The sequence below is a fragment of the Erpetoichthys calabaricus genome, chromosome 14, assembly GCF_900747795.2.
Source record: "Erpetoichthys calabaricus chromosome 14, fErpCal1.3, whole genome shotgun sequence".
NCBI classification, from domain to species: Eukaryota; Metazoa; Chordata; class Cladistia; order Polypteriformes; family Polypteridae; genus Erpetoichthys; species Erpetoichthys calabaricus.
Window position 1 is genome coordinate 35,591,685 of NC_041407.2, and position 144,179 is coordinate 35,735,863.

Here is a 144,179-nt window from a genome sequence, read left to right on the forward strand (position 1 = left end):
GACAGTTGGGCCTGTAATATGGGACATGTTCCATCCAGGTTTGACTAAGGGACGGTTCTGCCCTCCCAGACTGCAAAGCCACCCTAAGCACTTCAATGATCGCAATTAGGTCAATCATATTATTAAATAGTTTTCCCTAGACCTGCTGGGTGATATGCTTTGGGAGGCCATTTAACAAAAAATAGCAGGTGATTTGCTCTACTATTTGGAGGACAATGTTTTCATCTGGTGCAGCAAGGTGGCACAGTAGGTAGCACTGCGGAGTTTGCATGTTCTCCCCGTGTCTGCATGGGTTTCTTCCGGGTGCTCTGGTTACCTAACACAGTCCAAAGACATACAGGTTAGGTGTATTGGTGATCCTAAATTGTCCCTAGTGTGTGCTTGGTGTGTGGGTGTGTGTGTATGTGCCCTGTGCTGGGCTGGCACCCTGCCCAGGATTTGTTTCCTGCCTTGCGCCCTGTGTTTGCTAGGATTGGCTCCAGCAGACCCCCGTGACCCTGTGTTAGGATATAGCGGGTTGGATAATGGATGGATTTTTTCATCTGGCCTTAGCCCATACAGAGAATGCCTGTGAGTGGGTTGGCTTCTCTGGGTTAAATCTCCACTGCCATAACTTGATCTGCTGGTCTGGGGCTCCCCCACGTTTAGCAAAGGTCTCTGCCTTTGAGGGGAGGGCAACCCTCTCCAAGAGAGTATAATAAACCCTTTGAGCCTCCCACATCTGGACCAGCCCAATCCTGTTACCCATCCTACACATTCCCCGTGGTATCTATTTTGCCTGGTTATGTGTACTGGGGACGGAGCTTGCACCTGGTCTTTCCAAATCCCGTGGCATGTCTCACACTCAGAAAGTCGGGTATGGTACTTTCCCACCTGGATGTTAGCAGATGTTGGATCCTCTGGGAATTGCTTCCAGTCCTGCTCCTGGTACATAATGGACATATCCATCCTGCCAACTATGTTAGCTGTCAAAAGAACAAATAAATGCCACAAAAATGTTTGGGGTAGCCGGCCCGTAGAATGTGACTTGAGTTCAAAAATGCAAAAGATTCAAGCAGATGTGGTCACACTGAGTTCAAAACAGAACTGATTTGCAGGAAACATGGTCAGGCAGCGGAAGTGAGGTCAGCAGGGTCAGAACTGGAAATGAGGTCATCTTGGCCAGGTGGAATTCCCTGTGACTGGTCTGCAGCAAAAAGAGAAAAAGGGTTAGTGCATTCCTCCAGCCCCTGGTCTGGCATGGAATTACCCTCATTTGAGCCATTTAGCTGCTGCCCACGTGCCAAATTTCTGCCATGTGCAGACTGAGGTTGGGGACATCGAGTCCAAGTGGGCCCTGTTTAAGGCCTCAGTTGTAGAAGAGACTGCTAAAACTGTTGTCTTATGGTGGTTGGGGCAGTTCATGGCAGCAACCATAGCACCTAAAGGTGGATACTAAAGGTGAGGGAAGCTGTCAGACTGAAGAAGGCATTCTTCAGGGAAATACTCTCCGTGGGATCCCCTGGCACAGTTGTGAGGTACCAACAAGGTAAGAGGACTCCTGCAAAAAAATAAACCTGCTGAAAGACTATCTGTTGGCCTTGAGACTGTTCTTGCAAAGTGTTTAACACCTCAGGAGGGGAAGGCATGTCCTTGTCCAGACTGTGATGAGCAGATTAAAAGAGTTTTGGACCTTCTCAACCCTGTGGACATGTTACTGGAATTTTTATGGCTTATTCAAGCATTCTTGTGGGTTACTTGCTGACTGTTCATAAAAGCAAATAACCTTTTTTTATTTTATAGGTAAATTGAATATTGACCTTACAATTATCTGTAGAGAAGGGTGAGGTCTAGTATTGATTTCTGTGTAAGCCTTGATTGTGAAACATCACTGATTTTAAGTTTTGATTGAATTGAATATAACACCGGCAACAGCAGCTCCTCTAGCAAAGATATCCAGAAAAGTGGTGTGGTTGAGGGGAGAAGAGTTGGGGAATCAGAAAGCATTTTGGGGTGCCAACACAGCCCTCCCCGTTTAGTACTAGATATTTTATAAACAAAAATAATGCACAATTGCGTGAAAACAACAGAACTGCTGCCACATAGTGAAGTGGCCACAATCATCAGGCTTCTGCCAGCAATATAAAGTCTGAATAAGGAGGTTCTGTCTTCAGATCGTCTCCCTTCATTCAGGTTGTTGTCCATTTTAAAGCCCTGGGCCTGGAATGGACAGGTTAATTACCCTCACCATTTGTTTTCTGTGGAAGAAGAACCATTCTTCCACAGAACTGTTCCACTTAACTCTTCCACTTAACTGTTGAGTTAAATACACATCTGCCTTTATGTGTAACCTGTAGCAGTGTAAGACTCAAACATATCCTGCATGGACCAGCACAATTTTTCTCTAGCATTGCTTCAGGATTGGGGGTGCATTGTTCCTCCAACTTTAAGATATGGGAAGCAATTCATCCAATTCCTCCTCTCCACACACAGTGTCTATAATAAATGTGCAAATCATGAGTCAATAGCTCCCAGTGTGTAAACTGTGATGCTACCATGTCCAGAGTGCCCCATGTTTGATGATTTTATTTTTAAGGTCACAGAAGCTTTTGTTCAATGCTTCTTTACAGATTCTAACTTGAGGTGAATGAAACACACTGCCTCATAGATCCGGTGTCTGAATCCAGTGTCCAGTCATTGTCTGTATGGAGTTTGTACACTCTGTGTCTTCACTAGTTTCCTCCCATATCCCCAAAGATGTATAGGTATAACAAATTTGCGATTTCAAACTGCCCCTGCGATGGACTATCACTACCTTGTGCCCAGTTCTGCAGTGATCAGTTTCGGTCCCCAGTGACTATAAATTGTATTAAGTGGATTTACAAATGTTATGTTGGACTACACAGTGGTTCATCTGTTAACCAAAAAAATGCTTAATCCAATTCATGGGTGCGCTGCTGGCTAACAGCTTCTTACCAAAGCACTGGGAGTAATGCAGGAGTCAAGTATTACTCCCAGTGCTTTGGTAATAATAAGCTGTTAGCCAGCAGCCAAGTAAAAATACCAGCTGAGTATGAAACCTTCAGTGCACTGGATGAGATACTCTCTGAATAGGAGCAGAAGTAATCATATTAACAGAAGTTTTAGTTGGTTAAGACTTTTGAAAATTTAAATTTAGGGAGGCAAGACCACCTGCCAGACCTTTCCCAGGAAAAGCTGTAGGATGGACCGCCACAACTTAATGAGCTCCATTCTGCAGGTATTATGCACACAGATCAGGAGCTCAGCTCGAACCACGTAAAGCCACAACTGTAGGGAGATGACCAGAAATAAGAATCCGTGCTGTCAGAGTCGTAGAACTGTTTCGACTACAGGGCCATCCCCCGTGGACACAATGCAACAGTGAGATATGTAAATGACTGGCATCCTATCCGGGACGGTTCAAACAGTGCGTAGTGTAATGCTGTCGAAAAGGTATCGATCCTATGATGTAAGAAAAGTCTTCGGAAAATTAATGAATCGAATACTTAATGTCAGTGAATACATTTACTGACGTACATACATACATGGCCGGCATACGATAAATGTGTACGTGCAATTATCTTGCTAAGGTTTGGGAACTAGCCGACAAGCCTGAGGCTGACGAGGGGCTACATGACAAGTCAGCTCCACTCCCACATCTAGAGATGAAACGAAACTGAAAACAAACTACACCTTCTCTACTGTATTTAGTCAAAACGAAACATTGAGACAGTGTAGCTGAAGATCACGAACGACTGGAACGGCGTTAGCTTCGCGGAAGGCACACGAGCAATAGCCTAGTTCACGTTATCAGGTATTGCATTTTTTATCTGCTCGTTTATTCATTTATCAGTTACCTACAAAAATGAAAAGAATAGCTTGATAAGTTTTTACGAGCTCCGCTGAAGACTTCAATAATATTTAAAGTATATCTGTAATACGTAGGGATACATTCGTTTTTGATTGAGAATTGGTACAATAAATCCGAAAGCAAAGAACAGATGATTAGTGTTTTTCCAGATGTGCGATGGCTGACTAACGCTTTCTTTTAGTAGAGTCAGGATTGTCACATGTGCAGAGTACAGTCAGATTCTAAGTTGCATGTGCTAAGCAACAGGAGAGAAGTTTAATAAAAGAATAAAGTATGTGGAATTAATTTTAACCGTACAGACTGAAAGTATGTGGGTCCTTTTCTCTATGTATACCCTACTGAAATGAAGTAGAGTCTGTACTGAAGATTTTGAATGTATGATTAATCGATGCAGAACTAAAATGAGAAAGAAACTGAAATTATTGGTTAGTGCACAAAAAAAAAAAAAAAACATAACTTGATGAGTCTTTGCCAACAATGGTTTCTGTTTCACTTTACTTCCCAGATCCAGGGCTGTCTCAATGTAAGGGCACCATGGGCACAGGAGCATAGGGGTCAAAGCTATTTCTGATGCTATGTATGCTTCTGTTTTGCTATCAAAACAGGGTCCCCATTGTCTGGGGCCTATAATACTGTTAAGACAGCCATGCCTAGAACTTGACCAAAACAAAACTAAGATAAATCAAGAAAGGACCATTCTCCATTTAGAATACTGTGCATTTTATATAGACTATGGCAAAGTTAACAGATTGCACATGCAGTGTCCTTAGAGTATTTAATGAGCCATTTCTAGATAACAGTTTAGAATTAATGAGCTAAAGCTAGAATTTTGGGGCTTTGAGTGTTCCAGTTTTAGCTAATTTATTCATCTAGTTTAATAAAGACATCACAAATGTACATATAGCTTAAATATTTAAATTTAAAAAGACATTTTTTTACACAGATAACAAAGGTGATTGAATCATCGATGTCATCATGGAGGATGATTCAGAGTTGGGTGATAACCTCTCTGCAGATGTGAAAAATGTAAAGCAATTCAAAGACCAAATGAGACCTTCTGAAGACAAGAATGAAAACCGTAGGTCTATGGTAGGTAGATTTTCCAACTGTCAGTGCCTGCATGTTTTTTTTGTATAGTGTCCTTAGCAGTAGATACCATTTCAAAACACTCTGCACACAGCACAACTGGATTTTCAAAGGATTAATTGTGTGTGTGTATATACTGTATATATACTAGTCATTTAGCCCATTACAATAATGGGCGCGAGAACAGTAGTGCATAAACATTAGTAGGAACAGTCTATATTAAATGGCAAGGGACTTTGACCTCTTTCTTTTTGTTGGTCGTATTTTTCTTTCTTTCAGCCTTTCTTTTGTTGATGTTTACTTGCTGAGCTGACCGTTCTTCGTGGGCCGCCGCCGTGTATTGTGTGTCTTTCATTTTCTGTGACAGTAATACTGTCTTGTACGTCCGCTGGCTTGTATGTCCGTAATATACCTTTAATTTTCTCTGGCGGTAACACATGCATGCGTGTCGGTAATATGCCTTTAATCTCCTCTGACAGTAATACTTGCTTGTATGTGGCTGTAATATGCGTCACTGTATTGTGTACCTTTAATTTCCTCTCACAGTAATACTGGTTTGTATTTCCGTAAAATGCCTGTAACTTTCTCTGACAGTAATATCGCGCATCGCACCGTGCCCCGCGCATGCACACTTCACCAGAAGACACACACACATGGACACCTGGACGCACATAGGGATTTTATTAAAGAGGATATATATATATATATATATATACTGATATACAAGGGGCACTTCCATTTTTTAAATGGTAGACTCATCACTTTCTAGAGATTGTCTCAATACCCTAACCAATTTTGATACTTTCAATAATTTGTATTTTTTCTACAAAAGTCTAATTTTAATAAATTTGAAATCTTATTAACCATGGTATTACCCATGCATTGCATATTAACATTACATTTCCAGCAACTAGGGTAACTTTGTGCATATTTTTCCAGTACAAATCTGTAATTTTTCCTCTTGCCATCTTAGCAGTGTCTTAAACTTTAGGTCTTTCAGACAGAAAATTAAAAGAGAAAAAGTTGTTTCTCAACTATTGGAAAACGGGCTGGCACCAGTCGGTCGTGGTTTGCTGTCGTTACATATGTGAGCAGACTGCCTAAGCAATTGACAGCAGTGCACAATATTTTTTCCCTTTTTGTATTTGTGCATGTTTGATGAAGATTTACCCAACCCCTGCTATTGCAATCACTCTTGTTTAACTCTAGGAGGATATTCAGGCACCCCAGATTTTCCATACTGACTCATTTCTCCTGAGGTCTTATTTTTTCAGCTGAGGTCTTTAAGAATACTGCTTGCCTTTCTTAGTTCAATCTGTTATATCTGTGTTTGGAGAATAAGAGCTTATATGCCACTAATATTCTGAACTTCTTTCATCATCTTCTGTTGTACTTTTGTGGTCCTTGGCTGAGGAATTGCTTTTCTGGGATGTCATGTAACCATTGAACATGGACTTCACTGTGTGCCTATGTATTAACTGTAGTTGGACACATCTGGGCTTTCCTTCGATACTGTAGGGATTAAAGGTGTTGATGAGCCTTCTTGACATTGACCTAAATTAAGGAGGCAAATTTTCTTCAGATTTTGTAATTAATAGTTGTGCTTATGATTGTTCGCTTGATAACCATTAATCATTAAAAAGTGAAACCTTGCTTAATAACAAAAAAAAAATACAGGGGTAAATTTAATGGAGAACAGTGCCAGATATTAAAAGCATCTGCTGAAGAAAAGAAATATCCAGTTAAAGCGAAGACAGGTGCATCATAAAGCTAGGCATGTTATTCAGCTCGGTGAACCTGTACAAGTAAACCAGACACCTCAATTTTTAATCACACGGTTTTACTGCACAATTTTGTTTTGTTGGCTATCCAGTTCATGCATCCCTCTAAGGAGAATTTTGCACATACACTAAGAATAACATTGACAATTTCATAGTTATTACAATGACAAATGTAGTAGCTCATTGAACTATTATCTCTGGTCATAATTATTGTGCTAGTTGAAATTGTCTATTTTTTCATTAGAAACAGCCTGATGGCAAGGGAAGAGAAAAACGAAAGCTTTGGATAAAAAGACTGTAGAAAATGAAATAGCTGCCCAGCCTCTCTTGGGCTTTCTGTAAAATGCTGCATTATCCAAATTATTATCATGGCATCATGGAATTCTATGTACCACTAAGCAGATGATGCAATGACTTTAGTGCTGTAAAAGTTAAAGTGTTGTTAGCACATGCAATTAATTTCCAAAAATGTAACATTATTTTTCCTTAATTGCATTATTCGACCCCCTTTTCTGTCTAAGCTAAAGGTTTTCAGGTTGCTGTTGCTTTGGCCCTAGCGAGGCTGACAATAAGAAAATTAATTCTGATTTTAAAGATTGTCTTCAAATTGCCTTTTTTTCTAAATAAACATATAGGTAACTGAAAATGTTCTTCATTTGTTACATAAAAGCAATCATATACAGTATCATTGTAGGTATGCACGAGCACAGCAGTCCTCAAGCTGTGTGCTACACAAACAGCTATCTGGTGGTACATGAGAAAAAAAAGAAAGACAAAAGGGGGATAAAAAGTGGGACTTAAAAGGACCTTTGGTTACAAATTGGCTGAACCAGAGTCCTCTTGGTCAGCCTTGCTTCAGTTCCATTGCTAAGTCTCATGATACTCCAGTTTTAAGCCTCCACTCCTAGTCCTTTTCTCTTCTATCATGTATATCACTTGCACCAAATCAAAATCTTTCATTGCTCACGTTGGCTCTGAGGGAATACCTCCTTCTCACTTCCACACCTCATTCAGCCCATCCATGCCAAGATAGAGAGTATGGGAATCACTTGCTAAGACCGACATATTTTTGGGAAGGAGAGAGCCCCAGTTGAGTGCTCATTTTCTTACCCTCCCATCCCACACAAGCAGGCTGCACAGTTTGTGTTTCCCTCTCTCTGTGTCTCTGTTTCTGTCTTTCTCTTAGGAAATGTCCTGTAAGGTTAAACGATTGTTAGTTTTGGTGAACTTGCTTTTTTGTACCATTTTTGGAACAATTTTAGAAACTGGCAGACTAAGGCAGACAAATATACAATGAAGAATGAAATTTCAACAATTATTAACAATAAAATATGTATACAGTAATCCCTCGCTATATCGCGCTTCGCCTTCACTCTATCGCAGATTTTATATGTAAGCATATTTAAATATATATCGCGGATTTTTTGCTGGTTCGCGTATTTCTGCGGACAATGGGTCTTTTAATTTCTGGTACATGCTTCCTCAGTTGGTTTGCCCAGTTGATTTCATACAAGGGACGCTATTGGCAGATGGCTGAGAAGCTACCCAACTTACTTTTCTCTCTCTCTCTCTTGCGCTGACTTTCTCTGATCCTGACGTAGGGGGTGTGAGCAAGAGGGCTGTTCGCACACCTAGACGATACGGACGCTCGTCTAAAAATGCTGAAAGATTATTTTCACGTTGCTACCTTCTGTGCAGCTGCTTAGTGAAGCGACATGCTGCACGGTGCTTCGCATACTTAAAAGCTCGAAGGTCACGTATTGATTTTTGACTGTTTGTTTTTCTCTCTCTCTCTGTCTCTCTCTCTCCTCCTGACGGAGGGGGTGTGAGCTGCCGCCTTCAACAGCTTTGTACCGGCGGTGCTTCGCACACTTAAAAGCCAAACAGCCCTATTGATTTGTTTGCTTTTCTCTGTCTTTCTGACATTCTCTGATCCTGATCCGCACTCCTTTGAAGAGGAAGATATGTTTGCATTCTTTTAATTGTGAGACGGAACTGTCATCTCTGTCTTGTCATGGAGCACAGTTTAAACTTTTGAAAAAGAGACAAATGTTTGTTTGCAGTGTTTGAATAACGTTCCTGTCTCTCTACAACCTCCTGTGTTTCTGTGCAAATCTGTGACCCAAGCATGACAATATAAAAATAACCATATAAACATATGGTTTCTACTTCACGGATTTTCACCTTTCGCGGGGGGTTCTGGAACGCAACCCCCGCGATGGAGGAGGGATTACTGTACCAACATTTAATTTTATTATTGTTAATATTAATATTGTTGCTAGTGTTGGTTAATTTTCATCCTTCCTTTAAATATAAATACAGGAAAAAGCTAAACTGTGCTTAAAGTTATCAAAATTGGAACCCAACATTGACAGTAATAGCTCTATAAAACATAAAGACAACCAAAGTCATGTGTAACCTATTATCTATCTACTTCTTTTTATCTGGATTCATATTTAACTATATACATTTCCTAAACTAAAAATATAGAAATTTAGGGAAATGTTTACTCCTTAATCAAGCCATGCAACTGTTCCTATTAATAATTAATTAATTAATTAATTAATAAAGCATTTGATGCCCAGAAGAAAAACTGAAAGACATACACAAACCCAAAAAAACCAAAACTTTCTGCAATCACTTGTTAAAATCCCCAAATGCAATATTAGGGGGTGGTAGAAATCTTACTTTTAGTTGTATCCAGTACAGGTTTCAAGTGTTAGCAATTTATGACTGAAAGAAAATGGTGGAACTTTCAATTCCTGGAGGTGCTATGTCAAGTAAAAAGGTTGAAAACCCCTGGCCTAGATGTGCCATGTGACATTTAATCATATATGTGTCAATAGTCTACTGTAGTTAAGCATTTGCTTTGATTAACATGCCTGCTATTATATAAAATCATGCAGTGTGACTACTGTTGGTAGTAACTGAGATCCCAAATCACGTTCTTCTGTGCAGGATTGGTTTTATATTAGTGGTGGCCTTCACCAGATGGCAAAATATTTTGTGTAGCCTTTTCTTAAAGTTTGGGAACACCTGATTTAAGCTATTCCATTAGCAATGGCTGAGAAAGACATTTATGATTGTTGCTTTATATTTAAAATTGTCCCAGATGGTTTAAAAGACAAAATTGTTGATACTCGTAAAGGTAGTGTGGTCAAGTTTACATATCACAGAAGTACAACTTTGACTTATCATTTAGGAACAAAACATGTACAGGTATAATGCTGCTACTAAAAACTGTAACATTAAAGAGCAAAAGCTACAGCAGACTGGAATCCGTGATTATACAAATTGAAGTGCATCCATAAATTAAATCAAGAGTATTAAGTCAGTATGAAAATGTGTAGGATGGCAATTGTAGTTGAATGTGGTGTTACATGCCCAGATACTTGCCCTTTTGTTAAATTTCTAGCTCTTTTGAATGAGCCTTAGCTTCTCTATGTTGTTCTTTGGCAATCCTGTTAAAACTGCATTAAAATTAATATAGTCTGCTAAAAACAAGCATGTATCAGCCTCTCATAGTCTGATAGGATAGAAAATGTGCAATGTCTTTATAACTTTTATTGATACTAGATTTAATGTTGAGTCAAAGTGACTCTTAAATTCTTTACTTTTTGCTTTACTTGTACATAACTTTTTTTTCATTTGATGGTGGTTTTTCTGCATTATAGCTAAAAGTTAAGATTTCTGTGCATTCATTCTGCAATCAATGTTCACTTGAAGGGCTTAGTTGTTGACAGTAAAACTTTTTGTCATGATCAAAATTTTTCAATTATATTGTTATGTTAGCAGTACAGTACATAATATTTTTCTTTTTGAGATCAATTTTTTGTTTGATTTCAAAAAGATAAAGGAGATAACAAAGAAAAACATTTGTACATATAAAATTGAACCCCCCCCCCCCACCATAGTTATAGAAAGGAAAACAGAGTAAAATATAAATTAATTAAACACGCTGGTCCCTGAAAAAACCCATAGGCCCACACATCTGGCTGTGCAAGAGAAAACTAAAATGTACTTAAGTTGGATCATAGGCTCCCTGACCTAATCATGAAAATAGTGTCTTCCAACTTGCCAATGGTTTGAGCCAGTACACTGATCTGTGTGGCTGACAGTTCTAACATCACAAGGCTGTAAAAAAAGTCCCGACAGACAAAATAACAAGGTCAAGGTACTTCCATTGGCAAGCTGTAAGAATTTTTGCTAATATTGTAACTATTGAAATAATGCACTGGTGATGGACAGAGAGACGAAAAACAGTAGACAAATCTAAAAGGAGTAGTAGAATAATAGGAGAGCAAGATATACAGTAGAGACAGATAAAATTGAGGAGAGCATGAAAGCAGTTGAGGCCCAAAGAACTGCAACAGTGGGACATTCACAGAACATATGGAGAAAAGTGCCTGGTGCACAAAGTGACAAAGTGGGTTAGGAGATAAACCCATCACTAAACACTTTCTAGGATAGTGATAAACTCTATGAATAAATTTATTAGTATTTCAGGAGGAATTTTTTTTTGTTTTTAAAAATTGTTTTCTAAGACAATGGAGTTGACAGGGATACAGTAGGTCAGTGATCCATTACTGAGTGACTGGGATAGGTGTAATTGTATTGTATTCCTAAGGTAGCAATGATAGATTGGCCTGCTAGCTCTGTGAAGAGGATTACTTGTGTTCTGTTTCGTGTATTGTATTTACCCCATTTTTTGACACCCATTACCTGCAAAACCTACCTGGAAAAGGAGTCTCTCTTTCATTTCTTTAATTTTTTTTCCCTGCAAGGGTTTTTTTTGGAGGAGTTTTTTCTTGTCCTAGGGAGTCAAGGCTGGGAGGCTTTCAGTAAAACAGAGCCCATTGTTGTACTGCTTGTGTGATTTTGGGCTATACTAAAAAAAAAAAGAAAAAATAATCGTTGTTATTGTAATTATGGAATCATGAAAGTAGACATATAAAGAAGAAATAAGTTTAGTGGAGATCAAAGGAAAAGAAAAATTCAAATAATGCATGCTTCAGAACAGGGCAGAAAAATGTATTCCACACTTCTGTAAATACAAAAAGAAAGCGGAAGAAGGGATTGTATGTTGGCCTTTAATAAACTGGAATGAGGTGTGCCCGGTTTTTTCTAACAAATCTCAGAGTGTGCTGATACCTTGTGAAGCACAACTTGGATAGGAGATGTTGGTTGCCTACCAATGTTGAGAGAGCTATTGTGAACTACTGATGTAAGGGAGTGCCAACATGGAAAAAAAAAAAAACTGCTTTTCTACCTTTTGCTAAACACGCAAAATGTAACTTATAATAGGACTATATTCATCTAATGCCTTTTTGTTTTTAACCTGATAAATGTTAGCTGCTGCAAAGAGTGAGGAGAGACAAGGTTCTTAAGCCAGGGCAGAGGTGAAAATGCCGGGTTTGCTTACTATGCATAAGCAGATCAAATGGAGAACATATGCACAATGGAACAGTTCAAAATCTGGAAGAGAAATGCCTCCACCCAATCTGGCTCAAATCAAAATGGAGTCTTTGATGGCAGGTCTTTTAGCACTCCATAGAAAAAAAAACTTATGGCTGACCTGACCTGAATACGAAAAGGACAAAGGAGGGGGAAGGGGGATCTTTGAACTAACAATATTTAAATGAGGGACAACATTCATTTAAATGATTACCAAAAAAAGACTGAAAAGGAAGGAGAGAGGTTATTCCAAGACATCTTTGACTGTTTAACCTCATGAAACAAGGTGTGAAAATTTGACAGCACAATTTCAGTAATGGACAGTGTTGTGCAACTTCACAACTCACAAGAACTAGCTCAAAGTTCAGTTCATACAGATTTAAATGAATAAATTCATGTTCATAGTTTACCAATTCAATTTTGAACTAGTTCATGTTCAGTTCAGTTAGAGAATAAATGACCCATGAGTTTACTTTTTTCAATTTTGCATGCCTTATATTAGTCTATTATAGTGTTCTTGAATAAAATACAATAATTATGAAGACTTTTTACTTACATACACTTCATTGAGTTATACCCAGCAACAAACACGTATAATATCCTCCCAGTCAAAAAAGAAATTAAATAAACTAAACTTCTCTTTTTATTTCAAAACATTCCAATATAGCACCTCCAAATCCGAGACCATGGTCCTCAGCCGGAAAAGGGTGGAGTGCCCTCTCAGGGTTGGTAGCGAGATCCTGCCCCAAGTGGAGGAGTTCAAGTATCTCGGGGTCTTGTTCACGAGTGAGGGAAGAATGGAGCGTGAGATCGACAGGCGGATCGGTGCGGCATCCGCAGTAATGCGGGCATTGCATCGGTCTGTCGTGGTGAAAAAGGAGCTGAGCCGCAAGGCGAAGCTCTCAATTTACCAGTCGATCTATGTTCCTACCCTCACCTATGGTCATGAGCTATGGGTAGTGACCGAAAGAACGAGATCGCGAATACAAGCGGCTGAAATGAGTTTCCTCCGCAGGGTGTCTGGGCTTTCCCTTAAAGATAGGGTGAGAAGCTCAGTCATCCGGGAGGGGCTCAGAGTAGAGCCGCTACTCCTCCGCATCGAGAGGAGTCAGATGAGGTGGCTCGGGCATCTGATCAGGATGCCTCCTGGACGCCTCCCTGGTGAGGTGTTCCGGGCACGTCCAACTGGGAGGAGGCTCCGGGGAAGACCCAGGACACGCTGGAGGGACTATGTCTCTCGACTGGCCTGGGAACGCCTTGGGATTCTCCCGGAAGAGCTAGAAGAAGTGGCCGGGGAGAGGGAAGTCTGGGCATCTCTGCTCAAGCTGCTGCCCCCGCGACCCGACCTCGGATAAGCGGGAGACAATGGATGGATGGATGGAAATTGTTTTTTAAACAGTTAGATTCAATAATAACCTCATTCATTTGGAACTCAAAACACCCACGTATCCGAAGAGCGACCCTACAAAACCTCAGGCAGAAGGTGGCATGGCTTTACCTAACTTTCAGTTTTATTACTGGGCAGCAAACATACAAGCGATAAAAACCTGGACACAAATAAATGAACATACACAGGCTTGGTCCGCAATAGAAGTAAAATCCTGTAGTACTTCTTTATATTCCCTGCTCTGCTCTCCAATAAATGAAAGTTATCGCAAATATACTAATAACCCAATTGTGCTTTACTCACTCAGAATATGGAACCAAATTAGAAAGCATTTTAAGATGGAAAATCTTTTATCAGTGGCACCTCTGCAAGGGAACCACCTCTTTCAACCTTCGCAAGTATATCCAGTTTTTAATACCTGGAAAAGTTTTGGGATTAAAATGCTCAGAGATCTTTATATAGACAACATATTTACATCTTTTGAACAATTACGTTCAAAATTCAACCTCCCAGCTACACATTTCTTTTACTATCTTCAAATAAGAAATTTTGTTAAACAGAAATTGCCCGATTTCCCCCACCTTGCACCCTCCACAATGCTGGAAAAAATACTGCTCAATTTCGAGGAAACAAACACTATTTCCGCAATATATAAAATCTTATTAGAGTCCCTACCTTTCAAAGAATCAAGAGGACATTGGGAAGAAGATCTCTTAATCAATATATCAGAAAAGGAGTGGAAGGTAGCAAAGCAGAGAATTATTCAACTAAAAATTATATATCGAGCCCATCTGTCTCGCTTAAAACTGTCCAAAATGTTTCCAGGGCAGGATCCAACCTGCGAGCGCTGCAACCAAGCTCCTGCCTCACTGGGTCACATGTTTTGGGCCTGCACCAAACTAACATCATTTTGGACAAAAATTTTTAAGTGCATCTCAGACAACCTTGGTATCACAATCCCTCCTTAACAGCTGTGTTTGGTGTTCTTACAGATGGACTTGAATTGGAGAAGGACAAGCAAACGGTGATTGCATTCACTACACTTTTGGCACGCAGACTTATTTTGTTAAATTGGAAGAATCCTAATTCTCCTCTTATAAGTCAGTGGGAAACCGATGTTTTATATTATTTGAAATTGGAAAAAATCAAATTTTCAGTTAGAGGATCTGTACAACATTTTTTCAAAACATGGCAGGATTTAATCAATATTATTTTAGAATAAAAGAAATAACTATTATCGCATTTAACTCCCTTCTCCATCTCTTATTTACATAGATATTTACTTCTCCCTTTCTTTTGTTTAATGTTGCCTTATTAAAAAGCCTTAAGCAATTTTCCTTTAGCTAAGCTCTCCTTCTCAGGGGTGGGGTTTGATTAGTCTTCAGATTTGTTGGGTTATAAATTGATCTGCTTGTATGGAATGATTACAATGAAAATTAATAAAATAAAAATATTAAAAAAAAAAAAAAAGAAATTAAATAGATGCAAGTATACATATAAATTACCGCTCTACTGTATGTCCAACTATGTGACACAAAATGTGACAGTGGAACCAGTGTGTAGGTGAACTAAACTATTACACTATGAGGGGCCAATCAGGCCATAAATCATATATTTGTGTGCGTAATCTATTTGTTTACATGTGAACACTATTTGTTTATGAATATTTACTATCGGTTTGTGTGCATACTTAATTGGTTTGCGTGTGAACAATACTGGTTTCATTTATATGAACTACTAGCAAAACACCGGCGCTTCACAGCGGAGAAGTAGTGTGTTAAAGAGGTTATGTAAACATATATATACATAAACATATATACTTATATGTACATATCTACATATACACATATCTACATATATACATATATACAGTAATCCCTCCTCCATTGCGGGGGTTGCGTTCCAGAGCCACCCGCGAAATAAGAAAATCCGCGAAGTAGAAACCATATGTTTATATGGTTATTTTTATATTGTCATGCTTGGGTCACAGATTTGCACAGAAACACAGGAGGTTGTAGAGAGACAGGAACGTTATTCAAACACTGCAAACAAACATTTGTCTCTTTTTCAAAAGTTTAAACTGTGCTCCATGACAAGACAGAGATGACAGTTCCGTCTCACAATTAAAAGAATGCAAACATATCTTCCTCTTCAAAGGAGCAAACAAATCAATAGGGCTGTTTGTTTTTAAGTAAGCGAAGCACCGCGGCACAAAGCTGTTGAAGGCGGCAGCTCACACCCCCTCCGTCAGGAGCAGAGAGTGAGAGAGAGAGAGACAGAGAAAAAAATCAATACGTGCCCTTTGAGCTTTTAAGTATGCGAAGCACCGTGCTGCATACTTAAAAACTGCACACAGAAGGTAGCAACGTGAAGATAATCTTTCAGCATTTTTAGACGAGCGTCCGTATCGTCTAGGTGTGCGAACAGCCCCCCTGCTCACACCCCCTACGTCAGGATCACAGATAGTCAGTGCAAGAGAGAGAGAAAGAAAAGTAAGTTGGGTAGCTTCTCAGCCATCTGCCAATAGCGTCCCTTGTATGAAATCAACTGGGCAAACCAACTGAGGAAGCATGTACCAGAAATTAAAAGACCCATTGTCCTCAGAAATCCGCGAACCAGCAAAAAATCCGCGATATATATTTAAATATGCTTACATATAAAATCCGCGATGGAGTGAAGCCGCGAAAGGCGAAGCGCGATATCTATATAATATACATATATATCTCTATCTATCTATCTATCTATCTGTATATATACATCCCCGTGCTTTGCAGCGGCGAAGTACTGCTTTTAAATTTTTATTAAGAAGAAAACCTTTTTAAATTGAATGAAAATATACCAATAAAAATTTGTTAAGGATCTGTTTTTTTGTGAAGCTGATTTCACACAGCCTCTCCGCTGTTTTATAAACGAACGTCATATAAGGTCTTCCTTTTTTGTTGCTTTGCCAACGGAAGAAGCCTTTTTATTTAATCCTGTTTTTACGATTGTTGTGTTTGTATACCATGTTGTCAGTTCAGCACTCTGGTTGTAATATGACCAAGCTGTGCAAGCACACTCTTGAGAATGCAACGTATAGTTGTACAGGAGAAAAGCAATCTTGCCTGAAATCAATGGCAACCTTTTGTAGGTCTATGAACTTAATTTAAACTTTAGGTTTACACGGTGCTCTGTTTCCATAGTACCTGCACTCATGAATATATCTGTATGTGTCAGTCGCTGAAATCCCCGCGCTTGGCACCGGCGAAGTACTGCTTTTAAATTTTTATTAAGAAGAAAAGAAAACCTTTTTAAATTGAGGTAAAATATACCACTAACAATTTGTTAAGGATCTGTTTTTTTGTGTAGCTGACTTCACACAGCCTCTCCACTGTTTTATAAACGAACGTCATATAAGGTCTTCCTTTTTCGTTGCTTCGCCAACGGAAGCAGCCTTTTTATTTAATCCTGTTTTTACAATTGTTCTGTTTGTATACCAGTTTGTCAGTTCAGCACTCCGGCTGTAATATGACCAAGCTGTGCAAGCACACTCTTGAGAATGCAACGTATAGTTGTACAGGAGAAAAGCAATCTTGCCTGAAATCAATGGCAACCTTTTGTAGGTCTATAAACTTAATTTAAACTTTAGGTTTACAGGGTGCTTTCTTTCCGAAGTACCTGCACTCATGAATCTGTCTGTATGCGTCAGTCGCTCAAATCTCCGCGGTTCGCACCGGCAAAGTTCTGCTTTTAAATTTTTATTAAGAAGAAAAGAAAACCTTTTAAAATTGAGGGAAAATATACCAATAACAGTTTGTTAAGGATCTGTTTTTTTTGTGAAGCTGCCTTCACTCGAGTGATCACTTCGAGCTTTAATCCTGAGAAATCACCCCGTAAATGCACACATTTAATTGCACATCTGTTAATATGTATGCTTACAAAGTATTAAAAGACACTCAACAATTACACAGTATTAAAAGACACTCAACAATTAACGTCATTTACCTTCGTTCCCACGTTTGACTCGTGCTGTAAATCTCTTCCTTGTTTTCACTTCACGTGATTACGTAGGAGGCGTAATACGTGATGACGCGATACGTGATTTCGCCTCCTCCATTAGAGTATATGGACAAAAAACAGGTTCCAGTTATGACCATTACGCATAGAATTTCGAAATGAAACCTGCCTAACTTTTGTAAGTAAGCTGTAAGGAATGAGCCTGCCAAATTTCAGCCTTCTACCTACACGGGAAGTTGGACAATTAGTGATGAGTGAGTCAGTCAGTCAGTGAGTCAGTCAGTCAGTGAGGGCTTTGCCTTTTATTAATTAGTATAGATATTGGTCCTTGTCCGTATATTATCGGTTTCTGCGTGAATCATATCCGTTTGTATATGCATACCACTGGTTTGCATGTGAACTATATTGATTTGCGTGTGTATATCACTGGTTCCAGAACATTTGTTATTGGTTTGTGAGTGAACTACATCGGTTTAGGCTCGCATGTCATCAGTTTGCATATGAACAATATTGGTTTGCATTCTGTGTCGGTTTAACAATGGCTTTGTGTATGCACTATATTGGTTTCATGCACGGCTTACACTGGTTTCATGTGGGTAACATGTCGGTTTTGCGCTTGAACTCTATTGGTTTTATGTGTGTACTATGTCAGTTTCTCATATGAAACATACTGGTTATGCATGCACACCCTATTGTAACTTTGTGTATAAACTATATTGGATCTGTGTGTGAACTATATTGGTTGTTCATGTGATCTTCAGCCGAAATGGGCGGGGCAAGAAACAGGAACTGAAGGTCCAGTAGAGTCATGGAGTGTGAATAGAAGTGGGAAGGAGAGGGATCTGCGTTTAAACTGTACAGTATTTTTTTTTTTTTTTGCATGTTTTCGAGAGGACTTGGTGGTAATTATTACTATTTAACAGAATCTACCTTTGCCTCTGTAATGATCACAAGGCTGAAGTCAGGTACTTATTTTGTCATCTTTTTATTTGCTCTCAGCTACATGTTTGCTTGCAACCAGCAACTGTACTTTTTCACACAGCTTTTGCAAGCTAATTACTTATTCTAAATGCAAAATATTGTACATTTAATACTCACAACATTATGTAACATAACATTTAGTTACTACTGGTTACATTTCTTATGTCCAGCGATCCTGTACAGACAGGTAAAGTGACTTGCTCATGGTCACACAGTGTCAATATCAGAGTTGAACCGACAAACTCAGGGTTTAAAGGGCAAATCCGTAACCACAATGCCCCAATGCTTGCACATCTATCACATGTATATTATTTGACACAATATAAACGTGTCCAAGTAAGTTTCCTTCGTTAAGTTGAGTTTAACATTGTCAACCCTTTGAAGTCCAAAATCTGGAATATTTATTCTTTCAAATAATGTATCAGTTTGCCGATTAATATACACTCTGTAGAATATTTTGCCTTGCTGTTAACACTGAAGAAAAAGCTGGTTTGTGAATAAGTAGTTGACTGCAAGCATATATGTAGCTACGAGTGAATAAAAAGCCAGCTGAATGCATACCTAACTTAAGTCCCATGATCATTTCAGATGTTAAAAATAATCACTACCAAGCCCTTTCACAAACATTAAGTGGCATTAAGTGGAAAGTCGTCAAAATATTCTGCAAGACAAAAGATTTGCATGCATATTTATTCATTCAGTATTTTTTCTTATGCTGTGACAAAACATTTCCAAAGTCAAAATAAACCATTTTCTGTAGACATTTAACTGAAGAAGAAAAACTACAACGTTAATGTTTGCATAAGTATTTAAACCTCTGTACTTTGGAAGCTCCATCTTTACACCAATGACAAATTAATTACAAAGGTGACAGTCGTTTAACAGTCATAATTAAACTTAATGAGGTGCTACTTGTGAGTCCTTTCTATCTCTCTGGATTTAAAAAGCCCCCTTTGCATTGGCCGTAGTCTTTGTTGGACAGTCACTGCAAAAATGAAGACAAAGGAGCATTCTACTGATGTGAGAAACAAAGTTATTGAAATGCATAAGGCAGGGAATTGTTATAGAAATATCAAAAGAGTTTGAATGTCCCATTGTGCACTGTTGAATCCATCATCAGAAAGTGGAAATTCATCACAGCACCCAGACTCTTACTAGAACAGGCCATCCCTTAAAACTCAACATCAGAGTAAGACATTGACTGGTGAGAGAGGCAACTAGAAATCCAACCGTCACTCTCAGATGTCTGCAATGCTCTTTGGCTGAAACTGGAGTGAAGGTGCAGGGGTCCACAATTTCAAGAGCTCTCCATTAAACAGGCCTCTATGGGAAGGTAGCATGAAAGAAGCCATTCCTTAAGAAGTTGCACATAAAAGAACGTATGGTGTTTGCCACAAAGCATGAGAAAGACCAGTTAAGATGTGGGAGAAGGTTTTATGGTCAGATGAGACCAAAATAGAACTTTCTGGTCAGATTTCAAAGTGGTATGTACAGCTTAACAATAATGCTGCCCGTGCCTCAAGAACCACCATACTGTACCTACAGTGGAATATGGTGGTGGCAGCATCATGCTGTGGGGATGATTTTCATGTGCTGGGACTAAGAATCTTGTCAGAGTTGAAGGAACAATGGATGGACACAAATATCACACAATATTGCAGGAGAACTTGTTCCAGTCGTCTATGAATCTAAAGCTCGGGAGAAGATTCATCTTTCAACATGACAATGACTCTAAGTATTAGGCCAAAGTGACACTGGGATCTCTAAAAACAGAAAGGTGAATGTTTTGAAATGGCCAAGTCAAAGCCCTAATCTTAACCCTGTTGAGAATCTGTGGCACTATTTGAAAATTTCTATTCAAAAGTGCCATCCCACCAACTTAGAGGGTCTCTTGAAATCCTGCCAAGAAGAATGGGGAAGAATCACTCCTGAACAATGTGCAAAACTGGGGCATACTTACATATCCAAAATAACGAAGGTTGTTACTGCAGCAAAAGGGTTCTTGACAAAGTATGAATATGTAGAGCTTGAATACTTAATGCAAACACTAACTTTGGAGTTTTTCTTTTTCAGTTAAATATCTACAGAAAGGGTTTATTTGGACTTTGGAAATGTATTGTTGCAGCACAAGAGTTCTTATTAAAAGGACTGAATGAATAAATATGTGGACAAATCTTTTGTCATCCAGAAAATTAGGATACTTTTAAAGGGACTGAATGCTTTGGCACATAACTGTGTGTTTGTGAAAAGGCTTGATGGTAATTATTTTTAACAGAATTTTCCTTAATTCTAAAGTGATCTCGAAGCCGAAGTTAGGTACACATTTTGGCTGGCTTTTTATTCACTCCTAGCTAGAGCCAGTATAAGTTTGCAGTCAGCTGCATATTTTGGCATATTTTGCCTTGCTGTTACAATAAAATAAGTAACTAGTTTGCAAAAGCTGTGAAAAAAAGTACAGTCGCGGATTGCAAGCAAACATGTAGCTGGGAGCGAATAAGAAGATGGCCGAATACATACCTAACTTCAGCCTTGTGTTCATTTCAGACTCTATGCCACATTGCAGGATTTTTCAGGTCAGTATCTTGTCACTTCCCTTCACATTACTAAACAGCCATATGTTTCCCTTCAGGTAGAAGACCTGAGGTCTCATTTATAAAACTTGATTTGGATATGAGTGTGCAAATGCACAAACGCCAAAAAACAGGGAAATGCCATGCCAACAAAAAAAATAAGATTTTTAAAACCTGTCAAACACACATTTCATTGCTATTTACCTTTGTAAATTACAATTGTCTTATAAATGTGTGTATGTGGACACACCTTTAACGCTGAGTGGGTCCACCCTAAAACAACCATATATGGACTATACTAAACAACCTCATATACATGATGCTGCAGAACTTTGGTGGCTGGTAAAGCAGCCTCCTACCTGATGCATCCAGTCACCACCAACTGCATTTGAGAACTTCTATGACGCGCTCTGAACTCAAGCACCTCTCTTCTGAGCACTGGGGTTGGGGAAAAGTATAAGGTGCCAGCTTCTCAGTGGGTTGCCACTATCACCTGACATGATTACTGTTGCAATGAATAGTATAGGGCAGTGGTTCCCAAACTTTTGAAGACTTTATACCCCTTTTCAGCTTCACAGAATCTCTGCCTACCACCTTAAGAATGCCTTGTTCATACTAGAACCAGTAATTGGCATGCATTATATAGACTTTACATGATAACAAAAAGTATTACTTGACTTTTAATTTATTATATTCTATTTTTTATTCTACTCATCATTAATGTGATGGGTTGACCTGCTTGGTCTGTGTGCTTTTTGGTATTTGAAATTTCATTTTAGAAGCAAAAACGAAAACTCGAAAATGAAAAGAATTTTCAGATTTTGATTTTTGATTAAAGAATAAAATGAGGGCAAATTAGGTATTTTTTAATTCTGTGGTAACAAATAACAGTATTAAACTTAAAATTACACATACTTTTCAGGATTTATTTGTGATTCAAATAATGAAAGTGTAATAGCTCAAAAACAACAAAACAGATGCATTTTCGTTTGCTGGCACCGGAGATACTTCTTCTTCTGCACGATTTTTGACGACACATGAGAACAGTCTTCCTCACAACACATCGACCGAAGGCCTTGAAGTTACACTGCATGGCATCAGCAGAGGATGATGGACCATTACGTTGTTTTTCTGAACAGTAAAAGAGTGACACTCCGGGACGAGGACATGACTGCAGAAAAACCGAGTCACATCTTTCAGGTAAAAATACAAGCTTTGCAAACTTTGCTTCATTGATGTAGCAGTTCTTTTATGAACGTTAATGGTGTTACTTACTGTGAAACAGCTAACCTTTGGTGATTTCATTTACTAACACTAAGTATGACAAATTTTATAGTGCTAGCATTTTGAATGTGTGAAAATGTGTGAATGGTTGCTCATTGACAAGTGTAACACATGTTAAGAAAACTTTCTGTAAATCACGTTGCTCTCCTAACGTGTTACACTTGTGCGCAGTTAATACTCAAAACAACTACTAGCTATAGTAGCCGGTAAAAGTCAATGAGCAACCATTCAAAAATGCTAGAACTATAGAAAATGCCAGACTTAGTGTTAGTAAATGAAATCATTAATGTTAGCTGTTTCACAGTAAGTAATAACAATAACGTTCATAAAGGGTCTGCTACATCAATGAAGCAAAGTTTGCAAAGCTTGTATTTTTACCTGAAAGATGCGACTCAGTTTTTCTGCAGTCATGTCCTCGTCCCGGAGTGTCACTACTTTTACTGTTCCAAAAAACAACATAATGGTCCATCATCCTCTGCTGATGCCATGCAGTGTAACTTCAAGGCCGTTGGTCGAAGTGTTGTTAGGAGGACTGTTCTCATGTGTCGTCAAAAATCGCGCAGAAATACGTCCGGTTTCAGACAACGAAAATGTGTCTGTTTTGTTGTTTTTGAGCTATTACACTTTCATTATTTGAATCACAAATAAATCCAGAAAAGTATGTGTAATTTTAAGTTTATGACTGCTATTTGTTGCCACAGAATTAAAAAATACCTTATTTTCCCTCATTTTATTCTTTAATCAAAAATCAAAATCTGAAAATTCCTTTCATTTTCGTTTTTTCGTTTTTGCTTCTAAAATGAAATTTCAAATACTAAAAAGTACACGGACCCTGCTTCTTGGAGCACAGTTTCTGCAGGTTTGGTGAAATGCATGACAGTTTTAGTCTTAATCTGTTCTCAATAGAAAAGTCAATGTCTGTACTGCAATTTTAGTGCAGTAAGTGTAGAAAACCGCTTTGACAGAGGTTTGGGAATGGCAACTGGATATTTACAGGCCGTGTTTGAAAGTTCTAGATATTCTGTATGTAAACTTAACTAATGTCTGACTGCAATTTGTCTTGATATTTGCTTTTCAAGTTTCCATTCATGGCTATCACTATTACGTTCATTTGCTGGTTTAGTGGGTGCAACAATTGAAAGGACTTTGACTCCTAACCTTTGCACTGTCAGTTGCGTGAGAAGCTCATTGAGGTCTTGTTTGACACAATGTGCCAGGTCAAGTTGGTTTGCAGACAAGAAAAATCCAGGTATCATTCTCATCAAGTCCAAAATGTAAAATTTCCAATTGTTTAATTGATTTTGTCATGCACATCAAATATATTACCAGTTTAAGCCCTAAACGCTGACATTTAAGTAATTTAAAAAGGGAAAAAATGCCAGAAAGCCAGTTCTTGTCATGTAAGCAGTCTGAAAGGGGAATGGATGATCATAAAGGACACCTCATGTTGTAGATGTTTTGTTTCTAGGTGTCTCCTTAGTAGTGATTGTTTCATACTTTTATTAGAGAGTTCCTCACTACACTCCACATACTGCTATTGAATGTAATTGCCGGTACTGTTACATGTGAAGACCAACTCAATGTATTGTCATTGAGTCGGTCTCTTTGGTTGGTCTCTTTGCTACATGTAGTTTTCTGCTAGGTCACTTGTTTGATTATTTGTTGTAAAATGTTGACATAAGTTGATGTGAAGCTCTGCTCAGTCCCAGACAAACCACTGGTTTCAGTGGCTGCATTGGGCTTTCTGTATTTTAACTTTGATAAGCTGAGCTTTAGATGACTTTTCTGATATAGCATTTTTTAGCTAAATCAGGTAGCTTAGTTGTAGGGATGATTTAATGCGACTAGTCTGCCAAATCCTTCGTATGGATACAAATAGTAAGGGGTCACACTGTTTTCATCATTTGAATGTCTGAAATAAGAGCACAGTTTTAAGCAATTGTAGTTTAATCACACACTACACAAACTAGACGGGGTATGCACAGTACACTTCAACATGTGAAAAGCAGTGGCCGAACAGAGAGAACAGAAGTTATATGGTAAATTTCGCCATTAAAATTTGAAATGTTTCGAATACCCCTTGGAGGGAATTTGTGTAATTGTAGGGGTACACATACCACATTTTGGGAACCACTGGTATAGGGGATATGAAATACTGAGGCTTCGGCCAGCTGCCTTAGCAACAAGGCAGTCTGTCTTACTAATGCTGGGGATAACTCAGCACATACTGTATTTCCAAGAGAATGGCTCCTGAAAGTCTAAATCAGCTCATAAGCCAGTCATCATCATGGTGAAAAAATTATACCAGTCTCTAAAAGCTTGTTTCCTTCATCTATGACCATTTGTATAGTCTTCAAGGAGTACCAGACAAGTCATGCTGTGTCAAATCATTAGGCTATAAATACACTTTAGGGCATAATATCTATAGCTTATTGTACGCAGGGAGTAAATCACACCTGTGTTCTAATCCTGTTAAGTGACAGGTAGCCAATATAAACAGACGAAAAAGCAAAAAAGCTCTTCAGTGCAAATATGCAGCATTGGGCCTCTTTAAGGTGAACTAAAATTGAGTATATACATATTCATCACTTTTGAAGTTTAATATGTTTGTCATCTCAACACACATTATACACTCAGTGATATGAATTATAAGCACGAGTTGTGAGCGCATGAATTGTTGATGCGCACAGATGTTTACAGGGCCACGCAGTTACAAAACAGATCTATTCAAATGCATGCAAAAAAAAAAACCACACTTTGTAATGAGTCTCTTTTGCACAGTGGGGCTATAAGAATTTTGTGTATGGGAAGCAACAGATGAAATTGCTGGTAATGTGCTTTTTCTCTTTCTAATCAGCCAACATTCACCACTTCTGTGTGAGATGTAAATCTGGCATGAATAATAACAAACCTCTATGTGCAAAAAAAAAAAAAAGTTAAACAATGGCTTCTTTTAGTTCTTTACTTTTTAATAAAAAAGGGGAAGTAAAGCATCAAATTATTTCCCCCCAATAGTTAATTAGCAAAAAAATATTTTTACTGGCTAAGATAGAAAATACATTTATTTTTGTAAAATTCTAAATATACCTTTCTGACATGTATTGTGTATCTCCCCTGTCTTTGTTAAAAAAAAGATCTGTTTGGATGATTTTATGTTGCTTGCTTTCAAATTATATACTATATAATATTCAAATTATAGCAAACATTCATATGCCTGCCTGAATTACTTGGACAAAAGTAATTGCGATTAATTGACTAATCGACACAAAATCAATAAATTAATCACTAATAGACTAAATATTAGAGACAGCACTAATCATATTGTGAAACAAGCTGTGGTGACAATAATGTATTTGAGCCATCTCACTGGGCCAGATTTTCCATAATGTACCAGGGCTGCAGCTTCTATGTGATAGTGTCCATCACCACATATTCTTATGGCATCCCATCCAGTGCCAGCTAAGGACAGCAGCATTCCAGCACCAGAAATATCCATTATGCTTGACTTCAGTCTAAGAGCAGCTGGGAATGAGCCTGCTTAAGGAATTTATTGACTCACTTGAACATGTACAATAAAACTGGAGAGATGCATTTACCATTAAACAATGCCCTGATGCAACCTGCCGACATGACAAGTCACAATTGATCTTTTGAAATGAATTTATTATAACAGCAAACAAAACCACAAAACATTTCCAAAAGACAATTTCCCCTCTGGGATTAATACAGTGTACCAAATACCAAAAAAAAAACAAAACAATATATACACTTGATGACAAAGGTCAATGTCTTTAAACAATCCATGTCAGCTTTGGCATCTTTAATAGTTGTACTTCAAGATGGCCAGTCCTGTTTTGTATGGACTATTGGCAATATCCTGCCATTTAACCGAAAGGATTCATAACCTCTGAGCTAGTGGTGGAGATTTTTGTAGTGGCAGGGTACAAAGGTAACCCTATTTTGCCTTAGACTCTGTAGACCGTAATAACATGTTCCAAATCCCATACTCCTACCATACTGTCAGGGTTGGGTGCTACTTTAGTTCAACACTTCCCCTTTCTTTTACATCAGTAACCCCAGGCAGTTAGAGTACCAGAACAGGTAGGAAAGAAAGTTACACATGTATTCATGCATTATAGATAATATACCCAAAATAGCAGAGTACAACGAGGCCAGATGTCTCTCTGCCTTATTATGTTAATTGGATCTGGTCCTGTGTGGCAAGGCATGGCCCCTGGATTGAATGGCAGAAACAGGCAGCACTGGCTCTCTGAATATGGTTGGAGAAAGAGAGAGAATGACAGAGAGAGACCAGGCATACGCCAGTTCTTTGGTTTCCTGTCACACCTCATGGACCAATGGAGTGTCATTGTACAGGGTGACTCTGCTCACTAGTGACCAATCCTGTTTAGCCATAGTTCAGTTCTCCCATTCAGGCCCCTCCTCCCCACCAAAACTAACCTACTTTTGTTCCTGTTAGCATTTTTTCCAGTTTCAAAGGATGTACAAATGTTATTTCACACAAACAAGAAACTGTATTCTCAAATCTATTTCTCTTCAAGAGTCATAAATGTACTTGTTCCTTCCAGTCCAGGCTTTCTTCCTATCATATAATTTAAAGTATTTCTGCCTTTGATGTATGGAGTTCACACAATGAAACAACGTCTATCACATCAGTTCTTCCCTTCCCCATCTCAAATGGCTAGAGCACTTGAAATAACTTATCAGTGATCACCTTGCTAAAACCTTGTGGAGTTACAATGGTTTATTTTCAGAAAGTTGTTTTCTTCTTTAAATAATCAATTCAAGGTCATTCTTATATGACAATTAACAAACAATTATAAAAATACTAAATATTAATCTCAGTTACATGGGGTTAAGGTGGTTCACCCTCATCCTAAAGAAAGGCTGATTCCACTGATTCCACACACCGTAAGTGTGGGCAGAGATAGCCTTCATAATGGGGGATACTCATTCACAATGAAGCTACTCCTTAGCAACTGCTAGAGCAGAGCCAAGTGAAATATATTTTGGGTGTGACAATATAGTCTGATTGTCTTAGCCTTTACCACCACAACTACCCTATTCCACTGGTTGCTGCAATTTTGAGGTATCAGTTGTCACAAAAATGAGACATAATCAGATAAAGGTTTGGGGCAGCTACCCATATAATTTGTTCTCCTGGCTGCAAAATTGCATTCTTTTGAAAACAACACTGATGTGCTCACAACAGAGTCCAAGACAAGACTGAGGAAATAGGGAAAAGGGGCAGGCTTTTAAAGGGGAAGACAGAAAAGTGAGGTCATAAGGATCGGGCCCATGTTCTTCAGCCATTGGTTCGAGCACGGACGTGACATCACAGGGGCCGGAGCCAATGAAAGGTCTCCTTCCATTGGCTTGGTCCCGGAAGTGACGTCAAGAGAGCCAGATGGAATCTCCCGGGAATGGTCTACAAGAAAGGGAGAAAAAGAGTCAGTGCACTCTGCCACATCCCGGCATGCCTCAGAACTGCCTTCACTCAAGCCCTTTAGCTGCCTCCCATGCGCACGTGTGTGACAAGGCCCCCCCCTTAGCCCAGACCTGTCGGGTCAGGCGACCCTAACCGAGAGGTCGTGAACCCGAGAAAGAGCATCAGCCTTGTCATGGAGAGCGCCTCTGCGATGGACGAGCGAAAACTTATACGGCTGTAGGTCAAGAAACCACTGGGTGACCCGTGGATTTGACTCCTTGTGCAGGGTCATCCACTGTAGAGGTGCATGGTCTGTGACAAGGGTGAATTCCTGGCCCAACAGGTAGTACCTAAGCTGAGTAATCGCCCATTTAATCGCCAAAATCTTCCTTTCCACCGCTGCATACCTGGTCTCCCGGTCCAACAGTTTCCGGCTCAGGAACATGATGGGGTGTTCCACACCATTGACCCTTTGGCTCAGCACAGCAAAGAAAAGTTAGGTGCCATCAAAATAGGTGCGGACGTAAGGGCCTGTTTCAAGTCACCAAATGCAGCACCTGTCTTCTCAGTCCATACCACAATGTTCGGGGCCCTCTTCTTTGTTAAATCAGTCACCAGTCAGCCGCTCTCTCTGAGAACTGGGGTACAAACCGGTGGTAGTACCCCGCTAACCTGAGAAAGGCTTGGACCTGCTGCTTGGTTCGCGGACGGGGCCATTTCAAAATGGCATCTACTTTGGAGCACTGTGGCCTTACGGTACCCTGACCCACCAGGTAGCCTAAATATTTGGCCTCGCTCAATCCAAAGAAGCATTTCTTGGGATTAATCCGGTGCCCAGCCTCACCAAGTGTCCACAATACCACTTGGACATGCTGTAGGTGTTCCCTCCATGTGCTGGAATAGATGACCACGTCATCCAGGTAGGCAGCACTGTATGAGTTATGAGGCCGGAGCACTTTGTCCACCAGACGCTGGAAGGTTGCTGGAGCCCCATGTAACCCAAATGGAAGGACACAATACTGCCAGTGTCTGCTAGGGGTACTAAATGCGGTTTTAACCTTCGTGGAGTCTGTTAAAGGAACCTGCCAGTACCCTTTTGTCATGTCCAGTGTGGTCAAATATCGAGCCTGTCCAAACCTCTCGAGGAGGTCGTCCACTAGTGGCATTGGATAGGCATCAAATTGGGAGACTTGATTAAGCCGACGGAAGTCATTGCAAAACCTCCAACTCCCGTCAGGCTTACCGACCAGCACAATGGGGCTGGACCAGGGACTATAACTTTCCTCAATCACACCTAGTTCCAGCATGCGCTTGATCTCAAGCTCCACTTCAGCCCCTTTTGCCTCGGGAAGATGATACGGGCGTTCTCGGACAATAACCCCGGGCTCTGTCACAATGTTGTGCTCAACCAGAGAGGTCCTTCCAGGGTTCTCACTGACTACCTCCCGAACAGACCGGATAACTGTCTGGGACTTAAATCCGCACCGAAGTTAAGGCTAGCCGCTCCCTCGGCCGACGATTGGGTTGACTAACCAAATAGTCGACGAGCCCCTTCCTCTCCTTAACTTCGTAGGGGCCTTGCCAATGGGCAAACAACTTAGAGTGGGAGGTAGGCACTAGGACCATGACACGATCTCCCGGGTGGAACTCCTGGAGAGATGTGCCACGGTTGTAATAACGGACCTGTGCTGCTTGGGGCCTCTTCCATGTGACTTTTAAGGAGGGGGCCGAATCTTTCCAAATCTATCGTGTAATTGCGTGATATACTCTAGTATGTTTGTAGAGAGAAGAGCCTCTTCTTCCCATCCTTCTTTTGGGATATCTAATATGCCCCGGGGTTGTTGCCCATACAGTAATTCAAAAGGGGAGAACCCTGTAGAGGCTTGTGGGACTTCCCGATTGGCAAAAAGGACGAGGGGGAGGAGCTGATCCCAGTTCCTTCCATCCTCGCTGACCACCTTATGCAGCATTTGTTTGAGAGTCTGATTGAACCTCTCCACTAAACCATCGGTTTGAGGACGATACACCGCAGTCTTTAAATGCTTTATTTTCAGTAACCTGGCAGTCTCCTTGAACGTCTCCGAGGTGAAAGGTGTCCCTTGGTCCGTCAAGACTTCCTTGGGGATACCCACGTGCATAAAGACCCCTTGTAATTCCCGTGCGATGGCTTTAGAAGTGGCTGAGCTCAACGGAACAGCTTCGGGGTATTTGGTAGCATAATCCACGAGGACTAGAATGTACTTGTGTCCTTGGGCTGAGGGCTCTAGAGGTCCGACTATATCGACCCCAATTCGATGGAAGGGAATGTCAATCAGGGGAATAGGAACGAGAGGAGCACAGTCCTTTCTTGGAATTTGTTGCAATTGACACTCCAGGCAGGAAGTGGAAAAGCGACGAACCTCCTCATTGATTCCCGGCCAGTAGAAACGGAACTTGATCCGCTCCAGGGTTTTTTCGGTGCCCAAGTGGCCACCTAGGAGGTGGGTGTGTGCTAACTCACAGACCTGCCGCCGGAAGGTTCGCGGGATTAGCAGTAGCCTTCTCTCCTGCCCGTCATGCATTGCTACACGATAGAGAAGGTCGTTGTCTAACACAAAGTGAGGACCCTGTGGCATTGACTGGTTAGTGCGCTGGCCGTTGACTAGGACCACTGCATTTTTTGCAGATTTCAGGGAATCGTCACTCCACTGCTCCCTTTTAAAGGAAGCCAGCATCTCTCTAAATTGGAACCGTAAAAGGGAGAGAAGGTCTGGACCGACCTCAGGGAACGTGGTTTCCTCCCGCTCTGCCTCGGCGCTGGTGGGTGACGTGTCGGCACGCAACGGCCTGGGAGTTGCCACATCACTCAGGGCGGTCGCTTCGTCTCTTTCTGCCAGCTGATTACACGGCGTGGAGGCAGCTTGAGACGGCCCATCCCAGTCCATAACTAGGCCCAAGTTAACCCCAGGAGTGGTATGTGTCTCACCGCTTTTGACATTAGACCAGTCCCGCCCTAGTATCACCGGGTGTGGAGGATCAGGGAGGATCGCCATGGTTAATTTCTGAACTGATCCTCCGTAACTGATGACACAAGCAGCGGTCCTGTACCAGCGGGTTTCTCCATGGACACAGGTTATACCGGTCTTAAATTTCAACCACTGTTTCAGTAGCACAAATCGGCGGGCAACAATGGAAATGTTGCTGCCGGAATCGAACAGAGCAGAAGTTTTATACCCGTTAACGATCACCACGCCTGTGTGTGGGACCGCCAACAGTTTGTCAGAGCACACCAACCCCTCTTCCCCTTCCATCTCATTCCCAAGCAGGTTGCTCGCCCGCGATTTCGGGGATGTCGGCACAAGCTCTGGATTGTATGGTGGGGGGTTAGGTTTTAGGACATACTCCAGTTGAGTTCGACCAAGGGACGGTTCAGCTCCCCCAGATTGTGAGGCCATCCTTAGTATATTTACAAGCTCTATGAGCTCTGCTATGTTTCTGAACTGTTTACCCCAGACCGGCTGGGTGAAGCTCTGGGGTAGTGTGTCCAGAAGCAGGTAGCAAGCCACCTGCTCTATTACCTGTGAGTGCTTGTTTTCCTGTGGCCGTAGCCTCTGCCCTACCTTTGCCCGTAGGGACCAGGCTTGTTGAGGGGTTGGCTGCTCTGGGTCGAACCCTCCAGTTTTTCAGGCTACTCACCTGCCAGTCTGGGGGCACCCCTAGGTGGGAATCGGGGCTCTGGCTTCACAGGGAGGCGGGCACTCTCCTCCGAGAGAGCATAAACAGCCCTCTTTGCCTCCCCCTTCCGAAGCAGCCCAATTCTGTGAGCCCCTACCGCACACTCCCTGGCCTGCCTAGATTGCCTAGTGGAGCATGCCGGGGGCAGAGCCTGTACCGGGCCACTCCGAAACACGGGACACCCTCCCTGCCTGGAAACTGGCCCCGGTATGCTCCCACCTGGATGTGTTGCAGGTCCTGTCCCCCTTCTCTTCCAGGACTTCTCGATCCTGCCGACTACGCCAATGTCACAAAAACGAGACATAATCAGATAAAGGTTTGGGGCAGCCACCCATATAATTTGTTCTCCTGGCTGCAAAATTGCGTTCTTTTGAAAACAGCACTGATGTGCTCACAACAGAGTCCAAGACAAGACTGAGGAAATAGGGAAAGGGGCAGGCTTTTAAAGGGGAAGACAGGAAGTGAGGTCATAAGGATCGGGCCCATGTTTTTCAGCCATTGGTTCGAGCCTGGACGTGACATCACAGGGGCCGGAGCTGATAAGGTCTCCTTCCATTGGCTCGGTCCCGGAAGTGACGTCAAGAGAGCCAGATGGAATCTCCCGGGAATGGTCTACAGGAAAGGGAGAAAAAGAGTCAGTGCACTCTGCCACATCCCGGCATGCCTCAGAACTGCCTTCACTCAAGCCTTTAGCTGCCTCCCATGCGCATGTGTGTGACACAGTATATATTTGTTCCTTTAAACTTAGATAACACATTTATTGGGCTGTGCATATGCATATTAAAAATGAGTAAAATATAGGCAATTTATATGCAACTTAAATTACAGAAAGCTTATATGTCCAAAGCAGCGTATGGTTTTTAAATCTTTTGCACAGTATCAAATGTTTTTTATTTCCTTCTTGTAGAAAAAGAAGAAAAAGAAGAGGGAAAAAGTAAATACAGAAGAGCATCTTTCTGTAGCAGGTGACAGAAATAGTTCAGACTTTTCTGATGACACCCAAGTTGAAACTGCATCGAATCTAGAAGACATCAGTCTCGAAACAGTGAAAGAAAAGAAAGATCTGGAGAACAATGTTTTGAATCCCCTAGAAAGTATTGACAAAGAATCCAGTGCCAACAACTCTGAAAATCATGATATACAAATAGATGAAAAAACACAGCTGAACTTAGAATCAGGAGTTGAATCAGTATGTAAGAGAATGCTGAAATTTGAAAATGAAGTTAAAGACTCATGTAAGGATGTGAAGATTGGAGAAGATAACAACAAAAATCTTTTGACAACAAAATCTGAAGACCAGTCGGCCAGTGATTGTTTACATAACTTCCAACAATCTGAAAGTAAACCTATGTCAGCTCCTGTGGACAGTCCTGCATGTTCAGGGCATGTACAAGAAAAGAATTGCTCAATGGTTAAGAAGAATCATGATCAAGTAATGGAAGACTTTATAAATGTAAACCCAAGTCCAGCTGAAAAAAGTAAAAGTACTGAGCCTGAACTAACTACTGCAACTTCAACAACAATGAAACAAAGTACAGAAGCAAAGCCAAAGAAAGATCCCCAGTTAAAAGCAGGAAAAAATAAAGGTGAAAAGGAAAGGGAAGATGACAGTATACCAGAAAACCAAAGACTACCTGAAAAATGTAAAAACCCTGATCAAAATTCAACAAAGATGAAACAAGATACACAGACAAAGGAAAACACTGATCCTCACTTAAGTGAAGAAAGAAACAAAGGTATAAAGCAACTGGCAGCTGATTCTCTACAGCAGTCAAAGGTATGTTAAAACATTAGGTCTTCATTTTGTTTTATATTGTAATGTCATAAACGTAGTGACATTTCACAAAACTGTTCCTTGAATGAATTAATGTTTTCTTCTCTAGCACATGTGCAGTTGATGCACAGAGATGTACAAAGGGGCATGCGGTTACAAAACTCTGGAGTCTATGCAGTTGCCAACACAAAGGTCTTTGAGCCAGGACTGATGACTAAATTTATGCCATATGCATCCTAGCTGACCCTATCGGGGTCATGGACATGTCAAGTATAAACAGACCTTTTGCCTTTGAACTTGAACTAATTAAGTCCTCGCACTTTGTATACAATGCCCATTACTACAAACAATTGAATAGTTTAATGAGGTCCTCAGACTAGCCCCGCTGCAGTCACTTGAAGCCTCTGGTGGAACACCAAAAAGACTAAACTTGACTATAGAGGAAGTAAAAATCGTAACAAGGTTTATGTAGATAAAATAGTGGAATGATAATTACTGAACTTCAACGCTGGAGACAGGAGGGTTGGTGTGTCCACCTGTCTTCCCCTGCCGGTCCTTTCTTCAAACTGGCATCTCACAGGGTATGCGTACACAGCACTTCATTCACTTAGGTTCAGTGTAGTGCTCAGCGCAAGTCAAATTAAAGTTTTGCTTCTTGAAACTTTATGGATTTTTTAAAAATATTTTTGATCTGCAGTTGGTTGAATCTGCAGATATGGAAGCCACAGATACAGAGGTCTGACTATTGTGCATTTTACATTCCTTGAAATGCCAAACAAAATAACAAGTCTTTTTTGTGGTGCATACAGCTTCAGCATTTTGTATCTTACAATATGACATATATTTAAGGGGGAGGGTGTGTATTTATATAATATTTAACAACCTAGATTGTTTTGTAACAAGAGACAATAGAGACTTGATAAGATTTGGGGGATCTACCCTGTGTACTTGAAATAAGGATAAATGGTTTTGGCAAAATAACACAGTAGTCAATCAAGACTGTGTCCAATATGACACTGATTGGGAACTGAAGTAGTTGTGGTTTTATAGGTAGGAGGGAGGAAGAGATGTGTCTTCTGAGCTTGCTGGAAGTGATTTCTGAGGAGGGTTGAGATTATGTCTGGAAGTGGAATCTGTGGAGGAATAGGATGTGAAGTTATAGTGGCTTCCCTTCTGGGGATCTGTAGGGGAAGGAGAAAGAGAATTAGTGCACCCAGTCAACCCTTCTCTTGGCATACAACATTCAGTTAAGCCCACTGACAGCCTCCCATGCGCGAGTGTGTGAAACAGCCACCCCCTCAGCCAAGACCGATCAGGTCAGGCAGTCCTAACTGAGAAGTCGTGAACCAGGAAAGGGCATTGGAGTTGGCTTGGAGAGAATCCCAGTGATAAATGACAGTTAAACAATAAGTTGGAGGTCCAAGAAACACCTTGTGACTCTCAGGTTAGATTCCTTGTGATCGGCCATCCACTGTAAGGCAGCATGATCCGTAAGCAAGGTGAACACAGCCTAGGAGGTAATACCACTGCCCATTTAATCACCAGAGCTTCTTGTCCTACTGCTGCATGCCTGGTCTCCCTGTCAAGCAGTTTCCAGATCAGGAACATCACAGGGTGTTCAACACTGTTGATGCTTTGGCTTAACACGGCTCCATATCCTGTGTCTGAAGCGTCGGTCTGGATAATAGGGACGTTAGGGCCTGCTTCAAGTCACGAAATGCAGCATCATCTTTCTTGTCTCATGCCACATTGTTGGGAGCCCTCTTCTTTGTAAGGTCTGTCAAGGGTGCCGCCCTCTTTCAGAAATGAGGTACGAACTGGTGGTAGTAGCCCAGAAAGGCTTGAACCTGCCTCTTGGTTCTTGGACAGGGTCATTTTAAAATGGCATCAACCTTTGAACACTGTGGTCTAACAGTACCAATGCCCACCAGGTAGCCTAAACATTTGGCCTTCATTAGTCTGAAGAAACATTTATTTTGGTTAATGCGAAGACCGGCCTCACTAAGCACATAGAGCATAATTTTGACCTGCCTATGTGTTCCTTCCATCCTCCCATGAGGTGGAATAGATGAATATGTCATTGAGATAGGCAGCACTGTAGGCATTATGGGGACCGAAGCACTTTGTCCACCAGATGTTGGAAGGTTGCAGGAGTACCGTGCAAGCCAAATAGGAGGACACAATACTGCTAGTGTCCATGAGGGGTGCTGAATGCTGTCTTTACTTTTGCAGAGTCTGTTAAAGGAATCTGCTAATACCCTTTTGTCATGTCAAGTGTGGTCAAATACTGAGCTTTACCCATCTGTTAGATGAGGTCATTGACTAGCGGCATTGGGAGACTTGATTGAGCTGATGGAAGTCGGTGCAAAACCTCCAACTCCCATTGGGGTTAGTGACCAAGACAATATGGCTGGACCAGGGACTATGGCTTTCTTCAATCACCCCTAGTTCTAGCATACCCTTGATCTCAAGTTCCACCTCAGCTTTTTTGCCTCGGGAAGCTAATAGGGTTGTTCTCTGACGATCACCCCAGTCTCTGTCATGTGCGACCGGGTGGAACTGTCGGAGTAAGTGGTGCAACAGTCATAGAGATGAGCCTGTGCTGCTTGTGCTTTAGATATGTGATCTTTTAATATCAGCCTGATTTTATAAAACCTCTTGTACAATTGTATAATGTATTCCAATATATTAATAGAAGGGAGGGCCTCCTCTTCCCAGCCTTCTTTGAGAATGTCTAATATGTCATGGGGTGATCACACATATAGGAGTTCAAAAAAGGAAGAAGCCCAGAGAGGCCTGGGGAACTTCCTGGTAGGCAAATAGTGTGAGGGGATCCTCGCTGACCACCTTACAAAGAATTTACTTAAGAGTCTGGTTAAATCTGTCCACCAGACTGTCTATATGAGGATGATAAACCGAGGTTGTTAAATGCTTTATTCTGAGTAATGTGGCAACCTCTCTGAAGTAAAAGGCATCCCCTGGTCTGTTAAGACTTCCTTGGGGATGCCGGCTTGTGCAAAGACCTCTGCCAGTTCCTGTGTGATGGATTTGGAGTTGGCTGTACAAAGCTTACGGATATTGGGTGGTGTAATCAACAAGGACCAAAATATATTTGTGTCCTCTTGCTGAGGTTTCTAGGGGTCTTACAAGGTCTAAACCATTTCTTTCAAAGGCAATCTTGATCAAAGGAAGAGGTACTAGAGGAGCATGGTCCTTCTTTGGAATCTGTTGCAGTTGACACTCTGGACAGGAGCTACAAAAGCAATGGACCTCCTCTTTTATCCACAGCCAATAAAATCGGAGATTGATTCATTGTAGTGTCTCTTCGGTCCACAGGTGGGCTCTTAGGAAGTGCATGTGTGCATGTTTGTAGACCTGTCACCGATAGGACTGCAGAACGAGCAACAAAGACCGCACCTCCCCCTTGTGTTCCATGACCCGATAAAGGAGGTCATTGTTAATCATAAATTGTGGCCCTTGCAGTGTGGGATGATGAGTACGATGGCCGTTTACTAGGACAACTGCATTTTTGCAAACTTCAGGGATTCGTTATTCCACTGCTCCTGTTTAAAGGAGGCCAGCGTTTGCCTAAATTGAAGGTGCAAAGTAGAAAGAGCGTCAGGAGTGACCTCAAGGGGTGTGATTTTGGGTTGCGGCGTAGCATCGTTGATTGATGATTACTCCATCTGCAATGTTGCGGTTTCAACCAGCCACACTGTACGCCCTGTTCTCTGGCAGTCGGCTATAGACATGTTGTGGGGGCAGTCTGGGATGAGGCTTCCTTGTCCATTACTAGGCCAAACTTGGTTACAGGAGTGGTTAGTGTGGTACCGCTCTAATTATTAGACCAGACCCACCCGAGGATCACTGGATAGAGGGGATTAGGAAGGACTGCTACTGTGATTGTCTGTAGGGAGTCCCCCGTGCCAATCACACAGGTAGTGGTTCTGTACCAGGGGAGTTCGCCATGAATACAGGTTACACTTGTCTTTTCATTTTTCCACCATCACGGTAACACATACTGGAGAGCAACAATGGAAATATTGCTCCTGGAGTCATAGAGAGCTGTGACACAAAGCCCATTCATCAACACCCCCCTGTAAAAAGAAGCAACAAAGGCTTAGCGAGAGAACTCCTTGAGCCCAGGTGTAGTCAATGGGTTCACCGAGTAGCAGGCAGGAGGGGATGGCATGCTCTACCTCCCCGTACTTGAAACAGCACTGGGGAGCCATGTGCTTTTGCTTTGGACAGACTGTGGGCTCTGTATTGCATCTGGTGAGCTCCGACATGGTGCTGCATCCTGGTTGGGCTTGGCAAGCAGACTTTACTGCCTTCACAGATTGGGATGCCATTCTGTGCTGCTTGTTGGTATCAATGAGGACTTCCATATTCTAATACGACTGTCTGCGGACTGGCTGGGTGAGGAATTTGGGGAGAGCATTTACTAGGACATCGTAGGCTAGTTGCTCAGCCACCTTATGGGTGTTGTGCTTGCCTGGCCATAGCTAGTACCCGGTCATTCCCCAGATGTCGAACGCTTGAGCACAGGTAGGCCACTCAGGGTCGAACTTCCAGTAGCGCCAGAGCCTCACCTGCTGGTCTGCCGATATGCTGTACCTCATGAGGACTTCAGTATTTGATACATTTATGGCTCGGCCCACTCCGAATGTGTTCAGTGATGTTGGGCAACAGTCTGCTTGAAAATGAGGAAATCTTTCAATATCATCAGATTCCAATAGCAGATCCAATACCTGGGATGGAGCCCGTACCTCTGCCCAGGCCTCTATCTCAGCGAGCTTCATCCTATATTCCCCCCATCTGTATTGTCATGTACAGCAGTTCTGTTGCCAACTCTGTCATGACTTGGGAAATATTGTGCTGCTCCTTCATCTCAGCAGAAGCTGCTAACTACACCACTATAACAAAAGACATGAAAAGGTTTGGGGGATACACCGTGTATACTTGAAATAAGGATAAATGGTTTTAGCAAAAAAATGAGTAGTCCAATATGGGACTGGTTGGGAACTGAAGTAGTTGGAGTTTTACAGTATATGTAGGTTGGGAGGAAGAGGTGTGTCTTCTGAGCTTGCTGGAAGTGGTGTGAGAGGAGGGTTGATTATGATTGCTGTTTGCGTTAGAGACTGAACTGAAGATTGAAAAACAAGGGAAAACGAGAAACAGAAAACCTTGACCTCAGTAATTGGAACTTCTGAGTCTAGAAGCTTGCCAACTTCTTTTATGATTTTGCAGATGCTCTGTCAAACATGGCAACACAAAGTTGATTCAACAGAAAGGAGAGTGACCTTAAACTCATATTAACACTCAGAGGAATATCCCTGTGGCTGTCGTCATTATTGTATTCAGAGAAAATTCATACGGGGTGTCACAAATGAAACAAACCAAATAGTTGTTTCTGCACTGTGTGTTCTAATATGTTAACAGTATGGCACAAGTGGAAAAGGTACTGTTATACCATGACATGGATGCACTAGGCAGCTCACTATTCATGCTCTCCAATTTTCATCATCATGGCCAGGAGCAACAGTCACCACACCTGCTGCTGCCTGTACACCACATCATGTGTGCAACCAGAAAACATGTATATGATCTGAACATGATATGTTATTTAAAATAACTCAACCATGGCTTTTAATAACCTAGCAGAGGATGCACTTTTATTTTATTTTCAACATTTGACTATGCCAGTTCCCATTGTGAAATCTGTTATTATACACCTATTTTTTCTTCAGACTTTATAGTTGTTCTGGGGAGTATATAAGCATGGAGAGAGCAGTCTTAATGTTAAAATCATGTCTTGATAAATATTTAATGTAGTTTAAAGTTATTTATACTTTACTGTGATGTTATCTTGTTTTGGCATGGGCACTGGTGTGTTAAGCTACTGTTGTCATAGTGGTTGATGGAGGCATGGCTTTATAGTTGCATCACTATTGTGATGGTATAATAGCCTACATGTAACTAAGAAGGAACATATACAGTCATATGAAAAAGTTTGGGAACCCCTCTCAGCCTCCATAATAATTTACTCTGCTTTCAACAAAAAAGATAACAGTGGTATGTCTTTCATTTCCTAGAAACATCTGAGTACTGGGGTGTTTTCCGAACAAAGATTTTTAGTGAAGCAGTATTTAGTTGTATGAAATTAAATCAAATGTGAAAAACGGGCTGTGCAAAAATTTGGGCCCCCCTTGTCATTGTGCTGCTTTGAATGCATGTAACTGCTCAATGCTGATTACTTGCAATACCAAATTGGTTGGATGAGCTCATTAAGCCCTGAACTTCATAGACAGGTGTGTCTAATCATGAGAAAAGGTATTTAAGGTGGTCAGTTGCAAGCTGTGTTTCCCTTTGACTCTCCTCTGAAAAGTGACAGCATGGGATCCTCAAAGCAACTCTCAAAAGATCTAAAAACAAAGATTGTTTAGTATCATGGTTTAGGGTAAGGTTACAGAAAGCTATCTCAGAGGTTTAAACTGTCAGCTTCAACTGTAAGGAATGTAATCAAGAAATGGAAGGCCACAGGCACAGTTGCTGTTAAACCCAGGTCTGGCAGGCCAAAAAAAATACAGGAGCGGCATATGCGCAGGATTGTGAGAATGGTTACAGACAACCCACAGATCACCTCCAAAGTCCTGCAGGAACAACTTGCTGCAGATGGTGTATCTGTACATCATTCTACAGTTCAGCGCAATTTACACAAAAAACATCAGTATGGCAGGGTGATGAGAAAGATGCCCTTTCTGCACTCACACCACAAACAGAGTCGCTTGTTGTATGCAAATGCTCATTTAGACACGCCAGATTCATTTTGGATCAAAGTGCTTTGGACTGATGAGACAAAAATTGAGTTATTTGGTCATAACACAAAGCGCTTTGCATGGCGGAAGAAGAACACTGCATTCCAAGAAAAACACCTGCTACATACTGTCAAACTTGGTGGAGGTTCCATCATGCTGTGGGGCTGTGTGGCTAGTTCAGGGACTGGGGCCCTTGTTAAAGTCGAGGGTCGGATGAATTCAACCCAATATCAACAAATTCTTCAGGATAATGTTCAAGCATCAGTCACAAAGTTGAAGTTACGCAGGGGTTGGATATTCCAACAAGACAATGACCCAAAACACAGTTCGAAATCTACAAAGGCATTAAGGCAGAGGGAGAAGTACAATGTTCTGGAATGGCAGTCACAGTCCCCTGACTTGAATATCATCGAAAATCTATGGGATGATTTGAAGCAGGCTGTCCATGTTTCGGCAGCCATCAGATTTAACTGGAGAGATTTTGTATGGAAGAATGGTCAAAAATACCTCCATCCAGAATCCAGACACTCATCAAAGGCTACAGGACAGCGTCTAGAGGCTGTTATATTTGCAAAAGGAGGCTCAACTAAGTATTGATATAATATCTCTGTTGAGGTGCCCAAATTTATGCACCTGTCTAATTTTGTTATGATGCATATTGCATATTTTCTGTTAATCCAATAAACTTAATATCACTGCTGAAATACTACTGTCTCCATAAGGCATGTCATATATTAAAAGGAAGTTGCTACTTTGGAAGCTCATCCAATAATAAACAAAAATCTAAAAAATTAAGAGGGGTTCCCAAACTTTTTCCTATGATTGTAGATTGTTTGGATTACTCTAAATAACTGTCACAGCATTTTGCTATTGATGTATTGGTCTTTGATCTCTTGCTTCTGTTTTTTGACGTCATACTTGCCTAATGTTTGGGTTTTGGTTGCCTCAGTAATAGTTTCTCAATCTCAACCTCTTGCATGCTTTGAACATGTCTCTCTGGTCCCCCTTTACAATCTGCCTTATAGCAGAAGAGAACTTTTCCAATTTTTTAAATAACAGTAATTATAATAAGCAACAATTAATAAAATAAGTTAACAAATAATAAATAACAATAAACACAAAATGGAATTTTCAATTAATAGTTTCTCTGAATAAAGATTATATAAGAAAATAATTCTGACTCTTACAGATGAACAAATATATAGAATATAGGACTCATTCCTGCTTTGAGGTGCATCAACAGCCATTCTGTTGCATATTATAACACTCAGACAGTTTTTTATTTCATGGGAAATGGTAACTTGAAACAAATATGTAGAAAAAGTATTTTATTGCTGATGTTTACCCATCTAAGAAACCAAATTTAAAATTGCTGTGGTGTGTTTTATGATTACTTTAATTTTATTTGTCTCAAAAATATAACAAGAGCCCCACAAGACGAAGGATGACCGTAAATCCTCAGCTTGTATAAAAAAGTTTAAATGAAGAATACTGTATTTATAAAGGATTTATTAATGAAAAACAGCAAATAAGGCCAAAATACTAAACAACAAAAAAGGAAAAATGAATTTACCTAAATAGGCAGTTTAGCCTAGCAAAGAAGACATAATACAATGTCCAGAAAATCAGAATCCTTATATCAGAGGAAGAAGGTAACAGAAACCTGGAAATCCAACAAAATCTTTAATGCTTATAAAACTCCACAAAAAACAAATGACCTCTGGCTCCTGACTTTTCTCAGAGAACTTACGCAGCCAGAGGGAGAGCTCAAAAGTTGTGATAACATGGTGGCCCCGCTTCTTGAGGACTCCACCTGCAAAGCTCAAGGAACATAAGCACATTTAAAGAGACAGCACACAATAAACCAGTAATAAGCAAACATCAACAAAAATAACAAACATATGAGTAATAGTAATAATACTACAAAGACAATAAATATAACAAAACTAGGGGGCTCTGCCCCCTGCTCGCTTCGCTCGCCAACCCCTGGCGTTGGGGCATGACAAAGAGTGAGATGTATGAATTAGATATAGAGTAGTGTGCAGGTGTGGATGATGCATATAGAAAGCCAAAAATACAGAGTTTGGCACAGAGTAATGGTTTAGTGGAATATTTCTTTGTACACAACATTAGTAGTAAAGATGGTGTCCTGTCCTTGAATGAGTCTTCCTTGGCATGGAGCATTTATAACTTTAACGTCAGATGAACGTCGAACACGTGAGAAGGCAACATAAAGTTGTCCATGTCCAAAAACGGGCTCAGAGAGGTAGATGCCAACCTTGTCCATGGTTTGTCCTTGTGATTTGTTGATGGTCATGGCAAATGCAGGTTTAATGGGGAACTGTCTGCGTTTCAATGTAAAAGGTAATTCTAGGTCAGAACTCGTAAGGTCAATTCTAGGAATGAGAACAGTATTGTTAGAATGTGATCCTGTAAGAACTGTTGCTTGAATAACATTGTGTGTCATGGTGTTGACGACTAAACGTGTGCCATTGGATAAACCCTGTTTTTTTTGGACATAATATAGTGCGTTGTGTTAAAAGGGGCATTTGGTCTAATGAGACCGCTGTTCCAAATATCTCCGTAAGTAAGTCGTCGCAGATGAAGGGTTGAGGAATTGTAATAATATCTGGGTGAAGTCCATCTGTGTTGGTGAGTGTACAATGTTCTAGTTGTAATAACCAATTGTTATATTCGGGATCTGGAAATCGCATGTTTTGTACCAAGTGTATCTTTAGAACGCAAAGCCAATTGTTCGCGTAACATTTTTTGTTCCGCGGTTTTAGAAGTGCGCCGAGGTGAATTTTTTTGTTTGATGCGGGTTCGTGTTTGTGGTCCCGTTACTCGAGCCGTCTAGTTTTGTATCCGTGATCGTGAATTGATGACTTGTTTGATCTTTCTCGTGAGGAATATGGATAAGTAATAAGTAGGATCGAACACACTGTTAATATGCGGACTGTTCGTTTCTTCGTATTATCATCAATCAGGTCTCGCGCCTGTATATCTATTGTAGTTCGGTCTTGTGTTGTTTATATGACGTCGTCACGTATTTTAAGGTGGACCGAATAATAGCTGAGCGCATGGTATGTGGAGCAATAGGTAAGCACTGTCTAAAATCTACTCCTAATAAAAGTACCTTTACTCCAAAGGGAATATTATTATTCATCAACGCAATGCCAATTGTCCGCGTATTTTAAGGTGGACTGAACAATAGCTGAGCGGATTGTAAGTGGAGTAATAGTTAAGCACTGTCTTAAATCTCCTCCTAATAAAAATACCTTTCCCGCAAAGGGAATGTTCTTATTCATCAACGTTTGTAGAAGTTTATCAATGGTGTTGAGTAAGTGACTGGATGCCATTGTACATTCATCTATAATTAATAGTGTGGCAAGACGGATGTCACGTGCATTGTTACTGTGAATTGTCATAGTGGATACCGATGTTTCTGTGATTGGGACCGGTATTTGGAATAAGGAGTGACATGTGTTTTTGGAGCCGAGACATTTTTTCTTTCACGGTTTCAGAATCGCTTTGTAGGTGCCGACGTGATTTGTGCATATTTGCGTTCTTGATTTGTTTCAGGGTGCACTGTTCCAATGCGATGTAATATTTGTCCACATACGCGAAAGCAGTATGGGTCATTGCCTTTTGGTGACATGATATTTACTCCGGTAGATGCAAAATCAAATGAAGTATTGTAGGATGTAATGCAGATGCGCCGCCGTGTATTTTGTTTTTTCCTGCGGGTTCGTGTGTTTGGTCTCGTTATCCGAGCCGAATCGTTTTGTACCCGTGAGCGTGCATTCATGACTTGTTTGTTCCTCAGCATGCGAAATATGGATAAGTAATAAGGAGGATTGCACTCACTGTTAATATGGAGCCTTTTCTGCAGTTGAACGGTTAATAGTGCTTTATTGTAAGGAGATCCACCTATGCTGCCTAGTGTGAAGGTTTTGAGATGACGTATGTTTAATATGGACGGTTCCTTTAGAAATGGGGCTTTGGGTGTCACTTCTTATTGATGTTAGTGTGTTTGTGGGTCTGATTCGTCGTTGTTGTGAACGTTTCGTGTGCCATGTCTCGTCTCTAATGGGCCTGGCGTGGCGGTCACGGCTTCTTTTTTTTGTTGCGTTAGGAGCTTGTTAAATCCTCCTGTTTGTGTGGGTCCCGTTTCGTGTGCAATGGGATTTGTGCGGCGCCGTGTGCTTTTTCTGCGTCTGAGCGGGGTTGGGATTGATGGTGCGCGAGCGTCTTCTTTCTTTTTGTGTGCCAGGGGCTTGTTGAATCCTCTTCTTTGTGTGTGTCCCGTCCGTTGCTTGTAGGGTGGGTGGGGTAGTTTTGGGTTCTTTTTTTTTGTGTGCCAGGGGCTTGTTGAATCGTCCTCTGTGTGTATGTCCCGTCTGGTGCCTGTAGGGGGGGGGGTGGTGGTGGCTTGCAGGTGGGCACGAGCGGCTTCTTTTTTTTTGTGTGCTAGTTTCGTGTGCAATGGGTTTAGTGCGGCGCTGTGCGTCGCCTGCGTTTGACTCCTTTTTTCTGTGCTGACTCCTTTTTTCTGTGGTCGTGGGGCCTCATTTCTTTGACTCCTTTTTTCTGTGGTCGCGTCCGCCTCTCGCGGAGCCTCATTTCTTGGGGCGCCTGCGCAGTACGTCTTTTTGCGGCTACAGCCCATGGCCGGATGTCCCTGCGTCCATCTGGTTTAGCATTCTCGGTTAGTAATATGGATACTTAAAAACATGTTAATCTATAATAATAAAAGGCAAAGCCCTCACTGACTGACTGACTGACTGACTCACTAATCACTAATTCTCCAACTTCCCGTGTAGGTGGAAGGCTGAAATTTGGCAGGCTCATTCCTTACAGCTTACTTACAAAAGTTAGGCAGGTTTCATTTCGAAATTCAAAGCGTAATGGTCATAACTGGAACATATTTTTTGTCCATACACTGTAATGGAGGAGGCGGAGTCACGTATCGCGTCATCACGCCTCCTACGTAATCACGTGAACTAAAAACAAGGAAGACATTTACAGCACGAGTCACACGCGGGAACGAAGGTAAATGACGTTAATTTTTGACTGTCTTTTAATACTGTGTAAGCATACATATTAACACATGTGCAATTAAACGTGTGCATTTACGGGGTGATTTCTCAGGCTTAAAAGCTCACCTTTTATCAAACGCGGGAAGAAAGGTAACTGACGTTGTTCACTGTCTTTTAATACTGTGTAACCATACATATTAACACATGTCCAATTAAACGTATGCATTTACAGGGTGATTTCTCAGGCTTAAAAGCTCGCCTTTTACTAAAAAGGTAAATGCAAAACTATTTTCAATCAGTTTATTGAAACGCTCCCGTTAAGGATTTCAATAACATATTCGCGAGATAAAACAAGGAAGTAGGGGGAAATGGAGGAACAGCCGCAAACAGCGAAGAGCAAAAAATTAATTAAACAATTGAGAACGGAGCGAGTTAAGCATACAAGCATGTTCATAAGGGAAACAAAGCACGATGTAAAACGTAAGTTTCAATTAAGTTTATAGAAACGCTCCCGCTGCGGATTGCAATAACATATTCGCGAGATAAAAGTTTAATGAGAACACACGAGGTATAAACGAACCACACGCCGTGGCGCAACGTTAGGGGCAACCTTTTCAACCATTCTATGATCTGCTTCTCGCAACTGAAAGATGGGACATGGCGGATGTTAGCCGACTTGCTGACCGCAACGTTAGGGGCTTCAACTATGGCGCTGACGCCACATCTCAGTGCCAACACTTTGCAGACTGTACTTAAAAGACACGCCCTCCTCACTGGACAGTTAAAAACACCAATCAAACTAACGATGACATCAAGTATTACCCAATCCAAAGTAGGAAAGGAGGCATCTTCATAAAATGTGTGTGGGATGATTTGCATGAGACGCTGCTTTAAAAAAAAAATGATAAAAAAAATACTGGATAAATCCCGTCCAGTATTGATTCAAAACGGGACGCGCAATTTCATTCTCAAACGCGGCACGATTCCGTATTTTAAAGGACAGGTGGCAACCCTACAGTGCCAGGTAACCACCCATACAATCAGATTGTGATTCAGACTAGGAATGCAATGAATGTAATTACCCCGATCTACATACAAGGCGAAAGTCTTGCAACATTCAAAGATGATGGTTTGGGATAAGTACACCATACAACATAAAAGAGCTTATGAAGCCTTGAACCGAAAAAAGCAAGATCTCAGAGATCGTAAAAAAAAAAAATAGGAGGTAATGTTGTTTTACTCACTGTAGATTTTAGTCAAACATTACCAGTTATTCCACGAGGGAGACCAGCAGATGAACTCAACGCGTGTTTAAAATCCATGCTTCTCCCACACTCGGTTATATGTCGCGTGTTCTCGGGTAGGTGCACCAAAAAATTTATACATTTAAGCATGTAATGGGCAAACAAAAAATGAGGTATACCCGAAGGCACTGCAGTAGTACTTCATGTAACTTTACTTCTTAAATGTTAATGTTTTACTGTTTAATAATTTATACGCTTCTTATATGTTGTTCAAATTCTTTATCAAAATACCACTGACAGCGCAATGCACGATAACATGGAGTGAATACACCATACGCATCCGCCCACGGCTGCCCTGCTGTGCGCAGATAGGAGTTGATTCTACAATAAAATAAAATAAACATTAAAACAGTAAAACAATCATCACCCATAAAGCGTGTGTGTGTGTATATATGTGTATATATATATGTTGATATGTGGATGTGTATATGTATATATATATATATATATATATATATATATGTAGATATGTATATATATGTGTATATGTATATGTATATATATGTTTATATGTGTGTGTGTGTATTTTATATATATAAAACACAGCAACACTCATAACAATGACAACACAATTACATTGACAATCATGTTACGTTATTTTTAAAATGTTTCCTTTTTTTTTCATAACCTCTTTAACACACTACTTCTCCGCTGCGAAGCGCGGGTATTTTGCTAGTCCATAATAATATGTTGTATGTAAAATATACCAACTATGACTGTTATGTCAGCGTACTGATGTGGATATGAGAGTCAACCAGGAGATAGACATCTAGACAGAAAAAGGTCAAAAGCAGAAGATCAAAAATATGTGCATCAAAGCCAAAATAAGAGATAAAATACATAGTTAAAATGAGTATATATATATATACTATATACTATTGAACTTTCCAACGGTCTTTGTTACTTATGGGCTCATCTTCAAGAAATTTATTACGCGGGTTCCCAACGCTAACTGAATCCTACTTACGTACATATATACATCCATAGCCTGTAGCTCGGTCACCGTGTGAGGTGGCGTTGGGTCCCCCCCCATGCCTCCCACGTGGTTGGCTGCCTGCCTATATAAGGCTGTCCGTTGCTCCGGCCTCTTCATTTCCTTCCTTGCTTCGCCATGGTATTCACGTCTCCCTGCTGATAACTGCAGCCTTTTTATTTAATCCACGGCTTCTCTGCTGTTTTATTGTTCGTTTATTACGATTATAGTTATTGTGTAGGTATTTTAGACTTAGTTTACATTGTTCAGGTACCCATTTCTTTTATCGTTCCAACCTTACCCCCATTAACATGTCTATCGAGGTGATCACCATCGATCAAAGAACTGTCACTTACCGAGTAGTTCCATGCCCGGAGATGGCGACTGCCTTTTCCATTCTCTGTTACATATTGCACGGCCATATCAGGCTCACTCTTGATATGCAGAAGAACATTGTGTCTTATGTATTGAATGACTGGGACAGGTTCAAGGTGTGGACTGATGACGGTACAGGAGATAATTATACTACACAGGAGCACTATAAGAGTGAAATGCTTAAGCCCTTCACCTATGGTTCTGCATGTGAGTTGATGGCTGCCGCTGAATTGTTCGGTTGTCGCTTTCAAGTGTACCGAAATGGCCAAATATTTTACACCTTTGGATAACCACCAATGCCTCTTACAAAGCCTTCTTCAAAATGTTTACCCCAATCTATGAAATCTCCACGAAAACGACGTGTCATTGTTGAGGGAGAGAGCTATCCTGACACCAAGAAATGACATGACTACGACTATAAACCACATTTTACTTCAAGAACTACCTTCACAACCGAAAACATATCAGTCTGTGGATTCAGTTGTAGAAGTGGAAGACGCGGTGCACTATCTGGTAGAGTTTCTCCACACTCTGAATCCTCTAGGCACTCCTGAGCATAATCTAATTTTGAAGGTTGGGACACCAATAATGTTACTGAGAAACTTACAGCCACCAAAACTTTGTAACGGCACGAGACTTCAGGTCACGTGTCTGCAAAAGAACTTAATCAAAGAAACTATTTTTACTGGCAGTGGCTCAGGGGAGAGAGTTTTTATTCCTCGCACCCCCGTTATACCCTCTGATCTCCCATTTCAATTCAAACGCCTAAAATTTCCAGTAAGGCTCTGCTTCGCAATGCCAATTCATAAGTCTCAGGGACAGACCCTACAAAAGGTTGGCATTGATTTGAGGCAAGATTGCTTTTCACATGGCCAACTATACGTTGCATGCTCAAGAGTAAGCTCAGCGCACAGCTTAGTCATATTACAACCAGACGGCCGAACTGACAACGTGGTATACAAAGAGATCCTTAACAAATAATTATTGGTATATTTTCCCTCAGTTTGAAAAGGTTTACTTTTCTTCTTAATAAAATTTGAATGCGGTACTTCGCCGCTGTGAAGCGCGGGTATTTTGCTAGTATACAGTATATATATATATATATATATATATATATATATATATATATATATATATATATATATATATGGATATTTTAGACCAATAATGATATTTATACAGTAAAATGTACAGCTTAATGTAGATGATTATTGTCATACAACCAGGATTGTGCTTGCTATAGGGTTATCTGACTTTATTTATTTACTTTTATTGTCTTTTAAATGCCTTACCAGTTCCATTTAGTAAATGCTACGGTATTGCATATTCTGATGGCTGAAGAAAAGAGTGCCTGCTTGATAGGCTACTGGAACATTTACACATCTGAATATCTTCAGAAGTCCCACAAACAAAGAAAGTAGGTTTGAAAACAAAATGAGTGATCATTGAAAAATAAGCAGCATTTAATGCATTATAATAACATAAGCAAAATATGGGGAACCAGTTATAAGTCAAAATATTGGAAAATGTTACTAACATTTTATATTGTAATTGTCCTTAATAAAAAGATGCTTGGGAGCCAACAGATCTTGCTTTTACACAAGAGCTGAGCTAAATGACTTTGTTACACTGAAAATGTCAGCCTGCCCTTCGTAAGAGTAAGCTTCTTTCTGAATGTGTAATTTCTTGACTTTTTTCATTACAGTTCTGTGTAAAAAGAAAAATTTGTATTTTTTAGGATGTATATAACATGAAGCTTTATTTGATGCACATTAAAGAAACAATTATTCATTTTACAAGTCGAAGTAGGTATTTTTGAAGCTTATTTGTATATGAATTGTGAGGAACATGTAAAGACTCTTTGCAGTTACTGTATGTTGTGGGAGAAGGAGCTGCCATTTTGAAAACACAGTAATGATTTAATGAGGTCAGTGGTGGAAGAGATGGAGTGCAAGGTTAGTAGTTTCCTATGGAATTTCAAAGATTGCTACACAATCTGTGTAATATTTCACTGTGTGGGAGCAATAATAAACTGAGGCTTCCATTCAGCTCAGTGAAATTGGAATTCAGTGTGAAGTGACCATAAGAACAACTGTGGTACATGGAGTCAAAGAACCCCAAATTGAGTGTACTGGCATCATAGTGAGGACTGGGAGGAAATGGAAAGCAGCAGACACAGTGTAACAGGCACTGTCACAGTGTTCTTGTTGGAAGAGTGGCACAAGGTAGAGCTGGCCTCGGTAGCGAGACAATAACTCAGTAAGATGCTGCTAGTGAAAAAAGAAAGAAGAGGTCTGGTGCAAGAAGAGGTACAAGCTGCAGTGGAGGAGGAAAGGAATAGCAAAACAGTAACCATAAATCAACAAGGAGCCTGGATGAAATGGGAGCAAGCTTTAAAAAGGAGTCACATGGAAGGTCGTCTGTCAATTAAAGCGTCAGAGAATCAGGTTCCTAATACAAAGAATCTATGATGTCCTCCCAAGTCCAACTTATTTGTTCATTTGGGACTGAAATACCTGCATGCCCCCACTGTTCAAAGACAGGGACCTTAGAACACATATATTGAAAAGGTACTCCAAAGTGTTGGTGGATGAGCATTACATCAACAACTTTATTTCATGTATAGCCCAAAATCACACAAAGAATGCCTCAATGGACTTTAACAGGCCCTATTTTATGGCAGTCCCCTGGCCTTGACTCCCTAGGAAGACAAGAAAAAACTCCCCATAAAAACCTTTGTTGGGAAAAAAATTGGAAAACATCTTGGGAAAGGGAATTCAGAGAGAGACACTCTTTTAGGTAGGTTGGGAGAGCATTGGGTGTCAAAAATGCGGTAAATACAACCCACAAAACAGAACATAATAATCCTCTTCACAGAGCTAGATACCCAATCTTTGACACCTCAGAAATACAATAGTAGAAATTACTTTGTTCTTGCACAGTGCTCCTCACCAAGGGCAGGCGCAGAGCACTGCAACAACTCTCAAAGCAAAAAGCAAAAATATATTATACCACTCAATAAATACAGAACTATCACATATAAGGATACACATTTGTTCAAATACATCAAAACAAAGTGGAAACTAATTAACATAAATGAAAAACGACAATCTCTGTCCATCAGTTAATTGTAGAACCACATTCAGATTGTAGGAGTCAGAAAAGCGAAAGAACAGTCAGAGTCCTGAAGACCTCGGCCAACTAGACACCTCCCCCCTACTGGTCATTCTACATTTGAGTCAGTGCTGGGCTGGCCAATCGGATGAAAGGACTCTTCTACCTGATGATTCCAGTGGTGCTTTATCTGAGATGATTTTTTCCGTACGTAGGCAAACAACTTGACAGTAGAGCAGTGGCACCAAGTACCAAATGAGGATACCAAGAAGAGAAACAGAGTAAGTGAGGGTTAGTAACAATCATATTACTTATATTTTAATACTAATGAAGAGAAACAGAGTAAGTGAGGGTTAGTAACAATCATATTACTTATATTTTAATACTAATGACTAACAACAGAGACACATTATGCACAGCTAATCAGCAGCTTTACTCAGGGTACGCTAAACTGAAGTGAGTCTTCAGTGTGGATTTAAAAGCTGAGCAGGCAGACCATTCCACAGTTCTGAGGCCCAATAACTAAAAGCTCTACCTCCACCTATTATTTTATTAATCCTTGGAATCATAAGCAGATCGGCATCTTGAGATCTTAATGTGCACTCTAGCTTGTAAGTAATGATAAGTTCGGATAAGTAAGCAGGGCCTTGGCCATTTAAGGCTTTCTATGTTAAAAGGGGGACTTTGAAATCTGCCCTAAACTTAACCAGGAGCCAGTGTAAGGGAACTGGAGTTATATGTATTTTCTTCTTTTTGTAATAATTCTTCCAGCACCATTTTGAATTAACTGAAAACTGTATAAAGGACAGTTTGAACAGCCAGTGAACACTGCATTGCAGTAGGCAGCAGAAATGCTGTCAATGCATGAATTCATTTAGATTTTAATATTTTAAAAACACTTTCATTTTCCAACATTTCTAAGATATAAAATACATATTTTACCCAGCTTATGCATTACTGTTGGAGGAGATATTAAACTTAAATCAATTATCTGTTTTGTTGTTGGGAACACCAGCAATTAAATAAATGTACTACTTAAAAAAAATTAAGGGAAAACTTAACCATCACAGTCTAACACCAAGTCAGTTACGCATCTGGGTTATCAGTCTGTCTAATTAGGAAACACTGGAGAGGCAACAGCAAGACAACCCCCAAAAAGGGAATGGTTTTGCAGGTGATGGCCACAGACAATTGCTCTCTTCTTATCCTTCCTGACTGATTCTACTCTAGTTTGGTATTTTGCTATTGTCCTTCTAATTACTGGTAGCAAGAGGCAGTACCTGCAGCTAATTCAGATTGGACAGGTAGTCCAGCTCCTCCAGTATGGCATATCCATATGTGCTGTCCTGAAATTCCAGGAGATGGGCTGTTACATGAGAAGAGCTGGGGGATGCGCAGTCAATGGCATCAATTCCATCATCCTGGAACTGCCTACACATTCTGGCTGCATTGAGTATTATGCTGCACGAGGAGAAACCCAGGGCCCACTGCACTAATGTAAGGTTTGACAATGGTTCTGGGGATTTCATCCTGGTACCTAACAGCGGTTAGGGTACTGTTGCCTAGCACATGTACGTCTGTGAGACCCTCCAAGGATATGCCTCCTCAGACCATCACTGACTCACCACCAAACCGGTCATGCTGGGTGATGTTGCAGGCTGCATAACATTCGCCACAGTGTCTCCAGACTCTTTCATGTCTGTCACATGTGCTCAGTGTGAACCTGCTCTCATCTGTGAAGAGAACAGGACATCAATGGCAGAGCTGCCAATTGTGGTATTCTCTGGCAACCGAGCTGCACAATGGTGGGCTGTGGGTACAGGTCCCACTAGAGGATGTCAGGCCCTTATGCCTCCCTCATGGAGTCTGCTTCTGACAGTTTGGTCAGAAACATGTACACTAGTAGCCAGCTGGAGGTCATTCTGTAGGGCCCTGGCAGTGCTTCTCCAGTTCCTCCTTGCACAAAGGAGCAGATACCAGTTCTGCTGCTAGGTTGATGCTGTTCTATGACCCTGCCCAGCTCTCCTTGTGTAGCGGCCCGTCTCCTGGTATCTCTTCCATGCTCTCAGGGACATAGCAAACCTTCTTGTGACAGCATGTATGGATGTGCCATCCTGGAGAAGCTGGACTACCTCTATAACCAGAATCGGCTGCAAGTACTGTCTCATGCTACCAGTAGTGACAAGTGATCTAAGCTTTCAGCTCCTCAAAGAAGCAATGGCTCATCAGCTTTCTGGTTGCAGAGAGAGAGGTCATATGTGGTCCTTACAGGCACTGGAATAGATCATTACATCATCTAGGTAAGCAGCATTATAGGCACTATGGTGCTTAAGCAGTCTGTCCATCAGACATTGGAAGGGGCTGGGGCCCTGTGAATCCAAAGGGTAAGGCACAGTACTGCCCATGTTGATTGGGGGTGCTGAACGCTGTTTTCTCCTTGGCTGACTCCATCAGTGGAAACTGCCAATAACTTTGTGCAGGGTGTACAGGTACTGGGTGTTGCCTAGGCATTCTAGAAGATCATCCACCCTCAGCATGGAATAGGCGTCAAAACTGGAAACCAGATTGAGCTATCAGAATTCACTGCAGAAATGCCACCTCCCATCGGGCATTGTGAAAAGGACGATAGGACTAGACCAAGTGCCGTGTTTTTCTTCAATAATGCTAAGTTCCAGCATTCACCTGCTCTCCAACTCTGCTTCATCCTGCTTTACCTCTGGGAGGCAATAGTGCTGCTCATGAACCACGATTCCTGGAGGAGTGATTACATCATGTGCTATCAACAAAGTGTGCCCCAGTTTGGCATCGACCACTCCGGTGGCCACATTGATGGTGGCCTTCAGCCAAGAGATAATAATAATAATAATAATTTTTTGCATTTATATAGCGCTTTTCTCACTACTCAAAGTGCTTAGCAATTGCAGGTTAAGGGCCTTGCTTAAGGGCCCAACAGAGTAGAGTCCCTTTTGGCATTTACGGGATTCGAACCGGCAACCTTCCGATTGCCAGTGCAGATCCCTAGCCTCAGAGCCACCACTCCGCCCAGAGCATCTCCTCTCAGACTGAAGCAGAGCTAGCGTTAGTCTGGTCCATCCAGGGTCTAAGTAGGCTGACATGATAGACACACTCCACTTCCTATCCAGTATTTCAAATGGTTACATCCAGTAGGCCATGAGTTTAGAGTGGGAGGTAGGGAGGTCTCCCAGTTGAAACTCACGTAGACAGGACCTGTGGTTATAGTGCCATGACTGGGTGCTTTGTGCCGCCCACATGTGCTCCTGTACTAGGCTGAAACTTGTGAGGTGGTCCTATAATCCAGTATAATCCAGGATGTTGCGAGGATGGGTCCTCCTCTTCCTGCCATCCCCTCCCTAATGAGGTTGAGCAGACCCTGTGACTGTTTCCTATAGAAAACCTCAAACAGTGAGAAGCAGTTACAGACTTTGTGGACTGCGAACAAAACCTTTTGTTTTGCAAATGTGTTAATCAGCGCAAGCAGACTGCTATCCCATCCCCCCACCACCGCAGCTCAACTCTGACAAAATGTTCTCCCAGCTCAAGTCCGTTTATCTAGGTGAGAGTTGCCTGGAGTTGTATAGGGTAAATAATGTATGGTTATTTGGAACACATGCATTGCATGTGTGTTCCATGTCTACAAAGATCTATGTAAATGTAGGGCGACATGAAATGCGAGGCAAGAAATGTTGAGCACATAGCTAAAACAGAAACTTTTGTAAGTGTATAATGTGTGAAGACTGAAGTCCAAATATCAAAGAAACACTTTCATAAAAGATACATGTATAAGAAAACAAGTACGCTTTTATTAAAGAATATAACCAAAAAAACAAAATCGGGTTAGGGTACAACACTGACACATCTACTTGAGTGGTGCTGCGGTAAGATCTGCTGACTCATAACCAAGATGTTGCAGGTTTGATTCTTGGCACTTCCTGGAATTACAGTTTTGAATAGTGAGCTACTCTTATTGTTACTGGTACAGAATAAAAACATACAGTCCATTTGAGTCTGTAACAAGGTTAGCGTTTTTTTTAATTCAGTTTTATTCTCTCACTCATGTTCATTGGGTGCATGTATTCTGCATCCATACTGTCACTGCTTCTGAAAAGGGAACTGTGACAGGGTTAGATGCAACATTGTAACAGTACCTTTCTCCAAGAGTCTAGCCGCACGCCATAGTGCTGTTGAGATGTGGGCACTTGGTTACCAGGTGGCCAAGCTTGCTGCATTTGTAGTACCAAAGGATGCCTGCTGCTTTCCCTTGGTGGGAGCCAGATTCGGGTTCCTATGGGGAGGCCTCTGAGCCGAAGGTTCATTTGGTCTGGGAGTGTCCCCACTCCTCTGGACATTCAGTCTGTAGAGTCGTGCGATGGCACTCAGTAATCTCAACCAGGACCTTCATATCCACCCAAGACTGATGGTGAATCAGGCAGTCCAAATGTTTTGGGAGCATGTGGATTAAGAAAATACAAGCAACCATCTCTATCATGTGCTCCCCTGTGTTTTCCCCAGGGTGTAGCCAGTGGGCCAGTTTTTCCCACATATTAAATGCTTTGGCCCGAGCTGGTCACTTGGAGTTGCATCTCCAGTCCTGGCAGTGTTGCGTCTGACAGTGTTCACCTGTATCTGGTTAGCCTCTCTCACTTGAGGGTTTTGGTCACTTGGAGTTGCATCTCCAGTCCTGGCAGTGTTGCGTCTGACAGTGTTCACCTGTATCTGGTTAGCCTCTCTCACTTGAGGGTTGGGTAGTCATCGGAAGCGTGCTGGTCCATATCATAATAGGTGTTTTGTGCCGCTACAGAAAGAAAGGGGCATAATATATGTGCCCTTCTCTTCAAGCCATCATTGTTAAGTCGCAGTGTGCTCAAATATTAATAGGTATGTTTCAATGTCTTCTTTCAGGCACATCAGGATTAATGCCTCGCACCTTCATGATGCCTTCAGCTTTGACCTCTCCCAATTCATTTTACTGGGCCAGTACAAGCAGTTGTAGTTCGTCCACTTGTTGTGCAAGCTGTTTTACCAGCTTGGATAGGTCCACTGGTTCAGTCATCCTGTTGACTATACCAATGTAACATGACCAAAGAGAAATCAATATACTACAAACAATGGTTGGGATACCAACCAGGTTACTTCGTTTACTAATAAACAACAAAAAGATATGGCACAATGGCCCATATAACAGAAACCAAACAAAGTTGTTGATTTGCCTTGAGCCTCCAGTGTTAATTAGAGGGAACTCTGTTTTCAGTGATGGTCATGCCAATGTGAGACGCCACCTTCTGGGAACAGTTCCTTTTTATAGCCATTTAAAGCCTTCTTGGGGCTTAGACATGTAGTTAGGCATCCTTCCTAGGCAGCAGCTCATTGCTGGAGAAAAAGGAGACAATACTTGTCCTGGGGGGAACTGCGTACCCCCTCAGAGCCCGGAAGATGGTTCCCAGATGTGCATGTGTAACTATATATATATATTATTATTTATTTAGCAGATACTGTTAATTAAAAGCAACTTATAAAAAATCTATAAAATTGGTTTGAGTGTTCATCAGGAAAATACTATGTTAACAAATGATAAAGAACAAAATATTAAAATGAAGCATAAGGTGAGTAAGCTATAATTAGTTCCATGGCTAAATGAAGAAAATAAACTCAGAAGGTTACAACAGATTGGCTGTGCAGGATGTGAACTGATACTTTGCAGTTTAGGGCACAGGATCAGTATTTTGGGGGTATGTAATTGGTCAAGAAGTACAGTATCATAAGTGACTAATCTAAACCGAATCTCTTTTATAGTGAAGTAAAAATGTAATACAGGTGACCTGATTTTTTTTTTGGTTATCAGGTCAAGTGACATTTGAGGTACTAGAGAATTGTTTAAAGCTCTGTTCTCACTATATAGGTAGATCCAAGAGTGGGGCAGAGGGATAGAAAAATTAGACCAAAAATGCTGTGTGAACAGTTACTTTTAAGAAGTAGTGGATTGTTATTTTATTAGTGACAAAAAAGCTTACTATTAAGAAAAATAGGCTGGCCCTGTGAGTGATAAACAAAAGCAGATTCATACAATACTGCAGTATTGTACTGTATAATTTGTCTGGAGTAGTACAATACTAAAAATGAGTGCAAGTAAAAATAAACTTAGTTTACATTTTTGCCTTTGAATAAGGTTTTTTTAAACACAATTGAGTTTCTGTATATTTGAAGAGTAATATTTGTTCTGACAGTCCTAGTGTTAAGATAACCTTGTTCTACAAGAAAATGCAAATAAAAGAGAGGACACTGCTTTTTAATGTTTAAATAATAAGTAAAACATATGGCTGCTGCTTTTAATTTTGATCTGTAAATGATCATTTTAACTGTGTTAAAACTAATTACACTTACATCATGCTGTATTATGTTTTTAAATAATACATAGCTTTTTATTAACATTTAGCCTTTTTAAGTAGCTTCTCGTGCCCACATAACTGTTATGGTTCATTATGTACACACATATAAATGCAACTACGGAATGGGATATCCTGCAGGGATCACATAGTGAGAACATTGAGGAGGTTGTTGACTATACTACTGACTACATCAACTTCTGTATGGACATTGTAGTTCCAGTAAGAACAGTACGCTGCTATACTAACAACAAGTCATAGATTGCAAGTGACATCAAGGGCCTTTTGAACCAGAAGAAAAGGGCTTTTAAAGGCGGTGATCAGCATGAGCTCAAGCGCGTGCAGAAGGAAATCTGAGTAGAGTAAAGAGCAGTACAGGAGAAAGCTGGAGCAGAAGTTGCAGAACAACAGCATGAAGGAAGTGTGGGACGGGATGAAGATCATCACTGGCTGCAGCTCGAAGCGGAGTGCCACCATCGAGAGAGACATGGAGAGAGCAAACCAGATGAACAACTTCTTAAACAGGTTTGACCACCCTAACCCCATTCTCACCTCAGAGTACTGCACCCTCCACCCATCCTTCTGCTGATACCAGCATAGGTGAGAGTCCCCCCCCCCCCCCACTCACAATTACAGCAGCCCAGGTAAGCAGAGAGCTGAGGAGACTTCATGCCAGCAAAGCAGTGGGTCCAGATGGAGTATCGCCCCGACTGTTGAAGGCCTGTGCGCTGGAGCTGGGGAGTCCTCTACAGCACATCTTCAACCTGAGCCTGGAACAGGGGAGAGTCCCGAGGCTTTGGAAAACATCTTGAATCACCCCAGTACCAAAGGTATCACGTCCTAGTGAGCTGAATAACTTCCGGCCTGTCGCTGTGACGTCGCATGTGATGAAGACCAAGGAGCTGCTGCTGCTTCATCACCTGAGGCCACAGGTCCGCCATGCCCTCGACCCTCTGCAGTTCGCATACCAGGAGAAGGTGGGAGCGGAGGATGCCATCATCTATGCTACACTGATCCCTCTCCCACTTGGACAGAGGCAGCGGTGCTGTAAGAATTATGTTTCTGGACTTCTCTAGCACCTTCAACACCATCCAACCTCTGCTCCTTGGAGACAAGCTGACAGTGATGGGAGTAGATTCATACCTGGTGGCATGGATTGTGAACTTTCTTACAGACAGACCTCAGTATGTGCGTCTCGGGAACTGCAGGTCTGACATTGTGGTCAGCAACACAGGATCTCCACAGGGGACTGTACTTTCTCCGTCCTGTTCAGCCTATATACATTGGACTTCCAATACAACTTGGAGTCCTGCCACATGCAAAAGTTCGTTGACGACACTGCTATCGTGGGCTGCATCAGGAGTGGGCAGGAGGAGGAGTATAGGAACCTAATCAAGGACTTTGTTAAATGGTGCAACTTAAACCACCTACACCTGAACACCAGCAAAACCAAGGAGCTGGTGGAGGATTTTAGGAGGCCCAGGGCCTGGGACCCCTGGACCCCATGATTATCAGTGGTGACTGTGTGCAGAGGGTGCAGAACTATAAATATCTGGGAGTGCAGCTGGATGATAAATTGGACTGGACTGCCAATACTGATGCTCTGTGCAAGTGAAGACAGAGCCGACTATACTTCCTTAGAAGGCTGGCGTCCTTCAACATCTGCAATAAGATGCTGCAGATGTTCCATCAGACGGTTGTGCCGAGCGCCCTCTTCTACGCAGTGGTGTGCTGGGGAGGCAGCATAAAGAAGAAGGACGCCTCACACCTGGACAAACTGGTGAGAAAGGCAGGCTGTATTGTAGGCATGGAGCTGGACAGTTTTACATCTGTGGTGGAGCGACAGGCACTGAGCAGGCTCCTGTCAATCATGGAGAATTCACTGCATCCACTAAACAGTGTCATCTCCAGACAGAGGAGCAGCTTTAGCAAGAGACTGCTGTCACTGTCCTGCTCCACTGACAGACTGAGGAGATCATTCCTCCCCCACACTATGCGACTCTTCAATTCCACCTGGGGGGGGTAAACGTTAACATTATACAAAGTTATTGTCTGTTGTACCTGCATTTATCACTCTTTAATTAATATTGTTTTTATCAGTATGCTGCTGCTGGAGTATGCGAATTTCCCCTTGGGATTAATAAAGTATCTATCTATCTATCTATCTATCTATCTATCTATCTATCTATCTATCTATCTATCTATCTATCTATCTATCTATCTATCTATCTATCTATCTATCTATCTATCTATCTATCTATCTATCTATCATGATACAATCATTGAATAATATTGTATGATGTGATTTTTAGTACATGTTGCCCAACACAAATCTGTAATTTTCAGCTTTAAGGCCTTTATTTTTTTTTTGTTAGTAATAAAGTATAACCTTTACCAGACATTCATCATTGTGCATTTGTTGAGTAAGAAGCAAAGGTTCGGCAGTGATCACAAGCAACACTGTGTCATGTTTTTCATATTTCACCTTAGACAAGAACTGAAATGATGAAGAGCTGATAAATACAATATTTCATCTTCATTTACACCTTCATATTCATCTTATGCTGAGTCTGTATTGAGCTTACTTATTGATTTTCATGTTTAAGTTGGGCACTGGTGCAGTATATCATATGCATTTATGTAATTTTGCATTAAATGTGCACTTTCATAAACAGATGGATCAACCCAGTTTAAAGTAGAAGAAAGTTATTTTTTATTGTCACCTACATTCAAACGCTTCTTACAGAGTGTCGCAATATGTTTATGAAGTAGAGGCATAAGAGTGTACTTCAGGGTTCTCTACAGACAAATGGCAATCTTTTAGAAGTTTAGTTTTAACAGGATTTTTACAGTTCTCATCTGTGTTTTTATTTCATGGTAACTATCATACAATTTAACAAACATACTACAGTACTGAGTATACAAAAAGTGGAGTCTCATAATTTCTCTTTAAATGTTATTGTGGTTTTATTTTTAAATGATTGCATTATTCACATTTGTTTGTGTTTTCTAAATGCTAATAATTTGCTATCTTAACTATGAATACAGAAATGATATGCATTTAGTAAAGCATAAACATGCAAATCTATGTAATTCTATCAACAGAAACAAACAGCTGACAGTTCACCAGCACCTGATGCTCCCATCTCTGCAGCTAATGAAGGACACAAAAAAGATACAAATCTGAAATCACATTCCAGTAAGACATCAGAGAAACCTAAAAATCTAAAGCCCCCTGCAATATCAGAACGACTCAGGTATGGACAGAATATTGTTTGGTTTATTTATTCTGTTTAGTAGTACACTCTTTTGTAGTCTGTCTTTTTAGTTTTGAATTCCATGCATTGAATTATGCACTTAGAATGGGGTTTTATTCATGTTTAAATGTATAATTCATTATAACATTGGTAACTCACATGTTGTAAGTGTACGAGAATACACTATTCGTTTAAATCCAAAGGAATCAATCATTGACAATCAAATTATGATTATAAAATAATATATGTGTGTGTGAAAGTGTGTGCACGTATATATTAGTGTTGTTAAAAGTATCACTGCTCTTGTGAAAAGAATGGACATAGACGTCATCAACTCAGAGAGGGAGAGGCAAGTTTGTTGTATCATGTGAATGTCACTGACAGAATAAAACTGAATGAAAAAAAGGGCTTACTTTTACAAGTAGCCAAAATTTACACCGGGTGTTACAGACTCAAATCAAATGTATGTTTTTATTATATTATGGTAATAATAATAGCAGGTCACTACTCAAAATGTGGGGCACCAGGACTCGAACACAGAAACTTTTGATTATAAGGCAGCAGTTCTTACCTCTGCACCATCAAGAATACATATCATCTTTCTGTTGATTGACATTTGAGCTTGGGTCTTTAACTCATTGACAGCAACATGTAAATTGAATGATATTTTTTCTTTGGTTATATCTATACTAATAAAAGGCAAAGCCCTCACTGACTGACTGACTGACTGACTGACTGACTGACTGACTGACTGACTGACTGACTGACTCACTCACTCACTCACTCACTCATCACTAATTCTCCAACTTCCCTTGTAGGTGGAAGGCTGAAATTTGGCAGGCTCATTCCTTACAGCTTACTTACAAAAGTTAGGCAGGTTTCATTTCAAAATTCAAAGTGTAACGGTCATAACTGGAACCTCTTTTTTGTCCATATACAGTAATGAACGGCAGCTCGTAATCACGTGAACTGACTGTGAAGGAGAAAGGACGGCCTTATATGGCGTTCGTTTATAAAACAGCGGACAGGCTGTGTAAAGGCAGCTTCACAAAAAAACAGATCCTTAACAAATTGTTATTGGTATATTTTCCCTCAGTTTAATAAGGTTTTCTTTTCTTCTTAATAAAAATTTAAAAGCAGAACTTCGCCTCTGCAAAGCGCACCTGACTTTATTGAAAAGAAACTAAACTTGCAGTGCCGCCACTATTCAATGACACTTGCCTAACGCCTGACTTTATTGAAAAGAAACCAAACTTGCAGCGCCACCGCTATTCTATGACACTTGCCTAACGCCTGACTTTATTGAAAAGAAACTAAACTTGCAGCGCCGCTCTTCAATGACGCGCCGCTATTCAATGACACTTGCCTATCGCCTGACTTTATTGAAAAGAAACTAAACTTGCAGTGTCGTTATTCAATAACAATTGCCTAACGCCTGACTTTATTGAAAAGAAACTAAACTTGCAGTGCCGCTCTTCAATGACGCGCCGCTATTCAATGACACTTGCCTAATGTCTGACTTTATTGAAAAGAAACTAAACTTGCAGCGCCGCTCTTCAATGACGTGCCGCTATTCAATGACACTTGCCTAACGCCTGACTTTATTGAAAAGAAACTAAACTTGCAGCGCCGCCGCTATTCTATGACACTTGCCTAATGCCTGACTTTATTGAAAAGAAACTAAACTTGCAGTGCCGCTATTCAATGATACTTGCCTAACGCCTGACTTTATTGAAAAGAAACTAAACTTGCAGCGCCGCTCTTCAATGACGCGCCGCTATTCAATGACACTTGCCTAACGTCTGACTTTATTGAAAAGAAACTAAACTTGCAGCGCCGCTCTTCACTGACGCGCCGCTATTCAATGACACTTGCCTAACGCCTGACTTTATTGAAAAGAAGCTAAACTTGCAGTGCCGCTATTCAATGACGCGCCGCTATTCAACTACACTTGCCTTACGCCTGATGAGCCAAGAATTAGGGCGAAACACGTGTTGCATACTCTTTGTATTATTTGAGAGTAAACTATTTTCAACCATTCTATGATCTGCTTCTCACAACTAAAGGCACCATGGCTGATGTTAGCTGATTTGCTGGCCAACCATAAGCGTTACCTGGTAGGTAACCACCTATACAATCAGATTGTGATTCAGACTATGAATGCCGTGAATGTAATTACACCGATCTACATACTAGAGAAAACCTCAATGAAGAAGAAACAGTGTGTAAGCATACATATTAACACATGTGCAATTAAACGTGTGCATTTACGGGGTGATTTCTCAGGCTTAAAAGCTCGCCTTTTATTGAAAAGGTAAATGCAAACTGTTTTCATTCTGAAGGGCACAAACCACGTTGGATTTAAGCCGTTAAACGCACAAAAATGTCGGTACACCAGATAAATAAGCGCAACATATTATCAGTTGTATTGTATGCTTACAATACATATAGAAATGTGTTAATCTTTACCTAATAGTATGGGATGGTGTTTTTCAACTCGCGCCTTGATTTAAACGATTCCATGTCTTGGTGGGTTTGCGAAGCTTATTGTCAATATCTTTACACCTCTTTTTAAGACTTATTGACTGAAACGGGCTTTCACGAAAAAAGTTAGGGCTTTGCTACAGGATACACCCTCCACAAGTTAAGGAAGTAAAAATAAAGGTATATATTTCTGTTTTATTTAAACCTTTTAAATTCGTATGCATAGCCCCATTTGGCTGTTTTAGTTTTTTTTTCTTTCTTCAGTAATATTTAATCTCCTTAATGAAAAACAACATATGCATTTTACTTTTTTGGTATATCTTTAGTAATATTTTAGTGTAAAAGGATAACCAGTATTTAAACCTTTTATGTTACTTTATAAAGTTATTTTATACAATGTTGAAAAATTAATAAGAAAGCTACATATTTTGGCAGCTGCTTTAATTTTCAATGAAATTAAAAAAGCTCTCCAAGAGAAAACCTCAATGAAGAAGAAACAGTTTGCACTATCTAAAAAGGAGAAACCCACATTTATAAAGTTTTGCTGCAGATGACTTAACTGAAAATAAATTAATAGTTCCTATGTGTATAATACATATTTATCTATTTGACTTATGCCTTTATTCCAGCAACTTGCAACATCTGAGGTACAATTTGTTACATTACTTTTGTTTTTTGCAGCACAGGCAGGTGAAGTGACTTCCTCAGGGTCACACAGTGGTGTCAGTACCAGGATTTGAACTGACAAGCTCCGGGTTTGCTGAAATATTACTGAAGAAAGAAAAAAAACAAAAACGGGCAAATGGGGCTATGCATACAAATGTCCATCCATCCATTATCCAACCTGCTATATCCTAAATACAGGAGCCTATCCCTGCCAACACAGGGCACAAGGCAGGAAACAAACCCCGGGCAAGGTGCCAGCCCACCGCAGGGCGCACACACCCACACACCAGGGACAATTTAGAATCGCCAATGCACCTAACCTGCATGTCTTTGGACTGTGGGAGGAAACCGGAGTACCCGGAGGAAACCCAGACAGACACGGGGAGAACATTCAAACTCCACGCAGGGAAGCGAACCCGGGTCTCCTAACTGGCACCTTTCACTGTGCCACCATAACGCTCGCATACAAACTTAAAAGGTTTAAATAAAACAGAAATATATACCTTTATTTTTACTTCCTTAACTTGTGGAGGGTGTATCCTGCAGCAAAGCCCTAACTTTTTTCATGAAAGCCCCTTTCAGTCAATAAGCCTTAAAAACAGGTGTAAAGCTAAATTTGCAGCACGGCTATTCAATTACACTTGCCTAACACCTCTCCTAAGGGGAGATACTGTGGGATCTGGGCATCAGTCAAAGCACCAATCACAGGCCCGATTAGAAAGCAAGAAGCTGTGATTTGTCGTCTCCCTCCCATGTAACAATCACAACCCGTGTTACAACGCACTATGTATGTATGTATATGTGTATATATATATGTATATGTAGATATGTGTATATGTAGATATGCATATATATATATATATGTATATGTATATATATGTTTACATAACCTCTTTAACACACTACTTCTCCGCTGCGAAGCACGGGTATTTTGCTAGTCTATACTAATAAAAGGCAAAGCCCTCACTGATTCACTCATCACTAATTCTCCAACTTCCCGTGTAGGTAGAAGGCTGAAATTTGGCAGGCTCATTCCTTACAGCGTACTTACAAAAGTTAAGCAGGTTTCATTTCGAAATTCTACGCGTAATGGTCATAATGGTCGACAACGTCTGCCATGTTATCTATACTAATAAAAGGCAAAGCCCTCACTGACTGACTGACTGACTGACTGACTGACTCACTCACTCATCACTAATTCTCCAACTTCCCATGTAGGTGGAAGGCTGAAATTTGGCAGGCTCATTCCTTACAGCTTACTTACAAAAGTTAGGCAGGTTTCATTTCGAAATTCTACACGTAATGGTCATAACTGGAACCTCTTTTTTGTCCATATACTCTAATGGAGGAGGCGCAGTCACGTATCGCATCATCACGCCTCCTACGTAATCACGTGAACTGAAAACAAGGAAGAGCCCCAAAGAGCGATGAAGAAAACATTCGTTACACAATTGAGAAGGCACAAGAGAGCGGCTTACGTGAACTGACTGAATGCAGTGATCACTTCGATACTGTGGAAACAAAGCACGGTGTAAAATGTAAGTTTAAATTAAGTATATAGAAACGCTACTGCTGCCGTTTGCAATACCATATTCGCGAGATACAAGTTTAATGAGAAGACACGAGGTATAAACGAGACTTTCGATGACTTTGTAATGGATTAAAAATTGCTGTAGCGAGAAACTTTTAAGTGCTGGGTCTTAGCTAACAGCACGTAGAACGCAGCACGTCGGAAACAAAGCACCGTGTAAACTTAAAGTTTAAATTAAGTTCATAGACCTACAAAAGGTTGCCATTGATTTGAGGCATGATTGCTTTTCTCCTGTACAACTATATGTTGCATTCTTAACAGTAAGCTTGCACGGCTTGATCATATTACAGCCGGAGTGCTGAACTGACAACGTGGTATACAAACAGAACTATAACAATCGTAAAAAAAGAAAAAAAAAAGCTAAGAACCCGTGGATTAAATAAAAAGGCTCCTTCCTTGGCGAAGCAAGTAAAAAGGAAGACCTTATATGACGTTCGTTTATAAAACAGCGGAAAAGCTGTGTTAAGGCTGCTTCACAAAAAAACAGATCCTTAACAAATTGTTATTGGTATATTTTCCCTCAATTTAAAAAGGTTTTCTTTTCTTCTTAATAAAAATTTAAAAGCAGTACTTCGCGGGGATTTAGATAAAGATAGATAGATATAGATATATACTGTATATATGTATGTATGTCTATATATACAGTATATATATATGTAGATATGTATATATATGTGTATATATATGTAAAAATGTATATATATGTAGATTTGTAAATATGTATATGTATATATATGTGTCTGTATGTGTATATATATATATATATATATATATATATATGTGTGTGTATGAATGTATGTATGTGTGTATATACAGTATATATATGTATGTGTATATGTATATATGTATGTGTGTGTGTATGTATGTGTGTATATGTATGTGTATATATATATGTTGGTATGTGTATATATATATATATATATATATATATATATATATATATATATATATGGATGTGTACATGTATATATATATGGATGTGTACATGTATATATATGTGGATGTGTATATGTATATATATATATATATATATATATATATGTATATGTAGAAATGCATATGTAGATATGTGTATATGTAGATATGTATATATATGTTTATGTATATATATGTTTACATACTAATAAAAGTCAAAGCCTTCACTGACTCACTCATCACTAATTCTCCAACTTGCCATGTAGGTAGAAGGCTGAAATTTGGCAGGCTCATTCCTTACAGCTTACATACGAAAGTTAAGCAGGTTTCATTTCGAAATTCTACGCGTAACGGTCATAACAGTCGACAACGTCCGCCATGTTAAAGTTTCTTATTTATGGCCCCATCTTCACGAAATTTGTTAGGTGGCTCTCCCTGCATTAACCGAAACCGATGTACATACTTATTTCAGCCGCCACATTGTGAATTTCCCATCGGGATCAATAAAGTATCTATCTATCTATCTATCTATCTTTCCAATGGTCTTTGTTACTTATGGGCCCATCTTTAAGAAATTTGGTACGCGGGTTCCCAATGCTAACTGAATCCTACTTACGTACATATATACGTCCATAGCCTGCAGCTCGGTCCCCGTGTGAGGCGGCATTGGGTCCCCCATCCCCACGCCTCCCACATAGTTGGCTGCCTGCCTATATAAGGCCGTCCATCGCTCCGGTCTCTTCATTCCATTCCTTGCTTCGCCACGGTATTCACGTCTCCCTGCTGATAACTGCAGCCTTTTTATTTAATCCATGGCTTCTCCTCTGTTTTATTGTTCGATTATTATGATTATAGTTATTGTGTAGGTATTTTAGACTTAGTTTACATTGTTCAGGTACCCATTTCCTTTATCATTCCAACCGTACCCCCATTAACATGTCTATCAAGGTGATCACCATCGATCAAAGAACTGTCACTTACCGAGTGGTTTCCATGCCCGGAGATGGTGACTGCCTTTTCCATTCTCTGTGTTACATATTGCACGGCCATATCAGGCTCACTCTTGATATCTGGAGGAACATTGTGTCTTATGTATTGAATGACTGGGACAGGTTCAAGGAGTGGACTGATGACGGTACAGGAGATAATTATACTACACAGGAGCACTATAAAAGTGAAATGCTTAAGCCCTTCACCTATGGTTCTGCATGTGAGTTGATGGCTGCCGCTGAATTGTTCGGTTGTCACTTTCAAGTGTACCGAAATGGCCAAATATTTTACACCTTTGGACAACTGCCAATGCCTCTTAAACATCTTAGATTCACAGGTGATGATTTGAGTAGTGGACACTTTGATGTTTATGAATGTTTAAACTCTCAAAACCTGGATGTGAAGTTATCGATGAAACCCATTTCAATTCAAACGCCTCTAATTTCCAGTAAGGCTCTGCTTTGCAATGACAATAAGTCACAGGGACAGACCCTACAAAAGGTTGACATTGATTTGAGGCAAGATTGCTTTTCACATGGCTAACTATACGTTGCATGCTCAAGAGTAAGCTCAGCGCACAGCTTGGTCATATTACAACCGGAGGGCCGAACTGAAAACGTGGTATACAAAGAGATCCTTAACAAATAATTATTGGTATATTTTCCCTCAGTTTTAAAAGGTTTACTTTTCTTCTTAATAAAAATTTTAAAGTAGTACTTCACCACTGCAAAGCGCAGGTATTTTGCTAGTTCTTGAATAAAAGCACATGTATTTATTTGACATTTGGACTAAAGCCTTCACATATTAAACAGCATTCCAAATAATTATATATTATTTACCCTATATAACTCCAGGCACCTCCCACCCAGATTAACACACTTGAGCTCTGAGAATTTTGCGACTGACTTTAGCTCCATCGGGTTGGGATAGGATAACAGGCTGCTTGTGCTGATCGACACATTTGCTAAACAAAAGATGCTGATGAGGAGAGGTGCAAAGAAATTTAAGGTGGCCCAGGATTACAAGTTTTTTCGTAGGCTTCAGGGATTCTAGTGTTAAAAAAACACTGAACAGAAGGGGCTAATGTGGTGGATTGCCGGCTTCTTTCTCCGGCCCTCACCCCCAGGCCGCCAGGAGGAGCTCTCCCAGCAGCGTGGACATGCCCCGAGTTCCAGCAGGGCCTCATGGACTATGTAGTTTTTATGCACAGCCCTGCTGGATACCTTGGGGGCCACTAGGCGTCGCTGTAAGGGGGCTCGTAGGCTCGCATGTGCCCTATAACCCGGGAGTACGTCACGGTCACGTGACAGGAAGAAACGACGTGCTCCCGGGTTGAAGAAAAGGACTGTTTACCCTGACCCAGAAGGGAAAAGGAACTGTGGACTGTTGAACGGGAACACCTCCGGGTCAGGGTGTATAAAAGGACTCTGGGAAGCCCAGTACACTGAGCTGAGCTGGGAGGAAGGGTGGCAAAGTGTCTGGGAGTGTGGAGGATTGATTATTGATTGTTTATTATTGAGTATTGTGGAGAGGAGGGTGCTTTGTGCACGTTATTGTCCTAATAAATATTTATATTTGGACTTTTACCTGGTGTCTGGAGTCGAGTCAGAGGGTTCAAGAGGACGGCAAGGGCCTCTAACTATCACACTAGTTATATTGATTTGCATATTCAAATAGGTGAAATTCTGGTGGGAGTTGGGGTGGGGCTGTAGGCTTGTACATGTGCTTTAAAATTAACGTTGATTGGAACTTATAAAAGGAAAGTGTGTAGGACTTTGCTTACTCATAGCTTTATGCATTTGATTTTTTTTGTGTGTTCACACATTTCTAGTTTTGTCTGTACTCCAAGTTTTAGGGTGAATTCAATGCTAGATGTTATACAAAATGCCCCAGATCACTGCAGGTGTTACTGGAGTCTGGTTCTGTGGAGAGGAAACCCATATACACAAAGTCCATTGGCCAATTGCTGCTCAGATGGACTAAAGGTGTAACTGTCTTTGGCACTTTATTTGTACACAGTGAGCACAGGTCTGACAGTACTGTCCATGTCAACCTTCATATGGGGCCAGTAGAATTTATCCCTAACAAATCCATAGTTCTTATAAAAACCTAAATATCCAGAGTCATCATGCAGTGATCAGAGCACAATCTGCTGAAATTTCTGTGACAGTAGCATGTTTGATGACTGTGCGTAGCAGAACATTACTCCATCTTCCATCTTCAACCTCATTCCTTTGTAAATAGAGGAATATCTTTATGTATTGTCTTGTTCCCCTTGTGAATACCTCCTATCTAAAATGCATTCCACAGCACACCCAGATAGGGGTCTTCCTGCTGCATGGTTGACAGATCAGAGAGGCTTATCTTAGGAAGTGATGCAGTGCCAAATGTAGCCTGGTTGCAGTGTGCTGTAGGAGCTGCCTTTATGGAGACAACTAAACAGCTAATAGCTCTGCTGAATGAAGGACAGTTAGGCTTATCTACCTCTGACAGCTGTTCATCACCATTAAATGAAATGCTTGTTTTGTGTTAACTTCTAATGGGCTCTCATGCGTACGGCGAGACAGAGCAGCAGCATCTGGTTTTGCTTGCCAGGTTTCTACTTCAGTCTGAAATCATAAACTGACAGTGCTGCCAACCATCAATGCCCCACAGCATCCAATTTGGCAAATGTCAGTAAGTACGTCAAAGATTGTTGCCTGTTTGTACCTTGTGGTCGAACTTTTGCATCTTATTAAAGAGAGAAACATCCTCTAACAGGACAATTCAGTAATCAAGTAGGAGAAAAGCTGTTCATTGTATCTTTTAATTACTCCTCAGCAAAATGCCTTGGAGGGAGCATTCTTCAAAACAAAGGACTGAGGTTCATTTTATGAACTGTTGAATTTACATGCAGTGTCAATCAAGGCATACATTTTACTCTGGTTGGTTCATTGGTTTACACCCAAATGATTTATATAAAATAAAAGTCTTATATTATATTCTGGTTCCTCTTCATTTTGAGATGAAACACCACCCTTGAAATTTCTGTGCATATAACAACTGTTCATTCTAGTTTATAGGACATCTGCTGATTTCTTAGTCATCTCTTAGTCACCCTTCAGTACATTTTGAATATTTCATCAACCTTTCTTCTGGTACATTCTTTATTTACTTGACCATCTCAGTATTTTTCCTAAACCAATTCTTATATTTCAATGTACATTTTGTTGTTCACTTGAGCTTTATTTGGTTTCCCACATTTATTAACCCTTTATGCTATTTCTTTAACATGAATGCTATGTTACCCTAAAATTATTCTTCCACATTCCCCTCTTTGAGACTTCATAAAGTCTCACTAAAACTGTAAAGAATAATGTCCTATTATAACCCTATTCCTAATCTGTATAAAACGTATGTATACTGAATATGTCCCCCCTTAGAGGCTAAAAGGAAGTAGAAGATTCCTGGCTAGCTACATTTGGGGAATAGCAGAAATCAGTGCAAATCATTAATACCTAAAGATAAATCACATAAATCAAAAATAGCTAATAAAATCAACAATAGTGAACATAGAAAAATAAGTCAAATATAACATGTATCAAAGTTATTTTTCTTCAGTACTAGCATTACATGTTTTCCTCTATAAATCTCAGATTTGTGTCCTATAACCTCATAACTTCCATGTAGAATGATAAAAACATTGTCAACAACTGTCTGATTTCCCTCTTATCCAACAAATATTAGCTATCTCGGTTCCCAGAAGGTAACCTAGTCCTATATTCTGCATCAATGTATTTACTTTAAAAACATCCCAAGTCCCTAGTTTATGGTGCCAATGATGTGTACAATAATAACCAGAGATGGAATCCTCATACAAATAACGATGCTCACATCCTCGTGCTCTCATTCACAAAGTTGCCCCAATTTACATCCTGCTGTGGCCTTAAATTAGACGATCACCTTTGCAGCATAAAAACAGCTGTCTTGCTAATAGTAGGTGTCAAACCTCCCTTCAGAAGATGTCAGCAGTACTCCCATTAATGCAAGCCATTGGCTCATGTCAATGTAACATTAAAATTGCAAGGGCTGTACCCAAGCTTCTTACTGATGTTAAAGCCTTCTGCCACCAGCTGGGATCCTTGGTTTGTATCTGGGCTTTCCAACTTCATAAACTGCTCACTTACCACTCCATGTATACGACACTCCATCTCTGTTGTGCTGACTTATTACTTTGTTTTTCTAACTTCTATATTACTTAGACCCAAAAAGCCATAATAATTATTTGTCCTGTATTGCCACCAACTATTTCTGTCTATATAGCCCTAATTACTCCAGTTCCTAAAAACACTTAGCACTATCCCACAAACTACATTTCCCTTATACCATGTTCTATAAACTATCTAAAAATATTTACTCTTTACTCTAAGTGCTTACTAAGTGATGCTAATCACATTTTCTAAACTTGTTCGGTTATACTACCCCAATTGCTATATAGGTTAAACAATTTAAATAATAATTATGCAGTATTTCCATTAATAAAATAGTTACAAATATTCAATAAATACATATTGCTTATGAAAAGGAGTTCATTTGCTTTGCTGTGCTTGCAGATAATTAGCCTTTCTTTCTATACCATCCATAACTCCATGGTTCATATCTTCCTTAAAAGACACTGCTGCAGAAAAAGACAGATTAGGTTGTGGTTCCAACTCCTAGGACAAGAAGAATTTAAGTACTTGGTCAACAACTGTCATAAAATTGAAAGCGAGTGGACAAATTGTAAGGCATATCAAGCACTGTTAAAGTGGGCTCTTGTAAAGAACATAGAACCCTGCACAGTAAAAGTGTGCATCAGATTTTGGAATCCAATACACCAAAGAAAGTGATATCAATATCCTGGAACTCTTCATCTAATGAATGAGGCTCTGGTCCGAATTGCCATGCAGGCTGCCCTCTACGATTCTGGACCCACGATTATCTTTTGATGTCAATGGTCACCAGCACAGTTGACTTGTTAGCAGCAGGAACCAGTGATTCCTTGGACTGGAAATTGAGTAAGTTGTCCAGTAGTCAACTGGTCGACGGCCTGGTCCACAGCTTGATCCCCTCTCTGGTATGGCTTGCTTCTCCTAGGAGTCGGATGATTCGTTTGTCTGCAGACCTTTAGCACAGCTCAGTCTCCAGGTTCAAATTCAAGCACTGTCATAAAAAATGTGCTAGTAAAAACAGTTTTTACCTCCAGGTGCAAAGACTTAAAAGTTTTGTTCCATATTATTCAGCATTGCAATACATTGTGTATTTTAAGTTACTTATGGATCCCAAAAATAGTGTCTCATGAGATATTAGGCGTGTATCAAAAATAACGCTAGCGGTAAACAATCATTTTTTCCAGTCTCTGCTCTTCTGTTAGCCAATTTGTTTTAAATGGTCAAAAATGAATTCTGCAGCTGGTAAGCACAATGCAGAAGTTTCCACTCATTGTAGCCATTATGTTCAAAAAATAGATCCCTCAATAAAAAAAAATTCTCTATAGTTGTATCTAGTTTGGCCATTGTTGTGGACCCCACACAAAAGCATATTCATCATAACAAATCACCACAATATAAAATAAAGTCAGTCTTAATATATATATACATACCAAAGGAAAAGCATTCAATTGTCTCAAAATATTCAAACTTTTGGCACATAACCTTTACTGTTATACAAATAATTGTGCAAACTAAATATCAATCTTTCCCCCCTTAGAGGGAATGTGGAGCAGTAAGGTATCAGTCAGCAAGAATCCTGAAACCAATCCCATTAATATTACAACTTGGCAAGAGCTGGATGTTCTAGTTCTCCTATTGAGAACACAAATACTGTATGTCCAGGAGTGGCAAACCAAACAAAAGAAAAGAGAAAATAGAGTGGTGTGGAGGTTATTAGTTAAAGAGTTGTCTTCTGTGGAGGTTCCTGTAGAAAATTTAAAGTATTTACTTTCTTATTCCAGTCTTGGACTGGAGCCTAGGCAGGCATTCTCGATCCCCTTTTCATCATGAATGTAATGTAATACCAGTGTCCTCCAGAGAACATCTCTCAGTCAGCATAGCAAGCAGAAGGCAAATAACAAATCCACAGTGTGGACTGGTAAATTCCTAATTATTTCTGGAAATGAGATAAAAATAAAACTAAAACAGGTAAAAGCTCAACATTCCCTTTCCCAATTGCTCTAATTATAGAATACTATTCAATTATGTGCAGTCTTGGGATTTGCATTATTTAGAAAAGAAATTTGTATTTCACTTCATCTAAAATTAACAGGTCATTTTCAAAAGTTACAATTATCTTAAAATGCATCTATTATAACCTCTCAACTTTTAATCTTAAAGCTAAACAGTTTTTGTATTCATATCCCAGCTATTTTTCTTTAACCTAATATTTTACTAATTAAACTGACACATACATTTATTTCTACCTATGGCTTCAGGATTTAACATGTTTCCGGAATGTTTCTTTTGAGCATCAAATTATAGACAATAAAGCTAAACCCTATTGTCAGCTATGTAGTCATTCAAACATTAACATTCTAATTCACATTTAAGATATTCAAATTACTTGTGAACAAGGAGTGATGGGAAAAGAAATCAACATTCATACTGTATCAAATGCCTTATAATTTAAAATCTTGTTCTTATTAAAAAAATGCTCTCGGGGTAGTCCTGGACTGGAAGCCAATGCTCATAACCAGCTTTCTTCCTATCCTGGAGAATTTCCTTTTTTTTAGTTTAATTTAAAAATTACTCAAAGAACATTCTTCCATTTGAGTATGGCCAGTACTCAATAGAAAAAGGCACACACATTTATCCTAATTCTGGAAACATTTAATTGGACCTAATAATATTTTTTTTTGCTACTAATTACTGCTTTATCTTTGTTTTTATCTTGCTTTGCCTTTGTTTAAACTTTTTATGTAACACTTTCAGATTTACTACTAATGTAAAGTGCCCTATAAATAAAATGCATTATTATTATTATTATATTTAAGTTTAAATTTAAAACATATTTATGTACACCTTTATTAATTGCCTCTTCATTTCAAACAACACTACATATTTTCACACAATGTCTTTAACAAAACATATTGCCAAACTCACATAAATTCCTTCCAATGCACTTCAGTCACAGAGATCTTTCACATTGCACAACATACTCACTGAACTGCCTTTAACACATTATTCTTACTCAAGTTTTATTATTATTATTTAGCATTTACTATTTAAAGCATTTTCACACATTTCCTTATGTTTATTTTACTCCATGCAAAAAATATGCTAAGTTTGAACCTTCATTTCCTGTTGCTGGGCAACAGTGCCAACCACTTCACCACCATATCACCACTACTTCAATCACAATTCTTTCAACACATCATCTCATACACACATTTCTTTAAATTCACTGCGCATCAAGACGTCTTATTTACTTGCATACTCTGCCCTGGCACAAAAGAAAACAAAAATACGTACTCAATTTATTTTCACAGAACATACAGACTGTACATAAACCTTTCATATTCCTTATTCTTACTAGTTAACGTTTTCCACTGCTTAGCGTAAACTGATTACTCTTCAATTATTATACAATTACTGTACCTTATTCTACCTTTAGCCCTATCTTCCTGTGGGACTTTGCCTCCCACTGGTTGCAACCTTATTAACTCAGGGAGGACATTAACCTCCTTTCTTTACTGAGGTGGGAAACGCTTCCCCCCTTGTTATGTGATTGGGACTTGAACCCAGGACTTCTATGTGCCTGGGACTTGAACCCAGGACTTCTCTATCCATTTAACAGCATTACTGTTGTAGAAGGAAAATCTGGCCGTATTGGGTTGAGTCCTTGTTATTATTATGGTTATTTTATTGCAATAAAACTATAGACTCTGTATGCCTATCCCAAGACTCCTAATGGCCTTTATTTCAGGTAAAAAGCCATCTGGTGACGAATTTTTTGCCACGACACTGTCTACTGAGACCTTTTGCCAAACCCAGAAAGAGATCTGGGCAACTCCCCCAGACAATTGTGAGTCACTTCCTCCGGAAGGCAACCCAAAATAATCTGCCATGTGACGAGGAGTGATCTTGGCACTATTCTTTAATGCTCTCTCTAGTCGGCAAAAGGCTCTTAACCTAACTATACTATCCTAACTCTAAGAAAAAATACTCCTAATCTAAAACCATGGCATCTGACCTAGCCCCTTATCCCCAAATGAATGAATGAACATGTCTCTTCGTACCATTTCAGGAGAGGTGTCCCACGCAGATGGGAACAAGTCCGTTCAATTTCGCATCGTCCGCTTTGCATCTTTTGAGATTCTGCTGGGAGTTCCCTCTGTGGTACGGATCGCCTTAATGTTGTATGCCAAAAACTGGTCAAAATTTCGCACCCTGTTAAAGAAAGAAACATCCTCTAACAGGACAATTCAGTAATCAGGCAGGAGAAAAGCTGTTCATTGTATCTTTTAATTACTCGTCGGCAAAGTGCTTAGGAGGGAGCATTCTTCGAAAGCAGTCTGTTACAGCATGGGCAGAATGATCGGAATGGTCAGAGAAACAAAGGATAGAGGTTCATTTTATAAACTGTTGAATTTACATACAGTGTTAATCAATGCATACATTTTACTCTGGTTGGTTCATTGGTTTACACCCAAATGATTTATATAAAATAAAAGTATGTTATATTATATTCTGGTTCTTCTTATACCTTTTGAGATGAGACAACACCCTTGAAATGTCTGTGCATATAACAGCTGTCCATAGGACATCTGCTGATTTCTTAATCATTTCTTAGTCACCCTTCAGTACATTTTGTATATTACATCAACCTTTCTTCTGGTACAGTACATTCTTTGTTTACTTGACCATCTCAGTATTTTTCCTAAACCAATTCTTATATTTCAGTGCACATTTTGTTGTTCAGTTGACCTTTGTTTGGTTTCCCACATTTATTAACCTTTTTTGCTATTTCTTTAAGATGAATGCTGTGTTACCCTAATTCTTCCACAACCTCAAACTTAGCTCCATACACACAATCATGCAGATTCTGTAGTATTGGCCACTTTAATGTTAAAAATTCCAGTTTGTGTACAACTTAATTCTTCTCTGAGTGTGTTAGGCTTCTACTGATGAAAGTCATTAGCAAAAACCCTGCCTTTGGTCTTTATATAGGACACCACCTCCTAGTCCCTCACAACTTACATGAATGTTCCACACATACAGTATGGTACTTGATGATTTGCAAAAGCCATTACAGGTGTCTGAGTAAGGTGAGCTTTCAGCTCTTCGTAAGGCTGCCTCACATTTCACATCCCATCTGTCTCTAAATAGAGATATATCTTAAAGTAGACCTTTCCTGGCCCTTTCATTTCAGGTTTCCCCACTGTCTTCTTTTTAGGCAAGCAACCCTTTAGTAATTCATTCAATGGGTAAGACACTTGAGAAACATCTTTCACAAACCTTTTGTTATACCCTCAGAGGCCTAAGCAAGAACATGACTCAGACACAGCCTTGGGTCAGGGCCATAAAATTGTAGCCTCTATCTTGGAGGGATCAATTGAGATGCCATCTTGAGAAACAATATGCCCAACATATCTGACCAAGGTTTAGCAGAACTTACACTTATCAAGTGATAACTTGGGATCAATTGAGATGCCATCTTGAGAGACAATATGCCCGACATATCTGACCAAGGTTTAGCAGAACTTACACTTATCAAGTGATAACTTGGGATCAATTGAGATGCCATCTTGAGAGACAATATGCCCAACATATCTGACCAAGGTTTAGCAGAACTTACACTTATCAAGTGATAACTTGAGTTCTTCGCTTTTCAAGTGATCCAAGTTCTTAAGAAGAGGTTGTTCTTGTTCTCCCAAAGTTTGTCCAAACATGTTGATGTCATCCAAGTACACAAAACTTCTAACAAATTCATGTCCCCAACTGTATGAGGCATTCTTTCAAAGTGGAAGAACCCAACTGGGTAGATAAAAGCTTTTTTTTCCTTATCCTTTTCACAAAGAGGAATCTATTAGGATCTGCTTCTGAGATCTAACACACTGAGCCTGTTGTTTCTGCTAAAGTAGAGTAGAGTTCTGGGGACAGCGTTCTGATCTGGAATTGATTTACGGTTCTGTAGTCCACGCACATCTGTATCTGTCCATTTTAATTACTCACTACTACTAAGGGTGAGGCTTAAGGGCTCCTAGACTCTGTAATAATGCAGACATCCTTCTGTCTTATATCTTCAATATCAGCTAAGGGCAAGCCACTGAGATAACTCCCTAAAAGATTATGTTCTGTCAGCCTGATTTCAATTTGGGTACTCATAGCACAGCCCATATCAGATTCATAACAGGACAAAGCATCTTTCCTCTCCAGCAGCTTTTGAGCTAGTCGTTTCTTCCACAAAAATGAAAGGAGTCCAAGGTCACCTGGCTCTCAGAGGAGGGAATATTAGGCATAACCGTTACTGGGAAGATGTGAGCAATTGGATTTAGCTAAAGATATGTTAATTATATTTTATCTAAACATTTCAAATATCTTAAATTAATACATTCACACTCCCAGCCTTATGTTGACTGTTCAGCTGTCTTAAAGCTGCTGAAAATTATAGTTTAACAGGAAAAAACTGTATTCCAGTGACGTGCGGTGAGGTTCATGGCTAGTGAGGCACTGACTCCTTCAGAGTCAGATTTACAAATTTATCAACCCAAAAGAGTAGCTTATTCATTATTCAATTGGCAGCATGCATATTGAGTACTGGTTATGTTTCTTATCTCATCAACATTCTTTACACACACATAGGTAAGGTACATATTTGGCGAAGAAAGAACATTACATTTATAGCGGCGACAGAGAGAAGAGACTGTGCAAATTTGAATTAAATTAAAATTTAAAATTCAATTTAAAATTCAATTTTAATTAATTTTAAATTAAATCTTAATTTAAATTAAATTTGCCGTTGCAATTCCGAAATTCATAATCATTCAATACAAATGAAAGTATTGAGTGATATACAAAAAAAAGGAATTCAGTTTTGACCTTAATTGAAATATTTCAATTTTTTTTAAAAAGCTTTTTATTCTGATGCTTTAAGTAATTTTAATAGAGACTGTTCAACAAAAAGATAAGAAAAACAAAAAAATATTTTATTTAAAGACACATTTTAGTTTTTAAATATTGGATTGTTTTTTTCTTAGTCTGATCCCATTTTTTACTGTAGTTGAAAACTGTTTATGGTCTTACCTTTATTTGTAAATGTTCATGCGCCTATCCTTCTCCACAAAAATCTCCATCACTTTCTTTGTAAAAGTCCTCCTTATTTTCCTTTAGTTTTAAAAATCTTAATCTTCTATTTTGACAGTAAGTCAGAAGAAAAAATAAAAATAAACAGACTTGTGAAGTGCACTTGACTTTCTGATATCGCTAACTTATTGGCTCCTCCACGTAAAGGAACAACAGCAATGAGCACCTGTTGGGCTCACATGCGCCTCCTTCAGTGCGGCACAGTACTGTCTGCCTCACCCTGTGGCTTCTCACTGCGGTTTTATGTACGATCAGCTAGACTAAATATGTCACACACATTCGTTAAAGATATCAACCAGACTGTGGAAAGTCAGGGTGTATAATAAACGCGTCTGCAAACATATTGGCAACATACAGAGAGACAGCAACAGGCATGCACCAATTGCATGCATCAACCCAGGGTGTGAGGGATAGCGCAGTCTGAGGTAAAGCTCAGGTCGTTGCTGCCGCACCTTGCGTTTCTCCCCTGTATTTGAACAGGAAATGCACAAATTCAGGGATTTTGACCGTAAAAATGATCTAAATTATTGGAAATATACAGAAAACTATTTCATAGCACAGACCAGTGAGCAAATTTATTTTATGCTATTATTATTAGTTTTTTTACTTTTTATGTGCCTCCCCTGACTGCATGTCCCTGTAGTATACATGTTGAGAGAGAGGGAAGTTGGGAGCATGCAATGATAACACATTGCTGCACACACCACACGATGAACCACCTAGATTGGGACCAGAGTGCAGTGAATGACACCTCAGCACAACACTTTAACAGTGTGATGATTTTCATGGTGGCTGGAGTGCCAATCCTGCCAACGTTTCCCAAGTTTTTCCTGTAAAATGGAGGACTTGCTTGCAGGGATGGATGCAGATTAATATCATACCCAGAATGAAGCAATTGCAGGTTAACAGCCTTGCTCAAAGGCCCAATGGAGTAGAGTCACTTCTGGTGTTTATGGGATTGAAACCAACAATCGTGGTGCATCACCCTAGCTTGAGAGCCACCACTCCACTTATAGTATACATGAAAAAGTAAAAAAAAATACTAATTTTCACAGCATATGTTATTTTACTTTCTTTCATTTTTTTTTTCAAGTCTGGCTATTTAGTTAAACATGAGTGGAAATCTCAACATACAAAATTGAAACAGTTATTTATTTAAAGGTAAATCAGTAGAAATTACAAACTATTTTGTTATTAAAATTTTTGAACTATTAATATAAAAATATTTTTTAAATTGTGGGTTTTTGACAAAGTGTCTGACATTCCTCCTTGTGTTACATTTAAGGGGAGTCTTTCTACCAATTTCAAAAATGAATTTCAAGACCTCTCTTCTTCTTTCTCTTCATCTTTTCCCGCTTATATGTAGGAAAAGATGTGCTTGATGAACCTTCAGACAGCTCAGTCTTGAATCTCCTCCCCAGTCAAACCCTTTTACTTCAGATCTTCTTTTACTTTATCCATCCACCCCTGCTTTGGCCTCACTCACTTTCACTTCCCCTACACTTTAATTTCCATCAGTCTTTTGCCCACATATTCATTGTCTCACATGTCCATAACACTTCAACCCCGCTTTTGTGTATTTTCTTAGATACAGTATATCAGGCAAATTACTGGTTTGCAAAGGCTATAGCTCTGAAAAAGAAGCTGTTTAAATGTGCATTAGTTTTAGTTTTACTTGACTTAAGGGATTTACAAGAGGATAGTTTTTGGACGATTCTCAATTGGCCCTAGTGTGTGCTTGGTGTGTGGGTGTGTTTGTGTGTGTCCTGCGGTGCGTTGGAACCCTGCCCAGGATTGGTTCCTGCCTTGTGCCCTGTGTTGGCTGGGATTGGCTCCAGCAGACCCCCGTGACCCTGTGTTCGGATTCAGCGGGTTGGAAAATGGATGGATGGATAGTTTTTGGATCAGGTGATGACTGGGGTGAGATGGGTGCAAAGTACTGGCATTCCTAGTTGAAGTTTAACTCTGGGTTTAAAAATTGAATAAAAGAAGACATTTTAGATGAGCAACAGGGCAAGAAAATAAGGACATCAGAGTATGTAGTTTGAGAAACAAACTCCTTACATGTTCTTAGTTGGATGTTTCCTTAAATACACAGCAAATACCAGCATCATCTGCAACAGTGAAATTACAGCTCTGGGATGCTGACCTTACATGAAGAGAATAAAAAAGGTGGAACCATCCATCCATCCATTTTCCAACTATATCTAAAACAGCAAAAAACGAGAAAAAGTTAAAAGGGACAAAAGTTTAGAATTGCCCAAAAATCCACTATCTAATGGCTGTGTTCTTTTGCCCATTTTAACCTTTTCTTTCTGCTTTTGCAGATGACACTGGTATTTGGTGTGTGCTTAAGGAAGCAGCCAACTTAGGACATGAAACGCATCTGTATACTACACACTCTCATGTCTTAATCTTATGACACGATTGTTCATCTTAGACTTCTACTTATTTTTCTGTCCTGATTAGAGCCAGTTTACACTTTTGCCTTGGACACCTTTTTATAAAATCTTCAGTTTCTTGGCAATTTATCATATGCTTTATTAAGCAATGCAACAACAGACTAATAGGTTTCTTGAGAAAGCTCTTTTAATTTGACCATTTTTGAACCTAGAATTGAACTTTAGGAATGCCAGGACATGGCACCCTAAAGAATGACAGCTGAATTGTTTATACTGTATGTATTTTTTAATAAATAGACACATAAAGGTCTTCCATTCAGTTTCTAATAAATTATGGGTATTTGTATGAACATTGACCTCAGTAACATTTAATTGGGAAGGAATTATTGAGTGTTCAGAGGTTATTTAGTAATTTGGCATATATTGAAAATAGAGAGACCACTGATTGGAGAGTGAGATGTACTAACATGCTGATGTCATCCAGGCAAGTGCGAAAGGAAGTAATGCTTAATGTTTGAGTTACTGTAGTGTGAGAATTAATTAAAATACAAATTTTGCTTCTGAAAACTTTGCTTTTCGGTTGGTGCTAAGGAGTTGCTCAAGAATTTTTAAATCTTTTTTTCCCTTTAGAAAGCTTTCTTTGCTTTTTTCGCCCGCACAGGAGTAAAGTAGCTGAGTATTTGGAAAGCATTTGGAAAAATGACTTGTTACTCACTCTTGTTCTGTTACTAGTGTTCAAAATAACATTACTGAGGTGAAGAGAAGCGAGGCTGGCAAGTCTGTAAGTAAATAACTGGTGTTATAGCCGCAAATAGTTTAAAGTAACAGTGATTTTTTAGTCGGGCGGCACGGTGGCGCAGTGGGTAGCGCTGCTGCCTCGCAGTTGGGAGATCTGGGGACCTGGGTTCGCTTCCCGGGTCCTCCCTGCGTGGAGTTTGCATGTTCTCCCCGTGTCTGCGTGGGTTTCCTCCGGGCGCTCCGGTTTCCTCCCACAGTCCAAAGACATGCAGGTTAGGTGGATTGGCGATTCTAAATTGGCCCTAGTGTGTGTTTGTGTGTGTCCTGCGGTGGGTTGGCACCCTGCCCAGGATTGGTTCCCTGCCTTGTGCCCTGTGTTGGCTGGGATTGGCTCCAGCAGACCCCCGTGACCCTGTGTTCGGATTCAGCGGGTTGGAAAATGGATGGATGGATGATTTTTTAGTGGGGAGAAGTTAAGGCATATAAAGAATCCGATAGAGTACCATATAGCACTTGCATGATTAAGCGTTAGCACTAGTAGAAAGTGAGGGCATATGCGTTTAGAAGTAAGAAAGCATTTATTTTAAGTGCAGCTAGGCCAGTATAGAGAGGGTCTCTGTGGTATGTAGAGAGGCATCTAGCGAAGAAGCATTGATCAGGTAGAAGCAGCAGTAGAAACAGACAAAGTAAATCTTTATATATAAGAGCTACCATGGCTGTTTGTTTGTCTGTGCAGGATTATAAATCACCTGTTGCTCACAAACCGTTTGACCTATTGACCTGAAATTTGGTACACATATACTACGTGATGTCTACTATCCGCTTGTGGGGTGATGATTGACCTCCAAGGTTATTCCTCTGTCAATTTTTATTTTATTTTATTGTAGAATCAATTCTCGGCAGTGGCCAGCAGGGCGGCTGTGCGGCGCATGCATATGAGTGCCGTTCTCATCCCTACCACCTTCGCCATCACTTCCCCTAACCATTACATATCTTAAATCATTCTTGAGGCAGATCGAAGACTTAAGTGCCAGCTTAAGTGAAAAAATTAAAGAAAACGTACTAAGTAATTGTAACACAAACACTGACTTAATCAGTTCTAACGCAAAAAGATGCTGACGAAATAAGAGAAGAAATGGGCCAGTAGGGTGGAGAAAAGAAGAGCTGCTCAGGAAGCAGCAAGAGAATCACTCTCTGAGCGAATGAATGCTAAACATACAGAAAAAGAGTATGAAAACTATGAATGCTCAAGTCAAGTGTATTCGCTGCACGTTATCATACAGTGTGCTGTTACTGGTAAGTAAATAACTAGCGGCCAATATTCAGTAAGTGAGTTTTCTTAGTAAGAAGGAGTAGTGTGTAAAAAGTTTTACTGGATAGAGCAGTTCCTAGCAGTCTGGAAAGTAGAGCAAATAAGAGGGCAACTGTTGCAGCTTAAGGTTCATTAATAAGAAGGAGTTCAAATGGCAGAGAACATCAAAGTAAGGAAGTAATAAGAGGATCACAAGTTAGGAAAACAGACCATGAAAAGTAAACTTCAAAGAATGTCAAACAGCATACAGTCAAGTGGGTGTGGTAATATGTCTGCTAGGCATTGCTAATTTAAACAAAAGTCGACTTTCACATTGTAAAAAGAAAAAGCATTTACCTATTTTAATTGCCGAAGTGCGTGGGTACGTTTCCGTGAGGATTTTAACTTTGCTTTCGGCAGGTGCATGTGGTCCAGCATCGATGAAGGGTTAGGGCCGGTTTATACTTCACTCTCAGAATGTGTATGTGCACGCATCATGGCTGCCACACGTTCCCAGCGTTCATTTGACACGTCCTCTGAGCACATCCACAGAAATTAACACGATGTGTGTGCGAGTTGCAGTACCAACAAAAAATCCTGGGGTGCAGTGTGTTCAAGTTGGAACATGATGTCAGAGTCTCTGTTTACTATCTACATGTGACAGAAAGCTGCTTTACAGATCATACAGGATTGATGTGTGTGCTTCAATGTTTGATGAATAGTTCGATGAGGTTAAGAAAATAATCAAACTTAAATGCTGACATACAAAGGTATTCGTCGTGCTTTTCTTCATCAATTTCTCGCATAGGCAATGACGCGATACATTTTAAAGGTCTCACATGCCATCTTCTTTTTCTTTTTGCACCTTTGCAACAGCATCAGAATGTATGGAAGTGTATTTGACCAAAAAGAGAAAAAAAAAATTTGGGACATTATGACGAAAAAAAATTTCTCTTTCATGATTAAAGTGAAAATTTCAACTTCAACTACGTGCTTCTGGCAACTCAGCTCAACTGAAGGCAGCGATTGCCACACAGAACACATTCAATTTATGATAATACAGCTATCTGCATTTTTAGCATCCTTAGATTTATACTTGATACTTCTGCTAAAGCATGTGTGTTACATTTTACAGATGAATTGTTAACTTCATTTAAATAATATTGTTAATAATTACACATGTGGGGGAGGCATAGCGGTGGAGCAGTAGCGCTGCTGCCTCGCAGGGAGTCACTTCCCTGGTGTTCCTTGCCTGGAGTTTTAATGTTTTCCATGTATGTGTATGTGAGTGCTTGTATTGACCTTGCAATGAGCTGATGTCCCATCCAGGGATCGTTTCTGCCTCTCGCCTGATGCTTGCTGGAATGAGCGCATCCCTGGATTGATGGATCTGATCATTAAACATCCATCCTTTTCAGAGATACTGTGGCAAGGTGTCTTGAGAATTTAATGAGTGTTTCACAACACAGTAAACCCAATCGCTGTTTTCTCATCATGATAATATCTCGCACTACCACCTGGTGGAATCTTCCAGATTTATGTAAAGTACACATGCAAGTATAAACAGTACACTGCTTACGTAGCAGTAGCATGCACAGACTCATGCTTTGCGTTGCATGAAGTATAAACCCGGCCTTAGGAAGACTACCGTTTTGTGTATATACATTTTTATATTTATTTTTCATTTTGGGCCTGGCAAATTCACTTTAAATATTTTTCACTATTTTTAATAGAGATGTCTTTTTGTATTTTTGTGCACCTTTAAATAATATCCACTTTTGTTTTTGAACAATACCACCTTTTTGTTTCTGTGTCTCCATGTCTGACTTCTCTCAAATCTGATTCTGGTTGGTCCCAAACTACAAGATGCCCACTGTGTAGTCTGTTGCCAACCTTGCCACTACACGGTGTGTCACAAGGGGAAGAGTATTAGAGGAGCTTAATGGGCCAGAAGGAGTAAAATAACTTTTTTAGCTCTGTAATTAATTAATTTTTTTAGTTTAATCATTTAAGATAAGTCATTAAAATTAAATAAAAAAGTGGTTGAGCAGTTTTAGTAATCCAAAACCAAATTTTAGTAGTGAGGCCACTGAAATGCAAGCCATGTTGGACTTTTTGGAGGATGGCATGGAGGAGCCAGTCTTTCTTGAAGGCTACTTCTGCATGAGACGCCAGCTGATTGAGCATCCAGAATTTTCTGACTTGGCCCAGGTGTCCTTTAGAGAGATAGTATGCAAACACTAAGGTGGCGAGGAAGGATTCTCCAGACCAGACAGGTAAAGATGGGTGGGTCATGGTCCAAGGCAAAGCCTGCATACTCCCTGAGAGCCTGAAAGTGTCAAACTGCTTTTAGGTATTTGCAGAACTGTACTGTGTTTCTGAAGACTCTGAGGTGGTAGGCAGGCATATGGAGCCCCAAAAGGTGTTCCCTGAAAACCATTTCCCCAAAAGAAAGAGGTTGTGATATTGGGGGACTGAATCATTAGGAAGACTGAAGCACAGGTTTCCTTCAGAGACAGAAAGTCTTGTACAATATGTTGCCTTCTAGGTGCACAAGTGGGAGACTTCGCTGAATGGGTTGATAGGCTCTTGGCCAGAGAGGAGGTGGATCCAGTTATCATTGTCCATGTAGGAACAAATGCATACATAACAGCAGGCTGTCAGTACTGCTCTCCAAAATTAAAGAATTAGGTGCCAGGGTGAGAAGCAGAACTGATGAGGTTGTCTTCTCTGAAGTTCTTCCTGTGTCACACGCCAGTCCAGGTAAGACTGAGGAGATTAGAAGACTTATTAACGCATGACTCAAATCTTGGTGTAGAATAGAAGTGTATAGGTTTATGGGGCATTTTGACTCCTTTGGAAAAAATAGGACCTGTTCTACTGTGATGGGTTACATATCAACCGTAGGGGCACCAATGTTTTGGGGAGGAGTAAGAGTAGGTTAGACAAGTATTGTTTAAACCAGGGTATGGGAGAGTAAGACGTTTAGAACAGGCTAGGTTTAGAATTAAATATGAAGTCAAGGAGAAGTGCTGCTCAGCATAAATAGGCTGAAATGAAACAAATCACCAGGATCAAACAGTATTTATCTTCAAGTGCTTAATGAGGCTAGTGAGTACATACAGTATATAAATCCCTGACTCAAATTTTTAGGAAGTCACTGCACACTGGAGAAATTCTGAAGGACTAGGAAATGGCAAATATTATTCTGTCATATAAAAAGGATGGTCAGGCAGATCCAAGCAACTGTAGACCAGTAAACGTAATGTGCATCACTGATAAATTAATGAAAGTAATTATTAAGGATAAAAATGAGCAACACATGGCAAGAACAGGCATTTTACAAACAGTCAGCATGGGTTCAGAAGTGGAAAGTCATGTTTTACCAACATGCTGAAATTAAATGAGGAAGCAAGAAAAGGATATGATGAGGAGTGGTGCATACAATATTTATCTTGAATTTCGGAAAGTATTTGTTAAGTTGCTACATTAGAGGTTGGGCATCAAACGAAAAGAATTGAGAGTGTTGTTTGTAGATGGGTGCAAAATTGGCTCATACACAAGAAGCAAAGGATTATGGTTTGAGTAACCCTATCAGAATTGGCCAATGTTAGGATTGGTGTTCCACAGGGTCAGTGCCAGGGCCTCTGCTGTTTTTAATATATATATAAATGATTTATAGAAATATAAATAACAAATTGATTAATACTGGATAAGATGGAAAGGCAGATAATGTGTAATCGGTTAAATCGTTACAGAAGGACTTGGACAGCATACAGGCTTGGGTAGATTTGTTGTAGATGAAATTTAATGTAAATAAATGTAAAGTATTACACAACAGAAGTAGAAATGTTAGGCTTAAATACACAATGAGAATGCTGAAAACTGAAACACATAGAAGCACTAGACACAACCCAGAGAAGAGCAACTAGCCTGATTTGCCATCCAGAAATATTAATTGCTTGTGCCATAATACACAGTTATTTCCAATCTGTACATCAGTGTAACATTTAACTATAAATCAAGGGTTAAGAAATAATTTTAGCTAACCTATTTAAGTCTTCTTTTCATAATATTCTATAAGGGTCTGTACATGTTGTAAAAGAAAAATCACTTGAATATACTGCTTCTTCATTTAAGTCCTTTGAAACATTTGCCAATTCTGAAGACTTAAGAAAAAGGATGTTTTTATATTCATTTAAAAGTTTTAACATAAATATGAATGTTATACTAATAATTTTTTTTTTCATTTTCATAAAACAAAGTCAACAACAACTACAGCAAATTCCACCTGATGAAAAGATTACAATTTACTTTCATGCTGTTTTGTCCAAGGATTTTAACTTTGACCAAAGTCAAGATAAGATCTTTCTACGTGCTGGAAATCCAATTGGAAATTGGGACGAAAATTTGGCTGAAATAAATGTAGTCAGGTAAGATTACTTTATGTTCATACAAGTGATTGCTTCATTGAATGAAATACTAGCTCTGCTGGAATCACATTAGCAGACAAGGGAAAAATGTTGTGGACCTAACTTTGGAATTATGGACAATTTATAAGTAGGCCTATGCTTCCTGTTTTAGTCAATTTATTGGGTGCATTGGAACCCAAAGCTAAGATTGTTTTTGTATACAATTAAAAGTTGTTGAGCTGGTCCAGGTTATCTCTGTGCTCACAGAGGCAGCATGGCACACTTGTTCTGTAATTGCTAATTATTAAACGGTTACTGTTTTGGACAGACGTCATGTTTTTGGATCTGAGCTTTTTGACTGTCTAGTATTTGTCTTAGAGATTAGACAAGATCTTTCAATTCTTTCAGCAGTATGATAACTTCCAAGTACAGTTTGGAAAAAAACATGTAACTTTGCAAATGTAAGAACTATATCAGGAGAATGGCTGAATGCACATTACTCAAGGTTATAAGGTTTATAAAAGTATAGGGTCAGTTATCCTACTGGAAACTAACTTGTTTATCTATCTATCTATCTATCTATCTATCTATCTATCTATCTATCTATCTATCTATCTGTCTGTCTGTCTGTCTGTCTGTCTGTCTGTCTGTCTGTCTGTCTGTCTGTCTGTCTGTCTGTCTGTCTGTCTGTCTGTCTGACTGACTGACTGACTGACTGACTGACTGACTGACTGATTATAGAAAAGAGTTTAACTGTCTGAGCAGTGACAGGTTTGACAAAGTTATAAGGTACAGTGGGTGGTATCTTATAGCTGTGGTCAGAAATATCTTTGGGAGCTGGTGGGAAAAGGCATTGATATTTGTTGGAATGAGCAGATGTACTGTAGCAGTCTACTAAACGTCTCATTTTCAGTTCCTATTGTGAAGCCTGGAAAAATTTTGAATAACTTTGCAAAATAAAGAATGAAAGCACTTTAACTATTTTTCTGTCTCTTTCAGCATTTCTCAGATGCATAGTATTTAGACTGAATCTTGTGTTTTTAGTAAAAACTCTTAAAATGTATATCATTTGTAGCTCATAAAAACTGGAAATTATTGAAGGTGCATGAATATACAGTACTGTGCAGAAGTCTTAAGCCCTTATGAAAAAATGCTGTAAAGGAGTAGTTTCAAAAATAATGCCATGTATAGTTTTTGTGAATCATAAACTGCCTAGAAAGTGAAAGTGAAAAAAGTGAAGTGGAAAATTAAAATTAATATTTGGTGTGACCACCTTTTGCCTTAAAAATGGCAGCAGTTCTCTTAGCCCTACTTGCATGCACTTTTTGAAGTTACTTGAATGGTAGGTGATTCCAAGCTTCTTGGAGGACTTACTACATTTCCACCACAGACTTTGGCTGCCTTACTTGCAATTCCAGACTGGCTTATTGATGTTTACATCATACCATTGTAGTGGCCGATTGGTCCAGGGACAAGACTGACAACTGAGAGACATGTAAGTTAAGGAAATTGGGCGGAGTCTGGGTGCTGCAGTGGGAGTTAAATAGGACCCACGCAAGGAAGGATGCTTTTTCTTCTGAAGGAGTGAGGGGTGAAGAAGGGCTAGATAGCATAAGGCTTTTATGAGGCATTTCCTGTGACCAAAAACAATGGGAAGGTTTAAGTCAAAACTGAGGTACTGTTTTGTTGATTTGAAATAAACCCCCAGTTCAGATATCCTCATGTTGGAGTGTGTTCATTACTGCCGCCTCATGGTTCATTAAACCGTCTTCAGTGCATATATACTGTATATATATATATATATATATATATTGTAATAAAACAAGAATCTTCCACTACGAAAAAAGAGTTGGGGAACGTGTCCGTATAATGTCCAATGTACAATGAAAGCAAAAAAGGCAAAAAATACGTGATGAAAATATTTTACAGTAATTGACAATGGTACATGACAAAGATGCCATTTTTATACAGTGAAAAGATGGCTGGTGGAAGTGAGTTGACAGGAGATGATGTTATACAGTTAAGTGTCAGACAGAAGTGACGTCATCAGAGGGAGCCAGAAATGAGATGATGCCGAAAATGACATCATTGAGATGGCACCAGAAGTGACATTATGGCAAGGGCACCGGAAGTGACGTCATCATCGAGAGTCAGAAAAGCAGAAAAGTGAAAGGTGTTATTTTTCTTCTTTTTGTCTGACGAATCAACACATCATAACATATCTGACGCATATCAACCCCTTGTCTCACGATCTTTCACTCACCTCAGGGCTTGTTGACTGCCTCCTAAGCGCACGTGTGACAATATATATATATAATTATATATATACTTTTTATTTTGGCCATGTGTTTGTGGTCATTGCCATGCTGAAAAATTAAGACAAGACCAAGCAGATTCCAACCTGATGGCACTGCAGGACAGCTGTACGTCTCAGCAGTGACAGGATCAAAAATTTTGATCAAATCATCAACTCTGTTTCCAGAAATGCAGTCATAAACCTGAAAGGAACCTCCACAATGCCTCACTTTAGATACTCATCCATATGCAGTTCTCCAGTACTGCCTTCTGTTAGAACACTACCTCCATTGTTGTATAAACCAACTGTGGTGTTTTCATACATATGTGAGTCATTTGGTTTTATTTTTACCTAAATGGAATAGCTTTTTATTGGTAAGTCTTCCATGAAGACCACTTCTGATAAGTCTTCTCCAGACTGTGGTTTGGTGTATCATGGTCATAGTAGTTCCTGCCAATTCTGAGCTAATAGCTTTTTTTTTTTATTTAAGGAAAGTAAGCTTAATGTATTCCTCTTAAGCTGCACTATGTTTCCATAGCCGAGAAATGCATTTCTGGTCCTTAATCTTGCCTGCTTGTCTGTGCTTCCGGAGAAGAGGTTGGACAACACATCAGGAAACACTTGTCTGCCACAAACTTTTTGCGTGGAAGAGACATTGATGATGTAGGATGACCATCTTGTGTCTTGTCATTAGGATAACGTTTGCCATTGTGTAAGATTTGCAGGTTAACTGCAACATCTACTACAACCTCTCCTTTATGTATGTTTGTCACTTACCCAGTTTTATTCCCTCTACGCAACTGTTTCTATTTTAGTTACTGTAATTTGTTGGTTGAACCAAAATTATTATGTCACTGATCACCTGTGTGTTATATTTGCTTAATCAAGCAATGAGCTATATGTCTACAAAGATCTCACTTATTTAAGTGAATAGTGGTGTTATTTGTAGGGGTCATAGCAGCACCCCAAGTCCCTGATACAAACTCAGAGACATAAACCTTGGTTCAAATAAATGGTTTATTAAAACAAATACCTTTAAACAGGTTTCCTCTAGCATTCATAATATCAAAAACATTGCTCTTTTATGTTTCTTTGTCTCTGAGTGTTGTCCTGTTCCATCTGAATCCCGTTCACCTGGGAGACGCAGAGCAGCTCCTTTTATATATTAAACCAAAGAGTACATTGCACACAGAAAGCACTTCCGGGTCAAGCCAAAGCCCCACAAAGTAGGGAGTGGTAAATTTTGCAGCACCTCCTAGCAGCCCCCATGGAATCCAACAGGGCCACCCCATGGGACCACAATTCCCAGCATACGCTACAGATGTTTGCATGGGTACTGTGGCCCAGGGATGCTGCCATCTAACGTGTCAAGGGAGCATATTGTCTTTTCCGTCCCTTCATTACACTGGCCTTCTAGCCAGATAAGGATTTTTATTCCAGCACCAATGGGACACCAAAGTATCCATTTTAATGATGGCATTTTCTGCCACCCTCCTTGCTGAGGTAGGGAACACCCCACCTTACTTTCTGCCCATTCGCTACCTTAGCCTTCGGGCCAGGTAAGGAACCCTCACCTGACATTTATCATAGTTGTCTATTACTATTTTGGTTTATTTCTTTAGGAAAATTTAAAATATTGTATTGTTTCACTTTTTGCAAGCAAAATTTTTGGAACTCTAAAAAAGTATGTTCTTTTCTAGTGATTCAGAAGAGAAAATTAAAGGTGTCTAAGATTAATATTTTTATAGACTTTCTTAAATATCTCAGACTTTTGCATAGTACTAAATGGGAAAGGTGCTATATAAATAAAATGTATTACTGTATTATTATTATGATGTAGTGGTCTATATTTATATTATATTTATATAAATTTATATAAATATAATTTATATTTATATTTGACCGAAAGAACGAGATCGCAAATACAAGCGGCTGAAATGAGTTTCCTCCGCAGGGTGCCTGGGCTTTCCCTTAAAGATAGGGTGAGAAGCTCAGTCATCCGGGAGGGGCTCAGGGTAGAGCCGCTACTCCTCCGCATCGAGAGGAGTCAGATGAGGTGGCTCGGGCATCTGATCAGGATGCCTCCTGGACGCCTCCCTGGTGAGGTGTTCTGGGCACTTCCAACCGGGAGCAGGCCCCGGGGAAGCCCCAGGACACGCTGGAGGGACTATGTCTCCCGGCTGGCCTGGGAACGCCTCGGGATTCTCCCAGAAGAGCTAGAAGAAGTGGCCAGGGAGAGGGAAGTCTGGGTATCTCTGCTCAAGCTGCTGCCCCCCGCGACCCGACCTCGGATAAGCGGAAGAGGATGGATGGATGGTCTATATTTATAGGTAGCATACTCCTTATTTAAGAAAGGAATAGAGTATACAGTAAGTTTACAGTGATGTCATCACTGTTCTTGACTTTTGTTTTAGTTCTTTTGTGCTGATCCTGGACTAAATAAGTCCAAATTGTTGATTGAGTAATATTGATAAAAGCTGGTTTTTCTTTCCACAAATATTACTAATGCCAGTACTTAGTGATATTGTTTTAGTGTCTTTTGTCTCAGAAAAGCCCTGCTATCACCGCTGTAGAGCTAGATTTCTGTTTTGACACTATATTTTGATTTTTATAGTATAGTATAGTAATTGCGAAAAAATTCAACCTCAAGATTTTGATGAATCTCCACATTTCATGTGCTTCTGAACACGTTTTGACCATTTTTGCAATTATGTCTGTGTGTGTGTGTGTGTGTCTGTGTGAAAAATGATAATTTGAGAATGCTTTGAGCTACATGTAGATAAATGAAATTTGGCATATGGGTGTTATAGATAGATACATAGATAGATAGATAGATAGATAGATAGATAGATACTTTATTAATCCCCAAGGGGAAATTCACATACTCCAGCAGCAGCATACTGATAAAAACAATATTAATTAAAGAGTGATTAAAAAATGCAGTGCAAGTTAAAAAATGCAAGGTGGAAAGTGCGAGGCAGGTATAACAGTCAATAATCTTGTGTAGTGTTAATGTTTACACCACCCCCATCGGGTGGAATTGAAGAGTCGCATAGTATGGGGGAGGAACAATCTCCTCAGTCTGTCAGTGGAGCAGGGCAGTGACAGCAGTCTGTCGCTGAAGCTGCTCCTCTGTCTGGAGATGATACTGTTCAGTGGAGGCAGTGGTTCTTCATGATTGACAGGAGCCTGCTCCACGCCTGTCAAACTGTCCAGCTCCGTGCCTACAATAGAGCCTGCCTTCCTCACTAGTTTGTCCAGGAGTGAGGCGTCCTTCTTCTTTATGCTGCCTCCCCAGCACACCACCGCGTAGAAGAGGGCACTCTCCACAACCGTTTGATAGAACATCTGCAGCATCTTATTGCAGATGTTGAAGGATGCCAGCCTTCTAAATATATATCAAAATGTCAGTTTTTTCTTAACTTTTGGGCAACATACGTCAACCGGAAGTGGTACTTTACCTGAACACATTTAAAAATATTTCAAATAAACTGGAAAATAGTTTAAATAAACAACTAATTTCAATTTTGTATAGTAGTCATGTGAAATTGCATTATAAGAAGAAAAAAATAATTGAAATTTTATATCATCATTAGTTAGGGTAAGAAACACATAAATATAGAATTTCACCTTAATCAGATAACTGGAAATGATATCTTAACAGGTATCAACAATATTACATATGCATTACTACCATTATATAAAGAGAGATAAATAATTAAAATTTTAAATGATCATTACTTATCGTTAGATATAAAATTTGACCTTGATCAGGTGACTGGACGTTGTATATTACTGACTACAAATATAATCAGATTTGAAATTTGAGTTTGATCGGATTATCAGTAGTACTTTGCCATATAAACTTGCATTATTAACAAAGATAAGTGATTGAAATTTTGTAAGAAACACAAAGATATGAAGTTTCATTAAAATCGGACAACTGGAAGTGGTACCTACTTTACCTGAACAGGTATAAGGAAAGCTGAGTGGAGAACAATCCAGATTTTTTATGCTTTACGTGTGTGCTTTACAAAAGACTGGTAAATTAGCACTCATCAATGCCCTTAACAAAATAACTAACTATAGTTAGTATATGGAAGTATACTTCCAACGTTTGGAATGGATCATTGTGATACATCTGGTATAATAAACTATTGCCTCGTAGGACTGAAGTTTTTATGTTCATCAAATTTATGTCTACCTTTTGTATGCAGAACTAGGGATTTTCTAGAATGTAGCCCACCACTTTGATTGACTGACAACATTTCAATATACTTTCTTGACAGTTGATTCTATGTTATTGCTGAAGCAGGTTTATCTGTTGTAATAAAGATGAGGCAAAGATATCGTAAAGATGTGGGGCAGCCACCCATATATTGTTCCACGGCTGCAAAATAGGTTTAAGATGAACAGAGATGTTCACTGATCTGAGTCCAAAACAGAACTGATTGTATGGAGGCAAGATGGTGGCTTTAAAGGCCAGTACAGGAAATGATGTCATCATTGGGGCTGGAACTGAAAGTGATTTCATCAGGACCAGAAGTGACGTGATCATTGGCCCAGGAGTTGGAAAGTGATGTCATCGGAAACGAAAGTGATGTCATCATTGGAATCCCCACCCCCCGGCCACCCCCTTCACCAGAAGTGATATCATCATTACTGGAAGTGATGTCATCAGAGGCACCAGAAACAGAAGTGACGTATTCAAAGGTGCCAGAATCTGGCGGGATTTCCTGAGAATGGTCTGCAAGGAATTGAGAGAGACCGTCAGCGCACCCCGCCACCCCCTGGTCTGTTGTGGAATTACAATTGCTCATGCCTTTTAGCTGCCTCCTACTCACACGTGTGTGGCAAACCCCCCCCTCCCCCCCACCCCAACCCCCACCCCCCCCCCCACCAGCCCAGACCCATTGGGTTGGGCTTCCTGCACTGAGATGTCATGGTCTCAAGAGAGAGCATCATGTTGGCATGGAGAGAGCCCTTATGATCAACAAGTGAAAACTTGTATGGTTGGAGGTCAAGAAACCACCTGGTGACCAAAGAATTCGACTCTTTGTGTAGGGCCATCCACTGCAGAGGAACATGATTTGTCACAAGAGTCAATTTCCGGCCCAAGAGGTAGTACCTCAACTGCGTAATCTTCCATTTAATCATGAGGGCTTCCCTTTCTACTGCCGCATACCTGGTCTCCCAATCCAACAGTTTCTGGCTCAGGTACACAACGGGGTGTTCAGCACCATCGACACTTTGGCTCAGCACGGCACCCAGGTCTGTGTCCGAAGCATCGGTCTTGAGAATGAAAGGAAGAGAAAAATTTGGATCTTTCAATATGCTGTATGTGTTCCTTCCATGTACTGGAATAGATGACAACATCATCAAGGTAGGTAGCACTATACGCATTATGGTGTCGGAGCACTTTATCCACCAGACGTTGGAAAGTCGCAGGTGCCCCGTGTAACTCGAATGGAAGAACGCGATACTGCCAATGACCGCAGGGGGTTGCTAAACGTGGTCTCGACCTAAGTGGAGTCCGTCAAAGGAATCTGCCTTCGTCATGTCAAGTGTGGTCAAAAATTTTGCCTGACCAAGCCTTTTGAGGATGGATAGATAGATAGATAGATAGATAGATAGATAGATAGATAGATAGATAGATAGATAGATACTTTATTAATCCCATTGGGAAATTCACAAATTCACAGGAGGTTGTCCACTTGAGGCATTGGATAAGCAACAATTTGGGAGACTTGATTAAGCCGATGGAAGTCTGCTTTCTTTGCCTAGGGAAGTCGATAGGGGCGTTCTCAAATGATAACCCTGGGCTATGTCACTATGTCGTGCGCAATCAGAAAGGTCCTTCCGGGTTTTTCACTCAGCACCTCTGGGACGGACTCTCTCTGTCTGGAATTTAATTCTGCGCCAAAATTAAGGGTGTCTGTTTGAGCAAAGAATGAGCGGGGCTGAGCGGAGGAGGGATCAGGATCCCTTTCCTTTCATGGCTTCAGCAAGTTCACACGATACACCCGCTCACTTGGTTGACGATTGGGTTTTTTCACCAATAATCGACAGGCCCTTTCCTCTCCTTAATTTCATAAGGGCCTTGCCAATGGGCAAGTAATTTAGAATGGGAGGTAGGAACCAAAACCATGACATGATCCTCCAGAAGGAATTCACAGAGATTCGTACCATGATTATAATAGTTGGCCTATGCTGCTTGCGCCTCCTCCATGTGACTTTTTAAAATAGGTAAAATTTTCCCAAATTGATCACATAACTGTGCGATATACTCTAATATATTGGTAGAGGGAAGAGCCTCTCCTTCCCATCCTTCTTTCAAAATATCCAATATTCCCCGAGGTTGTCGTCCATATAATAATTCAAATGGCGAGAGCCCCATAGAGGCTTGAGGGACTTCCTAATGGTCACAGAGCACGAGGGGAAGGAGCTGGTCCCAGTTCCTCCCATCCCCGGTGACCACCTTACAAAGCATTTGATTGAGAGTCTGGTTAAAACCTCTTGACTAGACCCTCGGTTTGAGGATGATACACTGCTGAGTTTAAATGCTTTATTTTAAGTAACTTGGATGTCTCCCTGAACGTCTAATACAGTTAGGTCCATAAATATTTGGACAGAGACTTGACTGGCCAAGTCAGTCACCTGATCTTAACCCAACTGAGCATGCATTTCACTTGTTGAAGACTAAACTTCAGACAGAAAGGCCCACAAACAAACAGCAACTGAAAGTAAAGGCCTGGCAGAGCATTAAAAAGGAGGAAACCCAGCATCCGGTGATGTCCATGAGTTCAAGACTTCAGGTTGTCATTGCCAGCAAAGGGTTTTCAACCAAGTATTAGAAATGAACATTTTATTTCCAATTAATTAATTTGTCCAATTACTTTTGAGCCCCTGCAATGAAGGGATTGTGTTAAAAAAAATGCTTTAGTTGCCTCACATTTTTATGCAATCATTTTGTTCACCCCACTGAATTAAAGCTGAAAGTCTGCACTTCAAATGCATCTGAGTTGTTTCATTTAAAACTCATTGCGGTAATGTACAGAACCAAAATTAGAAAAAAGTTGTCTCTGTCCAAATATTTATGGACCTAACTGTAGGTAAAAGGCGTCCCCTGTTCCGTAAGGACTTCCTTAAGGATGCCTACTCATGTGAAGACCCCTACAAATTCCTGTGTGATAGCCTTAGACATGGCTGAGACAAGAGATGCAAAAATGGTGAATCTCCTCATTAATTCCCGGCCAATAAAATCAGAGATTGATACACTGTAAAGTCTTTTTGGTGCCCAAATGGCCTCCTAGGAGGAGGGCGTGCGCCAATTCACAGACCTGCTGCTGGTAGGTTTGTGGGATTAACAACAGCTTCCCCAACTCCCCCTTATATTACGCCACTCAATATAATAGGTCAGTTTCTATTACAAAGTGAGGACCTTGTGGCATGGGCTGATGGGTGCGTTGGCCATTGACTCTAGCTACTGCATATTTTGCAAATTTTCGTTCCACTGCTGCCTTTTGATGGAAAGCCAGCATTTCTCTAAACTAAAAATGCATTTCGGAGAGAGAGTCCGGTCTGACCTCAAGGGGCAGGGATTCCTCCCGGTTCGTCGAAGCGCGGGTTGATGACATATCCACCTGCAACGGCCCAGGAGTCTCCCCGTCCACTTCTTGGGCTTCCGTATCTCTCTCCTCCAGCTGATTACATGGTGTGAAGACAGCTTGAGCCGGGTCATCCCCGCCTACAACTAGGCCGAAGCTTTGATTGGGAGTAATCAGTAGTCTTCCGCATTCATTATCAGACTAGTCCTACCTGAAAAAATGAATCATAGGGCGGTTTTATATTTACTGACTTCTCTGAGTATGCAGATAATACTGGTCTTTACTTTAATCCATTGTTGCGGTAATACATATCGGCAATCAACAATGGAAATGTTGGTGCTGAAATCAAAGAGTGCTTCAACTTGGTATCCATTAACAACTACAGTTCCCATATATGATACCGTGAGGGGGTTGGTAAGTACACATAAACTGCCTCTCCCCCTCCACCTGCATCCCTCCTCATCCCCGGGTAGGTTGCACACCTCTGGGGACTTCAGAACAGGCTCCAGTTCATGAAAAAGAGACTTATTTTGTGGGACGTAATCCCTGGGGAGTCCACTAGAGGACCGTTCTGCTCTCCCAGATTTCAAGGCTGGCTTAGTTGTTTTTAGGAGCTGGATAAGCTCCCCCATAGAATGAAAATCTCCCCAGACCGGCTGGGCAAAGTTCTTAGGAAGAGTTTGATGTAAGATAAAACAGGCTACCTGCTGCACTATTTGAAAGGTGGACAGTTCAAATGGCCGTAGCCATAGTGCCACCTGTTCCCAGAGGGCCAAAGCTTTCACCTAGATCGTTCTCTCTAGATCGAATTCCCAATATTTTAGTTTCTTTACCTGCTGGTGTGGGGATAGCCTATATTTACTGTATCTGGGATCTCAACCCCAATGGGCGACTCAACTGTCTCCTCTGAGAGAACATACTGTAATAAGACCCTTTCGCTTTCCTTTCCAGGAACCAGCCTATGTCTGTGTGTTTCTTCCACACTCTCCTCTTGGTTAAATACCAGCCTGGGTACCCTGAAACTCGGCCCCGGTACTTTCCCTTCTGGTTAGATTTTTGGTCTTGTCCCGGTTTGTTGTTGGAACCAATCCTGCCGACTACGCCACTATGATAAAAATGAGGCAAAAACATCGTAAAAGTGTGGGGCAGCCACCTGTATATTGTTCCACGGCTGCAAAATAGGTTTAAGAGGAACAGAGATGTTTACTGATCTGAGTCCAAAACAGAACTGTTTGTATGGAGGCAAGATGGCGGCTTTAAAGGCCAGTACAGGAAATGACGGCATCATTGGGCCTGCAACCGGAAGTGATGCCATCGGGACCGGAAGTGACGTTATCAGAGGTGCCAGAAAGAGAAGTGATGGCTTCAGAGGCGCCGGAGCCTGAGATTTCCCAAGAATGGTCTGCAAGGAACTGAGAGAGACAGTCAGCACACCCCACTGCCCCCTGGTCTGTTGTGGAATTACAATTACTCAGACCCTTTAGCTGCCTCCTACTTGCACATGTGTGACACTGTTAAACAAATGATCACATTTCGACATTTAGGTTACTGTCTTTCTTAAGGCAATTGTGTTTCACATTTGTTTTGAGCCGTGGTTTTTTGAAATTTAAGGTTTTGCGCCTAAAATACAGTACTTTTAATGATTTAATATCCATCCATCCATTATCCAATCCGCTATAGCCTAACTACAGGGTCACGGGGGTCTGCTGGAGCCAATCCCAGCCAACACAGGGCACAAGGCAGGAAACAAACCCCGGGCAGGGCGCCAGCTCACCGCAGGGCACGCACACACAGGACAATTTAGAATCGCCAATGCACTCTGAGCTCTGGCTGGGCCACTCAAGGACATTCACACAGTTGTCCTGAAGCCACTCCTTTGATATCTTGGCTGTGTGCTTAGGTTCGTTGTCCTGCTGAAAGATGAACCGTCGCCCCAGTCTGAGGTCAAGAGTCCTCTGGAGCAGGTTTTCATCCAGAATGTCTCTGTACATTGCTGCAGTCATCTTTCCCTTTATCCTGACTAGTCTCCCAGTCCCTGCCACTGAAAAACATCCCCACAGCATGATGCTGCCACCACCATGCTTCACTGTAGGGATGGTGCCAGGTTTCCTCCAAATGTGACGCCTGGCATTCACACCAAAGAGTTCAATCTTTGTCTCATCAGACCAGAGAATTTTCTTTCTCATGGTCTGAGAGTCCTTCAGGTGCCTTTTGGCAAACTCCAGGTGTGCTGCCATGTGCCTTTTACTAAGGAGTGGCTTCCTTCTGGCCACTCTACCATACAGGCCTGATTGGTGGATTGCTGCAGAGATGGTGGTCCTTCTGGAAGGTTCTCCTCTCTTCACAGAGGACCTCTGGAGCTCTGACAGTGACCATCGGCTTCTTGGTCACCTCCCTGACTAAGGCCCTTCTCCCCCGATCGCTCAGTTTAGATGGCCGGCCAGCTCTAGGAAGAGTCCTGGTGGTTTCGAACTTCTTCTACTTACGGATGATGGAGGCCACTGTGCTCATTGGGACCTTCAAAACAGCAGAAATTTTTCTGTAACCTTCCCCAGATATGTGCCTCGAGACAATCCTGTCTTGGAAGTCTACAGACAATTCCTTTGACTTCATGCTTGGTTTGTGCTCTGACATGAACTGTCAACTGTGGGACCTTATATAGACAGGTGTGTGCCTTTCCAAATCATGTCCAACCAATTGAATTTACCACAGGTGGACTCCAATTAAGCTGCAGAAACATCTCACGGATGATCAGGGGAAACAGGATGCACCTGAGCTCAATTTTGAACTTCATGGCAAAGGCTGTTCAATACTTATGTACATGTGCTTTCTCAATTTTTTTATTTTTAATAAATTTGCAAAAATCTCAAGTAAACTTTTTTCACGTTGTCATTATGGGGTGTTGTGTGTAGAACTCTGAGGAAAAAAATGAATTTAATCCATTTTGGAATAAGGCTGTAACATAACAAAATGTGGAAAAAGTGATGCGCTGTGAATACTTTCTGGATGCACTGTATACGAGAAAGTCGAGTGAAGGGTTTTGTTTTGTTAGCCTCTTATTAAGCCTTGTTTAAAATTAATGGTAAATGATATGTGGCAAATACTTTATCTTTTAATTTATTATATTAATCCTTGCTTTTTCACAGGGATCGTGGTGAATGTGGATTTCTAGTTGAAGGACACTTAATTGCTTCTAAGACAAATGTGAATGTTTCAATACCTTATAAGTATGCAATCTATAAGTGGGAAAAAAAGGAACTTCAATATGAAATTATTCATAACAATGACGCCAAAGGTATTGTGAACCGTTGCTTGTTAATAAAGGAAGATCTTTTAGGTGACAGAGGTAAGTTGTATTAAAATGTTAATTTATTGTATTGAATGCTTACTGAAAATAATGATTTCTTTTTACATTGACTTTACATGTGTTTGCAGAAAGATTCCTTTACCAGGTTTTAAATTCCTCAGATTATAGTGTAACAGGAAATAATGCCCTTATGGCACCCACACCCTGCCAATGGGACTGAAAATATTTTTAAAGTGTTTAGTTTAAAAAAATACAGGTAACTTAATTTCTGCCTCCCCTTAGGGCTATAATTCACCAATTTCTAAGCCCAGGTTTAGAAGGTAGTGTGGTACATCCAAGAGTCCTCCACTCTAGTACTATCACAGCACTTCACCTATAAGTATTTCTGTTTTAGTCATATAAGTCTGGCCTTCTCCTTCTTTTTGTATGCTTTTGATATAAGCACTCGTGTTGACTTCAGACTCCTCTGTGCTTGCAGAATGATAATGCTTTAACATTCCTTTGAGGAATATATCCAGCTAATACCAATATGGTCCCAGTCCTACTATGTTAAGGCCTATGTGCTAAACCCTCCATTTCTGGTGGAGGAATACTTGCCACTGACTAGTCCTTTTTTGCTTAAGCCCTGAATCAATAACTTGGCCCTGGTTTCCCCAGATTCCCTGTAAATGCCTGGTGGAAGAATGTATATTGAAATGAAAATACATTTACAGTACCAATGCTGAGTGTATGCTTTAGCAAAACTGAGAGAAATAATTCTTTTTTATATTGGAAGTGGTGTGAAAAAAGAAAGTTAGAAAATGACAGTGTGAATATTCACTTAACTTAGTCTCTTGACTCATGGCACTTGGTACAGAATAACATAGGCAAAAAAGAATTAATTAATGTAGTTTAGTTAGCTTGTTTTAATTAACATTATTTTAAGCCTAATATCATTTTGAAATGAGCTCCACTGTTACAAAACATTCTTCTAAGTGAGTTAAAAATTGCTAAACATATCCCAGTTTTATTTTAGTAGTCCAATAAACTGAGTAAAAAAGTTAAGTTGTGTCACAGATAAAGAGTTGGGGTACCACCTTGGTAACACCTTATATTTTGAAAGGTTTTTGTAGAAAAAAACACTCAATTAGTTGTAGAGAAGGGTTGGGTCCAGGAGGACGGACACCAGAGATGATGTCAGTGATGGGAGGACCATCAATCACCTGTTCTGCAAAGGGAGAAAGAGAGAAAGTATCAGAAAACAGTGCCAACCCCTGACTTGGCAAGTAACTACATTCACTAAAGTCCTTAACTGCCTCTCATGTGCACGCTTATAAGTCACTAAATTATTCCTAAAAAATCATGAGCTATTTGTATTTTATATGGGTGACAGAATAAATCTTAATCGAGAATTCAACGAACATTCCAGTTTGAAATGTTTAATTCTATCAACTAACATCACAATGAATGCTGTAGGCCCCTCGCTGCAGCCTGTCTCATCTTTTTGATATTTTATGCTGTTCTTACATTTTTGAATGATCTGATAAACATGTCCTCCCTACTTCCAGTAGAGTGAAATGTATCAAACTTCTTTAAAAAAGGGTTATGAGTAAGAATTCTTCCTAACTGAGGAATGTTACAGACTTAGATTCAATTTGAATTGTAATGGTGAATACACCATGAGGCACTGATTAATTGCTATGCCAATTGAAACTGCATTTAGTGTTCAACACTGCCACGTAATACAGTATATATTACCACCTATTGAGTCACCCCCCCACAACAACCCACACATTGTTACATCCTTGTGCTGCACCTGTTATTTTTGTTTCGACATTTCAAACTAGCGCCTCACAAGTTTGTCTATGCCATTCCATACTCTCTCTCTTCCACTTTCTTACATGTATCTATGCTTGTCAGTTGTCTCAGTTTGATTGCGTCACTGGTTCTAAGAGGGGGTGGTGGCATTGTTTGGAAAACTTTCAAACATATTTTTGTACCATTGAAGCAAAAGCTCTCTGTGTTGCATCAACTATGTTGTTTATAGGCTACATCTCAGATTGCACACTACTGCAATAAATAAGTATGCTAAGTCAAGGACTATATGTCTCTCACCACAGAATTCAAGCTTGGACAAACTCAGCTAATTTTGATACACAATCATTTGGTGACTTACCACTTACATGTCTGCGACCCAGTTCAGGTCATGAACCATAGAATAAGAAACACCAAATTACTCAATAAAGCAGTGTTATGATCAGTGATTAAAAAAAAGTACTGTGATTGTTACTGCATGGATTCTGATGGTTTGTGTTTCTTTTTAGGAGTTTTAATACTCACAGAATTCAAATACATATGACATCAAAATTGGAATTTATCATGTATTTAATAAGTTAATCATTTATTTGCCTACTGCAACACCACTATATTTGTTCTTTGGCCACCACCATTTTAAGGTGTTGTATCAGCTGCTCCCTTGTTGATTTCATAAAATTCCCAGCTTGCTGATGACATCATTATAGTGATGGCGCAAAGACCACGCTGTGCACTTCTTACTCAAGACAAGTCAAGTTGGGGAGCATGCAGTGGTACCTCTCAACATTGCCGCACCCACTACATGTCGAAACAGCTCATGATCCCGGTTGGCAACCTCCCAGGCAGACATGTGGTCCAGTCCTACCCTCCAGAAATGACCCTCTATCTGCCGCAGCCAGGTGTTACGTAAGCCACTCGGGTCCCCAACAATGAGGATCTTATGAGCTGGATCACTCTTGGGGAAATGCACCATATGGCTGTAGTGCCGTAACTGACGCTCCCTCACAATGCAGGTAATGTGCCTCATTCTGGACTCCATGAGCAACCGCTAATTCGACACAAAGTCAAACCAACGGTACCCAAGGATTTTCCGGAGAGACACAGTACCAAAGGAGTCCGGTCTTCGTCTCAGGCTACTGGATAGCGTCCATGTCTCACAACCATATAGTAAGACAGGAAGCACCAGGACTCTAAAGACTTGAACCTTTGTCCTTTTGCATAGATATCGGGAGAGCCACACATCCCTTTCCAGCGACCTCATGACCCCCGATGCTCTGCCAATCCGTCTACTGACTTCACAGGAAGAGTCACTAGAGACATGAATGTCACTGCCAAGGTCAACACAACAAGGTCAACACTCTCTCCGCAAACAGACACACTGCTGATGGCTGTGCCCAAGAGGTCACTAAAGGCCTGGATCTTGGTTTTTATCCAGGACACTCGCAAGCCCAGACACTCAGAATCCTCAATCAGTATCTTGATCGCCCCGATCAGAGCCTCCATTGACTCCGCAAAGATCACAGCATAGTCAGCAAAGTCAAGATCCGTGAATCTTTCTTCACCAACAGATGCCCCACAGCCGCTGGACCCCACAACATTGCCCAACACCCAGTCCATACAAGCATTGAACAGAGTAGGAGCAAAAACACACCCCTGACAAACCCCAGAATCAACTGGGAAAAATGCAGAGGTCCTAGCTCCACTGCACAGCACTCACAGTACCACTATACTGGCCAGCCATGATATCCAGCAACCTCGGGGGGATCCCGCGAATCCTCAGGACGTCCCACAGGGCAGCTCGATCAACTGAGTCGAACACTTTGTGAAAATCGACAAAGGCTGCAAAGAAACTCTGCTGATATTCGCGTTTGCGCTCTATGAGAACCCTCAGGGCCAGGATGCAGTCGATGCAGCAGACTTCTTAGGCGTAAAACCAGACTGTTCTGGTCCCTGGTAGGTGAGCAAATGATCACGGATCCTATTGAGGACGACCCTAGCAAGGACCTTACCTGGCACCGAGAGCAGTGTTATCCCCCTGTAGTTGCTTCAGTCCAGGCAATCACCCTTCCCTTTCCAGATAGGGACGACAAGTCCAGTTTTGCAGTCAGTTGGGATGATGCCAGACTCCCAAATGGAAGCACAGATTGCTTGCAATGACAGGAGGACAGCCTTACCACCAGCCTGGAGAAGTTCACCCCGGATACCACGGATCCCTGCAACCTTTCCACCCCTCAGCTGGTTCACCACTTGTGCAATCTCAGTGAGATTGGGTGGTTCACAGCTAATTGGAGGATCAGCGTCAAGAACCGTGGACCCAGAGATATCCAACATCCTAGCCGGAGGATCAGCTTTGAACAACAGCTCAAAGTAGCCAGCTCAGCGGGTCACAACCGCAGTGACATACGTAAGGACCATTCCATCAGCTGCCCTGACGGCGACTCTTTGAGGAACAGATTCAGATGTGCATAATGCTTCGATTCCTCTGTAAGCAGGACGTGGGTCGCTAGACCACAGATGGTGTGTCACTTGCTCACAGATTCCTCTAACAAACGCCTCTTTATCTGCCCTCAGAGCCCTCGCAGTCGTCCTTCTCAGTTCCCGGTACAGACCAGAGTTGCCATTGAGCTATGCGCTGCGACTCCTCTCGATGATAATAATAATAATAATAATTCATTACATTTATATAGCGCTTTTCTTAGTACTCAAAGCGCTATCCACACAGGGAGAAACCGGGAAGCGAACCCACAATCTTCCACAGTCTCCTTACTGCAAAGCAGCAGCACTACTACTGCGCCACCTGTGAGGTGATGTCCAGGGTGCCCCGCGAGATGAAACACCTCCTTCTGGGAACACCAGTAACACCAACACAACCCTCAGCAACCTTCAGGGTCTTGTCATGGAAAAGTCTCCCACATCACATTAAGATCGGCAGTCGTACCCAAATCTGAAAGTTCCTCACACAAACTGTGTGCAAGCTCATTAGAAACAGCCTGGTCTTGAAGTCTGGCCAAGTCCAGGCTCATTTTCCTAGCAGGGGGTAACTTACTGGACCTAAGCTGGATTCTAAGAATAGCAACAAGTATATGGTCAGAATTCACAAACTGGGCACTTCTTTAGACCTTGCAGTTTTGCTAAAGCCTCCAGCATCTGCCCATGAGGATGTGATCGATTTACTTCACCGCACCTCCAGTATTGGAGTACCAAGTCCAACGATGCGGTTCAGGGCGCTGGAACCAGGATCCAGCGATTCACAGCCCCTGACCTTTGGCAAAGTCAAGGAACATGGAGCCACTTTCACCACGATCACCAGACCCATGGGGATCGAGACTGTCCTCATAGCCAGCCCTGTCAGTGCCAGTGGCTGCACTGAAGTCACCCATGACCAGAGGAATGTCACCCCGTGGGCACCCATCAACCACCGAGTGAAGCTGCAAATAAAATGTCTCCCTCGCTGAGACATTAGTCATCGCGGTCAGAGCATACACTGAGACAACAGACAAGGCACCCAGGGAGTACCGTAATCTGAGTCCTATAATACGCTCGTTGTGTCCTGGGTATGATGTTAAACTGCATCCGGCCCTGCAAGCAGTCCTCCAACTTGTAGGGAAATCATGGGGGTTTGTGGCAGGATTAGCACTCCGGCCACCATAAAAAAACTTCACAAAGCTCCAAGACTACAGAAAGGACTCTTTTTTGCTCTCCGCAGGAGTAGCTCTGCTGCAGCCGACCATAGGAAGGCTGCTCGCATCATGAAGGGGACGGGGGAAAGCCCTCGGGAGCCCCATCCCCGGAAGAGTCGAAACCGTTGGAGAGCCAATAAGGTCAGGTCTGTTGGGGATCGGAACTGGTGTGGTGCTGAGGCATCGCCCGCTGCACGGCAGCACTCGGGTCCCAATTTGAGGCTGCCCATACGGGTGGGCGCATGGAATGTCTTGTCTCTCCGGCAAGATGATCATCTTCCTCTGCTGTCGGAGGAGCTGCGTAAACTCTGCATTTCAGTGGCGGCACTCACTGAGGTGCGCAGACTGGGGACTGGCCAGATCTCTGTAGGTGGATACACCTTTTATTGGTCTGGTCGGTCTGATGGCTGTCCTACTCAGGGAGTAGCTGTTGCTGTGGTGGATTGGCTTCTTCCGATGATGACCGATGTCACTTCTTATTCCTCTGAGTTTAATGAGAGAAAAGGAAATTCTGTGCAAGTTAATTTTTTTAGCGTTCCTGGGATAAGACTTAGCATCATTCTCTCTGACTTTGATTTTTCGGTTTTGTTTTGAGGCTTTGATTAAAGAATGGGTTTATCTCTAGTTATCGAAGTTGGCACAAATCTTGACCTATCTCTGTTTCTTGGTAGTCCTTCATTAAAATACTGTCTCTGATTTGTGAAATTGTACATTTGATTATTTACAAAGAAGCTGAAGTGAAACTCAAAATCTAAAATGTCTGGTGACATAAATCGTAATATCTTGCATGGAGCTCCAGACTGAGGGCGATTGATGGTCATTTTATATTTCTTCCATTTCTGAATAATCGCACCAACAGTTGTCACCTTCTCACCTAGCTTCTTGCTGATGGTCTTGTAGCCCATTCCAACCTTGAGCAGGTCTACAATCTTGTCCCTGACGTCCTTTGACAGCTCTTTGGTTTTGCCCATGGTGGTGGAGAGGTTGGAATGGAAGAAATTGATTCTGTGGACAGGTGTGCTTTATACACATAACGAGTCAAGATCAGGAGTATCTGTAATTGTTTGATTGATTAATTGATTGTAATCTGTGTGCCACATGGGCACACAGCCAATCAGTGGGAGGTAGAATTCTGGCTGGGTTATAGGGGATCAAATACTTAGTTCTCTCAATGACATGCAAATCAATTTATAACATTTAAGTAATGTGCTTTTTCTGGATTAAAATGAAACTACCATAAAAATTAGGGACTGTTCATTTCTTAGTAAGTGAGCAAACTTACAAATTCAGCAGGGGATCAAATACTTATTTCCCCCACTGTAACACTATGGAAACTGGAGGTACTGGAGGTAATCATAATTATATTGAATGTACAGTTTAATAAGTCCCAACACTATTCTTTCAAATCACCTCATCCTGTTTGGAATGAGTGTATAGTCCACTTTCATTATCTTAGTTACATGAATTATCGTTCTTCTTTTGAAGTAGGTGGGACTCATATATTCTCACAGTGAAATATTAAAAAGCCTCTATGTTAGCTAATTGGTCACTACAGGTTTTTAAAACATGCTCTGAAGTTCAATCTGGAATGACAGTCTTACAGACTTTAGCTCATTTAAATGTTCTCTATGCATCCTGTACAGAAACATCCATTCATCCATCCATTATCCAACCCACTATATCCTAACTACAGGTTCACGGGGGTTTGCTGGAGCCAATCCCAGGCAATACAGGGCACAAGGCAGGAAACAAACCCACGAGCAGGGCGCCAGCCCACCTCAGGGCGCACACACACACACACACACCAAGCACACACACTAGGGACAATTTAGAATCGCCAATCCACCTAACCTGCGTGTCTTTGGACTGTGGGAGGAAACTGGAGCACTCGGAGGAAACCCACGCAGACATTGGGAGAACATTCAAACTCCACGCAGGGAGGACCTGAGAAGCGAACCTGGGTCTCCTAACTGCGAGGCAGCAGCGCTACCCACTGTGTCACCATGCCACCCTGTACAGAAACAATGACAGATAAATCATATGAAGCTGCAGAAATTTGAATGGTAGGCTGGTTATTGTTGCAATCAAAGCTAGGGTAGAAGACATTTAGATAATTAGAAAGTGAAAAAGTTTGGATTTGATTTTACTTTGCAGTCCAAAAGCAAACTGTTGCCGTTTGTGTAAATTATTACTGCTGCTATACTCACTCTGTAGTAAATAGTTGCTTAATAACTTGTAGTCTATAGATAAATGAAATTGATTAGGGTATTGAAATTGCAGACTATAAAATATGTCATGATTGCTAATGTTTCATGCTTTGCTGATTTTCCATTGTTGTTGACCGGAATTAAGGGCGGGAACTGAGATGAAATGTTGGGGTTCCAACCAAGGTTATTATAGTTTAACGAAAACTAAAATCAAAACTAAAACTATTATTAAAAAAACATTTTCTTAAACTGAAATAAAATAATTAACAAAACTGAAATGAAAAACTAAAACTAAATGAAACTATTAAAGTAGCTGGAGAGACTAGCTGAAATAAAATAATAATTTACTAAAATAATTTTAGTTTTCATTTTTGAATTGCTTAGTTTTAAACTCTAAATCTGAAAGTCATCCACCATGAGCTGCCTGCATATATTCATCCAGTGAACAGCGGTTGGTGACGGAGGGCGGGTGTTCACACGGCATTTGCAGTGACAGAGCAAGCTGAATACACGGGTAAAGCATGTGGAATAGAAAGTGATTTACATGCCGCCTTTCTTTGCACTTGTTGTATATCAAGATGTAATTCAAACACCTGAAACTGGAATGTGGTGATCAACAACAACTTACCGTATGGACAGAAAATTCACGAGTGAGTAACGTTTCAGTTTAGTTCTCAGGTGCCTGCTTTTTGTTGACAGTAATTCACCTGACACTTTGCATACGAAGTATAGAGAAAGCATAATCATGAAAAAAATTTGAATTTGAGATTTTGATGAATCTTGATGTTTTTGACCTCCCCAAGTCCGAAAATACCGTTTTTTGGAATTATGTCTGCGTGTAAACATGGTAACTCAAAAATGCAACTAGATAGATGGATGAAATTTGGGTGTTACACCTAAATTGTAGATCTCTATTAACTTTTGGGCCAAATCCATCTACCGGAAGTGGTACTTTACCTGAACACATACTCAATTTTTTTTTATTCATGCAGCTAAAGAGTCCAATTTAATCAACTTTACTTTTATAATAATTGATCAATATATTATTAATTTGATTTGATTTGTTGTTGATGGTTCTTTAATTTACATAATATAATCATTTGCTTGCGGTTTACTCTTCAAATATCCATCCCCATATCTGAGGACATGAGAAAGTCAAGGGGAGACCACTTTTTCTACCACTCTAACTTTCTACCTCATTTTAATTTCATTTTGTTCATATAGAATGCATTCTTGCCAGCCAACTGGGCATTCTGTGTCTAGTAAGAGAGTACTTTAACAAAGACAAAAATAGAGAGATATACAGTATAATAGAGGCCACAGACCAGCAATTAGTCATCTGCTTATAAAACATCATACAATTACTATGTGCGCATGTCATTTTGTGAATGTTATTTAAAAAAATATATTGATAAAAAACTCTTTTTTCTTGCTTTTTTAAGGAGAGTGGCATCAATATGATGATTTTATTTGTGCCAATCACAGCAAGAATATAATTGTAAAATTTCTAGAAACATTTTTGCCATTTGAAAAAGATACAGTTGTGAGTAGAAGAAATATTGCTGGATTTGTGATGCTGGAAACTATCTTTGAACTTCTCACTGAAACAAGAATCCTTAAGAACTTTTTTGTGCAGTTGCATCAGTTTATTATGACCTACAAGGATCCTTATGTTTTTGAAGAGATATCAAAAAAATGGAAAATGAATTATGGAGAAGATAAGGTAGGCATCTTTATTAGACATTTTCATCATTGCTAGATGAACCTGCAAAATGCTACTTTTTGTCTTTTACTGTATATTCTGTTGCATTTAGTTATGCTAACTTCACTTTACTATATACATTAAGATGTGCTTATCCTTTGGACTGAAGTATGCCCAAGTAAACTGTACCTTAATATGTCTTTCTAATTTATCCTTTTTATATCTATATTCCTTTTAGTTTTTCTATGTGTTCATTATGGGTGTGTTAGGTTATTGTTGTCTGATGTGAATTATAAATACAGTAGAGGTCTCGCTTATCCGACCTTCGCTTATCCAACATTCTGTATTATCCAAAGTCCCACCGCAAAAAAAAAACAAAAAAACGCATCAATCGGCAACAAGAACTGTAAGTTGTGAGCGTTAGCGTAGTCTGTTTTTTGTTGCTAAGTTCATTTTTTCAGTTAAATTTTTCTGTTGTTAGGTCCTTGATAACCTCTCCTTTTGGTGACTTCAGTGGGAACATCTTATTCTGTGAGGGACTGATGGCTTGCTTGATCCCATTGTACATCCCTGACGTTGCCAGTATCAGCAGACTACTGGAGCTAGCAGTCATTGGCACACCTCCTGGCTGCCTACTGGACTACTGAAACTCATAATATCTGCAAGTTTTTCTTTCTGAAAGAGGATTTGTGCACACAAACGTTTTCCTCTTTTCCTCAATCAGAAGAAGTAGCTCCTAAAGAGTGGGCCTTGAAACAGATCAGCAGACATAGCTGTCTTCTTCCCAAAGGTGGACAGTGCAGTGTTGTAGATGGTGTCCGTCAGGTGTTTCCATCTCTTGCTGATGTTGGTGTTAGGTGGACAAGCAAAGCTTCCTTCAGAGTTTGCGTAAACTCCCACACAAGCGGAAGTGATTGGTGTCACAGACTGTGCTCTGGTAGCTTTACGTAGTCTTGACATTACACAAGCTGCTGTGTCTCTTTGCAGAGAGATTAAACTGATGCCAGTTGTTGGACTGTGAGTGCCTCCATGACACTTTGTGTAGAGGCCTGGTATTAAAGAAGGTGTTGGTGGTACAAATGTTATGCTGGCAGCAGAGTTCAAGGAGATGCTGGTTGTTCTCATTCACCTTTCCTTTCTGAACTGCGTCATGCAATAGTACCAGCTGTGGTAGCCACTGCCAATTCTGACATTCAAGTTGCCAAGAATGAATAATATCTGCTTGAGAGGGCACTTTGCTAATAATTTGCTAATTTCATCAAAGAACTTTTCCTTGGAATCTTGGATAGAAATTAAAGTTGGCGAAGACATTAACCAGACCTATGGACATTTGAAGTTGAACTCTGAGCAGTCTTTCTGTTCCCTCAGTTGGTGGAATGATAAAGCTAACTAAATTGTTTCTTATGTCTTTCTCTCGGAAACTTCCAGTAGAAGAGAGCCTCATCTTCCAGAGAGCAACAATGTCCATCTGCAATCTTCTCAGTTTATTGTTGATGATTGTGGTCTTGCAAATGTCAATGATGTCTTGCAGATCTTCTGTAAGGTCCGAGGTAATGGTCCTTACATCCCAAGTGCCTATCTTGAGAGCTTGATGCTTTGTTGTGCCTACTGTAGGGGTTATTTATTAATCTGTTTTGTTTTCCATGACGAGGAAGCACCTGTCTCAGGAATTCCCAGTTTGAGGTGGGCAGTGGCCATTCAATGAGATCCTAGAATCGCTCCCACCATTGGAAGCTGAGCCATTGAAGCAGGCTTGGTCATTTTGTAGCTGGCGCCACGCTTTCTTCCTTAGACAGCATACCATTTTCAATGCATCTTTATATCTTGCCTTTTGTAGGCACAGTGTTCTCATATTAAAAACCTTAATCATTACTCTATTTTCACAGAATTTCTGTTGGCCTCACATCCATCCCTCTCCACAGCTTAATAAACATCTGCATCAAACCAAAAAGTTCTTTATTTTATACCATGGCTTGATGCTTATTTTTAATGTAGCTACTGGTAAGTAAGGCAGGATCAAGCATGGGTCAAACACATGCTGAAAGAAATCTCTTTGTCCAAAAGTTCATTTTAAAAGATTTACTGAAAATTCTAAGCAAATAGTCTGCACAGGAATAAAGGAAAAGGTTGTTACACACATAGAATAAAAAGCAAAAAAAAAAAAAGGGAAAACTATCTTTTCTCTAAACCTAGCCTTTTCTTGTTAAACTTTAGTTGTTTTCTACACAAAAGGATGCTTTACTTCACCTTCAGTACGTGCTGAATGTACGGCACTGCACATTCAGTAGAGCTCATTGCACTACATACAACTGGGCATGTTAAGGCAATGGTTTAAAACCGTGTGCCCTCCATGCTTTACTCACGGCAAGGCTGGTCACTAACTGAGACAAATCTATAGTCAGAGACACAAAATATACCAATTCAGTTCAGCTTGTGGGGGTTATAAGAACCTCCCATAGACTCCTATATACTACTATTTAGGCAAACATTTAATATAACTTAAATAACTAGCAAATACTTACATTCAGTAAATGACATTACTAAAAAAGCAGACAATTGAGATTTTTCAATTGGTCTTACTCTTCTGCTCTTCCATTTTACATTTCCTTACAAGCTTATACAGACTGGTTAGCTTATGAGTTTAAACATTACAAATAACACTACTTCCTAACATTTACTGTGCGTTTGCATATTTCTACCAGAGTTCTCAGTATTAGCATGTTTATTTTGCACCCCAGAATGCAATGCTGTTTCAAAGTACAGTTTATTCCCTCCAATTTGTATAGCAGATGGTTCAAAAGAAAAACAGATCTAGTAGCCCCCTTTTCTAAAGTTCTCATATACTTGGCTCTGAAACTTTTACCTTTTTTATTAGCCCCTTGAATACTTGTTTTCATTCACCTGTATCTGCTCCACCAGCTGTCCTTGACAGTATGATGTCATTATTGACATAAATCATCTGCTTGTCAGCACTTCTTGCTCTGTGCCTGCATTTAACTTTCACCATACCTTTTTGCTGTTAAATGCACACAATAAAATGCAATGCTAGTGTTCCCTTATAGGTCCTATAGTATAGTTATAATCTTGGTCACACATTTTATTCATTTAAAAGCTTCATTTTCTCAAAAATAAAACACACAGATTAAATAATATGAGTCTCATTTAATAAACTAAAAAATTTCCAATTTTTGAACCCTGTTACAGCTGCATTTCTTAACGTTTCCAAAAAAGTACAGCTTTAGTTTACCTCATAGAACGATTCAGGCATTATTGTGGTACATGTTAAAATAATTATACAGTCCAAGTACTGTACCTGAGTTTTAAAGTTTTTAGTAAAATTCAAAGCAAAAAAATAGACCATGGCATACCTATAATAATCATACGTTTATAAAAAAAATCAGAAAACTGTATACCATTGTTCAATTTGTAAGCTAATCTAACAGTCTATGCTTCTAGCAGAGAGATGATTTCCTATCTATCTATCTATCTATCTATCTATCTATCTATCTATCTATCTATCTATCTATCTATCTATCTATCTATCTATCTATCTATCTAATTAACATTCTGTTATTACAGAAATAGCTGAGAAATTTCAATTATATGTTAGCTTTCATGGTGTTAAAGATTGTACCATTATGTAAGTAACTAATTGAAATTATTCAAACTGAGTAACCACTTACGTGATTTTAAACATTAACATTAACTTTCGAAGATTGGTTCTTACAATTGTGATGCAATACTTGACTGTTCTCTCCTGGAAGAAAAAAAAGGAAACCTGGTAATGGAACGGGTTTGTTTAAAGCAATCTTAGAAAGTGAGAAGATGCCTGAGGAGTGGAGAAGAAGTGTACTGGTACTGATTTTTAAGAATAAGGGGGATGTGCAGAGTTGTAGTAACTACAGGGGGATAGAATTTATGAGCCACAGCATGAAGTTATAGGAAAGAGTAGTGGAAGCTCAGTTAAGAAGGGAGGTAATGATTAGTGAGCAGCAGTATGATTTCATGCCAGGAAAAAGCACCACAGATGTGATGTTTGCTCTGAGGGTGTTGAGGGAGAAGTAAAGAGAAGCCCAGAAAGCATATGACAGGGTGCCTCGAGAGGAGGTATTGTATGAGGAGTGGCAAATCAGGAGTGTCAGAGAAGTATGTAAAAGTAGTACAGGATATGTATGAGGGAATTGTGACAGTGGTGAGGTCTGCAGTAGGAGTGACAGGTTTACATCAGGGATTGGCTCTGAGCCCTTTCTTATTTTCAATGGTGATGGACAGGTTGACAGACGAGATTAGACAGGAGTACCCGTGTACTATGATATTTGCTGATGACATTGTGATCTGTAGCGAGAGTAGGAAGCAGGCTGAGGACATGTCTGTACATACAGATTGAACAGAAAACCACTCCAATCTGAAAGTAGGCACTGGAGTCAGCATATCTATTACTGTCAGATTCCAGAGAAAACTTGCTTTAAAACTTATGTATGGGTTTATCCAAGGAAAAATCAATAGGAAGAATGTTTCTATTTCCATTTAGTAACAGTATGTTATGTTAAAATTTATTATCTTTCTTACATTTTTATAAAAAACTGAAAAGAAAAAGTAATACTTGGTAAGATATATATGACTTTATTTTTCCTGTGCAAACAACACACAATTTAAATATAATTGTGGCTTTTTATGTCAGTTCATTAGTAAATATAAGAGCTATGAAAGAAAAATGGAATACTTTAAATACGTAATGCCGTGAGAGTATTTACCCCCATCTCTCTATTGCATGTTTATGTACAGCGTATTTGACTAGCTGTTTTCATCTGTTGATTTGAGAACTTGAAAGAAATAAGTTACACTAACGTTTGGTACTTTCATTTACCTGGAGTGCAACGCATGCAAGCATGTAATATTTAGGTAAGAAAAGTTACTGACAAAGGCTTTAAAAAAATGTAAAAAAACTGGATTAAAAGGATAATTAGAGTCACCTATTTGAATATCTTAATGGATGGTCATGGTTGATTTTGGCATTAATTTTTTTGGCATCTTTTTCTGCAATACAATATAAAATATATACAGTAAATACAGTTATGTTTGCAATATGTACATTTTACGACAGTGTGTTCTTGTTTGTTTGGAGTTAGAGGGTGAGTTTCTGGCGCGATTAGTGGTTCGGAAAAAACTGCCTTTCTGAGACAAACTGCACCTGTACGCTCTCGTATTGTATGCAACATTTTGGTGACAAGGATGGCTGAATTTTCACTTCCACCACCTTTTCCCTTTCTTTTCCTGCCTGGAGAGTCTCCAGTGACTTGGTCCCACTGGCTGGAGTCTTTTGAAACTTACCTCCTGGCTCTTGATTTGCAAAATGTAAGTGATGCGCGCAAAAGAGCTTTGCTCCTACACTGTCTGAGAACCGTATGAGGGGCCAAACAGGCCAAAAATCATATATTTTTGTACGAAAACTATTGGTTTATGTGTGAACACTATTGATTTATGAATAATTACTATCGGTTTGCGTGCATACTTAATTGGTTTGCGTGTGAACAATACTGGTTTCATTCATATGAACTATATTGGTTCGTGTCCATGTATTACCGGTTTGTGCGTGAACTATATCCGTTTGTATATACATAGCACTGATTTGTTTATGAACTACAGTATATTGATTCGCATGTGTATATCACTAGTTCCAGTATGTTTGTTATTGGTTTGTGAATGAACTGCATTGGTTTACGCTCGCATGTTATCGGTTTGCGTATGAATTAGGTTGGTTTGCGTTCTGTGCCGGTCTAACGATGGATTTGTGTATGCACTATATTGGTTTCATGCACGTCTTATACTGGTTTCATGTGGGTAACATATTGGTTTTGCGCTTGAACTCTATTGGTTGTATGTGTGTACCATATCGGTTTCTCGTATGAAACATACTGGTTATGTGGGCGCACCCTATCGCAACTTTGTGTGAACTATATCGGTTGTTCACGTGATCTTCAGCGGAAATGGGTGGGGCAAGAAGCAGGAACTCCAGGGCCAGTTAGTGATGGGCAGAGTGAAGCCTCATGAAGCATCAACACGTTTGAAGCAATTGTGTCGGAAATCGTATCGAAGCTTCGAAGCATTTGACACTCTCACCTCTCTAGTGACACCTCCTGGCCATTTTCATTAACGTTACACAAACTCATGATCCACTTCAATGACGTCTGTTACAACACTTATTGCTTTTATTTTTTCGCTGCTACAGACTGACAACGAAGAGAAGGGTTCATCAGCAGCTTCTAGTGTCTGATGTCTAAAAAAATATAAATATAATTAATGCAGACAAGCAGAATGCACTATACGATAGCAAGAGTTAAACAAAATAAGACGCCTCACTCATGGATTCCTGGCTCTTTCAATTAGTATTTACTTTTGCACTGTATCATTATAATCGCTCCTGTTATTAGTATTATAATTAACCCTCATCTTTTCTTGAGATCACATTTAATAGCCTTAAATGTTTTCTTTGCTCTGTCTTAATTAAAACGGAGTAGACAGAAAATAAAGGTTTATCCCTGTACTTTGCCATGATATAGGTAAGCACATTTGAGAAAGAAAAGGTGAAATCCTTAAATCACACATGTTATTATTCGATCAAGTATTGAAATATTTCATTTATTATTACTTTACAATATTTTGTGGAGCACAAAAGTAACGAGTTCAATGTGAAGAAAAGACGCTCAATTAACTAAGGTGGTTGCTTTTCAAATTCTGAGCGTAGTGCTAGGCCGAGTTCGATCTGAATTAAAGACTCATCATAATTAATAATAATTAAAAAAATAATCTGGAGTGAAATCTTTATAACCAATTTGAACTAAATAATTTTGAGAGATACTGTGGAAGGATAACATAAGAGATCTGTTCGGGAATCATCCCCACTTAGAATCGCCATCAAAATGCAATGACTAATTGCATAAGGCAGCTCACGTATTTACATTAATTCATCTTCTATTCATTGCCATTTGACGTCCATGAACCCCTCCATTGAATAAGGTGATAACAAACCCACTGTGGTAGATCAGGTTGAATTTGCTCTGCTGCACCAAACATTCAAAGGTGTCAATCTGGAGCACATCAGAGAGGCTGAGAGACACAGCGCAGATCAGTCACAGGCACACCGACACACTGACACACACGGGACACTCCAAGGTGAGCAGTGCATGTATCAAGTGAGCAGTGCATGTATCAAGATCGGCATTAAAGATCCTCTTGAGTGCTGAGGCAACAACAAAAAGCAGCGGGATAAACACATCTGGACCTGCTGTCGAAAAAGCATTTGCTTTTAACAGCAGCATCCCTCCCTCGTGAACACATCTTCAAGGTCCGGACAGGCGATCAGTAAAAAGTTGTCTTAGTCTCAGCACAGTGCAATAATAAAACATTTCCTAAAACATATAGTTGTCCAGTCTGTATCATTCCTAAGCAATCTTCCAGTTATAGAGGCACAATCCCAGTTACTAACACATTTACCCTGTAGCTCTCCCCCACCCCCAACACTCAAAGTAAGAACACATTCCACCTTATTAATTTAATATTTAAAAATTTAAACCACTAAACCCACCATCAACAACTACAATAACAGTTGAAATCGTCACTCAAATATATTTTTTTGTTATTGACATAAAACAAGATGCCCATTTCCATTTGATATATCTTTACTAGTGTTCTCGCCTTGCTCGTTCTCGGTCTACAGTGGAATTTGCTGTTAAATGAAAAAAAAAAGAAAAACAGACTCTTTTGGGTCACAATTCACAGTGGGTGGACGTGGGACCAGAACCCACGCAAGCCTTATTATGGAGCAGCAACGCTACTGCTGCACCACTACTGTTTTCAGCAGGGTGGATGTATATAATGTACGTTAGGGTTAGTATGTAATGAAGACAAAAACAATTATATATAGATGTACGTATACTATATGACATACGTTCAGTGTTGCATGAAACGTTGCATGTCTTTGGACTGTGGGAGGAAACTGGAGTACCCGAAGGAAACCCAGACAGGCACGGGGAGAACATTCAAACTCCACGCAGGGAAGCGAACCCAGGTCTCCTAACTGGTACCTTTCACTGCGCCACCATGCCGCCCGCATACAAACTTAAAAGGTTTAAATAAAACAGAAATATATACTTTTATTTTTACTTCCTTAACTTGTGGAGGGTGTATCCTGTAGCAAAGCCCTAAGTTTTTTCGTGAAAGCCCATTTCAGTCAATAAGTCTTAAAAACAGGTGTAAAGATATTGACAATAAGCTACGCAAACCCACCAAGACATGGAATCGTTTAAATCAAGGCGCGAGTCGAAAAACACCATCTGATACTATTAGTTAACGATTAACACATTTCTATATGTATTGTAAGCATACAATACAACTGATAATATGTTGCGCTTATTTATCTGGTGTACCGACATTTTTGCGCGTTTAACGGCTGAAATCCAACGTGGTTTGTGCCCTTCAGAATGAACAGTTTGCATTTATCTTTTTAATAAAAGGCGAGATTTTAAGCCTGAGAAATCACCCCGTAAATGCACACGTTTAATTGCACATGTGTTAATGCTGGTTATCCTTTTACACTAAAATATTACTAAAGAGAAACAAAAAAAGTAAAATGCATATGTTGTTTTTCTTTAAGGAGATTAAATATTACTGAAGAAAGAAAAAAAAAACTAAAACAGCCAAATTGGGCTATGCATATGAACTTAAAAGGTTTAAATAAAACAGAAATATATACCTTTTATTTTTAAAAGGCGAGCTTTTAAGCCTGAGAAATCACCCCGTAAATGCACACGTTTAATTCTTTATCACTTCAAACAGCTGAACTATCCAGAACATTTCAGGCATACATCCAGCATTCAAACTATTTATAAAAAGCACAACTGTTAAAAGAATTCAGCATTTCTTAATTGAAAATGTTCCTTTAATCCTCAACATGTCTCAATGAGTCGTTCTGGTGGTTTTACTTGACGTTTTGATCTTCTGGTTAATTGTGTTTGCAGTTGAGATGTTCTTTCCTGATTTATACTTGTTTTCTCGTTAATATTTTTTTCGCTGGTGTCAGTGTTCTGATTAGAGGTTATTGGTCCTTTGATGTCTCGACGGTTTCTTCTTAGAACAGCTCCTATTACGCAATTCCGTCACATACTGGTCTATTGTTTCGCCGCTTTTCTGGAAACATGTAAAAAACTTGTGTCGCTCAAACGTCACATTGCGCTTTGGGTTGCAATACGCTTCGAATTTTTCAACTATTTTATTCAATTTCATATTGTCTCCATCTTCTTCAAACTGAAAATTGTTATTCACCTCTAGCGCCTCTTCACCAATTACATGTAGAAGCATAGACGCTTTCATTTTTTCACTTTTCCTATCTGCTTCAATCGCAGCAAGATACAACTCGAATCTCTGTTTAAATCTTTTCCAATTTTCAGCTACATTTCCCTTTAACTGGAGATTTGGTGAGGGCTGTAATCCTTCCATATTTGTTTTTCTCTTTTGCTAGAGCGTCTTAGCGCTTTCTGACCACGTTTTCGGGTTACTCACAGACACGAGACTCGTTCAAAAGCTGAACCTCTTCTTCACATTCTTCTTCCAATCCGTCACTTCTGACACCATGTAGTGATCTTGTTAGGTTCGTAGTTTAATCAATACACAGGATTGAAAGATATAATAACTTTTTAATAGACAGACTTTAGAGACATTTACTGTACAAGTTACTACTCATTCTTTAGTTCACGCCCATTCTCCTACTTGCATCGGCATTCACAGGCATTACTAATCATTCTGTAAGTATCCCTTAATAGACCTTACTAATCAACTATCATTACAAAATCCAACGTGGTTTGTGCCCTTCAGAATGAAAACAGTTTGCATTTACTTTTTTAATAAAAGGCGAGCTTTTAAGCCTGAGAAATCACCCCGTAAATGCACACGTTTAATTGCACATGTGTTAATATGTATGCTTACACAGTATTAAACCCACCAAGACATGGAATCGTTTAAATGAAGGCGCTGCGCTACCTTCTTCCAGATCGGCCCCAAGGCATTTCACGTGATTACGTAGGAGGCGTGATGACGCGATACGCGACTCCGCCCCCATCCATTACAGTATATGGACAAAAAATAGGTTCCAGTTATGACCGTTACGCTTTGAATTTCGAAATGAAACCTGCCTAACTTTTGTAAGTAAGCTGTAAGGAATGAGCCTGCCAAATTTCAGCCTTCCACCTACACGGGAAGTTGGAGAATTAGTGATGAGTGAGTGAGTGAGTGAGTGAGTGAGTGAGTGAGTGAGTGAGTCAGTCAGTCAGTCAGTCAGTCAGTCAGTCAGTCAGTCAGTCAGTCAGTCAGTCAGTCAGTGAGGGCTTTGCCTTTTATTAGTATAGATATATATAAAAAGATTAGGTAAATCGTGCAACCTTTTTATGGAACGCTTAATTTTGTTCAAAACCATATGTCATATAGTATACATCTATAAATATAATTTTTTCATCTTCATTAGGAGAATACAACAATGATACTCTCGTGTCAATTAAACCAATTTAATGTGTATATGTCAAACAACATATTTCTATATCCACCGCAGTAAGAACAGTAGTAGTAGTTCAGTTGTGCAGAGCTAGTTAATTATCCCTATTAGGTGGCTCAATAGTATTGCAACTGTCTCTCAGTAAAAACACCAGGGGTTCGTGTCATTGATCCTCCTCTTGTGTAAGGTTTTTTTTTTTTTCAATTCCTCCATTTAACAATATTTTGAGCTTGGACGGATAGCGAGCGAATCGAGCTATCGAGGGAAAGTTGGGCCGCTGTAGTCGGGCAGGGGGCACACGTCCCTAATTATACTGTGTATCTAAAGAGCTTCACTGTAAAACGTAATAAGCTTCATATTTGTGTGTTTGGAGACCCTGGTGTCGTACTGAATTTGTATTGTAGAAAAACAAACTACTGTGCAGCATGCCTAAATGTGTCTTTTCGTTTCTGATCGCTATACGGCACTTCCAACTTGGGTCAATTCGCTATAAACAATTTCAGCCAATCAGCACCTTCTAAACATGCAGAATGACAGTGTGAACCTTTATTGTAGCGGTGCAGCATCTTCGTTTCAGTCAGTCATTGTCCTGTTAGACTATTTACTATTAAGTGCTGCTTGAGCTACCATTTATAGTACAACAGGTGGCCTACCTAGTTCTTAAATCAATATTGAAATGCACACACAAGTCTCCTAAATTATTTATTGAAATGCCTATACATTTACAGTGTCCATTTTTGGAAGTCATAGTTTTTACTTGTTCCCGTTATTAGGAATTATAATTTCTCAGTGTCACATATTATTCGTTACTACTCGCGAGTCCCATATCATTGAGATTCCGTGTTATACATTTTGTATAAGCAAACTTTTTAAAAAGAGCGTTAATTGAACTGACTATAGCAGACTTGTCATTTTCTTAAAATGACTTTATTGATTTGATATTGACAATTAATCATAAGGTCAAAAATCAAGGAGGATATGAGTTTGCATGGACTGTGCTGTTTCTTTTTTTTCGTGACATGGCGTCAGTAGAGAGTGCGTCACGTTAATGATGCATTCTGTCCTAAATGACAGCGCACATGCTTTTTGATATTTCCTAAAGGTCAATGTGTCTCAATTTGCTCATTAATATATTTTGACAGTGTATTTTAGTGAGAATTATTATAAACATATTACCCATGTAGATATGTAATGTTTGGTGAGAATAAATAAAAAGTAACAACACATATAATAGTTATATTGCATTGTTTATGATTAACAAAATTCATAGTTTATCTGAAATGTTCAACTTATACAGTCGATTTATTCCACTTCTGAAGGTGTACATTGTTGATATTCTCAATTGCATTTGCCCCCAAGTGTAATGTGTGCCAGTGCAACTGAGGGGTGGCAGACAAGCTCACATAATGGGTGACAAGGCACATTCTCACCCTGATGCCGAGGCTGTTGTCATGAATATTCCCATCTTGTGCTTTTTCTCATTCTTGCCAGTTTACTATTATTATTGGACACGTATGTAGAGAAAATGTGTGTCTTATTTTATGCCTATGAAAGGAAGGACGGTAAAGCCTTGAATGAAACTGAGTGTTGATGCGTTGGGTAACAAGACAGGTTAAGGAGCAGGGAACGTTAAATGTGACAGTGACTGCAGGGGATTGTGTAACTGGAAGATGGTTTAACAATACAGAAACGACAAAAGCTTAGTCTTTCAATAATTCTATTTACATCAATGATTTACTCTGTTGTGTTGCAGTTTCGGAAGATTACTTATTTACCCCACCCAGCGCAGCCTTTGATAAGATGCATTCAGAAGGAAAGGATGTTGCTGACAAAGTCAGGTGCTTTTTTGAAAGTTTGGCTCTAGATGTGCTTATCCAGCTGCTCCTTCTTGTCAGTACTTGAGTGATCTTTATGTTCACCTCTGGATGAATTCTCAAAGTTTCTTTACAACTTTTTTGTCTCATTAACGCAGAAATCCTGAGGCTTTCCTAAAATTGCAGAAGACACTGTTGATGGCGCTGATTCTGTTTTAAAGACAGTTGTGATTAGTTATGCGGCACACGCTTTTACTCACATTGCTTTTTGGAAATCAATAATACAAATCAGCTACAGATCTGGGAATCAATGAATAGTAAAAACGTTTAATGAGGAGTGTCTTGCGCCTAGGATATCGTGTATTAGTCAAGGTATAGCTGCAATTCTTGAGAGACGACCTACCAAGAATTATCATAGAGATCCAGGTTTGAATCCCGCTCATGGCACATTGCTGAATGGAAGAACATATCTCTAAAATATATACAGTGGAACCTCAGTTCATGAACCGAAGCAATTTCCCCCATAGGATTGTATGTAAATACAATTAATCCATTCCAGACAGTACGAACTGTATGTAAATATATATATTTTTAAGCACAAATATAGTTAATTATACCATAGAATGCATAAAATAAATGTAAAAACATTGAAAAACACTGAGAAAACCTTGAACAACAGAGAAAACTAACACTGCAATAGTTCGCGCTATAGTGCTAAGAACCGCTTGCTAAAAACACTTTTTTTTTTAAAATGAGTTTTAAGCACAGGGGAAAAAATGAACATTTGAAAAATCTGTAATTTAATAAACCACCAAGAAAAGTAACATTGCAACAATGCAGGCTATGAACCCATCACTGTAAACATAACTGAAAACAAAAACAAGCCTTTTCTACCTTATGCGTCCCTCCCTCTCTCTCTCTCTCTCACGCACGCTGCCTGTGTGTGTGTGTGCGTGTGTCTCTCTTTTGCGAGCCTGGAGCGCCTGTGTGTGTGTCTCTCTGAGCTCCTGTGTGTGTGCGCACCTCTTGGGTGCGCTCTTATGTGTGTGCATGCCTCTCTCTTGCGCTGCCTGTGTGTGTGCGCGGCTCTCTCTCACGCTGCCTGTGTGTGTGAGTCTGTCTCTCTCTTGCGCTGCTTGTGTGTATGTGTCGCACGCTCTCGCTCTCTCTCTCTTGCTCGCTGCACAGGAAATGCACAGGGAGAGACTGAACATGTACAAACCGAAAGGGAACCTGGCTTGTTCGTATACCGAGTGTGTGGTCGTGAACCGAGGCAAAAGTTTGGCGAACTTTTTGGTCGTAAACCGATTTGTTCGTGTACCGAGACGTTCGTGAACCGAGGTTCCACTGTATTTTTTTAAACTTTCTCTTCAACGAACGGTGCTTTGAATTCTACTTTGCAGATTTAGTTGTTTATTTTTATTTTTTGATTAAACAAAAACTGTTTAATGAATGATTGATTTGTTAAGGAACACATGGACAACAAGCATAGTTAAAATTACAATTAAACAAACTGCCTGCAAATTCTATTGAATCATAATTACAACAAATAATAACGCATTTCACTTACTTCTATAGCACCTTTACCATGGTCTCAGACAGCCGCAAAGATAATCAAGAGGGGTACAATAAAAATGAAAGCACAATAAGAATGAATAAATAATAGTTCACAGCCTTGTGTTTGTATGTATTTATAAAATTTGGGAAGTAATATATTCTAGTTGATACTGACATTTAATTAATTTGAAGTAGGTAAAAATAAATATCTGGAAATATTGTGAAGGAAAATGTTTATATACTTATAGTAAACAGCACACACACCATTTAGCTAATTATATATATCTTCTTCTTCATTCGGCTGCTCCCATTAGGGGATGCCACAGCGGATCATCTTTTACATATATCCTGGCCAAATCAGGCATCAGAATAACACACAAACCTGCGCACTGTCCTTTTCAATGCAAAAAACAAGAAATCGACAGCAGAAACACGAAACGAAGTTTATAGCATTCCATGCAGTTTTTGCCCAGCGGTATACATAGGACAAACATCAAAAAGAAATGCAACTCGCATACAGGAACATCGCAACGCCGTCAGAAGGAAGGACTCACGATCACAGATCTACAGTGCCTCCGGAAAGTATTCACAGCGCATCACTTTTTCCACATTTTGTTATGTTACAGCCTTATTCCAAAATGGATTAAATTCATTTTTTTCCTCAGAATTCTACACACAACACCCCATAATGACAATGTGAAAAAAGTTTACTTGAGGTTTTTGCAAATTTATTAAAAATAAAAAACTGAGAAATCCCATGTACATAAGTATTCACAGCCTTTGCTCAATACTTTGTCGATGCACCTTTGGCAGCAATTACAGCCTCAAGTCTTTTTGAATATGATGCCACAAGCTTGACACACCTATCCTTGGCCAGTTTCGTTCATTCCTCTTTGCAGCACCTCTCAAGCTCCATCAGGTTGGATGGGAAGCGTCGGTGCACAGCCATTTTAAGATCTCTCCAGAGATGTTCAATCGGATTCAAGTCTGGGCTCTGGCTGGGCCACTCAAGGACATTCACAGAGTTGTCCTGAAGCCACTCCTTTGATATCTTGGCTGTGTGCTTAGGGTCGTTGTCCTGCTGAAAGATGAACCGTCGCCCCAGTCTGAGGTCAAGAGCGCTCTGGACCAGGTTTTCATCCAGGATGTCTCTGTACATTGCTGCAGTCATCTTTCCCTTTATCCTGACTAGTCTCTCAGTCCCTGCCACTGAAAAACATCCCCACAGCATGATGCTGCCACCACCATGCTTCACTGTAGGGATGGTGCCAGGTTTCCTCCAAATGGATTGCTGCAGAGATGGCTGTCCTTCTGGAAGGTTCTCCTCTCTTCACAGAGGACCTCTGGAGCTCTGACAGAGTGACCATTGGGTTCTTGGTCACCTCCCTGACTAAGGCCCTTCTCCCCCGATCGCTCAGTTTAGATGGCCAGCCAGCTCTAGGAAGAGTCCTGGTGGTTTCGATCTTCTTCCACTTACGGATGAAGGAGGCCACTGTGCTCATTGGGACCTTCAAAGCAGCAGAAATTTCTCTGTAACCTTCCCCAGATTTGTGCCACGAGACAATCCTGTCTCGGAGGTCTACAGACAATTCCTTTGACTTCATGCTTGGTTTGTGCTCTGACATGAACTGTCAACTGTGGGACCTTATATAGACAGGTGTGTGCCTTTCCAAATCATGTCCAATCAACTGAATTTACCACAGGCGGACTCCAATTAAGCTGCAGAAACATCTCAAGGATGATCAGGGGAAACAGGATGCACCTGAGCTCAATTTTGAGCTTCATGGCAAAGGCTGTGAATACTTATATACATGTGCTTTCTCAATTTTTTTTACTTTTAATAAATTTGCAAAACTCTCAAGTGAACTTTTTTCACGTTGTCATTATGGGGTGTTGTGTGTAGAATTCTGAGGAAAAAAATGAATTTGATCCATTTTGGACTAAGGCTGTAACTACAGTGACCAGATTTTTCTGGGGGCAACCTGGGACACCAGGTGGGGGGTCTGGGGGGCGGAGACCTCCAGAAGCCTGATAAACTTTAATAATGGAAATGCCTATTTTCGTGTTTCCTGCATCTTATTCTGTACGAGTTTCTTCCATTTGAAACAATCATATTATTAAACCACAAACATATACCCATTTTCAAAGTAGGGTTCTATACCATTGTATGCTATTTTTCGTGAAATTACAGGCTAGATCTTGCCAAAAACAGTTCGTGAAAATTGACTGAAAGACACGCTTTCCTGAAGAGCAAATAACAAACTCATTAGTGTACATTATATAGTATACTGTATGTTATGGACGTATCGAAACCTTGCGTTGTTAATCAGGAATCGCAATGAAAGTAGAGAAGTGGCAGAAATGTTTTGTGAATAATTTATTAATACTTTCTGAAATTGAACATGACACTTTTTCAATGTTTATAAAGGAAAAACAGCTTTTCAATGAGTAACTTTCATAATCATGAAACACTAATATTTCTGAGATGAGTGGATAGCTCTCAGGACATCAGGATTTTGTAATAACATGTCATAAAACTTGTCACATGAATAACTGAAATTGCATTTCACAACCAGCATATGTTTCAATGTGTCGACTTTAAGTTGTGATTTTTCTGGTGTCCACATGTTGTTAATCAGAGAAAAGACTCTTTCAGTGGGAGCATTTGTCCCTGGAAGACATAATGCAAATTCTGCCATGAGTTTCATATTATTACATGGAACATAATGGTTGACAAAGTGCTGAAAGATTTCCATCCATCGTTTCTCTATTGGTAATTCTGCTGTACCCCATTCATTAAGTGTTTCTGCAGTGACATTTCTTTGGATATTGGATATCTCATCAAACAGTTCATTGTCATTTATCTTGTCAGGAAATATGTCATTCACAAAACCAATGCACTTTTGAACATCATTCATTATCTATAATAATAAAAGGCAAAGCCCTGACTGACTCACTCATCACTAATTCTCCAACTTCCCGTGTAGGTGGAAGGCTGAAATTTGGCAGGCTCATTCCTTACAGCTTACTTACAAAAGTTAGGCAGGTTTCATTTCGAAATTCAAAGCGTAATAGTCATAACTGGAACATATTTTTTGTCCATACACTGTAATGGAGGAGGCGGAGTCACGTATCGCGTCATCACGCCTCCTACGTAATCACGTGAACTAAAAACAAGGAAGAGATTTACAGCACGAGTCACACGCGGGAACGAAGGTAAATGACGTTAATTTTTGACTGTCTTTTAATACTGTGTAAGCATACATATTAACACATGTGCAATTAAACGTGTGCATTTACGGGGTGATTTCTCAGGCTTAAAAGCTCACCTTTTATCAAACGCGGGAACAAAGGTAACTGACGTTGTTCAGTGTCTTTTAATACTGTGTAACCATACATATTAACACATGTGCAATTAAACGTGTGCATTTACGGGGTGATTTCTCAGGCTTAAAAGCTCGCCTTTTACTAAAAAGGTAAATGCAAAACTATTTTCAATCGGTTTATTGAAACGCTCCCGTTAAGGATTGCAATAACATATTCGCGAGATAAAAGAACGAAGTAGGGGGAAATGGAGGAAGAGCCGCGAACAGCTAAGAGCAAAAAATTAATTAAACAATTGAGAACGGAGCGAGTTAAGCATACAAGCATGTTCATAAGGGAAACAAAGCACGGTGTAAAACGTAAGTTTAAATTAAGTTTATAGAAACGCTCCCGCTGCGGATTGCAATAACATATTCGCGAGATAAAAGTTTAATGAGAACACACGAGGTATAAACGAACCACACGCCGTGGCGCAACGTTAGGGGCAACAGTTTCAACCATTCTATGATCTGCTTCTCGCAACTGAAAGACGGCACATGGCGGATGTTAGCCGACTTGCTGACCGCAACGTTAGGGGCTTCAACTATGGCGCTGACGCCACATCTCAGTGCCACCACTTTGCAGACTGTACTTAAAAGACACGCCCTCCTCACTGGACAGTTAAAAACACCAATCAAACTAACGATGACATCAAGTATTACCCAATCAAAAGTAGGAAAGGAGGCATCTTCATAAAATGCGTGTGGGATGATTTGCATGAGACGCTGCTTTAAAAAAAAAAATGATAAAAAAAATACGGGATAAATCCCGTCCAGTATTGATTCAAAACGGGACGCGCAATTTCATTCTCAAACGCGGCACGATTCCGTATTTTAAAGGACGGGTGGCAACCCTACAGTGCCAGGTAACCACCCATACAATCAGATTGTGATTCAGACTAGGAATGCAATGAATGTAATTACCCCGATCTACATACAAGGCGAAAGTCTTGCAACATTCAAAGATGATGGTTTGGGATAAGTACACCATACAACATAAAAGAGCTTATGAAGCCTTGAACCGAAAAAAGCAAGATCTCAGAGATCGTAAAAAAAAAAAAAAGGAGGTAATGTCGTTTTACTCGCTGTAGATTTTAGTCAAACATTACCAGTTATTCCACGAGGGAGACCAGCAGATGAACTCAACGCGTGTTTAAAATCCATGCTTCTCCCACGCTCGGTTATATGTCGCGTGTTCTCCGGTAGGTGCACCAAAAAATGTATACATTTAAGCATGTAATGGGCAAACAAAAAATGAGGTATACCCGAAGGCACTGCAGTAGTACTTAATTTAACTTTACTTCTTAAATGTTAATGTTTTACTGTTTAATAATTTATACGCTTCTTATATGTTGTTCAAATTCTTTTATCAAAATACCACTGACAGCGCAATGCACGATAACATGGAGTGAATACACCATACGCATCCGCCCACGGCTGCCCTGCTGTGCGCAGATAGGAGTTGATTCTACAATAAAATAAAATAAAGATAAAAAGAGTAAAACAATCATCACCCATAAACCGTGTGTGTGTGTATATATGTGTATATATATATGTTGATATGTGGATGTGTATATGTATGTATATATATATATATATATATATATATGTAGATATGTATATATATGTGTATATGTATATGTATATATATGTTTATATGTGTGTGTGTGTATTTTATATATATAAAACACAGCAACACTCATAACAGTGACAACACAATTACATTGACAATCGTGTTACGTTATTTTTTAAATGTTTCCTTTTTTTTTCATAACCTCTTTAACACACTACTTCTCCGCTGCGAAGCGCGGGTATTTTGCTAGTATATAATATATGTGTATATGTGTGTGTGTGTGTGTATGTATATATATATATATATATATATATATATTTGTGTGTATGTGTATATGTATATATATATATATATATATATATTTGTGTGTATGTGTATATGTATATATATATATATATATATATATATATATAATATATGTGTATATGTATATATATATGACAGCAACACTCATAACAATGACAACACAATTACATTGACAATCATGTTACGTTATTTTTAAAATGTTTCCTTTACTTTTTCATAACCTCTTTAACACACTACTCCGCTGCGAAGCGCGGGTATTTTGCTATATAATATATGTGTATATGTATATATATATGTGTATATGTATATATATATATACACATATTATATTATATATATATATATAATATATGTGTATATGTATGTGTGTGTATATATATATATATATATATATATATATATATATATATATATATATGACAGCAACACTCATAACAATGACAACACAATTACATTGACAATCATGTTACGTTATTTTTAAAATGTTTCCTTTACTTTTTCATAACCTCTTTAACACACTACTTCTCCGCTGCGAAGTGCGGGTATTTTGCTAGTTAATATATAAATTAATATTATCAGATTCACAACTACGATGAAATTTACAGAGTACAGTCTGCAGACTTGAGACTATACAGTAAAGTGTGTACAGCAGTACTTACTTAAAGAATAAAGAGCTAAAATTAAAGTTAAAAAAATAAACTTTGTCAGCACTTTCAATTTTGTCGTACAAAATAAATTGGCAAGTTTAACTCTTTTAAGTTTAAGCTTTAACTTCAGTGAAAATGGCTCACCTTGAATGCCGTATTGAGGAGTGAATGACTGAATCAGGCATCAGCTCTTATATCAGGCTCAGAGCAGGAATAATAAGATAGTTCCTGGCTCAGAGCGTAGCACAGCCAAAACGTGTCGTATCACAAGGCACGGCCAATACAATCCGACGATGTGTCCACTTCCGCCTTCTCACCTTCCGTGCGTTTCCATACTGCAAAAAATGGCCACCAGCAGGCGTCAGACTCAGAAGAAGGTCAACTAACCGTCTGACGTCATGATGGGTAGAAAGTATGATTTGGAATCAGAAAGGCTGAATGGGGTCTAGGCCTCTAGGGAAAAGTACGCATTTTGTCAGAAAATGCCACAGGCCGGGACATTTCCTGATCTTTCAGGGACGCCGGGACGGGTGATCGGAAAATAGGGACTGTCCCAAGTAAACCGGGACGTCTGGTCACTGTACTAACGTAACAAAATGTGGAAAAAGTGATGCGCTGTGAATACTTTCCGGATGCACTGTATACGCATACAAAATCAACAGGACATACATTTAACTGGGACAATGTACAAGTAAGATTTAAGGCCAGTACTAAAAGTGCCAGAGAACTGGCTAAATCTTGGCTCAGACAAAAATGCCATTAACAAACATTTGGACATAAACCCAGCATATGCAAACTTAAGTAGAACATGTTCATAATAAATAAAACGTTACGACCTGTACCCCATATATATGCTGTTCTACAGCACGATTAGAATTGTCTGAGTATTAAAGATGTAGGTCTATTTTATAAGCATATTTTATAACATCAATGTTAATATCGAGTATAACTATAATTATTATTCTGTATTAGCATTGATATGAACGATTTGTGGAATTAGTGTTAAGTATAAAAAATTTAACTTTGATTATACAATTCAATGTTTATTATATTTATACATTATTATATCTGTCTTTGCACGTTTTGCACACATATTTAATAAACGTAATAAACTGCACCAAGAATGGCTAAAAAATCATTCAAAAATGTGTACGTGAATGTAAATATATCTGCACAAACCGACACTCGTGAGTAACATTTGTAGTAAGTTCAAAATGAAACGCAAATCGCAAAGCGTCTGTGTGCAGACTCGAACAAGCTTTTGCAGAATACATTAACTGACATTAACTGGAAATTAACTGGACCGCCCTTTCTGAGTTTTGGTAGCCAACACGAGCCGTGATTCGCCAATTCTTGGTAGCCGACCGAGCCATCATTGGCCAATTCTTGGTAGCCGATAAATCGAACTGGGCTGTGAATGGTCAATTCTTGGTAGCCGATACGGGCCGCAATTAGCCAGAGCTTTCAATTCTTGGTAGAATTTTGGTAGCAGAAAGCGATCTCATGGCTGGCGCATATTCTGGTGTAATGACCAAGTCGGCTTTAGTGAAGCGTTTCTTAGCCTCTCTGATATGATCGACATGGGGTAGAATAGATTCTGGATTGTTATAATACGTGCTACCTTACGCAAAACATGCTCAATAATTTGTTACAGATTCTAGGTGGACACGATTCCACACCAAGGAAAAAGGTGCCCCATGTAAATCTTTCATAATGTCTCCAAAATATATTTGTTAACTTACAGACGAGTACTACTTAACTGTTTTATACAAAATCCTTATTTCAACATATGCGAGCCCCAATTAGGATTTGAACTCGGGTTAGCGCACCTTATCGCTGTAGCACAGGCAACAGCTTTTACGCATAGAGCCAAAGGACTTTAGCGGAATAATAAGTGACCAAATCGACTGCTGACTGCGCAGATATCAATGACGTCATAATATTAGCGTGCCTCAAAGTCACGTGACGGGCGCATTTGCAACAAGCCTCGAAGCAGTGCTTCGAGCTCCAATGCTTCGAAAGCTCGACACAGTGTCGAAACCTCAGTATCGAGCGGCCCATCACTAGGGCCAGTAGAGTCATGGATCGTGTAGAGAGGCTGACAGGAGACGGATCTGGGTTTAAAAAAGTGCAGTATTTTTTTCCGCACAATAGGTTTGCGAAAGGACTTGGTGTTAATTATTACTATTTAACAGAATCTGCCATTGAGTCTGTGATGTACGCAAGGTTGAAGTTAAGTACGTATTTGGTCGTCTTTTTATTCGCTTCCAGCTACATGCTCGCTAGCAACCCGCGACTGTACTTTTTCACACAGCTTTTGCAAAATAGTTACTTATTCTAAAGGCAGATTATTCTACATTTACGACTGACGCCTTTATCCAGCATAACATTTAGTTACTACTGGTTACATTTCTTATACCCAGCGATCCCGCACCGTGCCACCTAGACAGGCGAAGTGACATGCTCATGGTCACACAGTGTAACTATCAGGACTTGAACCGACAAATGCAGAGTTTAGAGGACAAAGCCCTAACCACAATGCTCCAATGCTTGCACATCTACAACGTGTGTATTATTTGACATAATATAAACTTGTCCAGGAAAGATTCCTTTGTTTAAGTTGAGTTTAACATTTTCAACACGTTCAAGTCCTAAATCTGGAATATTTATTCTTTGAAATAACGTATCAGTTTGTTGATTAATGTACACGCTGTAGAATATTTTGCCTTGCTCTTAACATTGAAGAAGAAGCTGGTTTGTGAATAAGTAGGTGACTGCAAGCTTATGTATACCTACTAGTGAATAAAAAGCCCACTGAATGTGTACCTAACTTAAGTCCTGTGATCATTTCAGATGTTAAAAATAATCACCACCAAGCCCTTTCACAAAAATTAAGTGGCATACGAAAGTATTCGATCCCCTTGAAAGTTATAATTTTTTGCAAGACAAAAGATTTATACACATATTTATTTATTCAGTATTTTATGAGACAAACCATTTCCAAAGTCAAAATAAACCATTTTCTGTAGACATTTAACTGAAGAAGAAAAACTTAAAAGTTAATGTTTGCATAGGTATTTAAACCTCTGTGCTTTGGAACCTCCATCTTTACACCAATGACAAATTAATTACAAAGGAGACAGTCATTTAATAGTCGTAATTAAACATGAACAGTCATTTAATAGTCGTAATTAAACATGATGAGGTGCTACTTGTGAGTCCTTTCTATCTCTCTGGATATAAACAGCCCCCTTTGTAAGGGCTGTAATCTTTGGTGGACAGTCACTGCAAAAATGAAAACAAAGGAGAATTCTACTGATGTTAGAAACAAAGTTATTGAAATGCACAACACATGGAATGGTTATAAAAATATCAAAAGAGTTTAAATGTCCCATTGCGCACTGTTGGATTCATCATCAGAAAGTTAAAGGTTCATCAATGTACACACTGACTACAACAGGCTGTCCCTCAAAACTCAACATCAGAGTGAGACATCAACTGGTGAGAGAGGAGACTAGAAATCCAACCATCACTCTCAGATGTCTGCAATGCTCTTTAGCTGGAGTAAAGGTGCAGGGGTCCACAATTTCAAGAGCTCTCCATAAAACAGGCCTCTATGGGAGGGAAGCATGAAAGAAGCCATTCCTTAAGAAGGTCCACATAAAAGAACGTATGGTGTTTGCCACAAAGCATGAGAAAGACCCAGTTAAAATGTGGGAGATGGTTTTATGGTCAGATGAGACCAAAACAGAAGATTTTGGTCAGACTTAAGAGGCATGTGAAGCGTAACACTAACATTGCCCAGGCCTCAAGCCACAGTATTCCTACAGTGGAATATGGTGGTGGCAGTGTCATGCTATGGGGGGTGTTTTTCATGTGCTGGGACTGAGAATCTTGTCAGAGTTGAAGGGACAATGGATGGACACAAATACTACACAATTTTGCAAGAGAACTTGTTTCAGTCTGTTATGAAAGCTCGGGAGAAGATTTGTTTTTCAACCTGATAATGACCCTAAGCATTAGGCCAATGTGACACTGGGATAGCTCAAAAACAGAAAGATGAATGTTTTGGAGTGGCCAAGTTAGGTGAAACATTCTGCTAGCTTTTTATTCACTCCTAGCTACATCCAGTATATGCTTGCAGTCAGCTACATATTCACACAGCTTTTGCACACCAGCTTCTTATTCTATTTTAACAGCATGTATATTAATCAACATCCTTACAAACTGATCCATTATTTGAAAAAAATAAATATTCCACATATTGCTTCTGCACAGGTCAAAAATGTTAAACACAACTCTAATTTAACAAAGGAATCTGTCTTGTCACAAAGCTGTGAAAATTAAGGTTGCACAATGTGATTTAACACTTTACAGTGACCATTAAATATTACAGTAAATCCTATTTATCAGATATTGGAGTGGGAATACACAGGTACTCATACCGAGCAAGGCAAAACTCGGCTGCATCTTTAAAAACACATATGCCTTGTCACAAAACTGTGAAAGGTAAGGTGGCCCAATATGATGTAACTCAACTATACTGGTCCTAAATGTGGAATATTTAGCTTCTCAAAGAATGGACACGTTATATTATGTCACATAATACACACGTTGTAGATGTGCAAGCATTGGAGCATTGTGGTTAGGGCTTTGTCCTCTAAACCCTGCATTTGTTGGTTCAAGTTCTGATAGTTACACTGTGTGACCATGAGCATGTCACTTCGCCTGTCTAGACGGCACGCTGCAAGATCCCTGGGTATAAGAAATGTAACCAGTAGTAACTAAATGTTATGCTGGATAAAGGCATCAGTTGTAAATGCAGAATAATCTACCTTTAGAATATGTAACTATTTTGCAAAAGCTGTGTGAAAAAGTACAGTCGTGGGTTGCAAGCGAGCATGTAGCTGTAAGTGAATAAAAAGACGACCAAATACGTACTTAACTTCAGCCTTGCGTTCATTACAGACTCAACGGCAGATTCTGTTAAATAGTAATAATTAACACCAAGTCCTTTCGCAAACCTATTGTGCGGAAAAAAATACTGCACTTTTTTAAACCCAGATCCGTCTCCTGTCAGCCTCTCTACACGATCCATGACTCTACTGGCCCTAGTATAGTTCATATGAATGAAACCTGTATTGTTCACACGCAAACCAATTAAGTGTGCATGCAAACCGATAGTAATTATTCATAAATCAATAGTGTTCACATGTAAACCAATAGTTTTCGTAAAAAAATATATGATTTTTGGCCTGTTTGGCCCCTCATAAGTAACGGAGGGACAGCACGTGTTTAAGACTTTGGGGAACGCAGCCACATACTCTGCTGCTGTGACTCTCCTGGAGATGCACTTCTCCTGCTCGCAGTGTTATCCTCCGCCGAATGCAATTTTGTAAACGGCGACAGCAAGCAGGCAAATCGGTTCACCAATACGTGACCAATTTAAGGGGTTTAGCCAGTTTATGCAATTTCGGAGACATGCAAGATGAATTTATTAGGGATCCATTGGCTGAACATACTAACAATCCAAATCCATGAAAAGCTCTTGCTAGAATCAGATGATTCAAGTCTATCACAGGCAATCCACATTGCATTTCAGATCGAGTCTGCCGCAGAGTTCGCCGCCAGACTCGACACATCTCCTAGTTCATCAGCAGTGACAGGAGACGCGGCTCTAGCGCTGCAATGCACAGAAGACTTGGACAACTGCAACGAGAATCCCAGCATGCAGCTTACGCGACAGCTTCCTCCAAGACCCCAACATTTTTGTGGAAATTGTGGCTCTAAATCACACTCTATGAGAGTGCAGAGCTGCCCTTCCAGGGGTCAGATATGCCAGCGTTGCAATAAAGCCAATCACTTCGCAAAAGTTTGCAGTTCCGCTCCGGCATCGTCAAAGCCTGTGGCAATTCATGACATCTAGGCATACATCTTTTAAAATCTGCACAGTAGAACTAGACAACTTATGTCTTCCGCTTTTGCTAGATACTGGGGCAACAGTGTCTCTGTTAAATCTAAAGACTAAGAAGCTATTTTTCCCAGATCTCCAGCCACCACTCTCTGTGGCTATGTCAGCTCTAAGATTGACATTGTGGGTTAAGTTGAGCTGTCAGAACGCTATGGTTCTAAGTTTCTTCCTCAATTCACATTCCATGTCTCCCACCATGGTGCCAACCTCTTAGGCCTGGATCTTTTTAACAGCCTTGGTTTTAACCCTTGTTGACACTAGTGGATCTGTAATTCTTAATGTCTGCTCCCCTTGGCAACAGAAGTGGCCATCACTTTTTGATGGACTTGGCTGTCTCTATGCCTTTCATCACCAGCCTTTGCTAGATCCCACTGTGGCTCCTGTCATCCAGCCACCACCCCACATCCCATTGGCTTTCCGTGACGGGGTATCTGCTGAGCTGCAACGCCTCCTAGAGGCTGGAATTATAGAACCTATTAATGCTGCCCCATGGATTTCCAATTTGGTTGTTGCAAAAAAAAAGTCAGGGGAACTACAAATCTGTGCCGTGGCATTAGAGCACATTTGGCAGCTGGATGCACATTTTTTTTCGGCACTTCTACAGACACTTCTTCACTATAGAGCTACACAGCACTCAACTACAGGCAGTTCACCAGCAGCTCATATGATTGGTTGTGAACTTCAGCTTCCACTGAATCGTCTGCATTGCCCAACCAGTTTTGCAATGCATACACACAACAGTGTGTCCAAGAGCCAGAATAAAATGAAGCAACATTTTAAAATGCCAGACATAACTGTATCAGATTGGGTCAGGGTCTGTAGGCCACATCGAGAACATAAGTTAAAATCTTTTTGGTCTTCTCCTTTAAAAGTAATAAGCCAACTAGGATCTGCCACATTTTGTCTGGCTGATGGTTCCCGATGGCGTGCAAACCGCTTTTGCTACGTACCTGCGATACCAGTGCCGAGCTGTGACTCTTCAGGTTTTACAGCAGAGTGGCTCGATTCAGCTGCAGGATCATTGGTCGCTATGGAGACTGAGGACCCTGAGGTGTTGCAACCTCCAACTGAAACCATCTCCAGACCTGAAAGCGTCAGAACTCAGCCAGCCAGATTCAAAGATTTCTTTACTGATTTTCACAGTTAAACAGACTTTAGAATGACATTTGGGTTTTGGAAGAAGCACACAAAAGAGAAAAAAAAGGCTTCTGTACAATTTTAATTACTTCTGAAAGTTCAAGCCTTATGTTATGTTTTTCTGGGAGTCACTGTATTTGGTCGGGTAGGGGGGAAATGTTATGTTTGTAATGTGTACATTTTCCGACAGTGTGTTCTTGACTTGAACTTTAATGTATAGCAGAAATGTGGATTCCACGATTGTACAACAAATGTGGGGTCATGATCTTGGGGGGATTTCAGCATAGGGTTTATAAAGAACTAGCCAACCCGCGGCGTAGCATACACCGCATAATTATGTAATGATGGGTGAACACTTCCTGAACGACACAGTTGTCCAAACAGAAGTGAAAACAAAATTGAGCCCGGTATATTCTTTAACTGCCTTGTAGCACAGTGGTAGTGTTGCTGCTTTGCAGTACGGAGACTGTGGAAGATTTTGGGTTCGCTTCCCGGTTCCTCCCTGTGTGGATAGCGCTTTGAATACTGAAAACACCGGTATATCAATGTAATGTAGTATTATTATTCTTATGTGTCCAGCACTCTCTCTCTCGCGCGCGTGCCTGTATGTGTGTGTGTGTCTCTCGCTCGCTGCACGTGTTCCTGCAGGCATACCAGTAAGTGAATGAAAAGATGGAACTCTGGAAAGAGCAACATACAACTGTCCGTGACTGTCTTCGTGTTAAAGTAAAAGGCAAATTGTCCGCGGCAAACATACTGTTTTACACGCTGCATACCAACCCGCGGCGTAGTATACGCCGCATAATCACGTTGCTTTTTTAATGTTTTTTAAGCAGAGGGAAAAAAACATTTGCAAAATCCGTAACGCTGCTTTCAGTAAGTACAATGCACACGCGTTTAATTTGTCGGCCACTTTTTGCCAGCCGTCTTTTCTGGTTTGGGCTGCTTTTGCAGTGTTACCGCTTGTGCATATTAAATCTTGAAATCCTTCGAGTAACTAATTAACTAACTAACACCCACCCACCCACACACACAGCTTGTGTGAAAAAAATGCGCCCATTCTTTCATCATTTTGTTGCAGCCTATCAAAGACTTGCTGATCATGTTTTCTAGACTCAATATACATTGGCTTTTCACTCAGCGCGGGGGTGCGCATTCATCTCGGATTATTACATCCAGCTAATCTGCTATACGGCTGCGTTTGAAAAACCGATTTATTCCGGATGAGTTTCACCGGCATTAATGATTAGGAATCTGGGTGGAACAAAACCCTGTAGCCACAGGGGCTCACCAGGACCGAGATTGGGAAACACTGCTGAACATAGACGAAACCGACTCAGATGAGGAGTTGGGGCGGGCAAAGTAGTTGCAGCTATTGATTATTCAGTGTTGTTTGCCTGGGTGTCTGATCTGCTCGACGGGATCAGAAATAAAAGGAAAACAATGTGAAGGTAATGTCACAGGTATAGCGGGTCCACAGCTCCCCTTCAAAAGGCCATTTTTAAATAAATAATCACCGCGCTAACAGCGTAGCGAGGGGCGTGGAAGTGTTGCTGAAAGTCAGCCATGTTGCGAATTTTGAGAGCAACAGTTTTGTCAATGACATTTTTCCAGAAAAACCCGACTGATAGAAACAAACAGTTACCTGAAGCAGGAATTTCTATAACATTGAAAGAAGTGTTGTTTCCATGAAATACATTTGGAGCGGTAGCCATGGAGGGCAAAAGAACAGTCAACGTGGCTCACAGCTGGATTTGGACTGCAGCACAGACCAAAGCGAGTATGTGTTTGATGAGCTGTTCGAGTTGGCGGGCAGTGCTCTGAGGTGTGTTCCCGATCACGTGGAAGGAGGGGTAGAGTTTCTGGGCGGGGCTTCGTTGTTCCTTTCCCATGGTTTTCGATGGTGGACGTGGTCGGGTGTCGTAACCGAAAAGAATAATGAAAAGTCAACGTGGCTCAGAGGTGCATGTGGACTCCTAGCACAGACGAAAGGGACTAACTGGGTGGTCGGTGAGTTTTTGCGTCTGGGCACATGAGCAGGCAGTGTGAATGCCTAGAGAGCGAGGGTAGACGCGGGCTGGGGAAAAAGGAGTGTTGGTGGGCGGGGAAACATCTTCCGTGTTCCTGCAGAACCATCTAAGAAGACGTATGTTTGTCGCAGATGCGGTGGACGCTGGTCGGGGAATAAGGAGTGTTGGTGGGCGGGAAAACGTTTTCCGTGTTCCTGCAGGACCATCTAAGAAGACGCATGTTTGTTGCGGATGCAAATTGCTGTATGTAGTGTGTAAAACAGTTTGCTATGGTGCACGCGGTCGTGCGTCGTAACCGAAAAGTCAACGTGGCTCAGAGGTGCATGTGTACTGTAGCACAGACGAACATAAATGATAGTCGTTGCGTCCAAGTTGGTGGGCGTGGCTCTGCGAGTTGTCGTCGTATCCAATGGTCTTAGAGTTGGTGGGCGTGGCTCCTTCCTGCGTGCATCATGGGCGTCTTACTTGTCGGCGGCTTAGTGAATTATATATATAGATGATATCATCATGAACTACCTGATTTACTGTAGCATGTGCACATTATAAATTTATTCTCTGACATTTTCTGTCAAGTAACAGAAAACTTCTGTTTACAATCCATACTAAATATAAAAATTCAAACATTATATATTTACTGTTGAATTAGTGAACTCAAATATAATTCAAGTAAGAGTCAGGGCTGCTGTTACGTCACTCCTTTTAAGCCAGAGCTGAAGATGCCAAAATTCAGGAGAACATTCTAGTTTGAAGGAGTTTTTGTGAGAATTGCTGTTTCTTTGTTTTGGCTGGTTCTTTGGTCATTTTGCTCTGTTTTGTTTTTTTGAGCATTTTGCTTATACAGGTATTTATTTTTTCTAATAAATCCATCCATTTTCTAACCCGCTGAATCCAAACACAGAGTCACAGGGGTCTGCTGGACCCAATCCCAGGGCGCAAGGCAGGGAACCAATCCCGGGCAGGGCGCCAGCCCACCGCAGGACACACACACACACCAAGCACATACTAGGGCCAATTTAGAATCGGCAATCGACCTAACCTGCATGTCTTTGGACTGTGGGAGGAAACCGGAGTACCCAGAGGAAACCCACGCAGACACGGGGAGAACATGCAAACTCCACACAGGGAGGACCTGGGAAGTGAACCTGGGTCTCCTAACTGCGAGGCAGCAGCGCTACCACTACACCACCGTGACGCCCTTTTCCAATAAATCCTTTTTTATAAAGAATTTTTGTTTTCTCTATTCATATAAGTTGAATGTTTTAGTTTATTCTTCTTCTGTTGTGGCTTTTGATATATTTCGGGACATTTGTAATTATTTTGCGAGCTTCCTATTTTTGGAGTCTTCTAGAACAAAAGCCTGCATTTGCCAGTTCCGAGAATAGCTGGATTTTCGATGAGTCTCCTCAGACAGATTTGTTAAGTTAAAGCCCTGCCTTTATGGTCCTTTTAGGATGCTTCACGCCAGTTTTGCTGTGTTTGGGACTTCTAATCACAACAAACAACTAAAAAGCTAAAACAATGGTGCTTTTATGAAAATGTGAATGTACAGTTATGATTTATTCGATGAATTAAAAAACATAAAAAAAAGAGTAAATGTGGAAGTTGGAAAAGTTTTGACACTCTACTAAGTTGATATTTAGTAACACCCCCATTGGGAAAAATGACTACTTGGAAATGTTTTTGTAACCAACTATGAGTCTGAGTTCTTGTTTTGGAAATTCTTCTCTGTTGTTCCTTGAAGATCACTTCCAGTGAGATATTCTTGGGTTGTCTTGTGTGCACATCATTTTTAAGATCTACCCACAGAATTTCAATGATGGGTAGAAAAATTATCAATTATTTTTAATTTTCAGATCCTCAGTTGGTCTGCATAGAATAGCCCATGGTTGTTGAGTGTGGCACAATGTTTGAAGAGTCAAATAATTTATTAGGCTGTGCCATAAGCCAATCATTCCTAATGACATTTCTTAACCAGACTAATGCCTATCGAACTAAGCCAGACCAGATTAATGACCTAACAAGTTCTGAGACCTTACAACTAAGAGAGTGCCCAATCTTTTGAAAATGCCACATTTACTTTCATTTTCTTTTTACATTTTTTCATTTCATCAAATAAATTGTAACTGTACATTAATATTTCCATAAAAATGCCATTGTTTTAGTCTGTTTCCTGTTGTATTTATTACTTTTTACTTCAAATATCAATAAAATATTTGGTGAGGGGCGTTCATAATTTTATGTGGAACTCTACATGGAGGTGCTGCATTTTAACCTGTCTGATTTGAAATCATTGTTAAACAATAAATCCTGCTCTGTTTTAAATAATTCTTCAAGAGAATATCACACTTGTATTCTTTGTTCTCCTGATTGACTTGTCTAACCATGGCAGTTGTACATTGCTGAGTATGTTTAAGATGAAAGAGACTTTGTCACAGGTGAGTACTATTTCTGTCCATTGCAGCCAAGTAAGTCAATGTTTATGTCTTACAGGTTAAAAGATTACTGAAGAAATTTATGACTGAAAGGATTCTTAAAGCACCAAAGGACTCAGAAAAAGGGAGGTTTTTCATTGCTGATCTCCTCATACCTGGAATAACTGTAGTCATTATTAGTAGAAAATATCACATTACTCTATCAAAAGATGATATTTCTCTATTATGTGACATTTTATGCATACCACACATGCCAACGGACAGGTCTCCTCACTATTATAGAGAACTCTCAAAGTGTTTTGCAAGTGAAATGAAAATGTAAGTCTGTTAATTCTCTGTCCTGATGTCCTTGTAATATCTGAGTTGAACTGAGGAAATACATTCTTAGAATTACTTTGCTGTATGTATGAAAAATGACAATATACAAAGTGCTTTTGGTTTGTGAATTAAGCCATTATTGTCTTTATAAAGCTGTTTTGTCATAACAGTATTAAGGAATTTTTGAAAAATCTGGTGTGATACTATATTTCTATTGTAAGTATTTTCTAATCTATTTTGATATTGCTTTGATGGAGAAGTAGTTATTTTCACTTGTAAGTTTCTAGTTTTACCGTGAAATCACTATTTTTTTTTAACTCTTTCTGTTTCAGTCTTGAGGACTCAATCATTGAGTTTTGCAAATCAGCTATTAAGGTCAAACACCCCCACTGGATTAAGGTGATCCCATTGTTACACTTAATAAATGAAGCTTGTAAGCCATTTGAATACGTTGCACCTGTCCAAAACAAGGAATTTCAGTCTTGGGCTGGATTACAAATGTTAAACAAAGTCACTGACATACGATTTGCTCACGGAAGGTATTTTCTTTTTCATTCTCAGTTTTAGATATACGTTTTGAAGGTCTTACTGTACTTTTACTATTCAAGTTGAGCTAGTTAGAATATTAAATTGTAAAGCATTTATATGTGCTTAAAACATTTGTTTTGTTGATGGTAAATGACTCAGTCGTAATCATTTTTTTATTCTGTTCTACATCATTTTTATAATTCTGTTCTGTAGACGATTCCAACATTCCTCAGGTATGAATTTATTTTAACTTTTTTATTGTTTTAAAGGATTTCATTGCAGTTAATAAATAATAAATTGATAAGGAATATAGTACTGCATTATATTCAGATCAGATACCCTCCCCTCTACAGATCTAGATAGCAGAGAAAAACGATTTAATAATAAGTTACCACTTAAAGATAGTGAAATATCCAAAAGATTAGCAGTAAATCAGCAGGCTTAATTAACTAAGGACAACAATGATAAAAAACATGTCAGATTATAAAGAACTTTTGAACCTTTCCTCATAATCATTTTCTAATTTGCTATTTAATTAATATGTAATATGTCATAATAATACATTAATATATTCATAATTATTTTCTAATTTATGTTATTGTAGGCAGGTTAAAATTCTTCTAGTTGACTAAGATAAGATGCAGTGGGTTAGTACTGTGTGGATAGCACTTTGAGTACTGAGAAAAGCGCTATATAAATGTAATGAATTATTATTATTATTATTGTAATATATGATGTCACAACAGAGCTATTACTGGAACTCAGTTTTTTATTAAATTAGCTAAATTTATTCCAACATGTTCTGAGCAAAAGATTCTTCTAAAACATGCGACCAAGTGAAGCAAGTTCCTGATATCACTCACAAGTAGGGTCTATTGAATACTTGGATACCTTGAATCCAAAAAGATGCTTGTGTGATGTGCAATTTTAAGTCAGGTTAGACAGTATTTCACCTTTTAACACACAGACCAAACAGATCTCTTACAGCTTAAGATACTTGCATCCTCATTCATTCCCTGATGTGCTCATCCAGTCATTCACTCTTTCACATCACAAACATTAAATCATTTCATATCTGTCAAATTTCTGTCTATGCAAGATTAGGAATCATTATTATATATGTTACACTGAATTTATTCTAGAGTCATTATTCTAAATGAAGCTCGATTCATCTTTTTTGCCCTAATGTCAGTCACATGGCCTTTGGGGACCCGAGCCAGGGCTGTAGCCATGAAAAGGTAGGGACACGGACCCGTGGAAGGGTAGCTGTGTCTGTCAGCAGGGTGACTCCTCTGCTATGAAGCCCATATAAGATAGGCAGAGGAGACATCAGTTTTAAGAACAATGCACTGGGCTTTTAGAAAAGGACATTTTTCTGCTAGATGGTTTTAACTTCATTGAACTGGGTATTTTCTGTCCGTTGTTTTAACCTCCACGGACAGCACCTTGATATTATGGATTATTTATTAGTGAAGATTTAGAGCACTGCACTTATGGACATTTGTTGAAGGATTTGTTTGTGGTTTTAATGAGCCTCATTGTAGTGAGGACATGTGGCTTCGCCTGGAAAATTTTAGGGAAAGAGGTCTTATTTTAGGAGTGTGTTATAGACCACCAAATTCAGACAGTAATTTCAACACACATCTTTTTAGTAATATCAAAAAGGCAAGTTTACAAGGAGATATTATAGTCATGGGGGACTTTAATTATCCAAATATTAACTTGGATAACCTTGCAGATGGAGTAGCACAAGAGCAGGAGTTTTTAGAAGTAATCAATGACTGTTTTTTAACACAGTATGTTAAAGCACCAACACGGGGTGAAGCCTGTCTGGATTTAGTATTTTGTAATAATTGGGATAGAATTGAGGGTGTAGAGGTGATTGAACCACTAGGGTCAAGTGACCATAATGTAATACAATTCTCAGTATTTT

The 144,179-nt window shown here is 40.0% G+C and overlaps 1 protein-coding gene across 1 annotated transcript; it reads left to right on the top strand.

The window, feature by feature from the left end:
- Positions 1-3,639: 3,639 nt before the first annotated feature.
- Positions 3,640-100,865, top strand: LOC114643482 (E3 ubiquitin-protein ligase rnf213-alpha). The gene is made up of 7 exons (XM_051918955.1): positions 3,640-3,814; positions 4,815-4,960; positions 32,481-33,350; positions 60,477-60,628; positions 87,289-87,456; positions 100,485-100,684; positions 100,774-100,865. Exons 2-7 carry the CDS (start codon positions 4,847-4,849, stop codon positions 100,863-100,865), a joined length of 1,596 nt encoding a protein of 531 aa, XP_051774915.1. The 5' UTR covers positions 3,640-3,814; positions 4,815-4,846.
- Positions 100,866-144,179: the final 43,314 nt, after the last annotated feature.

What these genes read in the sequence shown, in the direction of transcription:
- LOC114643482 (XM_051918955.1), top strand. Translation starts at nt 4,847, where the DNA reads ATGGAGGATGATTCAGAGTTGGGTGATAACCTCTCTGCAGATGTGAAA. An exon ending in ATGAAAACCGTAGGTCTATG is followed by an intron (nt 4,961 to 32,480) that starts GTAGGTAGATTT and finishes TCCTTCTTGTAG; the next exon opens with AAAAAGAAGAAAAAGAAGAG. An exon ending in ATTCTCTACAGCAGTCAAAG is followed by an intron (nt 33,351 to 60,476) that starts GTATGTTAAAAC and finishes TTCTATCAACAG; the next exon opens with AAACAAACAGCTGACAGTTC.